At 39.4% G+C, this 127778-nt stretch overlaps 8 protein-coding genes across 8 annotated transcripts in view; 5 read left to right on the forward strand and 3 right to left on the reverse strand.

Annotated features, from left to right (window-relative positions):
• The window catches only part of LOC139725910 (uncharacterized), an 11071-nt gene extending 10176 nt beyond the window's left edge, over positions 1–895 (forward strand). The window contains exon 9 of the mRNA XM_071636987.1: positions 379–895. Within this exon, the coding sequence (XP_071493088.1) occupies positions 379–895 (517 nt within the window). The remainder of the gene's footprint in view (positions 1–378) is intronic.
• Positions 896–9383: 8488 nt separating this feature from the next.
• Positions 9384–14318, forward strand: LOC139725894 (calcineurin subunit B-like). The gene is made up of 5 exons (XM_071636973.1): positions 9384–9511; positions 10645–10705; positions 11310–11552; positions 12595–12779; positions 14259–14318. The coding sequence occupies exons 1-5, from the start codon at positions 9509–9511 to the stop codon at positions 14316–14318; spliced, it is 552 nt and encodes a 183-aa protein (XP_071493074.1). The 5' UTR covers positions 9384–9508.
• A 3290-nt stretch (positions 14319–17608) lies between these two features.
• LOC139725911 (epithelial cell-transforming sequence 2 oncogene-like) lies at positions 17609–37172 on the forward strand. The gene is made up of 21 exons (XM_071636989.1): positions 17609–17905; positions 18729–18764; positions 20356–20595; positions 21077–21214; positions 21853–21955; positions 22518–22726; positions 23476–23612; positions 24077–24209; positions 24790–24905; positions 25903–26081; positions 26888–26980; positions 27742–27933; positions 28375–28481; positions 29198–29332; positions 30552–30788; positions 31307–31524; positions 32157–32304; positions 33355–33585; positions 34725–34885; positions 35926–36098; positions 37042–37172. Exons 1-21 carry the CDS (start codon positions 17609–17611, stop codon positions 37170–37172), a joined length of 3414 nt encoding a protein of 1137 aa, XP_071493090.1.
• Positions 37173–49171: 11999 nt separating this feature from the next.
• On the reverse strand, positions 49172–56986 carry LOC139725912 (fatty-acid amide hydrolase 2-like). The gene is made up of 6 exons (XM_071636990.1): positions 56787–56986; positions 54904–55123; positions 53440–53649; positions 52370–52489; positions 51400–51656; positions 49172–49801 (listed from the first exon to the last, which is right to left on the reverse strand). Exons 1-6 carry the CDS (start codon positions 56958–56960, stop codon positions 49172–49174), a joined length of 1611 nt encoding a protein of 536 aa, XP_071493091.1. The 5' UTR covers positions 56961–56986.
• A 10120-nt stretch (positions 56987–67106) lies between these two features.
• Positions 67107–77328, forward strand: LOC139725913 (E3 ubiquitin-protein ligase parkin-like). The gene is made up of 10 exons (XM_071636991.1): positions 67107–67261; positions 67601–67751; positions 68261–68400; positions 69660–69743; positions 69955–70070; positions 72860–72996; positions 73529–73590; positions 74941–75090; positions 75481–75688; positions 77204–77328. The coding sequence occupies exons 1-10, from the start codon at positions 67124–67126 to the stop codon at positions 77326–77328; spliced, it is 1311 nt and encodes a 436-aa protein (XP_071493092.1). The 5' UTR covers positions 67107–67123.
• An 8205-nt stretch (positions 77329–85533) lies between these two features.
• Positions 85534–93066, reverse strand: LOC139725914 (uncharacterized). The gene is made up of 2 exons (XM_071636992.1): positions 92779–93066; positions 85534–87893 (listed from the first exon to the last, which is right to left on the reverse strand). The coding sequence occupies exon 2, from the start codon at positions 87883–87885 to the stop codon at positions 85534–85536; it is 2352 nt and encodes a 783-aa protein (XP_071493093.1). The 5' UTR covers positions 87886–87893; positions 92779–93066.
• A 5099-nt stretch (positions 93067–98165) lies between these two features.
• Positions 98166–105745, forward strand: LOC139725896 (uncharacterized). The gene is made up of 6 exons (XM_071636974.1): positions 98166–98191; positions 99422–99452; positions 101656–101799; positions 103714–103840; positions 104551–104666; positions 105303–105745. Exons 1-6 carry the CDS (start codon positions 98189–98191, stop codon positions 105329–105331), a joined length of 450 nt encoding a protein of 149 aa, XP_071493075.1. The 5' UTR covers positions 98166–98188; the 3' UTR covers positions 105332–105745.
• A 4118-nt stretch (positions 105746–109863) lies between these two features.
• LOC139725915 (uncharacterized) lies at positions 109864–117466 on the reverse strand. The gene is made up of 9 exons (XM_071636993.1): positions 117271–117466; positions 115439–115484; positions 115007–115060; positions 114518–114570; positions 113818–113946; positions 112569–112774; positions 111725–111802; positions 110830–111046; positions 109864–109910 (listed from the first exon to the last, which is right to left on the reverse strand). Exons 1-9 carry the CDS (start codon positions 117464–117466, stop codon positions 109864–109866), a joined length of 1026 nt encoding a protein of 341 aa, XP_071493094.1.
• Between the last annotated feature and the right edge of the window lie 10312 nt (positions 117467–127778).

A 127778-nucleotide genomic window follows, 5' to 3' on the forward strand; every position in this document is an offset into this window, starting at 1 on the left:
ACATGTCAAACGTGAACGGCCAATTTTGATACCAGACAGGTATAATGGCCAGACAGCATGGGAAGAATATGCGCAACACTTTGATGCATGCAGACAAGTAAATGGTTGGGATGATCACCAAGCAGCAATATTTCTCAATGCCAGTTTACAAGGCAGCGCCTTGAGGACAATAAGTGATGTCAGCCCAAGATTAAGGGATTCTTACAGTGAGATGAGACAATTGCTTGCCCAACGTTTTGGCACTAGCCATCAAGCCGAAAATTTCTTGGCGGAATTACGGCACAGAAGGCAAGCCCCAAAAGAGTCTATCCAAGAGTTAGGCCAAGCCATCCATGAATTGTCGATTAAAGCTTATCCTGACATTCCTGCCCAATCCAGAGATAGGCTGGAAAGAAACCATTTTATTGACGCAATTGAGAGTCAGACAATCAGGGAAGGCATATACAGGGCTAGACCAATATCACTAAATGAGGCAATTAGGGCAGCCTTAGAAACTGACAACTTTGAGAGGATCGAGACACAACGACGACACGAGCGTCAAATAGCGAAACCTCGCTTCATTCGTGCAGCAGACCACGATAATGAAGATCGTATGCAACGAATGGAAGCACTATTAGCTCAGCAGTCGAGACAGATGGCTTCACTCACAGAAATTCTGGAAAAACAGAAAAGAGAGCAGAAGTCACCAATCCCTAAGACCGATAACCGCACAGACAAGAACAAGTGCTATAACTGTGGGAAAGTGGGTCATTATGCTAAACAGTGTCATTCCAAAAAGAGCAACACAAATGCTCCTAGGGGGAAGGGAAACGACACTCAGCCCACCGGAGGGTCCACGGAGAGGCTGCAACAAGTCCAGGACCCCCAGAATCCACCATCACAAAACCAGCGATAGACCAAAGACTTGTTCACATTCCAGCCCTAAGGAATGAACCTCAGCAGGGCCTGTATGTACAGGGCAAAATTAGGTCACTAGATTGCTCCTTCCTCATTGACACAGGGTCAACTGACACCATCATAAGTTCAAGCACATACTATAGCATCAGGAGTGAACAAAGGCCAACATTAGAGAATTCTGGTATGATCATTCGGCAGGTTGATGGGACACCACTGTCTATACTTGGTGTAGCCTGGGTAGAAATCCAGATAGGAAAGACCACACAAACAGTGAAAGCAATTTTTGCAGACATCAATTGCCATGGAATTCTGGGGATGGATTATCTCCTCCCAACACAAGGTAGCCTAGACCTCAGAACTCTAACACTTAACATCAATGGTGAGCAAATTCAGTGCACAAGCAAATCAGGCAGACAGTTTAATGCCAGAGTTGTGGTAGCTGAAACCACAACTATTCCTCCCGGACATGAGGCCATTGTCCAAGCATATGTTGCAAAAAGAGAGGACCATATGCAAGGCCCAGCCCTAGTTGAATCTATAGAGGGAGGAGGCGAACTGGGAGAGAAAGGACTCGTGCTAGGCAGAGTGCTTGTAAAAGCAGAGGACGAGGTTATCCCAGTACGTGTATTGAATCCTGGCAACCAAAAATTAATCCTGAAAGAAGGCACCACAGTTGGCATGATGACTCCTGTCAGTATTACCAAGAACGAAAGCAAACCAAATAAACCAGGTAATGAGATACCTCAACATCTGATAGACTTATATCACAAAAGCATACAGAACATAGACCCTGAATTCCATGAGGACATAAAGGCCTGTCTGATAGAATACCAAGATATATTCTCTCGAGACAGCAATGACATTGGGAAAACAGATATCGTCCAGCATGGTATCAACACAGGAGATGCTACACCCATCAAAGAAAAACCAAGAAGACAACCTGTTTGTAACCAGGAGGAAATTAAGCGTCAGGTAAAGGAACTAGAAGAGCGTGGGGTCATTGAACCGTCAGACAGCCCATGGGCTGCTAATGTGGTCCAGGTAAAGAAAAAGGATGGCTCGAAGCGTCTTTGCATTGACTACCGTGGGTTGAATGCGGTAACAATAAAAGATGCATACCCAATACCCCGCATAGACGATACACTAGACGCACTAGGAGGAGCAAAATGGTTCTCCACCCTTGACCTTTCCTCAGGTTATTGGCAGGTTGCCTTAGATGAGGATGCCAAAAACAAGTCTGCCTTCGTGGTGAGGAATGGGCTGTATCAATGGAAGGTTATGCCTTTTGGCTTAACGAATGCCCCAGCCACATTCGAAAGACTAATGGAAAAGGTGATGAAGGGCCTACAATGGGAAATCCTCTTGATATACCTTGATGACGTAATAGTCTATGGTAAGACTGTACAAGAGGAGATTGAGAGGCTCCGAACCACTTTTTCTAGATTGCGAGCAGCCAACTTGAAACTCAAACCAAGCAAGTGCCACTTGTTCCAGACATCCGTCCTCTATCTGGGCCACATAGTATCTGGGGACGGGGTAATGACAGACCCCGACAAGATAAAGGCAATCAAAGAGTGGCCAACACCTCGGTGTCTGAAAGAAGTCAGAAGCTTTTTAGGCTTGGCTTCATACTACCGACGGTTTATCCGCGGATTCGCGGAGATAGCCAGCCCTCTTCATGACCTCACTTCGAAGTCAAAGAAGTTCCATTGGTCAGAGCCCTGCGAGCATGCATTTCAGGAATTGAAGCTAAGATTACAGAACGCTCCCATCCTGGCATACCCACTGCCAGAAGGAGAATTCATCTTAGATACGGATGCAAGCGCAGAGGCCATGGGAGCAGTTTTGTCTCAAGTGCAGGATGGAGAGGAGAAAGTAATTGCGTACTTCAGCAAGAAGTTCAGCAAACCGGAGAGAAATTACTGTGTCACACGACGGGAATTGTTAGCTGTTGTTGTGTCCCTGAAGCAATACAAGCAGTATTTGTATGGGCGCAAAGTTAACATCCGCACAGACCATGCTTCTCTTCAGTGGTTGCTGAACTTCAAGAACCCTGAAGGGCAAACTGCACGATGGCTCGAACAAATAGCCGAATACGACTTAGTAATCCAGCATAGACCTGGAAGAAAGCATGGAAATGCTGATGGCCTTTCTCGACCAAGGTGCAAGCAGTGTGGAAGGGAGGATGAAGAGTCAGCCAATACATGGGAACCTGAGGCTTCTAGTATGGAAGGGAAAAATGTCAGGCGTATTGCTGCAAAACCTACCCTTGAAAATCCACAAATAAAAGACGCTCAGCTCGATGATGTCACAATGTCCTGGCTGGTAACAGCCAAGGAAAATGGAGAAGCAAAGCCAGAGTGGGAAACAATTTCTCACTTACCTACTGCTTCCAAAACGTACTGGTCACAATGGGACCAGCTAGAGATTCACCACGGCATGCTGTGTAGGCGGTATGAATCGGATGACGGAAAGTCTCTGAGGTGGCAAATAATTTTGCCAAAGAAACTTCGGGAAGAAGTGCTTACCGAAATTCATGGCGGTCCTCTGGGAGGGCATTTAGGGGTGAAAAAGACCCTTGCCAAGGTGAAAGCTAGATTCTATTGGTCTGGTCTGACCGAAGAGGTTAGGTCCCATTTGAGAAAATGTAACTTGTGTGAGAGGAGGAAGTCACCTCCAAAGAAAAGACGGGCACCACTCCAGCAGTATCGAGTGGGGATGCCTGTCGAAAGGGTCGCCATTGATCTTCTTGGTCCATTACCAAGAAGTAAACTGGGGAACCAGTGGGTGATGGTAGTGGGAGACTACCAAACCAAGTGGATGGAGGCATATGCCATCCCAGATGCCCGTGCCTCCACAGTAGCCCAGAAGCTGGTTGAAGAGTTTGTGTGCAGATATGGCGTCCCATGTGAGTTACATTCTGACCAGGGAACCAATTTCGAGTCTGAGCTCTTTGCTGAAATGTGCAAACTCCTTGGCATCAAGAAAACTAGAACCACGGCCTATAATCCCAAATCAGACGGACTTGTTGAAAGATTCAACAGAACTCTGATGAATACAGTAGCCTTGCTAATTGAAGAAGACTCGGATGAACGAGACTGGAATGAGCTTCTCCCATATGCAACCAGTGCCTACAGGAGCACGCCACAAGAGACGACAGGAGAGACACCCAACATGATGATGCTGGGTAGGGAAGTTCGCCTCCCTGTCGAGCTCACTGTGCCCACTATCCCAGTGGAACAGGAGGAGAGTGGTGACTTTGCACAGAATCTTCGAGATAAAATGCAAACAGCTCACGAAAGAGCAGAAAAAGTCACCAAAAAGAGAGCCCACAAGCAAAAGAAATTGTATGACCGGCAAAGCAGTGATGCAAACCTCACAGTCAATCAATTTGTATGGCTCTTCGACCCCTCCAAGAAAAAGGGTATCTCACCCAAACTCCAGTTGCGATGGAAGGGACCGTATCTCATTATCAGCAAACTGTCCGATGTGACGTTTCGGATCCAAGCTACTCCCAGATCCAAACCCATTGTAGTTCATTGCGATCGCTTAAAGCCATATCAGGGGGAAAAATTACAAACTTGGGCATGGCAGACACCATCTCATCCCACCATCGAAAATGAAGGGGAAGAAGATAAGGAGGAGACCCTCGATGAAGAGATGAATAGAAATTCCAATGAACAGACTTCTGAGTCAGAAGGAGAAGCAGACCAGCATCCCCTCTCTTCTCCAACAAATGACTCGAGACATGGATCGGAAGAGAATGAAAGTGATGATGATAGAATAGATCATCAAAATAGGAGATATCCAGGGAGGAACCGCCACCCTCCCAAATATTTGTCGAACTTCACAGCATAATGCACATATTCATATATAGCCAAATTTATTAATGTTGTGATTTTTTTTTTGTATATATGTTGATTACACAGAATATGGCGGACCAACTTTCCATCCGAAAATCCAATGTGTGCCGAATTTGCGACGCAGGGTTCCAAAGGAGGTCCAGGCTGTTCGAACACCTCCAAGAAGCACATAACATTGGCACTCCGAGGAACTACCAGTGCAGGAGGTGCCCATACGAGACCAACCGTTCCAATAACCTCAATCGCCACATCCGCCTCAAACATGAAGGGGATCAGCGAGATTCACAAACTTGGTCTCGGCCCAGGTCCAGATCCCCACTACGCCATACTGCCGGAAAGCCTGTGACAGAAGGCAGGTTATCCGAAAAACTGAAAGTCCAATTAGACACCCAGAGGAAGGAAAGAAAGAGGCAGCGAGCCCAACAATTTCAATTTCTTGCTCCCCCACATTTACCCCACCAAGGCCAAGTGGAAAGCCGCTGGCCATGTTGAGGAACCAAATGGCGCAGGAGTCCGACACATCAGACTCGGACTCAGAAGAAGACGAGGATGACTACGAAAAGGAAACATTTGGAAAACCCCCAACACCTGCCGAGTCCCCAGCTCCATCCCCTCCCCCTTCCCCCATCCAAAACGACCAACGCGCTGCCGAAGAAAATCCGTCCCACATCCCCAAGGAGGTGGAAATCCCCACCGGAAGGGATGTTAGGAACATTCCACCTGGAAAAATCCTGGCCACCATGCAGGAGAGGAAGACAATCCAATACTTTTACAGAGGAAAAGTCATTCGACGGGCAGAAATCTTGGAGACATTCCCAGTTCTGCTGCCTGCCTCTTGGGACCAAGATGTGGATTGGCAACATGGATTAGAGAAGTACAATTCTAGTTAATAACTCTGTTTTGTTTTGAAATATTAATGCAGGTAAAATTATTCATGGACATTATGTAAGTTTTATAATCGTGGTTTACATAGGCCCGGTACATATATTTCTTTCTTCTTCTTCTAGCATTGGAGAATGCTGCGAGATAATCATTACTTTTGAATTTGAAGAGATCTTCTAACGAAACATTCATGTGTGATATTGTGTAGAATTATAAGCAAGGTGAAAAGTCACTTCAGATAAGTGTAAATATCGCATGGGAATACTTACATGTATCTGTTTCTACCTCATTGGCTTTAATTCTAACTACTTTTTGTATAATGACTTCCATGCGACATTTTTGCGATTTTTGTTTTCTTAATATATCTTTCCCTTACCTACTGTTTGTTTCATTCTCCATCCTCTCTCTTACTACTTTCACTCTTTCTTTCTTTCTTTCTTTCTTTCTTTTTCTGTCACTTTGCATGAAATACTTAAAGTGTATTACAATGCATTGGGTTGTTATTGAAACTTTAACTCAGGTATTATAGTGTAAGGTGCTGAAGGATTTAAAGGTATTTATTTGAAATCTACCCGGTAGATTTATGTGGATAGAATAATTTTCTTATGTATTTCATCATGAAGGGAAGTGAACTTGGAGGATTTTGGTTCATTTCATTTAACTGTGCTGAAATGTTATATACGCATGTATACACGTGCTGCAAATGCCAAAGATGAAAAAGTGCCTTGAGGAAAATATGCCAAAGATTATTTTTCCTGCCATTGCTTCTTGCTGAATTTTTATATGTTTATACATTATAGCTGTAGCACCTTGTTCACAGGCTATGAAGGGATATATTGATAAAGTTGTTTGAATGTTGTAGATTGATTTTCATGAACGAAATTTTGAATGTGTATTTGTTGTTTTCGGACATTGATGTGATAGCACACATTATACATTGCATTGTATATTACCCTCTGTTTTGAATTTCTTTCTGCTCTCCTGTCTTACTTCCTCCTTTCTCCAATTTCACTCTGTCCTCTCCCTTCACTTAAACTATGATCCTTTTCTTTTCTTTCATGTTGCTCTATAGTATGCGTGATAAGCAATGGTCACACGATAATCTGAACTTATTTCAAATTTGTTTTGTGTATGATGTGGCAAAGTGTGTCAAGTTTTGAGAATTTAGTGTAGTATTGATCATTTTGATATGATACAACACACAGTTTAATCAAGTAATTTGCCCAAATGGGATTATCCAAGCGATGTCTCTGTTGTGTTTGCTGAACAAGTTGAGGTTTCAGCGAATTATTTACGCTTATGTCAAGTTAACCGACGATATGAATATTGTTTTCATGATCGCTTTATTATTGAACGTTTTTTTTCCCCTTCATACGCAAGATGATATGACAGTGAGGCTTTTGATATGTTTGAATATGAAGGCTGAGAAGGTTGAATATGTTTAATATTTTGAGATGGCCATGATTTGCCACTTACATTGCATATTGAAATAGAGATACTCAATTTGCCATTCCATGAATACAACTCGTGTGTGAAAAGAAAGTACGGTGTGCATTTTAAGACATGGTACTTAACATTGTGTAATGCCAAATGTAAATATGTTATTTAGATGCATGCATTTGTGTAGATTGATAATTGTTGTTGTTTTTTTTTTCTTTTTCCTCTTTTCGTATTTACAATGAGTTCAACCGTTCAATTTTGTTATTTTTAGTGGATTTGTGTTAAACGAGGACGTTTAAATCTTGGAAGGGGGGCTGTGTAACAAAATTGGGTTTGCCCCAAGTCAATGGTCAACAGAGGGCGGTTGATACACACCCTTAAATGTGTCCAATATACACAAGTACATTTAACACAAGTTACCCAACTCAAGTTCACCTGCTCAAGTGCATGCACCTCAAGCCTTTGTCTGAATGCACTGAGGCATGTCCAGTGGACATTGGCTGTCAGTGACCAAGCCCCGAGGGGATATAAAAGGGGGTGCATGCGCTGGGAAGGGGTAGTTCAGTTAGAGTTGCAGTTTTGCAGTTAGTTTTTAGTTCGATGCAGTTGGAGTGGAGTTGCAGTTTTGGAGTTGCAGTTCCAGAGTTTGCTTTTTAGTATGAGATAGCCCAGCAGTTCAGTTCATATAGTTTTTAGTTGTTCAGTCAGTTAAGTTATGAGTCTGTGTCATTAGTAGCCCATTGGGAATTTGCCTGTGTTGTAAACTACATTCATCAGGACGGAGCCGACTTGGTCTTCGTGAATAAAAGACAACTTTGAACGGTATGTATCCTCTTGGATAACTTTGCATTTCTATACCATTGTACATCGTACGTTTGTGATGATGTCATTATGCTCGAGTGTGAAGTGTGAAGTGTGATGTTGGTAGACGGATGCTGGATGCGGTGAGCGCGAGATGTTGACATGCCATATACCATATACTTTGGTGGAACTCTTGCCAATGTGCACTACAGGTGTGTGTGTGTGTGACCAATAGAAACATGACCGCTCGGATGTTGGGGAACAAAGGAGCAAGGAATGAGTAAGACTCCAGAGCCTTGTATACAAACAAGCCCCGACATAAAGAACAGCACACAAAGAAAAGACACACACCAAACCCAAACTTCCTAAACACCTATCTTAAACAAGAATCGTCACAATATTCATGCATGCTTGAATCACATTTCACGACTGAAATTCTATGAAATCCCACTCACATACAGGAAAAATGCTGAAGATTCCAATATAGAACCAAAATTTCACTGATCGATATCGGAAATTTGTAGCTATCGTCCTCAAAACGCGAACGATGCGGAATAGTTGTGCGCTAAGGGGCCCGCAACTCATCACCCGCGCGTGCAGCTCCCATAGACAAAGCACGTAAACTGAAGTAGAGTCTATAACCACTTGTCGATTTTCTCACAAGGTTTTATTGCGTGAACTGTTCGAAATGTTCGAGACAGATATTTTACCGTAAAATACGAAATTTGAGCCTCATTTCCCGATTTTTTTCTTTGTCATCCGCTCGGTGAGAATGTGTACGGTGATTTTTTGGGATGAATTGTGATTCTCGTGCAAGGACTAGGTGCGAAAGACCTCGATTACTCGATTACGAAAATCGCGTCCGGTAATATAATGCGATTTAGCACCGCGCAAAAAACAACTATTTTTAGAGGGGAACGTTTGAAGCATATTTTCTAAAAACTGGAACGAAGAATTGACATAAGTTGGCTGAATTCGTAATTTCCAGGAGTCTGTGAATAAGTGGTGTTATTTTTAGCCGAAATTTCATCCTCTGAGTACAGAATTCAAAGCCACGAAAAAAAGCGTCCGGTAATAGGATGTACCACCCTACAAAGTATTTCCTATTCGATTTTTGTTGTGCTTCTGTAGCTGCATTTGATCCCCCTCAGCATTTTAGGGGGCCGGAGCCCGTTGGGGAGGGGGAGGGGCGTACGAGTGGGTACGTACCCCTCTGTCCACCACCACCTGTCCAAAATAGGGGAAACACAACACAAATCTGTGATGCTCCTGTTGTCTGAGTGCGCGCGGTCGCAATCAAAAATCACGACCACTCACTCGCGCGTGGAAGTGATGCGGGCGGCGGCGCACACACCGTACGCTGCGGCTATAGCAACCAACCAAGCTCTGCCAAGTGCCAATCGCTGCTGCATTGATGGACTGGGTGCACGCACAGCTACAGGTGCATATTATGTACTTAGTACGCAGATTGGATCACGAAGCCTGCCGAGCCTGCCCGGGTACGGATCCATGGCTGACCGTTCTAGCTGAGCACAGCTAGCCGCCACTTGTTCTTTACAACAATCTCTTCGTCATAGTTACTAGTTGCTGTGGCTAAACGTGACAGCTTTATCATCGATTGGAGCATGGTAAACTTTAGTTTATAGTAGAAATGTGGGTGTAACGTTGGTACGTTTGTCACAGATTTAACCGCACCAGCGACCCCAATCCGCAGCCGTACCATCGTACCGAGCTGTTACTGGTTACACAGCGCCCCGCGCCGGGGTAATATCACTGTGCTGTACAGATTGAAAGCTTGTGCACAATTGCCCTCAGCTGTTCAATAAATATGTGGTAGAGTCTACTTTTTGATTGCAATCAAACACATGTTCCACAAAACACATACATTTGAAGCATGCAGACTTTTTTGCTGACGTTAGAGTATTTGTGAGATATATTTTGATGAACACAGATGAGATCGTGTCTCATTCCCACATTCAAATTCCTGTCTTTGCTTCATTGTGTTTGTGTGTGTGTTGCCTGTTATGATAAACTGAGGTTTGACTAGTAGTAGATGAGATAGCAACTTGCCACTGCCGATCTAGACCTATATGATGTACTGGAAATATACAATGACAATGTACATCATTCACAAAAATAAAAGAAAAGCTAAATGACAAGAGACTAGAGAATATACACCTTTGAATTTGTCTTGTCTTGCCGAAGATGCCCACAATCAATAGGTTGATTATCATGGCACTAGGGATGCAGACCAAGCCTGACCTGTCCTGCGGTGACCTTCAAAGCTGCTATTTACACTGTACAATATTTTTTTTCTCTCTTACTTTAAAAAACAATGCCCGGTGATGGTTGATTACTTGCTGACCCTTGACACATTCATGTCAAGGGTTTCAAGGTGAATTTCATGCCATAGATTCTGTCAAGTACTAGAACTAGACCTAATCAGCTAGGTCTATATCTTGATATGTCTAAAAAATAAACAAATGGATTTAATATGTCTTTGTCCATGGTAAAGGTGTCTTGTGTTCCTTGGTGGACCATTATTGATATTTTTATTATCATTACTATTATTATTATTATTATTATTATTGTTGTTATTATTATTATTATTATTATTATTATTATTATTATTATTATTAATTTTACCAGCATCTGGAGTAAGCATCTCCAAGGCTAGTTCTGAATTATTTGGTATGGTACATAGTACCATAGCTGTGATATGATGATTACGATTGTTTTCATGGTACATTGTATTTTTCAGGGGAACTCTGAGTCAATCCTGACACCTGAACAACTTGAGGAGCTTGAAAAGAAAACCCACTGTGAGTATGAAAAGATGGACCCCTTGTCTAAAAAAATACCCAACAGTGATGGTTACATTTCATTTGCTCCTGCAACAGTTGCTCCCATGAAATATCTGCATGCTAAGCCAAACATAAATTCAACCCACAAACATAACCCTCACCCTAATCCTAATCCTCGGATCAAACTAAACCTAAAACCCAACACAACCCTAACCCTATTTAGAAAGTCCTTGGAGAAAATAAGACCGGAGCAATTTGTTGCAGGAGCAAATATTGTGTCACCACCAGTGATAAATTATCTCATTTTTTAATGCACACAAAAATGTCATTGCCCCTCCTCCACCCCACCCCCTCAAAAAAAAAAAGAAAGTAGATACAAAGATGCATTGTCATTGCCCCTCCTCCACCCCACCCCCTCAAAAAAAAAAAAGTAGATACAAAGATGCATTTGAACCGTATCAGGAATGAAGTAATTTGTTTTGTTGTTGTTTTTTTGTGTTTTACACAAAAGTATAATCCTTAATTCCCTCTTTAGTTTGTTAAACTGTGTCCAAATATCCATTTGTGACATATACAATAACTCCATGCAAAACCAAAGTTCTACTTTCACTTTTCAATGCAGTCATCGAGAAGGAAATCAATTTCTTGCTGAAGAAGTATGCCAAGCTTGATCCCTCCCCAGGTGGAGAGGAAGGCATCCCCGTCCAATCCTTTCTCCAGCTCCACCAGTTTTCTGGCAATGAGTTTGCAAGGAGAATCATACTCAGTCACATGACCCAGAAGGACCGTTCCATTCATCCGAAGGGGTTCCTCCTTGTTCTGTCAGTGTTGAGCAAGAGGGCTGACTATCCTGAGAAAAGTAAAGGTGAGAAATAAGCTAATTTAAACGTGCTATACAAATCTGTGTAGTAATGCCACAATCCTGTTAACTAGTTGCATTTAAGAAGGTGCTTTCTGTGATTGCTCACAGTTTTTATGTGACCCGCTACAACAAAAGGAACCTAAAGTCGCTGATGGATGAGGCGAGCATGGCCCGGAAAAATGCTGTTTTCAGGCCTTTTCTTTGATCATTTAGCTTCGAAATTTTGGCAGATGATAGAAGATACATTAGACTACAAAATTATGTTAAAAACAGAAATCCAAACGTTTTGACAGACTTTGGTGAGCTGACTTCAAACTCGATTTTCTCGGCTCACCCGTCAGTGACTTTAGGATCCTTTTGTTGTAGCGGGTCACTTATAGTCTCCAAGATCTTATTTTCTGAGTCAGAGTCCTCATTGGGATCTGTATTCATGGTTTGTAGCTGACTGCCTCATCAAGGAGGTGGTGTTCTAAATGCCTGATTCGGTCCCTTGGGAAAACTTGCCACCTGTCTATGGAATCGAGAAATTTCTTAGAAACGTAAATGATTTTAAAGTGACCATAAAACTTCCAGTAATCACCAGATGAGGCAAATGTTCTGGAGCCATTAAGGAATTTTTCCCATAGTGCTCTGATTTCTTTGCTTTTCAAATTCCAGTAGAGATTGTGTATATTTATTCTCATTAACCATGCTTATTAGTGATTTCAAATTTATGGATGATTTTCATCCTAGGACATTGTAACCTAGCTGTTCTCTTCATCTGTGCATATGGAATGTATTTCAAAGATTTGAATACTTTGAATTGCATACATTAGTTGTTGCTATGTGAGGCAAACTTGGGCAAGCTTTGTTATAAAAGTATGCATGAACTTTGAGTGTGTTTATTAACTGGTCTGTTATGTTTTCTCAAGGGGCTTATGTTCCTTTAACTTGTAACAAAACAGAGAAGAGGCAGCAAACTGGTATACCTTCATTCATATTCATGTATTTCCTTCTGTCAAAGGATGTCTTACAACTGGCAAGTGTTTGTCTGTTTGTTTTCCAGCTCTCTTTGATGCCCTTGATGTTCACAAGGAAGGCCTTCTCAGGTTCGATGAGCTGTTCAGCCTCTACAAAAGCCTCTTCAGCCCCGCCCTGACCGACGCCCAAATTACCCAGGCTGTGATTGGTGCCCTGCAGCGGGTCAGAGGTCAACATCCGGGCACTGTTTCATATCAGGAGTTCCTCAGGGTACGCTGTCAGCCACGCACCGATAATGAAATGTGTGGGCACCAAGTTAGATCTTTTCAGGACCAGCATGTCAATATGCATAAACTTTCCATGTGCAGCTACGGTCACAAAGGTTCGTACGAACGATGCGTTCGTACGAATGTCACTGTTCGTGCGAATTCTGGAGTTCGTAGAGATTCGTAGATGGGGCACAGATTCTTACGGCCTTCTTACGAATTTCGTACGAACGCTGTTTAATTCGCAAGAACAAATTGTGTACCTATGCCTTAAGAGTCCCTTATGAACGCCTTACAAACTCGAAGAGTTGTTCGTAAGAATGCCATACGAATCTCTGTTCGTAAGGCATTCTTACGAAAGACGTAAGAGTCCTCTAGGAACAACTTTAAGGTGTTCTTACAATCATCGTAAGAATTTAAGGCTTCAAGAATTGTCTCTCAACTCTGCAAATCATTCGCAGCAGTTCTTAATGGTATTTGTGACCGAGCCTTAACAATCTGTTCCATCATCATGTTACAAGGAGTAATGACATTTAATTCATAACTGTATTCAGTTTTTGCAGTTCAGGACCTGTCAGACAATTTTGGGAGCGGTTGAATTTTGCATTTGAAAACTACAGCAATAGAATGTAACATGTATTCCCTTTTCCATGAGGAGCTGTTGTGGGTCAGTGGATGGTGGACACAGTAGACAAGACGGCAGAATTTTAATCATAAGGTCCCTGGTTCAAGTCCCCTGGCAGTAGTGGTTATGCCCCTTGGCAAAGCACTTTATCCACATTCCATAGTCCTTTTTATAGAGGTGACTTATCTGTCCTGTGGTTGATTGCCTATAAGCATGTGTTGCTTTATTAGTGGTTGCGTAACACAAATCAATTCAATTCAATCCCTTTTCAAGAGAAATGGATACTCCACCCTGTAGGCAGTCTACATTACATTTCTGTTAGGGGAGATTTTCATTACTTACTAATTCATCTAATGATTTTTATGATTAGAATGAAACGACTAGAAATAAGTGTGAATGGTTCATTCAAGTTGAACATCAAAAATATGGTATTCAGAGTTTATTTATCATTATGATGTCATATGACCCAATGCAGTTTTACAGTATACACAAATAAAAGATATTATCAGCTGTAGTTTTTGCGTGTTACACATCATCTGTGTCAGCATGACTCCCAAGGTACACACAGTCAATAGACATTTTCCTTCAAGAACATTGTTCTTTCAAGAACAATTTTTTTTTAAAGGTTTGCACAAAATTTGATTCAGGTAATAATAGTTAAGCAGTCTAACTTTCTGATTGTCAAGAACAACTTAGACATTATAAAGTTTCACATGAAATTTGATATAGTTACTTAATCAGTCTATTCTGTTCAGCTCCCTGTAACTTCCTGTCTGTTTCGGATGGAAAGTGTGAGCACAATGTCACTTGCATCTATATCCTTTCATCTTGTAATACATTTTTGCACTGTGTGTGTAGATGGTCTCCCCTACTGAGCTCAACGAGAAGATGACGGTTGATGTTCCCCTTCCAACCTGACACCCGTTGGCCAGGCGACATGGCGGATAAAAGTGGTAGACAGCCACTCTAAAGGCAGCAGCTTCCTGGAGTACTGGAGGAACTAACTGTTGAAGTGAGATGTGTTTGTTAGACTGGAATAAGATGAGGTAGAAGATCAGCGAGATGCACGCACGTCTAATTTATCCAACTGCTTATTCGTGTCTGGCACAGGAGCAGACATACCCTCTTGAGAACTCCACCAACCTCGCCTTTGTTTGAGTCATTTTTTCGCTTTTACTGACACATGTCATTCTGGAAGTGAAAGTCTATACTTCCAGCTTATTCACGAATACTTCAATAATGGCATCCACACGATCAGCTTGTGCAGGGATAGTGGTAAACACACACTGCCTACATTGCATGCTTCAGTGATCGCTTTCATATTGTTGTTGGGGTTCCCCGCGACGAAGCAGGGTTCCACTTTGCATCAGCCAGGATTTCGGGATGTTCTGATGCTTATCCGCTTATTGTGAACTGCATGGTTGCTGTAGACGGTAGTTATGACTGTCGCTAATGAGCAAATTTTGATGACATTAGCAACAATCACAACTACTCTCTACAGCTGCCATTTATTTATTGAATCTATTCTAACTGTTATAGATTTGTGTTACCCTGGACAGTGATGGGCAAAGTTGCAGACATAAATGCCAAGCTTTGCTGTGATGTAAATTGTATGACAAATCTATGATTGTCTTACTTTCAAATGACCAGTATGACCAGTAGCTATACAATGTACATCATTGTAGAGGCATGACTTTTGCTCAATAGTGATAGAAACTTAGAATTTACATGCAAATCCAGTACGGAACACTGCTTAATAGTCAATCACCACATAAAATACAAGCTTCATGTGACGGGAATGGGATCGCATGAAAAGCTTTCAATGTACTGTGGCATCAGGAAATTTATTGATCAGTGGTGGGGGGGAGGGTGTGTTTGAGCAGAATATGTGAACTTGGCAAGCCATCGACTGAGTCAGTTGTGGAACGTAGCACATAGAGAATTAAAGATCGAATGCCAAAGTTGTTGCAAGCAAGTGTTGACTGCTCAAATTATGAGATCATTATTTTGTTGGAATTCATCCATTCATCTTGTAATTGCTCTTTGCTGGTGTTAGAGCTGTTAAATAAGCATGACTCCTACTATGTTTGCTTCTGTTACTCAGCTTGTGTATGTTCCACCCTTGGTTCATTATGACATCATTTTAATGTGTATAAAGTCAATGACCAATAAAACACAAAAGTTGTATGTAAACTTATCTGCAATTCTATACATGTGATAGTTGTGTAAAGCAATTCCACATGATAATGAGTGGAGATAAAGTTTTGTTTTGCATGTGTATGTGAGGGTGTATGTGTTTGTGTGCATGCGCATTGCTGTGTTTGTATTCTTTTAATAGCCTTCAAGCAAGCAGTGAGAATTTTACAAACTATGCTGTGATGGTAGAGGTATGTGTAGATACCCCATGGGTAATGACGCATTTATACAGCATCAGTGACAAACTGTATGATTGAATGGGAATAATGTTTGTCATGGTTGGCTTTTAATGTGTGTATTGTATACCCAGCTGGCTTTGTTTACAGGAGCATATTAATGAATGTATTAGAAGCGAAGACAAATTGATTATTGAAGGACAGAAAAAAAAGGACAGTGGATAGATAAATGTGACAATTAATGAAAAGAAGATTGCCAGATATTTTGTAGGTAGAAGACCTACTGCTGATGGAATGGCTCTAATTCCTTCAGCACCTTGAGGGTGCTGTGTGTGTGTGTGTGTGTGTGTGTGTGTGTGTGTGTGTGTGTGTGTGTGTGTGTGTGTGTGTGTGTGTGTGTGTGTGTTTGGGGGGTCAATATCAACCTCTGCTCACTGAAGGAAGGCATGATGACTAATGAGTTCAGACAAACAGATCAGTTGTCATCCAGTAGAGTTTTCAGGTGACATATAACTTACAGATATATTTGATGATTATGTTGATCATGCTACATCTCTACATCTGAAGACACCCACACTATCTTATGCACACACACACACACACACACACACATAAAAGGGAGAGAGATATTCACACACAATGGTGCCCCTTTATTTTTGTTAAAACAAAAGAAATATATTTGAAAAATGGAGGGGGTATATCCCCCCCCCATTTTGAAATGCACCTCCCCCCCCCCCCTTTACAGAATTCCTAGATCTGCCCCTGCACACACACTGTTAAACTTTCGCAAACAAAGAAGAAAAAAATTATATACCAGGTATGCCTTTGAGGGATTTTTCTGCATAAAATAATTTATATATCCACCCCCTCGGCAATGATTTTGCAAGCATCTTGATGAAGTTGATCTGCTGTACACAGACATTAATTTTAGAGATATTTCAATCCATGTTCAGATAAGTCAAACAAAGCAGCAACAATTTTCATCGAATAAACCAAAATACAGAGAGCTATATGCTATCTCGAAGTTTCATATTTTTATTAAAATGGTAACATCAGTAACAACTAATAGTGACAATCGCTTGTGCAAATCATGATGGGAGTGAGGTCAATTTCTTGATAATTCCCCTTATGCTCTAAACATTTTCCATGACAACCTGTGGAAAATCCTCATATTGTGAAACAAAAATATTGATTGCCATGACAATATCAAATAGGAGATAATTTTCTACGTGTATGATCGTTGTACAAACGATTTCCTTACTCTTATTGGTTTGTCATTGTAAAAAAAAAAAAAAAAAAAAAAAAAAAATGTCACTTACCAAGTACACTGTCACTAGCTTTACCGGTACATAAAAAGTGTCACTTTACAGATACAAGTTTGATTGCTTGATAGTTTTCAAAAGCATGTATTTCCAGTTACAACTTTTCGCCGAATGCAGTAGTACTACTACATGTATATTTATCAGAATTTGAGGTCATGATACTTCTAGGCTGAAAGAAGAAGAAGAAAGAAAACTGTATGTAGGTGGTAGGCCTGTAACAGTCTGACGCTTCAAGTCATTTTAGTTTTAGCAGTCTCAATCATCAAAAGTTATTAACGGTAATATGCGCCCTCTACAGTTTGTACGTTGAAACACGTAATTATTTGAGCTATCTAGTTGCATTCAATACACTTGACGACGAGAGACGCTTCCAGCCTTACTTTGCTTTGGATTTTGTGTACCTAAATCAAAATGTTCTGTTATCTAAATTGTCACTTGAAATTCCACCAGAAATTAAGTGCTTCCACGAAGCTGTCGTAAAGACATATCAAATTGACCGTGCCGTGCCGTCAAAATGTCAAGTTTTTCAACGAAGCAGTTGCCGAGGCCAAGCAGCGCAGGTAGCAATCCGCTGACTAGGTCGCTGCCGTCCTCATCTCCGGGAGCGGGCGGGGCGACATCGGCTGGCAGGGTGCTCCAGTACCGGGCGCTTCACACTGGGGATCGCTCACTGAAAAAGACGGCTCAAGTGTCGCCCCTTCAGATGAGTACTCCCAACACAAGAACCGACACAGCATCGTTTAAGACTCACAAGTTCAAAGCAAGGCACAGTCAGTGGACCCCTATTTTGCATAAGCCATCAAATGAGCAGGTAATCTCATTCTCAGTTCTCACTAATCTCAGACTCAGAGTAAGATTGACGAGCGAGGCTCGAGGCTGTCTCTACTCGGCTTCTAGAGTCTAGTAAAACACTAACAGTAGAGTCAATAGTTACAGTTTTATAAGTACGGTAGGTCTAACGTTAATGATTATGATTAAGTTAGATAAAGTCACATCTGCTTTTGAAGATTCAATAAATGTAGTCACCGATCGTAGAGTACTAAGTTCTAGTAGTAACCCTGGGGCGCTCCTTACGTGTCCTTAAGTTGTACACAGTTATTGGTGTTCAGGCTGTGTTTCGCAGTTATTCTGGTAGAAACCCTAGTTGACCGAAAGATCGGTCTGTATCTGGTTGTGGGGGATATGTTCCGCGGAGACTGCGTCTGGCTTCACAGATGTCTCTGCTCTGGAGGAGAGCGATAACTTCAAAAAAATAAAAGACTCCTCCGGACAGACGGATCTTTCTGTCTATTCTAGTAGTAACCCCAGCGCGGGGCGCTGTTTTTGGTTGCTGGTGCAGTTATTCTAGTAGGTGTCTGAAGTAGTTTCAATAATGGTGTTGACTTCTGAGCTTTTTAGTTTTAACGTTATGACCATCGCCACATTCACTCACAGAGTCAAAAAGGATGCATTAAAATAGTGCCATTACGTTAACATTTTAATGACGCCTTGGATTTCTAGATTCTACATTCTAGCTACATTGTAATTATGTTATGTCAGATCTTGAAATGATTGTTTGTCAAATCTTAGATTTCTAAGCAAAACCATTATTTTCTGTATGTATTTCTTTCTCCTTATTGACCTTATCTCTCCAGCTGTACCTAGAAAGAAGAGATCTGGTTGCTCATTGGGTAAGTAGACTAACAGTGGTGCAGAGTGTTGCAGAGATATTGCAGCCAATGTCCTATTCAAAACAAGGGAGAAATAGCCCCTTTTCTTAGAGGGGAGGGGGCTAGGGCTGGTTTTTGGTGATTTTAGTGATCATGTTTTTACCATGAAATGTTAAATCAAATCAACTCAGAATTTTTGTTGTAAATTTGTTGTAAATTTTGTTGTAAATTTGTTGTAAATTTTGTTTGTAAATTTTCAAAATGTTTAACCAATTAAATATAATTTTGTCAGCAACTTACAGGAAATAATTTGTCACAGGAGCATAGAATTGTGATATGCTCGACATGTTCTTTATATGTCGCTACTCCCATAGATGCGAGTTTGAGAAGTATATTGGTTTTCATGCTTTTACAAGGATGTGACCAAGCCGTTTCAGCCAATTGATATTTCAAGCACAATTTGTGGCATTTGGCTTATTTTGTTTGAATTGTGTAATCACAAATTACTATGTTTAGTATGTCATGATCAAAAAGAAATTTTGTGAAATGAGAAAGGTTATAGCTTGTTTTATCTTTCTCAGGTGCTTTCCAAAACTATATTACAGGATTGTAGACATATGTGACCCGCTAAGACAACAAAAAGGTCCTAAAGTCGCGCACGGTCGAAGCCGTGAAAATCGAGTTTGAAGTCAGAGCATTAAAATTGGTCAAAACTTACGATTTTCTGATTTTGATATATTATTGGAGTCTAACATGTCTTCTATCATCTGTCGAAATTTTGAAGCAAAATGATGAAAGGAAAGATTAAAAAATAGCCTTTTTCTGAGCCATGTTTTTTGGCGTTTCAACGAAGCAGAAACTGATTCGAAAATTTGGATTGAGCGCCACAGATAGGTTCCGCCCCTAACAACGACCAGAGTGATCTCATTGGTCAGTTTGCTGCTTGCTGCTAACCGAAGCGTGAAGCTCGCACACTGCCCAGTCGACTGGTGCGTGCGGGCGGGGTGCGCTATGCTCAGCCGCTTCTCACATCCTGGTCACTGATTGGTTGGTGAGGAGACCGCCGACACTGATGTGCTTGAATGAACTTTTTGGGGGTTGCAAGGGCTTACCTTCTATTGTCCAGAGGTGAAAACTGACTTGCGTGTCCCTTGATCGCGATTGCGTCGAAAGGAAGACTTTAGGGCACTTTTCTCGAAACAGTGATTTTCCAGACGTCTCGACATGCTCTCTTTTAAACATCGATATCTCCGCAGCCGATTATTTTTATAAAATGTGTTATATATCAATATAAAGCAGAAATATTAGTGGATTATATCATGCAATTTTCAAACAATCGACCTCGCCCGACTTTAGGATCATTTTGTTGTAGCGGGTCACATATGGCCAGCTGCTGAGCGTTTGTGTACAGGATATCTCCTCAGAAATAAGGCTTCCCTCTTTCTGCTCACTGTTATGTGATTTACACTAAAATCTTTCTCTTGTGCCATTGTTTCAGTGGTTCAATATGGCAAAAGAAGAAAAAAAATGCCCTCCTACCTCGCTCTTACCACACCCCTACCCTTCATAGGCATGATACTCAATTAATGCCATTTTCCACTCACCTGCCCAGTTTGATCTGTGGACCGACTCCCAGCGCAAGCGCTTTCTCCAGTTCCTGCTGGTGCACTGCCAGCGCAGCCAGCTGCTCTTCCTCCAGCAGTTCTTCGACAGCGCCATCCCGCTTACCCACGTGGATTTCACCAAGATGCTGCCCCGCTTCCTCTGCCTCCACATCTTCTCCTTCCTGGACCCCCGCAGCCTGAGCCGGGCAGCGACGGTGTGCTGGCATTGGAAGTTCTTCACGGAGCAGGTAGGTTGTCGTCATCATGGGAGTGCAATGTCAGGGTGTGGCGTGTGGAACAAGTGGTATTCTTGTTGTTTGAAGATTTGTGGTGGGTCAGACCTGAAGTTCAAAACATATGAGTCCTCAGTCAAAAGATTTCTTGCTGTTGTTTTAATAGCAAAATGAAGTCATAAAGACTGCTTATAGCATGAGTAGGAAGTTTGAATGATACTTCAATTTTCTCCTGCCAACTCTATCTGTTTGCTTTCTCTTTATACTTTATATTTTGGTAAATGTGTATGCATGTTTGCATGTTAGAAGAGCATGCCATCGTAATGATTATTATGATATTGTTGATACACAAAGTGTCACTTCTTTCTCTGATGAAATCACAGTACACTAAACTAGCATGACAGCTTACGGACTGACATGAGAGGAGGTGATCCCTATGGCTACAGTTCCATAACTTCAATTCCTTCCCACACCTTAAATCCTTTTTCCCCCACAGGATGAGCTCTGGATGCCCAAGTGTTTGAGACACGGTTGGCTTCTCCCCTACGTTCCCAGGGAAAACGAGTACGGATCCTGGAAGAAGCACTACATCCGATGTTTCCGGTCCATGGATGTCAGCCAGCCCAATGAGAAGGTAAGGGTGCCTTGTCGCTTCTTCTTGGTAGCACGATTCCAGTGATATCACAGGATGTGAAAGAGCTATTTGATTCTTGAGTCTTATTACAGAAAAGTACACCAGAAACCATGATACATCATACTAGATTGTGTAATTCAACAATAGCAGTGATGATAATGCTGCTGAAGATAGATATCAATGATAGTGGAGGTGATGATGATTATGATGGTATCATTCACGTCAGGCACGTTTGCATGTCTCATTTTGTGAGGTGATGACGGTGCTTACGATGAGGTTGATTTTGATTGTAACGTTGATACCTATGATGGGGTTGAGTGTGATGATGATGGTTATGATAATGATGATGATGACGACGATGACGATGATGATGATGATGATGGTGACAGTGAAGCTGAATGTGACTGTGCTTATATTATTCCTACTGATGATGAGGAGGATGGTGAGTAAGAAAAAGGGCTAGGGGAGAGAAGAATGATTTTTGTGGTATGGTTCTCTTTCACCACACATAGTCATGCTGATCACAAGTCTTGTACAAAGTGATTTAGAATGCTTGTTACAAGACTCCTGAAACACCAATCAGTGATTACCCTTCCATTATCTGTAATCTTTTTTCTATTCCTATTGAATCCTCTCAGTCTGAAAGGTATGGCAAGCTTGGTGACGGCTCCACTCTGGCTGATAAGGAGTATCAGAGGAAACTCAAGGCAGGTAGAACCAAGGAACCAGCCCTCAATCCACGTAAGTGCTCTTTAACATTACATCATGTGTCCTCTCTTCCTAAAAAATAGTAACATGATAATTATGCATTGATTGTTTCAAATCGAATACAGAATTGATATTGTAGATGTACATCAGTGATACATGATAATTCCTGATCAATATTCTTCCATGTAACCCGTAATATTGTTCAAAAAGTCCTTATGTGCTTGAATAATCACGAGAACACATTTTACTGTAGTATTTTACTTTTTTACTTTTAAATATGTGTTTTTGCAAGCCATGAATTCTTGCAATAATTATGTAATTGTTTTGTTTCCTTTTTTGTTTTGATTGAGTATGTCAATTGATGTGTGTTCATATTACTGTTCTCTGTGAAAATTTCCACAAAGCAAAAAGTAGCATGTATAAGATTAAGACAGAACAGTAAAGCACTACTTTTCACCATATCTAAACCAAATGTTCTGCATTTTCTCAGAACCTGCTTTTGTAGAGTTGCAAGTTGATAAGATTGACTTCCAGGAGGCTGTGAAATCACAATCCAATTAAGACTAAATTGTTTGCATTCTTCTGCAAACAACAGATCCATATGACGATAGGGGACCATGGCTGGACCCAGACCCCCGTCCCCAGGACACGGAGAAGGCCTTCCGGGGCATGACGGACACAGCCAGCCCAAACTTTGGCTTCCCGCTGCCCAAGGTCCACCAGAGGTCCTGGACGGAGCCGGCCCGCAAGTTTGAGTACGGCCTTGAGTCCAGCGGGCGCAAGAAGCAGCATCGCGTCGCACAGGTGAGAGATTGTCTGTTACTCCACTAAACAGAATCTGAGAGTAGATCTGTTGTGATGTAAAGACTGTGTCCATTGATGATGTCAGTATAGTATATACCTTTTTTTTTTTTTACCTCAGTGATTATGATTCGAAGTTGTGTTGTGGAATTGTTTAAAAAGGAAAAGGAAAATGAGAGGAAAGATGGAGGAATTTTACCATTCAAAGGAGAAGACTTAAATTGACAATGTATTCAAATTTCTGAGGGAATTATTATTATTATTATCATTATTATTATTATTATTATTATTATTATTATTATTATCATCATTATTATTATTATTATTATTATTATTATTATTATTATTATTATTATTATTATTATTATTATTATTATTGTTATTATTATTATTATTATAGCATATCAGAGGCAACTGTTTGCTTTGTTTAACTTTTACAGACTATACATACTACCTTTCTATTAAAAAATTCTGAACAGAGTAAACTACTTCTACAGTCATATGGCATTTTTTTTTAGAGGACCCTGTGCCAGTGCCACATACTTGAAACAGAGCTATCATGACAGATTTCGATGGAAGAACAAAGAAAATCACAAATTAATCAGTGGCTTAAGAGCATCCTAATGAATGGTACACAGCATGTTGTTTCCATTCCGTGTCAGTGTCAGTGTCAGTACCAGTAGGAACAGAAACAGAAACAAAGACAAAAAAATGACCCTTTAGCTTTGATGCCCTTTTATACCAATCAAAAGGATGCCGAGGACACGGTGGGTCTGGAGAGGCACATAGCTGCAACCCTGACAGCCCACATCGCAGAGGAGCTCCACGACAATCCAGACGTGATAGCGCAGACCTGGTCCAAGCCCCAGGTCCAGCCAGTCTCCCGAAGGTAGGACCTCCCTGAGAGGGACAGGTCCTCTTCCTCTGTAGTCTTGCAATACTCCTTCTTTGAGTCAGAAAAAAAAAAAAGAGGCCATTGTACCTTTATTTTTTATAGATGATATGATGAGATGGTCAATATGTGGCTGCTGTGACACTAAATCATTGTGAATGAGTTATTTCAACAGGCCAGAGTCAATGTTTTTGCCACTCCTCATTAAAAAAAAAAAATACAGTATATTTAAATACATTGAAGGTCACTGAAGTTTTGTTTCTTTTATTTTGTTAGTTTACCCTGTTGGCCTGTATTTCCTTGCTATGTCTGTTTTTTTTGTGTTTTTGTTTTGTTTTGTTCTTTTCCTGTAATTGTTCCGAAGTTGTTTTTCTTCAAAATATGAGACATTTCTATAGTGTTCAAACCTCTTGATCTCTCATTTTAGTTAATGAACATGCTCCTCATACATGATTTTTCAGACCAGATCTTTCGCGGGGAGGGGACTACTCAGCATTTCGATCCACCTCAAGACAGGAAGTGGGGTCAAAGATCATAACAGGGGACTCCCCTTTCAGGGTCCTGCTGATATCAAGTGAGGTGCCTGCATACCAAGTAAGTTTTTTTTTCTTCTTCTTCTTCTTCTTATTGTTTTGTTAAGGTTTATTCCCTTCATTTTGGAAATATTGTTTGCTGGGAGACTGTTACCCTTTTCTTACTTCTTTGGCATACCTACAAGAATAGTTTGGTTATCTGTGTCATTTGTTGGGTTTAGATCAGAATTGGGGTTTTTTTTCCAGCCTTGTACATTGAAGTTAAGTGGGGTTACAAATGAACAACTACCGGTATATAAAAATATGTGTATCTATTTCTGGAAATTATCTCAGTAACAGCAATCAGGTCAAGTGAGGCTATATATATTTTGTAATTATTTTTTTTACCATTCTTCTAAACTGCAACCAATGCATTCCTACATATTGTTTACCAAACTGCAAGACATGTTACGTGATGAAATCTGAAAAAAAAACACAACAAAACAAAACAGAGAGATAGAAAGGTAAGCAAAGGGTTGAGTAGACATATGAGGAAAAGGAAGATGAGAAATAGATTTTGTGATAAATTTTGCTGTCACTGTTACTTTGATGATAGGTTTTTCCTTATTTTTAGTCTTTGACGTTTCTAATGGCTATTTCAGCTCCTCGTGTCGGCTGCCAAACCAGATGTTGTGCCAATAGTCTATGAGTATGATGGAACCACGGTCGAGGCCCTGCTTGGGATGCTGGTGTCCACCGTAGGCTCTCACCAGGCAAGGTATCTTAATGGCAATAGTCACATAGACAGTTGGAAGAAGAGTGTATGGAAGGAATGCTAGTAGCCGAGTGTACTGAGTGATAAAACTTCGCTGAGTGTTGGAAGAAAGTGAGGGGTGGAATGATGTAAGGATGATAGGGAAGAGAAGAGAAAGGATGGAAGGAAGGAAGAAAAGAGGAAAAGGGAAAGGAGAGGAGAGAAGAGAAAGAGATATTATACCTATTTGATTGACATGAACTATAGCCCACATGTTTTCACATAGGAACATGTGTGTGGCAAAATTTATAATTGTTCGGGAGTATTATATTTTCCCAGAGTTTTGTGTATTGCTCTAAAACTATTGATGTTACAAAGGGGCAAATCTCTGTTGTTATTGTTACTGTAAAACTAGAAATATTGACCGTCGACAGCATGAAACTTTCACAAATTGGAGGCGGCGGTCTTTTTCGCGGCATGAAACTTTCGTAATTTGCCATTGGCATCCTATGCATTGTGTAGACAAGAACTTTTGTGTGCTTTTTACTTCGCAAATCTTGGGTCCTCGCGTAATTTGCAGCGCGCTTCATGCTCACAAAAATGGTTGATTTTACTGTAATATCATTTTGCTGTTGCCTGTTGTGTGGTTGTGAGTGTTTGACGTTTACCATCTGACATCAGCAAAGCCATCGGCAAAGTTTATAAGGCAGTATCCCATTATTCATCGACCAAGAAATGATAGGTTCCACTTTAATATGCATCCAAAACAAATTTCTTCATATCAAGTGTAGCATGCTATTAAAGGAATTTTACATCAAGCAGTAAGAATACACCGCTTATCCAACCCATTTTAAAAATGTGAAATAATGTCTCCAAACATGCAGATTACATTCTTCCAGTCATTATTTTGCTCTTATGGTTTTGACGTTTTCTACGTTTCTAGTTTCTCCTTTCAATCTTTTCCTCTTCATGCAATTCATACTTTTTACTATAACGGTTTCAATTTTTCTCAAAAATCCAGGAGCATCGGAGTCTTCACCCTAGGAGAGGATGCCCCTCGTCTCGTCAGGGAGACGGCCATCACGGCCGAGATGATCGAACACCCCGACATCAAGCACTTCTGGGAGTCCTTTGCCGAGTGCGTTGATGCGGGGAAAGACGGCGGCTGCATCGATTTCTTCTCACCGCTGGAGGCTACGGGTAAGAATCTCTATTCTCTATGTATTCTTATGAATCAATAAAAATGTCAAGGATCAAATAAAGAGATTGATCGCAAAACAGGATAAGCACCATTTTAACATAAGTCCGTCATCAAATAGAGCATAATAAAACCTTTCCAGTTATACCTCAGTTGCATAACAAGAAATATCCTTGAAGTTATATCCCGTATTTTCTTATCATTTTCTGATTTTTAGATCATTTTGATAGCTAATATCTTACATTGACAAGAATGGCATTAACTCATTTTACAATCGACCTCTTCACATACTGTCATGTATTTCACGTGCGGTCATATTTTGCAAGAATCTTTTTTTTGTGTTTGTTTACTAAAAAATCATGCAAACACAATAAATGCAAAGTACAGTTGTATGTTGTCTCTGTGGTAGGAAATTGCTGACTTTGCTTCTTTGAAAGGGATATGTCAATGCTTGTTTTGCATCCTATCACGGTGGTTCCAGGAATGTGATTTTAGCTACTCCTGATATTGTGTGATAAGTCCTGATCTGTGAGATATGTGATTGCATAAACAAGACACAGTTAATCACTTTCACCTTTTCCTTTTTTTCTTGTAAAATGCAACAGTTATGAAATGATCAAATATGCCATTTACAGGGAACTGAGATCAAGCGAAAACTTAGACACTTTTGAAGATGCAAAATTATTTATGGCAGTATATTTTGCCCACATGATTAGCAACCGCTATTAGAAATGACTTGTCCATATTATGTTACAATGCTGTGTTCCACTATGTTTACTGTGCATTTGGCTTCTCTTTTCTCTTCTAGCTGGTGGTCATGAAATGCTGGCCCAGCTTTCTGCCCTCATTGGTCTGACTTTGTCCAGTCCTGCCTCACTCTCCCCAACCACATTTGACTATGGTAAGCCAAACTTAAAAAGAATTTTCCTCTTCATTGTAATGCTCAAGTGCATTTTCAACTTATATACATGTACATAGAGGTTCAAGGACAACTCACCTGTAGATATCTACAATCTTACAAATGTAGTGAAACTGTGTCATTGATGTACAGTGATGCAGATTTTTCATTTTTCCTTGTGACGGCAGTTATCATTGCTACGGGAAAACCTATGATAGCAGTCAGGCCATTTGGAAAATGCTTTATTTCTGTGGTTTTCATAATGGCACTCGAATACCGTGATGAAATTCAAGAAAAGTCCTTGTCATTATGGAGAAAGCAGTGACTACAATCAAATATTTGAGTGGGTTGCTGTCATATAATTTACACAACAAATAGGAAGGCGACACCAGGGGTGTTGGCCTACATGAAGTAGAGCGTGTGCTTTCTTAGCTTGTCTTCAAATGGAAGCAGACAGTGATAAGAATGTTTTAACTATATACACTGTTTGAATACTGACATACAATGTGGAGTGCACTTCCATACTCTTCAAATTGAGGAAGACAGTGTTGGGTGATTCAAGTCTAAATGTTTTAAACACTGACTTGATGTAACAGAAATGTGGTCTCTCATCTTCTGAAAGAAAGGTGACAATAGTGTTGGTTTCCCAAGTTAAGTGTTCACAAATACCAAATCAATGTGAAAAGGAGAAAGTGCAGTGTTTGCTTTATCTCTTGGTGAAGTATCATCCCCCGATTTTGGTCTCCTTCCATTCCGTCCTGCAGTGACGGGAGAGTGGCAGACGTCGAGCCACTCCAGCCCCGCCCGCCCGCCGCACTCCTCCTACTTCCAGCAGCGCCCCCTGCAGGCGTGGCAGGCCCTCGCCGGTCGGGTGGCTGAGACCACGGCCCGCTGTAGGGAGGAGATGCGGGGATTCTTTGTGCAGAGGAGAGAGCAGCTACTGCACAGGGTTACAGGTAGGTGTTGACCAGATTCAAAGGGAGGCATAGGTGATGACCAGATTTAAAGGGAGGCGTATGTGATGACCAGACTTAAAGAAAAAGTATTATATCGCATGACTTGATGCAGAAGATGCTAAATATATTTGATATTTGTTTGAAGTACTATGTTTAGTGGAAATTAACTGTACTATCATCATCTCCATTTGATGATGATGATGATGGTGATGATGATGATGATGATGATGATGATGATGATGTTAATATTTAATGTTTGCAGTTTTTATTATTGTTATTATTATCATCATCATTATCATCAATATTTTGGGGGATTATCATTATTCTCATCTTACCATCATCATAGTCATCACCATCATCAACAGCAGCTGGGGCTGAGGCTCTATCATTGCTATTGTCATTGTTTAGCTGCAATCTTACATTTTCCCTTCCCGCTCACAGGTGATGTAGTAATGCAGGAGCTAGGTGAGGATGGCCTGGGGCTGGCGGATGATGTCATGACCAGCCTGAGAGAAGCCCTAGAGGAGCTGGCCAGGAATCCTGAAGAGGTAAAATGGTCTCTTTTGATGTCGTGTCATGAAACATTATGGAAAATCATCTCATTATTATCAATCTCATCATCATTATCGATCATCACTGCCTTATGTGTGTGTTTTTGTTTTGTTTTTGTTTCGTTTTTTATGTCCACGACCTCTGAAAACTATTAGACAAGAGGAGAATTGAGTTCAGAGAGTTTGCATATGATAGCTAGATGTGAGGAGCACATGATTTTGCTTAATCCAACATTGTATTTGAGTTAGAAATGCAGTTTGATCATAAACTGATAGATGATGAAAAGAATGGGTGCTACTGTGAAAACAAATGTTCAAGGAGCAGTTACAAAAGCCCTTGTTTCTTTCTATGTTTTTCAATTTCTATTAAAGACTCCTGCATGGTCATAGTAACTTGTGCTGTTGAACATGATGAATATGTCATGCTTTAGTTGCCTTTTCTTGCATATTTTTTTCTTGATTGGGAATTTTTGTGGCTAGTACTTTGTTCATCAATTTTCATGAATTGTCAGGATGTTTTTTATCCTAGTGATTTTTGTCCTACCCTCTATTGTGGAAATGCATTGAACAGAGTTGCGAAAGTTGCAGTTTTGCAATTGGTCTGTTTTGTTATGTGCAGATATTAGGAAGTGAGTATCATGTGAGAATTACTGTTCTTCTTCTCCTCTCTCTTAACCCCCCCCCCCCCCCCCCACCAATTCTTGAAACTGTAGCCAAACCCAGCAGCTTTCCTTGGTAGGACTCTCATCAACATCTCCAGCAGGTCTGAAGAAAATGGCCCTGGACAGACAAATGGTTTGGTGCCAGACACGAGTAAACCGAGCAAGATGCCATCTGGACTGAAATTGGTAAGAATCTGTTTGATGTTACACATTTGATATGCATCTGGTCGCAGAGAAGATTCTGTGTAATTTCATAAGTTATCTTTCAGCAGCGTCAGATGGTGTCAAAACCTGTTAGGGTTGTACTTCAGTATCTTTGCTTATGGCAGTGTTCCCAAATAAATGAATGCTTGATATTCTTTCACAATAAAATGAAAAAAACAAAAAAGAACAAAACAAGTAGTTTGATCGAACCTTGGGAGGCATTGCCTTCAACTATGTTTGTTTGTTTGTTTGTTTTTAAACCTGGTTGTGCAAGATTACTTTATTTGCTGAAGATGACAAAACAGTAGCAGTATGGTGATGAGTTGATCACCAGAACATCCAATATTTGTAAGTGGACTGAGATGGTGCCTCATTTGGTGAAATCACAGCAACACCAATCATGTGTACTAGGAAAGTCCCAGAATCCAGCAAGACATGAGTTTTAACAGCTGCCTGGAAAATATATCAACTTTTAAAGTTCATTTCACAGAGATCTATATGCTTCATATTTGTCAATTCTGATTCAATCTTTCAGGGGCATTGAAAAACTTTCTGAAGTCTTTGTCTGGCATTTCATAAGCCATCTAATGTCATAAACTATTTTGTTTATTTTTTGATTTATTTATTTATTCATTCATTCATTCATTCATTTATTCATTCATTCATTCATCTATCTATCTATCTATCTATCTATCTATCTATCTATCTATCTATCTATCTATCTATCTATCTATTTAATTCATTTATTTATTATGTCTTCTGTAAAAGCAGGGTAGTCCCATTCTGAGCCACAAAGGCCTGCTTTATAAGGAAGCCCCGCATCAGACATATTACAGTATTACATTATCAGGGGCCCGTTTCATAAAACTTGTTATCAGTGACAACTGCCACATTTCTATGACAAATTTGCTCTCAGCCAATCAGATGCAAGGAATTCAGTAGCTTGTCACATCTATGACAACTTGTCACTGATGACAAGTTTTATGAAACGGGCCCCAAGTGTACACATTCAGTCAAACCATCCACTACTAATGCCATCTTTTCCATGTGAGGTGATGAGTTTTGTCCCACTTTGTGGACAATAATTTCAGTGCTCTTTGTATATTTATAAACAGACAAAGAGAGATAGTTCTGACTCATATTCCATCATTTTTGAAACCCTATCTTTCCTCTAAAAAATAAAAAAAAACACACAAAAAAGGCGGGTCTCCATGGCGATGACCTGTCTATGGATGAAGAGATCGCCGAGAGCATCGACGAAGACATTCAGGAGGAGATTGAGGACGAACTGGACGTTGAGTCCATCTCAGGACATGTGCGGCCTCCGGGCAAAGCTGACAGTCTCAAGGCCACATCAGCCTCACGTCTCAGTACGGGAAATCCAACGAGGACACACTTCCAGCCTCTAACTATGCAACAGACATTCCAAACTATGCAGGTAACGAGGAGTGTCTGCGATCATGAAATCGAAATCGAGATGCCTGGCAGACCCATATGATAGCCATACCTCACCTATGCACATGTTCTTGGAATGTGTGTAAATGTATGATTAGAATGTAATAATCAACCCTGAGGAGGTTGCAGAAATTGGTGGTAGTATGTGAAGAGTGTTCCACAGAATATGCGGAAGGCTTCCGAAATCTACAATCCAAGCGGAATGCTTGAATGACACCTCTGTGTATCGTGGCAATACTATTGAAGCTGAATGAATTCTTACTGAGCACTGTAATGAAGACATGTTTGGGTTATAGTTCTGCAAAATCATGTCCTCTGTGGATATTGTACAAAGTGTGACAGCAATATCTGGACCCATCAAAGTGTCGTCTAATTTTCTGTGTAAATAAACGGGAAAAAAGGTTCCAACTGCTAGTCATTAGATGGAATGTAGATTTCAATCTTACTCTTTGGAATCTCATGAATGTCTGCACTCTGATTAATCTTTGTGTTTGCACTCAGCTCACTACACCCCCAGGGAAGACCCAATCAGAACGCAGGAAAGCAGTGGCCAACGAGCTGCTGGAAACGGAGCGTGTCTACGTGCGCAGGCTGAACATCGTCCACAACGTCTACTACCAGAGACTCGCGGCGGCGCTGCGGTCGAATCACGCCATCATCGGTCAGACAAACCTCAATCTCATCTTCACCGACCCAAACAACATTCTCAGCGCAACAAAGTGAGTTTGAGTTGGAAGTCATCTTGCATTACCATTGAAGAAGCTATTAAGAATGTGAGCAACCAGGACCAATAGCTGTGAAGACTAATTCACACCATCTAGTAAATACAACTGAGTTCTATGTGATCTCTGCTGCTCTGACCAAAGAAGAAAATCAATAATATGTCAATATGTCGCAAGTCCATGTTCATATCTGTTTTTAATCAACCGGTCCGTTGTGGTCAATTACACAAGATGACTGACATACATGCTGTATGAGTGTGCTGAACAAATACTTAAAGTCTAGTGCATGTTGCTTTAAATCAATGCTGAATCACCTGACTCGAGTGCATGTTTGCCATTGGCTATATTGGGTCTAGGGCAATTGTCCCTTGCCCTGACCCTAACCCTAATCCTGAACCTAATCCTAACCCTAACCCAAACTCTCACCCTAAACCTAACCCTAACCCTAATCTTTACTCTAACCTTATCACCAACTAGTATTTAGCAAGGTCCACAGGGGGTAATTGCCCTGATACAGCTACATCCTTCAACTTATCCTATGAAATGTCACCCCCCCCCCCTTTACACCTACCTGGTGCATTTACCCTTTCTCCCCTCCCACCCCCCCCCCCCTCCCCTTCCCCTCCCAGGGGTCTCTATGAGGAGCTGAAGGGACGCCTGGAGAGCTGGAGTGCCCAGCAGTGCCTGGGGGACTGCTTCGTCAAGTTCCAGTCTAAACTCAAGGCCTACACCAACTTCCACAACAACTATGCAATCATTCTCTCAACCATCGACAAGGTCAGCTTGCTTTGCCTGTTAACCTGTTAAGGACGGGCTAATTTTGCTACAACATGCATTTCCCATAGACACTTGCCCGAGTATACTCCGGACTCATCCCCAATGGGTTAAAGTGAAAACATAGCTCACATACACCTGTAGAGACTGTTGAATTTTACTTTATACTGGAGACATATGCAAAAGAAATGTGTGATGACGCTTTGATAACACAATTTCAATTGGGTAGTGACGAAAATGTGAAATATTACTCAAAAAGGTACACCAGAAGTATTGTCATCTAAGGGCACACCAGATCGTGGTTGTTACATGATGTTTTATATTCAGTGACATCGATTACAATATATCAGGCCATAGCAGTATCCGTCATGCGAGAGTGAATCGCATACTGCAGCTTGTGAGCTGCATGTGATTTAGTGCTACACTGCTAGGGCACAATTTGGTCATCTTGTACTGGTAACGTTCTACCAAACCACTGCCGCATGGGGATCGCGCTTCAGGAATAGAAGTTGTCTAATACTACCACTGAAACTATTTTACACTTACGATCTCTACTCCAAAAACAACTCATCCTGGCAGATCTTGTCAGCCGGACAAGTTTCTTGATTGACCCTTTCGATATGTGACGTATGGTACATGTAGGTATTGGATTGTTATATTGTAGTGATTTTTTATGAAATTTTAGTGATATACTTTCACATGAATTGATGGATTGTAGTAATTGTTGTATTAGTGAATGACATGAGAAGAACACTTTAAAGATTACAGTGAAAGACCATATTCCAAGCTTAGTTTTGCTCCACCTTTGTTAGTTTGAAAATTAAAAACAAAAAAATATTTGCCTTTGAAATAGAATGGCAAATTTTTATCACATAGTCTCTCTGGGGGGCTTATCATAAATGTACACAAAGATTATTTGTAAGTAATAGCATCAGCTATCTAAAAGAATTTGTTGCTGATGTATGAAAACTGTGGCACAATCTTTGTGCTGAAAATTATTGTATTTCAAACAGACAAGTTCCATCCACCCGCTTCCTTTTTTCACTCATTCAGTGCCGAGAGCAAGAACCGTCATTCCGGGCCTTCCTGAAGCAGCATGACTGCTCAGCGGCCAGCGAGATGATGACTCTGGACGAGCTGTTGCTAGGCGTGGCCCATCACATTCATCACTACATCCGCCTCCTGCTGGCCCTTCACCACGCCACGCCCGACGACCACCCTGACAACGGTGACTTGCTGACGGCCATTGAGACCTTCCGGCAGCTCCAGGGTATCATTGATCAGGTGAGGAGTTGATGATGACTCCTGACCGATGACACAACATTTGCTCCTGTGACAATTACTCTCGTCTTATTTTCTCCAGGAACTTAGAGTTAGGGTTGTGATAGGGTTTTAGGTTTAGTTTGATCTAAAGATTAGGATTAGGGTTAGAGGGTTTATGTTTGTGGGTAGAATTTATGTTTGGCTTAGAGTGCAGATATTGCATGGGAGCAATTGTCGCAGGAGCAAATGTCATGGAACCCTCCCGACCACAGTGAGATGATTTCAGCACTATACATGTAGATGAAGCAGTCACTGTAACTATCACTTGAGTTTGTTTTTTTTTTAGGGGGGGGGGGGAACTCCATGAAATTTGGAACAATGTTGACACTGTTCTGCTTCTCACCTTATGATATATATAATAATATTTCACTCTTAGACCCACACGTTCAGTTTGTGCAGAATTGTGTGTGTGTGTTTGTGCACATATATACATATTATATGTTTACTGTGAATCTTAAATGCATAATGTCAACGTGGAAGCATATTTTATGAAATATCATAAAAAAGATTATATAATTTCATGCTGTTTGATTTACTAGTTGTGTTCATCATCATGTATCACATTGCAAGTGCTTTGTTAGAGGTGATATAGAAGTGGAGGAGACAGAATTTTCTCAATTCCAGCCTAATTTGGCTACACTTTTTTTGAGGTCCTTATAGAAGGGCAAGCAATTTTTTTTTCCAAATCAGTATCCCTGACTCTCTCTTTCTTTATCTCTCTATCTCTCTCTCTCTCTATCTATCTATCTATCTATCTATCGCTATCTCCCTATCTGTCTATCTATCTATCCATCTATCTATCTATCTATCTATCTATCTATCTATCTATCTATTTCTCCATCTATCTACCTATCTATCTATCTATCTATCCATCTATCTATATATCTATCTATCTATCTATCTATCTATATATCTATTTCTCCATCTATCTATCTATCTATCTATCTATCTATTTCTCCATCTATTTACTGTATCTATCTATCTATCTATCTATCTATCTATCTATCTATCTATCTATCTATCTATCTATTTATCTACCTATCTATCTATCTGGGTATCTATATACATTGTGTATAATAAATCTATCTATGTCTCTGTAGAACAAGCAGCGTGGTGAGAGGGAGCGGGTGCTAAAGGGTCTCCAGAAGCGCATCGTTGGCTGCCCCAGCCTCCTGGAGGCCAACCGATTCCTCATCAGGCAGGAGACTGTGGCACTCCTGGAAGCTGTCACTCCCAGCAAGTCGAGCGACATCCCAAAAGGGTGGGTACCTGCTAGTAAAGTGGATTTGAGTGCAGTAGATAAGAGTCCCAACAGGGTATGCATTGTAGCTATAAAAGTGTATTTTAGCAGTTAATATACAAATAGTGAATGGTCACTGGTGCAATGATACGAGATTTCACGACGAGGTGAAGCCAAGTCAAATAGTGCGTCTCATCATTCACAGAGTGCGAAATCTTGTTCCATTGCACGAGTAAACACTATTTGTTTATACAAGACCTCAGACATCAACAGATGTGGTCTGCACAGATTCTTATATTTAGTACAGAAATGGCAACCATATTTTTTTTCTTCAATGGTGAATGAATGGCGCACGCGAGAGTGATCGGTTGAAGTTGTTGACGGTAAAATGAGTGATTGAATGTGCACGGGCCTTGTGACTGACTGTGTGCGAGTGCAGCAAGAGGTTTGTTTACTCTAACAGAGCTGTGCTGTGGAACAAAAACTATGGGTTGATTGTGACTTTATACAGGAGTCAATAGAAGTTGGTGATGTCAGCTGTGCGCTATCCATTTTTGCTCAATCAAAATTGCACAACTAAACAGCAAGATTGTGCAGTGTCACTTTTAACTGCATGTCACATGATCATATTCATGTATATAGCTCACCAGCAGGAAATGCTCGAATATGGATTCATTTTAAAGAGCTTTTGAATCAAGAACAAGTTATCATTGGAGTAATTGTTGCGTTGCTTCAGTTATCATCAGCTTGTTTCTGTGAAGTGATGGTATGGTCTGTATGTGACTTTTCATGTAAAGGTTTATTTAAGATTCACAGAAGAGTTATTCTCTGAAAACTTTGTAACATCTGGTGCTCTGACCCACTGAGCTATGGCAGGCCCTAGTGCAATGTTTAATCCGAGAAACCCCTAAATTCTCAATTATTGTGTGGTCAGAAACTTACTTAACCCTGATATAAACCCAAAGGATAGAAATCAACGTTGGAATAATTGCAAGGGATCACCGAAATGATGCAGATCTTTGAACAGTTGATTCTTTAAAATTTCGTTTATTTTCCTCCAGGGCCGTAAAGCATGTCAATGACCTCTGTCTCTTCCTGTTCAACGATGCTCTGGTCGTCACCCACCAAGGGTCGCGGCACGTGCCTTACACCCGGCGGTCAGAGATCTTCTATAAGTTTGTGGTGGCTCTGAGTCTGAGTAGACTGCAGGTGGTGGATGTGCCTGACTCAAAGTGTGAGTATAGAATGCAAGGGGGAGGAAAAACTAACCCTTTCTTGTCCCTGGGGTGACAAGATCTTGTATCTCACAAACCATGGATTTTCAGGACAGGAAAAATGCTTAATTTTCGCAGAATTTTAAATATTTTGATGTCGGGTGATGTAGAAGCATTGCTTTGGATTACATTCATATTTGTAATGTTTTAAAACTCAAATCAGTAATTCTTATATTCAAAACTGAGTTAGGACCTTTTTGAATGTATGCCCACTAAGATATGAACCCCTTGATGATGCCTCAGTTACCACTGAGAGTCAGTATTCTGTTTTCCCTGAAAGACTATTTCCAACACACACATATACAATGCATTTATTCTGTTGTTTGTTTGATTGCTTGGAGCACAGAAAATAAAACAAAGGCTACAATTCGATGTTCATGCTGTCTTTGTCTTGGCTGTAGATATAGCAAACTAAATCATATGTGTGCTTTTGTTCCTAATATTTTGTTCTTGAAGGTTAATCAGAGCAGCATGCACGAGCAAAAACTGAATGTACGTGACATGCTGTGCAGTTGTTATGGACCGATACAATACAGTATTTTACAGTGGTTAAAACAACGAGAGTTTATTGTTGTGTGGTGTGGTACAGCTTTGACAAGTCGTGGATTTTTTTTTTAAAGACACCATCAAATTTGGGCCTCACTTCATAAATGATGTTAGGATAGCAATTCTTGCTAGAATGCCAACTTCTTGTAACATTAGCCGATCAGGAAGCAGGATTCTTGTCGCTACCATGACAATTGCCATTACAGAAAGAGTTGCCATCATGTTAACTTTTTTTTAACCTGTTCTGAGCCAATGTGTCAAATGTGCCTGAATTTTATACACATAACCTATGGACAGAAGATGAATGTGGCATGCAGAGGGTTATAATGAAAAGGAACCATGGCTTTCCATCTCCAGATATCCAGAACGCGATCCAGCTGGTGTCCCCCAAGAAGAGGCTGCTCTGCTCTGCCGAGGACTACTCCTCCAAGCTGGCCCTGCTCAGCGTTCTGGAGGTGGCCGTTCGGGCAGCGCTGGACCTGGACTGAAGCCCCGCCCACTTTGTACCACCCGCTCGGTGATCTCTATGACCACCGGCCGCCATGATGACAGACTTCGCTGGCAGGGGCACGTAGATTTGTACGTCAAAAGTAGCAGACCACCATCATGTGAGGACGTCAGCACTTCACACACATCACATTCTTCCCCTTACCGCTATATACAGTTAACAACAAAATTATTCATACCCCTGAGAAATCATTAGTTTTGAGCAGATTTCTTACAAGTGAAGGATGGAGTGATGGTGATTGGGTGTTAACTTTTTACTCTTATTTGTCCTCTGTAAATTGACATTAATCCCAGTTTCATCTCATTTGCATAACAATAGATATGTTAAGATAAGACACCCAATCACCCTCACTTCATCCTTTACTTGTGAGAAATCTGCTCAAAACTAAAAATTTCCCAGGGGTATGAATAATTTTGTTGTTAACTGTATGTACCCTGGCCAGTCAAGAATGCATCTCTCCTGATTATGTTGTCTCCCTAAATCTAGCCACTCTGCTCACACGAGATATCCGTCATGGCGTGTTTGGGAACGTGATGGTAATGTTCACTTCTGGTGGATTTGTGTCCACCAGAATTTACAGAAGACTTCATTCTGTGGACATCTTACAGAAATGAACTGTAATGACACACATGACCAGTCAACACAAACATCATATTTGCCAAGTTGTTGTTTTTAAAGACATACATACATACACACACACACACACACACACACACACACACACACACACACACACACACACACACACACACACACACACACACACACACACACACACAAAATTGTTCAGGGGAATGCAGTGTGCCATTTTCAAATGTTTTGGTGACGAAAGCCTTACCCCAATTTGTGGTGGTAGTAAGAGGGGTTTTGTGAGATGAGTGATGGAATTTCTTGGAGTAGTGGGATGGGTATATTGCAACTAAACTCTGAGCAGAATAGAAGTGTTCACAATGTCCAAATCCAGCATTTGGTGGGTGCATGTGTATCTCTCCACAAAATTTAAGTGTGTGATGCCTATCAAGACTGGGCAGCTATGCCACAGATTACAGGCTGAAAAGATGAAGACTAACATTTTCGCTTGTATCCTCAAGCAAGCTGGTGGGAGGGGCTCTTCTCAGCTGAGGTATTATACGTAGCCTTCCATGTTTTAGCTGCTTACCTATCTATCTAAAAACTATTCCAAGATTTCTTCTTGCAACTTCCAGGTAGACATACTCACAGTCTCCTTATGCAGTGCATTTACCATGTATTCAAGTTTACAGGTGGGTTAAAGCAAAGTTTAAGGCCAAGTTGATGTTCCAGTTTGTTCACAGAGACTGATTCTCTGTTTGGGATTTAGAGTACTGTAAACGTGGAAATTTTCGCGGTACATTAATTTTCGCGGATTTCGCGCTACGCTCGGCTAGCGCGAATTAAAAAACGCGCGAATATATCTTCACAATTTTCTACGCACATTTTGAACGGGATGAATTGTGTGCGCTTCATCGATGATACTGCTACGTAGTACAATGTACAGGCATGTTTACGCTACTAGTACTGTGCGAAGAGGCGATACCCTAGATTGCTGTGTACTGTAGCATGCATGTGTGCACCGCACGCATCGATGCTACAGTCCCCCGTGACTACGGTACTAGAGTCACAGCTGTACTACGTATTTGAGTGCTTGTACTCGCAGTCGAGCCGCTCGCTACGTCGCTTGTCGTACGCTGGCATAGCAAGCTATGTAGCAGAGGCTTTGGATGAAAGCAGTGAATGTGTACTACAGTAAAGTAACCTGCTGCGGAGCGCGAATTTAAGAACCCGCGAATACGTTTTCGAGCCGCTCAGCGCGAAAAATTAATCGCGCGAAAATATTGACGTTTACAGTATTGTAGAATGAATGTAGTCTTCAAGTTATGATTATTGTGGTGTTGTGCATACTGAGCATTATATTTAGTGCCTTTAATACAGGATTGATACATGTGATGGGATAGAGGTATGATGTGTGTTTGGTTGTGAGAGACTCTCCAGGGCCCCATTTCATAAAAGATGTTAGGATAGCAACTCTTGCTAGAATGGCAATTTCCCATAGCAACAGCCAATCAGGAAGCTGGATTCTTGTCATTACCATGACAATTGCCATTCCAGCAAGAGTTGCTATCATATCAACTTTTTATGAAATGGGGCCCAGGTATACCATTACGAAGGGAGGTGCTCCCTTTTGAGAAGCATCGGAAAACACTGAAACCAAGATGCGGAATGTTAATGCAACAATATGACAGTCATGTTTGCACTGTCTGTCGGCCTTGAGATGGCAAAACAAAGTATCTACATCCAACATCATTTCCAGCAAATCGAATTTGAAGTTTCGCAAACCTACAGCTCTTTTTCTGTTTCCGTTAAACACTTCATATCTTACCCTAGAAGGACCAACAGTATCAGTAATACAGTGAATGCAAATTGTTTTCACGAGAACCTGTATTTTTTTAATAATTTGCATTTAATGAAAACATACATTGTTTTGCCGTCTCAACATAACCACGCTGTTGCCATTGATATGGCAAAACAATGTAAGTCTCGATCACTGGCATGCATATAATGTCCTACAACGTCACTATGCGCTCGCTTCTGTAGGCGCGCGCAGCCTATTACTGCGTAAACATGTAGATACGTTGTTTTGCCAAGTCCATGCCCGACGTGTGTTGAGCAGAGGCAAGCATATCGCCGCTTATGTTGTTTTGCCGACAAAATTTGAACAATTCCCACTGGGAGGGAGCATCATATCTCAGTAACGGAATGGGTTCTGATTTCAAGACTTGGTCAAGACTTGGATTATACTAAAATAGGCTGAAATATGTGACTACACTGTAAGTCAATTTTCATGAATTTTTGACATACATTGTTTTGCCATCTCAAGGCCGCTATGTATATTTGTATTTGCCCTCTTCCAGATTTCCTGCATATTGATGGGAGATCAAATTCTTTGCAGTGGATGTATTTTTTAAAAAAAGAACAAAAGAACAATAAAAGAGCACAGTGTATACCGTGTTGATTTTGTGTTTTGTTCAAACATTATCATACTTCATATGATTTCATTTTTTTATGCAGATGGAGGATCATCAACTCCCATCTTAAAAGACCTCTAATACTTTCCTGTTGTTGTTTTTGTTCTGAAGTAAAGACAGGTTTATTAAGCCCAATATTGGCTGAAACATCTATCTATACAATGTACATACAAGCAAAAGAAAGAAAAAGCAAAACAAGAAAACATCATGTCTTACCTCAGAGAGAATGAATGCAGTACTGACAGTTTACAAGATGATGAGATGGACATTCAGTTGATACCTTGTTGTTTCAGGTATTAAAAAAAAGAAGGAATGATGACTAACATTTATATATTTTTTAATCCATGAAAGAAAAGGAAAATGGAAAATCTTTAAGATACTGACCTAGTGCTATGTAGAAACTGATGGTTTGAAATTTCATGGAATGTTGAGAAGTATAATACGTTTTGTACAGTAATTTGGGGGAAATGCAATTTGAGTATGCAACTGGTCTTGAACTAGAAACGTGGGTATTTTTAAATTTCTTTTGAAGTGAAATTCGGCAATGAGATTGTCAGAATATATTGACATATACGTGTAATTATGCATGCTGAAGTCAAATCTGACAAGGCTTGCTCTAAAGCCAAATTAAATGTGATAGAATTATACATAATAGGAAATTCTCTAATATGGAGGATTATGAAGTACAACAATAATTTTTGGCGACACTATCATTCTTTGCATTTTTACATCACATGTCCAACTTTCCAACTGCATGTTTAAAAAAATTGCAAGTGCTGATACATTTCCACCTGTACAAAGTGTCATCATCAGTCAGTATATCATTTGGTCAGTTTTAGTTGCATTTTCATGTTCCGTCCTGCATTACACTGGTGTCTATAGTTAAAGGCGTCTTGTTTTCATTCCAGTTTTACATGGTGCAGTTAAATAGTGTCAGAGGACGACAAAAAAATGTTTGGTATTAGACGTGGATAGAGAAGAGAGAGAGAGAGAAAGATAGAGGGTAAGAGAGAAAAAATATTGGGGAATAAGGAATTTCTGTCAGATGAAGAAGTACAAGTGTATGTTCATCTGGATTTTATCTGTTTCTAATGCCATGGATCGGACATTCAATTGTTTGCTATTCATTATCAGTTAATGTATATATTGTACATTCATTCAGATTTGTTTAATCAGTAGAGATGTAATTCAGTTTATTTATCGTTGCTCTGTTATTTGCCAGCACTTGTGAATGGAAAACCATCAAGCATGTGGAGCTCCATCTGTGTGCTAAACTTAAAGGCATTATTTACCATTTGCTGCTGAAACAAAAACCCAGCCTTAGTGGTTCAAAACAGTTCTAAAATGTGAGTCAGGGATGGAAACAACGAATGTAAAAGCTTTGAACCAGTATAATCAATGTTACATATTGTTAATGTACAAAATGTGAACAATATTTATGATTTAAAAAAAAAAAAATCTTTACAAAAATGTGGTTTATTGAGAAAAATAGTGATATCTCCATATAGTTTAGGCTTTATGACAAATCTTTATAAGGTACAATGTTGTAGGATGTTTTGTGATACAACTGTCCTGCACATACACATCAAATGTGACATCCTGAACATTTTTAAATCACTGCTCCCAGTGGTAAACAGTACCTTTGAATATATATTGCATCTCATATCAAAATATTATGTGAAGTCGTAGAGTGTATTAGGCACAGTGATCTACTGTGCATGAACTTTTGATGAATTACTCAGTTTTGTGCCTCCTTGCAACTGCTGAAGGTGTGACTTTTAGACAGAATTTGATATCAAGTATTTGAATTGACACTGAAATAATTGTATGAATATTTTATGCGAATCGATTTTTAAAATGACTGTATTATCATAAAGTTGTTATTCATAGTGTGCTGTGTATAATATCAGTGGTTTAAAACTGTATTGCATATGATTCCTAAATTATGAATGAATTTGCCAACAATAGCACAATAGTCTATTGTGATCACTCCTTTAGTCAACTTTTATGGCTATTACATGTGTGTCTTCTATTTTTTTTTTTCTTGATGTGAAAGTTTATCATTATGTTTGCTGTGAATTTTCAAATAGAAACTCATTTATGTAATGAAATGCCACCATTGTAGGATATTCTCCGTCATCTGAATAGACAGTATTTGTTTCAAGTAATTGCCTGTGAAAATTTACAGTTGTTGGTTTTTTTTCTTTTTATAAACACCTGTCAACTGGTTCGATGACTGGATATGTAAATAATGCAAATTCCGTCCAAGCCGAAACTTTGATTGCAAAGCAGCAAAGTCAGTAACTCGTTGAGTCCCAAGTATACTCGGGCAAGAGTGTATGGGAAATGCATGTTGTAGCAAAATCAGCCCATCCTCAACGGGTTAAGGATAGACTGTAAGGCCCGAATTCACGAAGGTGGTATAATCTTGTCCATGGTTTAAACTATGGACAAAGACCATGGAGCGTCAAGTCTTGCATGGAATATTTCGTTATGAAATCAGTCATTTTGTCAATGAAATGATTAATAATGTAATGAAATGACAATTCGTAATGAAATGAACATTTCGTCAAATGACTGATTTCGTAATGAAATATTCTGTGCGACACTTGGTACACCATGGTCTTTATCTATTGTTTAAACCATGGACAAGATTGTACCACCTTTGTGTGAATTCGGGCCTAAATGTATGTATCATGCCTTTGTTTTTGTTTTCTTAGCCTGAACAACATTCCAGATGACAGTAAAAAGTGGAAAGTTATGTAGCAATATTATACATGTATCCAGGGCTCCACATTAGCAGTGGCCCAGCAGCCTGGGGCCACTAAAATTCAGTGTTGGACCACTACATTTCAAAAAGGCTCTCTTTTGGTGACTGACAGGGCAGCTAAAAATCTACCCAAATAAGTTTCCTCTTTTTATTTTGGGCCACCAAAGCTTCAAATTAAAAGATTTTAGTGGCCCGAATGAACCACCAGAGGAAAATATTAGTGTCGCCTCCTGTTATGTCCATGTCAGTGTTTCACTCGAGCACTTCCAAAGATGTTTAAATTCAAGGAGCAAGAAATTCTTGTTGAAACTTCATCATCTTGCGTAGGAGTATACACTTTTGTTTTTTGTTTCAGACCAATGTTTGGTATTGGAGCTGCCCAGGCTTTGATCAAATCCATTGCAAGGAGTATCCGTCAAAGTAGATGTTGTACTTATCAAACAAATACCATGGCTTCATTTTTTGCTTCCAATGTCATCATGTTATGCTCTGTATGTTATGCAGTATCAAAATCTCACAAAATGTTGATCAAGTATGCACAAATACTATTTTGTGTGAATTAGAGTTAATAAATGTATAAATGCACAATATGTGTATTGATATCAGAGGCTTTTTTTGCGGGGGAGGTTCAGCCTGTACAAATCAGAGTATGCAGACTTTGTATTCATCAAGAAAAGGTACTGTTTTGTATCATGACAACATTTTTCATGTAACTGGAGGACCCTGAATAAAGTCTTATATGAAATTGACTATTGTTTGTCTTTCTTAGTCCATTCATTCATTTTATGCTGTCTCAAAGACTTACTCAACAAATTTACAGCAGCAGGCTGAAGAAACAAGACAAAGAACAGCACATTTGAATTACACGTTTGAAGTACACGTTTCAGTATCTTTTTAAACTCTTTTGTTTCATGTCCTCTTGTGGATGACACAGAAATTTCTTGAAACCAAACCTTTTCATGACAGAAGGGCAGTTCAAACCGACAGTGAAAAATCTGCGACATTAGTCAAATCATGACATTACAGGGAATTGCATGTACCCAGCCATCCAAACCATCGCTACAGAAATCATCACACACCGTTTTGCTATTATGTTTCTTCTAATTTAACCCGTTGAAGACATACTTGCCAGGTGTCTATGGGAAATGCGTGTTTATAGCATGATTAGTCCATCCTCAGTGGGTTAACACAATACCAGCTGTCACGATTTGATGTGTGAGCCTCACAAGACACAATGTTGGTAATATGGCACCCATTCAATGCTAATATTACATGTATAATGTTGTTTCTTTCTTTCTTTCTTTCTTTCTTTCTTTCTTTCTTTCTTTCTTTCTTTCTTTCTTTCTTTCTTTCCTTCCTTCCTTCCTTCCTTCCTTCCTTCCTTTCTTTCTTTCTTTCTTTCTTTCTTTCTTTCTTTCTTTCTTTCTTTCTTTCTTTCTTTCTTTCTTTCTTTCTTTCTTTCTTTCTTTCTTTCTTTCTTTCTTTCTTTCTTTCTTTCTTTCTTTCTTTCTTTCTTTCTTTCTTTCTTTCTTTCTTTCTTTCTTTCTTTCTTTCTTTCTTTCTTTCTTTCTTTCTTTCATTGTTCCCTGATATTGTGAGAAAGTAATTGCCAGGGGTTTTTAGGTCCTCGATGTAACAAGGTTCCACTATACCACAAATCAGAGAAGAGTCAGTGCAGCTTCATTGTACATATCATATTGCATATTAGTTCACATCCGCCATCCACTGACCAGAAAATTATAGAACTTCGTGCGGAAAATACACATCAAGTAAAACATTTTACACATGTTATCCAATCATCTCAAAACATCAAGGTTATAGAACAACAGATCAGCTTTGATATGCTTTGAAAGCTTGTCTAGCACATTTCACAATTATAATCACTTATGATTATCTTTTAAAATTTATTTTAGATTTTGACACCTTTTAAGGCAGTGCTCAAAGCACTTTGCAACATACAGTGTACCACTACCAACATAAATGGAATATGACCAACGCCAACAAAATACTCGCACTACCCCCTGAGGTACACTCACACCAAGCTGCAACTCCATGCTAACAGCTTCCCATCAGGTACCCTCTTAGATTTAATATAAATCAAACACCATCTTCAAAGGGTGCATTATGGATAATTCGTCTTGCTCAATTAAACATTCAAGTGCCACAGTTGGCCCTGACCTCTGACCTTTGTCACTGACAGCACAGTGGACAGTCCGCTTGACCATCATACTTACATCCATCTCTGGGAATTTACTGACCACCTTCAAACATTTTTTTCATGCTCCTCTTTAAATATAATGGATGACTTTGTCATGGATTTTAAAATGGGGTCTATTTTCGAGTCTGGATTATCTTTTATTCCTTTGTTGTTGTTTTTTCCATGGATGACTTTGTTTGATTTTGATATGGAGTGTCTATTCTAATTTTATATTTATTTCAATAGTATTTCTGGAGTCCAGAAGAAAAGGCACAAAACACAGGAAAGAAATATAAGAAACACAGTCCAAAAACTTCTCACAGAAGATCATAATACATTTGAATTCATTCCAATCTACCTGTTTGCTTTCCATCTCTGCCTCAACACTTGCAAAGCTACGCATCACAGCTACTACAATCTCGAAAGTGGTACACTACCCTTACTTATACTGTCGACATATATCTATGTAATCAGGACACATGAGCACTACTGACCTTGACAAGACTGAGGAAAGTTTTACCAACAAATCTGAGACATTGGCACTATACAAAGACATTGAACAATAATGCAGAATATCAATGTTTTGGGCCACATTACATCTTGCAAAGGCCATGCCCAGCTGATGCACTACACAAATCATTCTTTAAACCGATCGCCACGTAGAGAGTTGACTTAACATAGGAAACATACTAGCAAAAGGATTTCTCTAGTGAATCTTACCGTATTCCCCTCAAGATTCAGATTTACCCATACAGTGTGCATAGAACTCGCCAGATAGCAACCGGTGGGCTTACGGGGTAATTTCGAGACCCACATGGGGACCCCATGTCGCTTTCCAACAACTCTTCATTTCCCATCCCCGAGAATGATTCTTGCCAAAGTTGAACACTTTGAAAACTGATGGCAGCTTTTAATTGCATCAATGCGGTCATCCCTGGAACTGTCATGGAAGCTGTTATCTTTTCCTTGAATAAGTAGAGGTACCAGCTTGGAGGGTTTCTTACCAGGTCAATAAAAATCTGACTTTGCAGATCAAAATGTCTATCTTGGGTCCAAAACAAACTAAGGTGTAGTTATTCCTTTTGCTTTTGGCTCAGGTGAGCTACAAACTAAAAAGAGTACCCAGGTACACCACGATAGTTTTATGACATAATCATGTCTTGCACCTGACATAAATTAAATCAGAAAACAGCAGCTGCATAGCTACTTGCTGCAGTTGTAGCTTTAAGTCTACATGGTACTCCAGTCCTTCCATAGTTTGCTTGTCTCAGGATTATGCTTTTCATCTGTTCTATTTCTGGCTACAAATTACCCCAAGAAAATCTAATGGTCATTGATTTGTGATTTTTCGAGCACACAGGCCTTGGGGCCTTTCCGCTGGTTGGGAAGGTGACAAATTACCTATCAAGGTATATTGTATGCAAGTATGTCCATGTAAAACAGTGAATAAGCAACCATCCTCTGTTAACTCTCAAATATCATTGTTAGCACATCGCAACCAACATAAGGTGATTTTCCTTGTATTTCATAAACATCACACCCAGTACTCTGCATGAAATGTGTGAACAATGCACCATGGAAATTTACACCAACTTATTAGCTGTTGTTGTTGTTGTATTCTGACTCCCATCCAAATATTAAAAAAAAAAGAATGTTTAGACTGCTTACAAAATTACTATTAGAGGTAGACTTGATGGCAAAAATTATATCGCATAAAAGACATAAAATTCATAATTATATTTTTCTACCCTTTTCAACTGCTTTGCAGAGCCAACAACGCCAACTGGAACTCTAGGTAGTTCTCACACATGCTTGCTCTTGACAATTTCCATGACATACTGTAAAAGTGGAAATTTTCGCGGTGTTCAAATTTTCGCGCATTTCGCGCAACCAGAAACTAGCGCGAAAATAAAAGCATGCGAATATTTTTGCTTGCCATATGTGCCTGTGCATGATGTCTTGATTCCGCGGAATTAAAAACACGCGAAACTCTTCCGACCCGGCCAAGCGCGAAAAATTAGTCACGCGGAATTTATCCACTTTTACAGTAGTACCCATTGAAAAAATATAAAAAGGCCTTCTGCAACATAGCATCCTTTGTTACATGAGTTATAGTTTCACAACCTTGTGAATAATTTTTCAATTTATTGGAATCGCTCTTAAAACTATCACAGAGACAATACTGTATAAAATTAATATAATTTACAGCACATCCTTCAAAATATGCTTTAACAATAATTGCACCTTTAATGTAAGACATTGAAATGGATCATATCAAGATCATAAGCACATACTATATATGACAAACACAAGCATAACCTTTTGGCAATGTCTGATCACGTAGCTTGATTCACATTATACGAAAGTCACTGTGTTTTGATTTTTGGTAAACCTAGCTGAGGGCTGTGTTCGTGGTTATTCACAAATTAAAATACCAATATGTGGGAAAAATAAAACTCATTCACATTGTAATATGAAAAAGACAGTAAAAACAAGCATAGACCAAAGCTGTTGCTTATGTGGCATTTTTTTAAAGCTCCCTTAACCACATATAGGTTATGAATGGATTTCTCTGAGGGATGATTTTTCACTTCATTTGCTTTTCAAATTTCTTTCCTCAGAGAAGGGGCTTTCCCATTAATCATTGCATAACGACAATGCCAGAATAGGCAGTGTACCCATGAAAATTTTTTTGACAAAAGCGAGCAATCGCAAGAATGAGAAAAAGAAGTGTTTGGATATGTTCTTGGAACCAGCTTGAAAGATTTTTCATCAGATTGGCGTAAGTTAGCACACTATTGCATAGGCATTGGCCGACAGTGGCATAGTGTTGTGTACAATTGCATATGCATGGCATATAGCAGCCCAGTGTCGCATAGACTTGCACATCAACTGCACATTTTTCCATCATGTGCTCCCCATCAGTGTTATGAGGAAAAATTAGACATGTTTGATTATTTCGTACACCCTGCATACCCCTTTTCATTGCTGCTCCCTGTGTATTGTTACATTGGACGCCGCAATCACAGCTTAAGGTAGTGTAAGCTCGGCATACTGTAAAAGTGGACATTTTCATGGTGTTGAAATTTTCCCACATTTCGCGCAACGAGAAACTAGCACAAAAATAAAAGCTTGCTAATGCTTTTATCATTAATATTTCTGCTTGCCATATGGCCCAGTAGTTGATGTCTTGATTAAATGGAATTTAAAAAAAAAAAAAAAAACTCTTCTTACCTGGCCGAGCGTGAAGCATTAGTCACACGAAAATATCCACTTTTACAGTGGTCGCTACGCAACACTACGCAAATCTACCAAGTCCAGGGTGAAAGCCCCTTCATATAAAAATAAATGAATTAATTTTAAAAAAATGGTTTGTTGCTTTGGTAACCACAAAGCTTGCAAATAGTTTGGCCTGTATACCTGCACAGTAGAAATCAATGTACAAAAACAAACATAAAATATGATTGCTTTTTACTGCATATTTCCATCCTATGTCCATCTTCCTTAACCCACCCCCCTCAAAAAAAAAGATAAATAAATAAAATAAAATAAACAAGCATCTATCTACAACAACTACAACAACAATTCTACCTTGTATCCCAGTTTTGCAATTTTGGTTATGCAGAAAATGTCATAATAATCATACAATGTCTCAAGAATAGCTACATATTTCTTGGATCACCACTACTGATTTTATAAATCATCAAAGGCTCCCAGTAAGTTACAGAGTAGAAACAAAGACACATTCATAAACACGCATAATGAAAATACCACGGGAATCCTTGAATGAACAGAGTGCTGATGAAAACAGACAAGCACAAGAACACATTATTACCATCATAATATCTTTAAAAAAAAAACATAATGCCTCCAGCACCCTTCGGGCGGAGGCATAAAAACAATCATTCTTCATTAGAGTCAAGTCATATTTGATGATCATGATTTAACTTTTCATGACAGGCATTTATTCACATGCCCTGATCTTTACCCAGACTTTTACCGTGTAGACTTGACGCGGCTATGGGTGCTGTCCAACCCCCGAATCCACGCTCCAACTCCCTGGCAACAGCCAATGTCAGATGATCGCAGTATCTGTTCCCAACTACCTGCACTCCGAGGGGGAGTCCGTTGCTGCTAAGTCCCAGTGGGACCTGTGTCACCGGCAGTCCAAGGGCGTTGAAGATGCCCGTGTATGCCACGTTGAACGGGTACAGGAGTGGTGCATTGTGGAACAGCGCCATCTTGGGGTGGGTTGGGTAGAGGAGGACGCCGTCGTCGCCGAGCATCGTCATGATCTCATTGCGTAGTTTCTGGCACGCACGCAGCACCTTCTCTGACTTGCGCGGGATGACCCTATCGAGGGACTCCAGCAGGCCGAGGGCGATAGCAGGAACCGTGTGCTGGGAGCGGCCGACGCAACGCTTGGCTGCTTCCACATAGCAGTTCACGGCCGAGCCGTGGTCGCCCATCAGCGATACGAAGCTCTCCTCGTCTGCCGCCTGCATCATCTCGAACCAGAAGCTGATGGAATGGTAGAAACGACGGTTGCTGGTGTGCGTCACCTGAACATCTAACTCTTCCTCCAAGTACCGTGCTGCCTGCGATAGAAAAGATCATCAACACATACATCAACTTGATTTAGATTACTCTTGCATGGCAGCAACAGTGAACTTGAAGTCAAATCATCAAGGAACAGGCATAGAGGTATGTTGTGAGGTTCAGTTGTGAATTAGGATTCAGAAGTAATTAATCAATAAGCCAGTTCGTAGTTCTACTTTGCACATGAGCAGAAAAAGGTCATTTGTACCAAGACGCATGATGGTTTTTAAATTTACGGAGATAAGCATCTGTCATACAATGATTATTCATGCAATCCTTGTAAATGATACATGCCAGTACATCCACCTGACATCAAACCTGGTATTTGGCAATACGAATAAAAACATGTTGTAGTGCATTCAAGACAAAAGAAAGAAATGGATGTTTCCCCTGAGGGTTGTTTGACGGACCATTCTGGTCACCTGGTCTCACTATGCGAGATCATTTTTTGTTTAACACGAATTCCATAAATTGTTACACCGGGCAAACTTACCGGTACGCAGTATGTTGCTTTGAATACGAGTGAAGAGCCTAACTCACTGAGAAAAAAGAAAGGTCATTTGTACCAACGTGCTTATTATGAACTGGCTTATTGATCATGTCCATCATCATGATAATGCAGCATGCAGACTGATGGTTTCAGTTTCCTCAAGTGCTAATCTTTACACAAAGAGAAACAACAGAACAAAAACATCTGCACAGAGTCGCACTTCAACAAATCCACAAAATTCCTAAGAACTGCCATTAACCCGTTGAGGGCGGACTGATTTTGTTACAATATGCATTTCTCATAGACACTTGCCAAGTATACTCGGGACTTGTCCTCCATGGGTTAATAACAAGATCATGATTTCCATGCACTGTTACAAAAACAAACAAATAAACAACACTGGGCAATGTTGTGATGTGCATCCATTTGAAGTGATTGAGATAATGCACAGATTGTATAGGAATGTCATTAGTGTGTACAGTGTAAACCCATGCATGAGTTCATGGATATGAGGTGACGTACAATGTACATACACTGTAAGTACCGAATTCTTCTTCTTCTTCTGGTTAGGTCTGCCTCCTTCAACAAGCTAAAGATTCTTGCAGATTATGTTAGTTACATTATAATACAGTGCAGCATTTTAGAGCTCCGATATAGGAATCCCCTGAACACATCAATGTAGCTCTGCCATCCCTTTTCTCCATAAATTCTGAGTAGAGCAGCACTGACTAGATGAAGAGCTGCCATTATTTTCACGATCAAAACTAGGGAAGTTCCATATTACGGGTAAAAGCAATCAGGGAGATAAAAAGGTTGCATGTTACATGCATCTCAATATTACTGTGATAACAGCTCCCATATCGGGTAGGCTTTCATGTTCTTCTGTCAGGATGTAAAGAATTTTTTTTTTTTTACTTTTCAGATAGAGACACAACACATATGTGGAAAATTCACGCTCAGAGAACATTTTACATCACCCATGTGCTAGAGAGGCATCTGCAAGCGAGCTCTCAATAGGTGTGTCATGATTTTTTTTTTTTTTTTCAATTCATGCTATGGGGGTCCACCTGAAAGTCAATTCAAAGGTACACAGGGCAGTGTACTGACCCTAAGCTGGGCATCCCTGAGTTCTGGGTCCAGCTTCGATACCAGGAGCTTCCTGTCGTCGGTACCCATGCTGAAGTACCTCACTCGCCTGAGGTCCACATGGGTGTCCAGCTGCAGCTTGGCCATCCCGTGCGGCCCAGCCATCACCTTCAGGAGCGGGGCGAGGTCCGCCGCAAAACGACAGATGGGGCCGGTCACCATCAGCTCGTTGCCCTTGCCCTCGCACGTCGGAAACTGGCCGACATTGGATACCACGTCTGCCAAACAAGTGGAAGTGGAAGTGGAAGCAAAGTTTGATGACGTTAGATTTGTGAGAGCAGGATGTGGTGATAAAACAGACTTTACAATTTAGCAGCAAAGCTCTAAATTCATGGGTCCCACAATGTGGATGTTTGATTTTTACCTCCATGCAAATACTAATAATGAAAATGATATACAGTGGGTAGAATATTCCAGCCCTATTCGTGTCCATAGATCCTTTATCAGACTACAATCAATATCAATCACTTTCCATTCTTTAATTTTGTGCACAGCCAACGTTGCTTTTAGTAAATGCAGTTATAGAAATGGCCAACTAAAAAATTCTAAGAATCAGTATGGCACACTTAGATACAGCAGAATTTTAAAAACATTGGATCATTTTTATCTTATTATTCCATAATGCCTCAGGATGTCTCATTGTTTTAGCTGGCATTACAGCAATTTCCGATCTGCAGGATCATCAAACATGACCAAAATTCTTGTTTTGACTGTTACATTCTTCTAAATGATGATTTTATTTTTTCTTTGAACAACTGTTATTGTCAACTTATCAATTTGTGACCTTGTTAAAAACAATTTAACAATATGCTTGTTAAGTTTTCCAGTGACAGAAACAGAATGTTTCAATATGTCTTTACAAGTGGATTTGCCTGCAAATCTACAATCAACAAAAACTGTTCCAACTGGTAAAAGTTTTCAAGAGGTTTACCGTTGCTGGGTTTGTGTCCAAAGACACCATTGAAGAAAGCAGGCATGCGAATGCTGCCACCGATGTCTGCTCCGATTCCCATCACAGAGGCGCCAGCACCAATGATGCAACCCTCCCCTCCTGCACATAACATAATAAAAGAACAATTGGCATCAGGTTTGTTGACTTCTCACGACACAACCAGCAGTACAACATCATGCATTCAAGAATGTTAAGAGTTTGTTTGTTTGATGTTGTTGTTGTTGTTGGTTTCTTCTTCTTTTTTTTTCTTCTTTTTTTTTTTTTTGGGGGGGGGGGGGGTGTATGTGTGTGTGTCTGTGTGATGGTGCAGCCAGCACCATATTTCAAGGAATGTTCCACTCGCGGGAACCACAAAGGACTCGCCAGCGATCAATCATTTCAATCAGTCAGACCTCTCTCTAGCAGATCTTTGGTAGTGCATCTATGGGAGGAGCTAAAGATCAGCAAAATGCAGAAAACAAAAAGAACTACGGTCCATCGTGTACAGCCATATATTTTTATACGGGGCAAGGGGCAAGAATACAGACCCGTTGGATCATTGCTAGGAAGATAATGGAGTTTTCTGTTACCTGTAGCTTCATAACAGCTGCAGACTGATGTACAGCATTATTCACTATTGCTGACAATCACAACTTCATTCAAACATGTTCCGTAGACTCCTGCTGTATAATTTCATCTCTGCAGCATGTTGTACATAGATTTTTTTAGCATACATGTAGTATGTTTTCAACATGTCAGGATTGGTCAACTTGCTTCAGGCAATTTGAGAAAATCTTTCTCTAAATACATTTTGAATTGAACTGACTGAATTACATTTATTTTGAACGAACAGACAGAAAAAAAAAAATATGAAAATACACTTATTGATAAAGGACTCTTACCCGAAGTATTAGTTATTCAGCACTCTAGAGTGTCTTGGGGAAAAAAATAATAATTCATATGAAGAAGCCTCCATGCATTTTGAATGGAAAAACTGGGAAAAAGTATTCTTGTCGGCTAAACAGTTTTATTATTGAATATAAAGACAAATCGCCATCCCGAGCGCTCACCAGAACTTCCGCCAACCATCCTCCTGATGTCGTAGGGATTGCTGGTCTTGCCGTAGACATAGTTCGAGGACTCGTACCACATGCACAGCTCGCTGCAGTTGGTGAGGCCGAGGACGATGCAGCCGGCCCTCTTCATGTTGGCCACGGGCGGGGCATCGTTGGGGGCCTTCACATCCTTTCGGCTGACCAGGCCGCTGGTGTTGGCCATGCCTGACAGGTCAGTTTTAGTTTGTGTTATGCCCATGAGGAGGAAGGTGCAATGAAGGCATTCTGTTATTAGCTCTGCCAACTCTACTGTCTTGTGTTATACTGTCTCGCTGAAAAGGTTCATCTGATTGGAAAATCAACTGGATAAGCGTTCATTTTATCACAATCAATGGAAATTACCTTTACTTGATATAAGACTTTCGCCTGCTGGCTCTGCTGGCTCTGCAGGCTTATTCAGGAATCCACCTCCCACATGCACAAGTCAGCCATCAGCGACCATGTGGCCAGTGAAAACCACCATATCAATTGGAAGAAGTGTTCCATCCTAGCCAGAGACTCTGGGAAAACCTCACGCTGGATAAGGGAAGCAATTCACATTTTGGAAACAACAAGGGAAAACCTTCAACCGAGACCTGGGACAATACTCACTTTCCTCAATATACGATCCCATTCTCTCAGATCGGCATGCGCCAGCTACGTCGGCTTGTGGGAAGTCCTTCTCACAACGCTCGATCTGAAGAAGCCTGCAGAGCCAGCAGGCGAAAGTCTTATCAAGTAAAGGTAATTTCCATTGATTGTGATAAAATGAACGCTTATCCTGTTATACTGTCTCTACTGTCTGTGTTATATTTGCCTTATAATCACATTCGCCCTGTCACGCTCTGTGAACAACAGACATTGGCATATGATACAGGTTATTCGAATACTATTCAGCGAATGGATAAATATGATCGTGCATCACTTGTAATGTTCTCCAAAGGACAAAACATTACTCGGGATGTTCTCACTCATAGAACATTCTTCTCTTCTCTTTTCTTTTTTTTTTCCCTTTGTGAATGAAGGATGCAGCTATGATAAATATGGGGCACATAATTCAAGTATACACTTCAAAACAGATATTGTGTACATACAGTTGTGAACTGCTAGCTACAGGTCTAGACTTGTACAACTATAGTAGGTTATGTTGCAAAAATGGCTTTCACAGTAAATTCAGTAGAAGGCATGCATTACTCTACCTATCCCATATAATAGATGACAACTTTTGATGATAACGATAGACAAATAAAGAATGTTCAGACCGTAAGGTTTAAAGTGCTACTTCGAGAAAAAAATCATGACCACACATGTATATTAATACACATAGAGTTCTAGTTCAAAGTGGATCACAGCCATGATTTAAAACAATAACAACATTTCTTTTTTTTTTGTTTTCATGGCAGCATCATAGAAGACAAATTATGCTACATATTCACTGACCTTTCACACTGAAGGCTTCCTTTATCGACACTGGCACTCCAAGGAATGGAGCATTCTTCTCTGAGAATCTGTCGGGCACATTCCCCGAATCAAGCATCTCATCCACCTGTCTGGCCTCAGCCAGGGCATCATTGAAACGCTCAACGACCATGGCATTGAGAAGGCCATTGACCTCCTTGATTCTGGCGATGTATGCCTCTACCACTACAGTGGAAGTGACCTGTCGATAGCAATAAAAAAGAACAGAATTAGATAGAAAGGAATGACATATAGTGCATCATATGTACACATTATGCAATAACCATCTCTTGATTTTAAGTGGATGGCTAGAAAAAAACACACAAAAAAGAAACATATTCACCCCCTCCCTCCCCTCACCCATAAAAAAAGAAGAAGAAATGATAGTGATAAACAGTGATACATACAAAGTGTAGAAGACCTGGCGAAACATAACTAACTGAAATATTGCATTGTATTTTACCAACTGAAATACACTGCATTACGCTGTGTGCTACAATGTACATGTACCAGCATTGGAAACCAGAATATCCCTACTACATCAAAAAAAGAAAGAAAGAAATGAATGAAAGAATTAATCACATTATACATAATGTAACTTAAAGGACAAGTCCACCTTCATATGCATGTGGATTGAGTGAATGCAGCTATATATACACGTAGAACACATCAGTGAAAGTTTGGGGAAGATCTGACAATTCGTTCAAAAGCAATGAATTTTTAAAGTATCTGCACAGTCACTACTAGATGAGAAGACTACACAGTGTACAATGTCACATGCATATACAAAAAGAAATATTTAAAAGAGAATTTGTAAAAAAAAATTATTTTATGTAAAAAGTGTTCATTTCCTCGACTTGTCACTGACATACGTTTAGGGTAATATTCTTCCCCCTGCCTTCTGAAAGAGGGCAAGTCAAGTGTTCTTTTACTTTGCGAGAAAAGTGAAAATATGTTGATTTTTCTTTATATTTTCTTTAAAAATCTATAACTTTTGAAGGGACAATGCGATTTTCCTCAAACTCTCACTGATGTGTTCTACCAGTATTGCTGCATTCATTCAATCCACATGTCTATGAAGGTGGACTTGTCCTTTAAGTAAACCACATATATACTAACTGAATCTCACAAGAATTCTGTATCCACCTGCACTCTAAATTTTTTTCTCCCTTGAATCTTATCTGATTTCCTATAGTGTGGAATCTAGGCAAGGACAGAACAGTGAGCATGTGAATGCACACATGAAACACACAGCTTGAGAACTACAAACTGAAAGTTATCCTGATGTTTACACAGTGCTAATAAGGCAGTAAGTTTTTGGGAAGAAAAGGAAAAGGCAGCATGGAGTAGCCAACATTTTGCTCTGGGCTAAAATGTTCCAATTTGGAAGTAAAAAATATTTATAGGCACAATTTTTCATCTTTAATTTGGAGTTCCTGAAAGAAAACCAGCACAAATAGAATAAAACAACAAGAATTGATGGGAAGGTGGGGGGGGGGGGGGGGTGAAGTTGGGGGGTCAATTACACAATCTTAAACACATGACATGTGCATCACACATGTAATTTGAGAGGCAGCACAGATGGTTAACCTTTCAGCAATTTGGCAGCACACCAAATAGAACAGAAATGTAGTGGTTGCTTCAGTTCAACTCTTAATCATTGGGCATCTTTTTAGAAAAGAATGGGAGAAAAAAGAATTTATACAGTGTAAATAGCAGTTCGGTTGGATAATGCAGGACAAGTCAAGCTTAGTTTACATGTACTATGTACATATGTACATCCTTAGTGAAATGATAATCTTAACCTTTTGAATGTGTGCATCTTCAGCCAGACACGACAAATGTACAGTAAAGAGCAGACTTACCTCTCTGGAGCGTATTTTGCGAGCCAAGCTAACACCACTCTCCAGCAGGAGGGAATCTCTGATTGCCGGTATCCTAGCCCTGGGGCGATCTCCATTGATCATCAGAGACAGAAGGCTGATCAGCCCACCGATGACCCATTCTAAAAACTTTTGCACCTTCTTCAAGAACGACATCTTCAGGGTTTCTCGCTGAAATTATCTGAGGAGTTGCTGCATTTTGAATAGAGAATCATAATCCATATCTATAAAATTTCTGGTGGAATTAGGTAGCATTAAGTTTTATATATTTTCATGAATACTTACTGACAGTACGGGCACACAACAATCTGTCAACATGTATACTAGTATTACTACTACAATGTAGCAGAGACTCCAACTCTCCCGTTTTCGACGGGAGATCTCCCGCCGAAAACCCATTTTTGCAAAATCTCCCGTTCTCCCGTTTGAGATTTAATTTCTCCCGCCCTGGCTCTTTGTCTCCCGTTGGAAAGGATTTCTTACATATTTCTATCGTATGTTGAAAAAATAAGCCTTAGATAGCACCAGAGAGCATCTAGAACCCTGGGAATTTCGCGCTTCGCACACATCAACTTTGAGTCTCCCGTTTGCTAGGGGTTTCAGGCGGGAGAATCTCCAGATCAGAATGTACTTTGGGTTGGAGTCTCTGATGTAGTAACTACTAGTCGACATAAACCAAAATTTACTAACCCGAAATTACCCACAACATGAATCATATATGTAGATTGTAATTTCTACACATAATCAAAAATCAGTTACACTCACACAACCACAAACATGACAAAGCAAAGCCAGGGCAAAGACCAAGACTCGTTCTCAAATTTCAAAATAACATCAAACAAAATGCCATCATCGACCTCATCGTGGGATTAATTTCAAGAATGCATTCATTTAAACTTAAACTTGCTTTAATTTACTTAGCAGACTAGACTAGACTAGATGTCTACATGTATATCTCCACTGTCTACAAAATCTTGATCTGCGCTGCATCATTTTTCACTAGCATACATATATCACACACACATTACCCTAGCTAGCCGAGTCATGAAGGTTTGCTAAATCGAGTAAGTGATCTAAAGTCAAAACTGTAAACCTAACGGTTAGATAGAGGAGTAGAGGCTAGAGTAGTAGACATTGTCTATTTCAGTCCGGGAAACCCGCTCATGAGGACCGCTCCCGCGTACGAGGACTGCCCCGCCTCATGAGGACCGCCCCCATGCCTCATGAGGCCCAGGGGGAACGCCTCATGAGGCCCCCCTATTCACTTCTATTCATCTCACATCTGACGTATAAATTGTCGCAACTTTGCACGGTGATTTTTTGTTACACACACATGTCCACTATCCATGATGAAAATAAGAAAAAATCCTATCTGGTTTTTTTTTTCAAAAATCGAGTTTTAATCAACCGATGCAGAGCGCCCATTAAAACACACGTGTTTTAATGGGCGCTCTGCATCGGTTGATTAAAACTCGATTTTTGAAAAAAAAAACAAGGGTGGTATTCTGAGGTCGTAATTAAGTCTGTAATTAACTTCGTGATTAAGTCGTGAAGTTAATAGGCCCTTAATCATGGGCAAAATCGGTATTCTGAGGACGTAATTAAGGTATGATTAAGTCCCCTGTAATTATCTTAGGCCCCTCCCATCTAATTGTTATTCCATCCAATCAGACGCGTTGTTAGAAACCAAAATGATGACTACACGCGCAAATATGCCCTCAATGCGCGCTCCTCCACGCCCCCTGTAATTACAACCCAAGAGCTCCGTGCGCACACTCCGGAATTTGATTACAACCCCTCACCTATGCACGCGAAGATCTCAACCTCTTTGCTCACATAAAATGACAAAATTCCTCGAGGATCGGCTATATTTCTTTTTTCTCTGAATTCTACGGATACCATGATAACAAGATTCAACCGCTCCTCGGTTACCGAAGACGGTAAGCATCGTTGTGGCAGAGAAAACACGATGTATTGCGTGATATCGGAGTAGTTAATGACACTCTTTTGTATCATTAAATTTTCCATTAACTTTCATACTTAATTACACCCTCAGAATACCGATTCGTAATTAAGTCTGTGATTAAGTCCTCTCAGAGGTGCACGCGCATTGATACGCGCAAACGCGTAGGTCCTTCCCGCCAAAACGCTTGTTGCTATGGTAGTTAATATACCCCCTACTTAATTATGCTCTCAGAATACCAATTCGGTAATTAAGTGCTAATCAGACACTTAATGAGCTCTCAGAATACGACCCCAGATAGGATTTTTTCTTCTTTTCATCATGGATAGTGGACATGTGTGTGTAACAAAAAATCACCGTGCAAAGTTGCGACAATTTATACGTCAGATGTGAGATGAATAGAAATGAATAGGGGGGCCTCAAGAGCCGTTCCCCCCAGGCCTCATGAGGAACGGGGGCGGTCCTCATGAGGCGGGGGGGGGGGGGGGGGGGGGGGGCGGTCCTCGTATGCGGGAGCGGTCCTCATGAGCGGGTTTCCCGGACTGATTTGGGACGCAAACAACAATCACTGTATTCTGTAATAAACTTAATCAAAGCTAATCATTAAAGATTTCTGCAAAGTGCACTGCCACCCTCTCTACAAAAGCGACAGAATAATCATCTTGTTGATTGTGGTCGCTAACCTGGAAGAAGAAGAAAAGGAACAAGAAATGTGAACTCCTCCATCGCATGGAACAACAGGAGGGCAAAGTCTTTGACTTGCAGTGCAAACTTGACAAGTGTGAAAAAGACCTTGATCAACTGAAGAAGGAGAGAGAAGGTGCAATGAATGAGATCAGCAAGCTCAAAACAAAAATGAATGACCAGGAGCAATACTCCCGAAGGAATTGTGTTCGCTTCTTTGGAGTCCCAGAGGCAGACAAAGAGAACACCAACGAGACAATATGCCACATTGCCAAGCAGATGCTTGGTGTGGATCTCCCGTCCAGCGCCATTGATCGCAGTCATCGGGTGCGACGAAGGAATCCTCATCAGGAAGGAATGCGCGGCAAGCCACGACCCATCATCGTCAAGCTGACTTCATACCAGCACCGCCAGGCCCTGTTGATGAACAGAAAGAAACTGAAGGAGAAAAAAACCGGGATCTCGATCCATGAAGACTTGACAGATGCAAATAGAGCATTGTTGTGGGATGCCTTCTCCAGGATAGGCAAGCCAAACAGCAAAATCGCCCATGCATGGAGTGTGGATGGCAGAATCTGTGTGTCGATCAACACATCAAGTGGCGGTACTCTGAAGAAGATGGTACACTCTAGAAGAGACTTGGATAGTTTGTGAAATCTTGCCAAAATGTAAAACGACAAACATGAATCTACACACAGTGTATTTATAATGTATGACATATAAAAAGGCCGCTTTTGGCTCTTTGGCAATAGATCTCCAGGTGTAATGTATAATTTAATTTGATTTAGTTTGATAAGTACTATTTTTTTTTGTCAGGAAAGCTTTTGCATACTCCAATACCCTTTTTTCCTTCATACTCCAATACCCTTTTTTCTTCATAAGTCTACATCTTATTGCATTTTTTCAGTTGATATTTGATATGCATGTATATGCAGTTTTATTAGGTGATCCGAGTATCCTTCGGATCACCTATTGTATCTGTACTGATTCTTTATTTCTGGACAAAAGTTGTGCAGAGATTAACTCAGAAAGTCCTCTGCCTATCAATTTCAAAATTATACCATATATGTATCATGTCACAAAGACAACAGATTTTGTAAAATCATTGTGATCAATGGACCGTGACGTCACTATGACGTCATTATATGAAAACACATTTTCATTAATATCTCATTAATGGAAAGGAATTTTTCAATGAAATTTAAGTCACATATAGTTCAAATCAAGCGTATTCTACACATTCTCTCACATTTCAGTTTACACTCAAACCGTGCGCGTACGCGCACATTAAAATGTTGACATGCTCCAATCGAGCTCAAATTTTTTTTGCACACGTTTCAGATCATTTGGAGCATTTTTTGAAAAATTGAAAAAATTGGACGGACGCGTACGCGCGCGCACATATACGCACGCACAGCTCATATGCAATAGAAATTTCCCGTTTTTTCACACTTATCGGCTGCCTGAAATGTCAAGGAATATTTCTACGAAGTTTCAAGTCAATCCGACTCAATATGACGTCATACGGGCCCGTCAAAGTTGAAATTCCGCGCGCGCGTCAATGGCGATATACAGTGCAACTATGCCAAAAAACCGCCAATTTTAAATCCGATTTTACTCGTCAGGATGGACGGTGACCCCCCATTTTCTGTACATATTTTGAAAGCTTATGAGTTGTACATGTCATTTCATGGGGTGGCAATGCTGACAAAATGATTAAAAGATATCAAATTTCATAATAAAGTAAAAAAAGTAAATTTTCAAAATGACGTCATCAAATTTCAAGTTCATTCGAGCGTAACTCACTAGTCCTTTGTCAATTTTCACCCAGATTTCAGTATGATGTAGCTTGTTTAATGTTCTTTCAAACATAACATAATTAAATTTTGATTGGATAACGGTATCACCTCGTAAAAATGGATTGAAAGTAATATTGTCAAATTTGACCAGTTTACGTGTTATCTCTATGGGAGTGCAGTTTTTCTGGAAATGAAAATTGACATGACTATCTTTATCGAGCACTAGCTCACTTAAGCTTCGGTAAATTTCTCCCAGATTTTCATATGTTGTAGCTGAGACTTTACGCTACCGTAAGTGTGCCCTTTGTTTTTTCATACAATGTCAGAATCACGTCAAAAAATTGGGTTGAAATTCAGGCTTATCTTCGATGTATTGAGATATTTCTTTCTTTCTGCAACTTTCTTTGCAATAACTCAAGAAAAACGGACTCTATCACTTCCATATTTTGCACATGTTTAGTTCATGTCACGTACATTATTTCATAAAATAACAACTACTTGATCGGACACCATCTTGGGTATGTAAATTAGGGTCAAAGGTCATAAGTGTTTCACCCTGTATCTTAGTGAATACATGTCCTATCTTTCCCATATTTTGCACACGCAAAGACTATGTTACAAGGATCATTTCACAAAATAACTACTTTTTACTCAGATGCCATCTTGTCTGTGCAAATTGAGGTCAAAGGTCATATGTACTTCTTTTTGTATCTTCGTTATGACGTGTTATCTCTATGGGAGGGATTTTTTTTAATGTGAAAATTGACATGATTGTCTTTATCGAGCACTAGCTCACTTACCCTTCGGTGAATTTCTCCCAGATTTTAATATGTTGTAGCTGAGACTTTGCGCTATCGTTTTGTTACCTTCGTTTTTTTCATACAATGTCGGGATTACGATAAAAAACTTGGTTGAAATTAAAGCTTATCTTCTATGTATTGAGATATTTCTTTCTTTCTGCAACTTTCTTTGCAATAACTCAAGAAAAACACGCCCTATCACCCCCATATTTTGCGCATGTTTAGTTCATGTCTCGTACATTATTTCAAAAAATAACAACTACTAGATCGGACAACATCTTGGGTATGTAAATTAGGGTCAAAGGTCATAAATGTTTCATCATGTATCTTTCATAGTGAATACCTGTCCTATCTTTCCCATATTTTTCACACGTATAGACGATGTCGCGAGAATCATTTCACAAAATAACCACTATTTCATCAGATGCAATCTTGGGAGTGCAAAGGTGGGTCAAAGGTCATATGTACTTGTTGCTGTTTTTTCGTTATAGTGTATACAGAATTTTGTACCTAACATGGCAGATATGACTCCCTTGGCTAAATGAGAATGCAAACATCACACGGCCAATGTCTCTAAACACAGATGAAACTTGTATGGTCATGCCTGTTGCGGTCAGGACTCGAATCATAGATAAAAAAAAATCGGATCACCTTAATTTGTCAGTGATGACAAATTACAATCTCTAGTTTAATGTATTTTTGTGAAAGTAACTATAACCCTGTGTATGTGTATGTTTCCTTTGTCCAAATTGTGTACTACATGTCGTAGGCAAACTGTATTAAATACCTCCAACTCAGATTGTGACGCGTGTATATTGAATGGTCATGAAGACGAAAGCATTTCCAGTAAATATATGACTCTTGATAATGTGAATTATATTCTTCCAAATGATTTTAACGACTTGATGAATAACATTTGTGCAGAAAACAACAATGTTTTGTCAATGGTACATTTCAATTGCAGAAGTGTGAAGAAAAACTTCGATAACCTTTGCAGCATTATTGCCAGTATTTCTTGCCAATTTTCATGTATAGCATTGTCAGAAACCTGGTTAACAGATGTTGATTCTATTCATATACCAAATTATACGTTTTTTGGAAGTGGGAGAAATGATAAACGTGGGGGTGGGGTTGGATGTTTGATAAGACAAGATTTACGGAGTAAACGGCGCAAAGATTTGGAAGTTTTTGATTCATGCATAGAAACCATATTCATAGAAGTATCTTTTAAAGCAGGTAATATTATTTTTGTTATTGTTTATAGGCCACCTGGGCAAAGTGTACATGACTTTTTATCTGCATTGGAAAAACTGCTAAGTGCAATAAGTTGTGAAAATAAACAGTGTTTTATAGTAGGTGATTTTAACATAGATCTTTTGGCCACCACTCAGCATGTCCATAGTTTTATTGATCTTTTAACATCTTTTTCTTGTATTCCACTGATTCTAAACCCGACAAGGATAACTCAAGAGACGGCTACTCTCATTGACAATATATTCACTAACAATGTTGAAAATATTTTAAAAAGTGGTATTCTTGTAAATGATGTTAGTGATCATTTAAGTGTATTTGCAATTGTCAATCATCAAAAAGATAAATGTTCCCAATTTAATTTGCTGGTAAACGTTTTGTAGATGATAATAGTATTAATAGATTCAATAGTTTATTACAATCTGTAGAATGGAACGATATAAATGAAAGTAATGATGTTGACGGCAGATTTGATATTTTTATGACTAAACTGTCTACTGTTTATGATGAATGTTTCCCTCAGAAAGAAGTATTGTATAAAAAAACAGATGTAAATCCATGGTTTACAAAAGAATTGAAAAGAATGTGCAGAAAGAAACATATTTTGTATCGTAAATACATGAAGAACCCCACAGATTATAGGAAATCGGTTTATACCCAATACAGAAACATAGTTTCCCGTTGTATTCGTCAACAAAAGAAATATTATTATAAAAGCCGCTTTGATAAAGTACGTAAGGATATGAAAGGGACATGGCGTATAATAAATGATATTTTGAATAAAACAAGGGACAAAGTGCAATATATACATCTTCAACACAATGATAAGGACATATCTGATCCTCAAGAAGTTGTTAATTTGTTTAATGATTACTTCAGGTTTACTGGATCCGATATAGTAGATAAGATACCGAATACATCCAGAAAATTCAATGATTACTTGTGTTTTAGAAAGTCTTCTGCTTCTTTTTTTCACGAAACCTATAAAGCCAAAAGAATTATTTGATGTTGTTTTAACATTTCAAAATAACAAGAGTCCAGGCTGTGATGAAATTGATTCTTATGTGTTAAAGCAATCTATTCAAAATCTTGCCAAACCACTGTGCAGTATCCTTAATCTATCTCTTGAACAAGGTGTATTTCCCACATCATTAAAAGTTGCTAAAGTTATACCAATTTATAAGAAAGGTGATACTTTTAGTATCCAAATTACAGACCAATCTCTATTCTATCTGTTTTTTCCAAGCTATTCGAAAAACTCGTACATAAACGTCTTCTTTCTTATTTGTGTCATGCTAGGATTTTATATCCCAAACAATTTGGATTTAGACCTGGGTACTCAACGTATATGGCTCTCCTTGACTTTTGTGATAGAATTGCACAGGCATTTGAGAAAAAGGAGTTTGTTATTGGTGTCTTTTTAGATCTTTCTAAAGCATTCGATTGTATAAGCCATGATATTCTTTTACACAAATTAAGTTTTTATGGTGTTAGAGGTATCGCTTTAGAATGGTTTAAAAGTTATCTACAAAATCGTAAGCAGTATGTATATGTAAATGGTTATTCTTCTCCAACTCAGAACATTAATGTTGGTGTGCCACAAGGCTCTGTTTTAGGTCCGTTACTTTTTATATTGTACATAAATGATCTGCAGTACTCAAGTAGCATTTTACACTCAATTTTATATGCAGATGATAGCAATCTATTTATCTCTGGCAATGATATCACTAGTACCTGTGCAATATTGAATAATGAATTAGCCAAAGTTCAAGATTGGTTTTTAGCAAACAAATTAAAGCTGAATATTGACAAGACATCATGTATGATATTTAAAACAAGAAATAAAGTGGTAAAAGTTAATGATATTGATATTTGTATTGCAGGTATCAGCCTTCCCATTGTACATACAGTAAAATTTTTAGGAGTTATACTAGACGATCATCTGACATGGAAAAATCATGTTGAGGATGTATGTTTTAAAGTATCTAGGGCAATTGGAGCAATAAATAGAATAAGTGCAATAGTTCCTCCTGCCGTACTCTTAAGTTTATATCATACCATGATCTTGCCTCATTTCATGTATTGCAATATCATCTGAGGGAACTGTGCAAAATCTCTTTTAAACCGTATTTATATTTTACAAAAACGTGCAATAAGAATTATTACCCACTCACAGCCCCAAACCCACACAGGTCCCTTGTTCAAAAAGCTAAAATTGCTTTCTGTGTATGAAATTAATAAATGTGTTACCTGCACATTTGTATATTCCTATATTAACAATATCTTGCCACATTTTTTAGACAACTGCTTCATTGAAAAACAATACTCGTGTTGTAGTGACAGTACTCGTCAAAGTAATAAGTTATATATTCCATTTTATAAATACAATGCTTCTAGACGTACTATAAGGTATGCTGGCCCACTTTTGTGGAATAACTTACCAGTCAACATTAAAAGTACCATTAGTCTTTCGTCATTTAAAAGAAGGAAGTGTATACAACCACACGCGTGTGGACGTGTGTGTACATGTTGCACACACGGGGGGCTTTATTGCGTAGCGGGGAACACAAAGGTTGTGTGGCCACACACAGCGTGTTCCCTGCCACGCAATGGAGCTTCTCCGTGTGTGTGGCATGTACACACGCGTCCATGAGCTAGTGTGGCTGTATCCCAGCGACTCTAGCTATGGCTACAGCCACACTCGTGTGGCTGGATGGTAAAGACACACGCGTGTGGTTGTATACACTGCCTTAAAAGAAAGTATAAACAATTTCTTTTGATTTAGTAATCTCGTTTGACACACGCATGAATGACTTAGATAATATATTGCTTGCCTAATCACTTGTTTATTGTAATGTTTTGTCATCTGTATAGTCCCATGTATTCTGTAATGTTTTGTTCTGTGATAGTAATTAATAATCGTACCATTTTTAATTGTCAGGGATCAGCCTTTGAAAGGCCTTTATGGCCTATTGTTGATTCCTCCACGTGTTATACATTTATTGCATTGCATCTTGCATAATGTAAGTTGCGCTCACGTAATGCTTGTATGTCTTTTTATCTACCCTGTGGAAATAAATGAAATGAAATGAAATGAAATGAAATGAAAGGGGTGCTTTGGGTTTTTAGGTATATCTTCCCACACACAAGTGAAGCTGTCGGACTATAACGTTACAGCCGTACGGTATTTTAATGGACGACCAGTGCAGTGCTCTATTGACTGCAGCGCACTGCATGCACTACTGAGCAGCGAGAAAAGCAATGATAGTCAAATGACATTTTGTAACATGACAAAATATCTTGCAAATGAAGTGGAAGATAATTACACAGAATATTTACCTGGTAATTACTCAGGCACTGCTCTAGAATTTGCGAGGTGGTCTGATCTGCCAGCTCTGGACGGACACGTCGCTGCTGCTTGGTATCCCAGGATCGAGTCAGTTTATGTACGAGTTATCAGCTGATGAAGTGAGTCATGAACGCACGCACCCTGGCCCTGGCCACGGACCGCATACTAGTACCAGGGAGGTGTTTTGTCTCACCTCCCTGCTAGTACCCTAGGCCCTCACGTTATCAAGAGAACGGTATTACGTAACCGCACGTAAAAGACAATGACGATGAGTCAATGCTTTCGGACGTGACTTCCTAAACGGGATCACTGCTCGACAATTCATGCTCTACTAGAATTCTAACCACGTTACTGTGTTGTATTTTTGTTGTTATATGACAAGCATATATCAAGTGATGGGAACGTTCGTAGTTTCCGTCAAATTAGAAAGCGGGAACCTCTGTGGGCAAAGAAACGTAAGCTCTGCTCGTTCAATGCTGAATGTTGTGGTCGATCCCTCGCAAAGTGGCAGCTGCCTACGGAGTGATGTTGCTCGTCTGTCGGGCCAGTCTCCCGGTGATATTCGACTAATTTTCGCTGGAAGAGAGATATGCGATGACCATTCAATCAAGGTTTGCATGCGTCCATACTATAATTCTCTCCAAGTGAGATCCTTTCATGCGAACTTATGCCATCATTGATAAAGATTTCAATGAAAAAAAAAAAACACAGTAGAACTATTACAACTGTACCTCCTTCTTGCTAAAAGCTTGGCCTTGCTAGTTCATATTTAACACTACAGACTAAGTACAGTCATACTCTATATACTATAGATCTAGTTAATTAAATGATACACTCTAAAAAATTGTTTTTGTTTTGTGAAGTGCATTTATTGTCACAAATTCAAGTCAAGAAAGTTTAATCACCTGATCATGACATGTTGCTTTGATTCCTTTCCGCTATAAAAAAAGGACCTGGAACTAGCGGAGCACACAGTCATCCATGCAGTGCCAGCTATCGGCAGAGACAATTCTGAAGAAGCAGGCAGACCTGGTCTTGAAGCAGTACTAAATTCTGGTGTCGAGAGGTCTCTAGTAAATTCCACAGGAGTGGAAGTTGAAGGTTGGTTGTAATAGTCTTGTATTTATAGATTACTTACAATAAGTCATTACCGATCTATCGACTTGTTATGTTTATCATGATTTTATTGCACATATCATTGTCATGTAATGTATGCTAGTATCATTTTATTTTTGTTCCTTACTTAATGGTTAGTGTGAATTGCCCGGGTGTGAATAGTAGATCTCATGGCATACAAATTGTATGCATACAATTGTGAACAAGTTAGTCCATAAATCATTTGTATAAAGTTGTGTAATTTGTGCTGCAGTATTAGGGTAGCAATATTGTACTTATGAAGGAGAGAGAGAGAGAGAGCTCAGTTAAATTGCTGCATGTTTCCGTTTTAATTATTTTTATTTTGGTTATATCCATTCTTTATTTCCTACTCTCTCTCCCTCCGTTTATGGGTCTCCCTCTTTTTACTGACTCTTTCTCTCTCCCTTTCTCGATCTTGATCTCTCTGAGACTGTCATGAGATTATCATCTCTCTCCATCTTTTGTCATGTTAGGTAATGGAACTGAAGACAGCATGCAAGGATGGAAGTCCTGCTTCCACACGTTCTGCAAGAATCACTGTCGGTCGGTCCAGCGAGGAAGGTTGAGAGTGAGGTGCAATCGATGCAAAGATGATGCCTTCCTTGTGACCCAGGTGAGGCTGTCCATCTCTTCCTTCAATCCACTACTTTCAAATCCAAACTGAAATTCCTCATGCCACATGTGACTGTGCATTACAAAACCAACAAAAAGTTGCACACACTGATTTTATGTCAGGACTCGAAATAGACGAGATGGGTCAACCTTGTCAATCTAGAGTTTTTCATATTTTCAAAAAAAGAAAGACTTCATCTACATCATGGTCAAGTTTTGGATCATGAAACGAATGGGAAATTGTGTTTTTAGTAGTTTTACTAGAACACATATTTTGTAGAGAAGTGTGATTAGATGTGCCTTGTAGAGTTCCCTTTTCATTTCTTAAAAATCCTTTACACACTCTTCAATTTAAACTCTAATAACTCTTGAAAGGGTGATGCTACGTACTGCTTTGAAAGTTGTAAGTACAGTAGTCATGGATAGATTGTGTTAATAGAGCAGGATCAATTTCAGCTTAATCTGATAATCCCTTCATTGTTTATACTGCAGAGTTTCACATCCTGTTATTTGTTCCATTCATTGCACCACTGGCACTGCTTGGAAAGATTAAGTGCTTGAGTAGAACCTGTACTTCAGAGCCTCTTTTTCTCAGTTTACACTTTTCAGAGTGTGTGCTTTCTTTCCAATATCAGGACAGGTTCGGAGAGTTTATTTGACTTGAGTTATACACTATTTTAAAGCTTAGAGTGTGCTCTTTCAGGATCTGTCCTTTACTAAAAATCCATGTCTGGCAACTTTTCGTTGGTTTTGTGGTGTGGGGTCACATATACACGTAGTTTCTAAACAGTGACCATAGATCAAAGGTGGAAGTGAGACAACAGGCGAGTGCATCCACCAGAAGTGATACCAAAGTTGCTCACATACATCTCGATTGTTTTCATTTTATTAGATAATATATGTATGTGTGTGTATGTGTTTGTGTGTGACACACAAGCAAACATGCAGTTGTCAAGGGTGTTATGCAGTACATACAATTATGCTGTTACAGGGGCCCGGGCTGGGTGCTACACTTTTGGCTCTTTGGGGGAAAAAGAAAAAAAAAATCACCAAACCTTTGACCTTCTCAAGCTTCCATTCGGAGATTGTTCCTGTCACAGCAGGGAAGCCATTGACCCTTGGCCATCCCCCCCCCCCCAACACACACACACACAAACATTAAGAACATTCTGTGGCCCCTCTGTTGTTAGTTGTGTGTGTGTATAAAACATGTCTGCATTGTCATTTTTTGTGTGTATATCATGTGTTCCCTTTAACTAGGATCCCAGCTGTTGGGAAGATGTTCTACTTCCAGGGAGAATATCGGGAAGCTGTCACGTACTCGGCTGTGGAGGTCACAAAGCTGTAAGATCACCTTCTCTATTCTTTTCCATTTAATCGATAAAATACAGCATATCAAAGTCAGTACTTACTATGATTATGTTTTGAACATGAGTGTAGTCTTGGGCTGTTGCATTTTTAAGGAATTTTTGTTTTGTAATCTCATTACTCAATTACTGGTATTAATTTTCTGTGTGAATTTCCCAGTGTACAAGTGTGAAAGTTCTCTTTTCAGGAGTTCTACTTTAAGTGTGGTGGCCATTCAGCATCCATCCAGGATAACATCAGTCCACTGCCCCTTGTGAGAAGCAACACTAGGAGAGCCATCTGCATCACTTGTGAGGATGTTTTGTGAGTATCGCTTTTGGTAGAGTATGGTACTTAAAGGCGCATAGTCCTGGTAGTGCAGAGGGCGCTGTTGATGATACTTCCAATCATCGTTAGCATTGATACGAAGATTACCGAAGTTGAGCTGTCATCAAGAGTAAAGTGCGTAGGTGTTGCTAAGTTATGTTGCCTTCGTTGTTTTCTCTGCGCATCGCGCAGTCTGTAGTACTGCCATGGTGCGTGCATATGTGCTTCTTATTATGACATCACAAAAGAAGTTTGCTAAAGCTGTCATCCCCGTCAGCGGAATCATGAGCCGAACTGTGATCGGACCACAGTGGATCCGACTTCTTCAGACTAGGGGAAGTGGGCCACAGCGTAAGCGCTAAAGAGGAGTCGATAGCGTAGGTCTCTATAGGAAACTTGCACCGTGCGCTCGCATACGCATTTGACTAAACCACCAGGACCATGTGCCTTTAAAGCCGGTCTGCACTGGCCATTATTTTGATGCCAGAACTTTTTGTAAAGAGCGCCATCTATCAAAACTTCCAGTGGCCGGGTTACATCCATAGAACTCTAGTCAGAACTCTAGTTCTGTGGTTACATCGTTTGTGGCTGATCGCCGCCTGCATGCCAGTCAGCGCACGATCTCACAGCAGCTGTGCGCAGAGCCGAGAGAACACACACAAGCAGTGCATAATATGGTGGGGTACCGAGAGCCCAGCCCCGCCCGCCCGGCGCGTCCTCGATCTTTCGGCCGATCGCGAGGGAACGGGTTACTTGTCGCGAGAGAGATCCGCGACAATCCACTCACTCAGCCAAATGACCTACTCGCTATACACCATACCAGCGCAGCGAGCAGAAAAACATCGCTGGGCGGTGAATTAGTGTAATGTGGCCGTCGGTTTCTTCGTCGGGCCAGCTGATTGAGATATCTTCATGATGTGCAGTAAAATATTCCTTCAAATTTCATGCTCTTTATTGAGTTTTCATGAAGTCCAACACGATGAGTGATGAAAGCTCCAGATGCATTTACGAATATCTCTCACACATAAATCTTTGCTATAGTACTAACAGTTAGACGGTAAGAGTTATAGATCTAAACGTTAGTAGTAATAGTACTACTACTAGGCCTAGTAGTACCAGAACAAATGTACATGCGGTTCCTATATCTATGTGCTGTCCCCCTGCCCTGAATATTATTATCACACATGTGAGAAATGACACCAAGCTAATATATCTCGAGATTGCAATTGGGAAACAGATAACATATCGTGAATTGATCATGATTTCCCTTCCTAGAAATTTCATTCGACAATTTGTTGAGGCTAGATTAGTGAGGAACAATAACCTTAAATGCTAAAATGAAAACGTTCATACTGATTGATAGTGATACTGATAATTAAATATGGCCCGTTATGGATGGGTCTAACGCTACACCGTACACATTCACTAATTGACTTAATCAGGCCTAGGTCTAGGTCTAGTCATTAAGTCATCATAGACACTTCTTGTCGTAAGTTGGACGTCAGTATTTATTGTAATAATCACTGAAAAAAATGTGAATAAGGTTGTTTTAAATTTTGTCATCGTTCATTGCGACGTTATGAAGATCAACGGCAACGCAGCGGTAATTCGAGTAACGGTAACGTTAGTCGTTACATGGATTTGGAAGGTTATAAATTCAGCATTCAGTGAATGTCATTTGCAACTGAATAAAAAGTAGGTACAATTGTATATCATACAAGTTGAGTTTCATCCACCTTGGCTTATCAGATGCTTCTGACTCAGTCTGAGTGCACGTGGAAACTTTCACGACGGGTTGATCCCGCAATCCTGACACGCAGCTTCACTGTAGGCTCGACACCAGTGCTGATGGCAAGATGCCCAGTGGTGGACATCCAGCAGCTAGCAGATGACCAGCAAAGTCATCCTGCGTTGAATGGCTTGATGGGCTGTCAAGGGCAACGTTTATCTTGTTCATTTCTTGCCGATAAACAGCTCGCATTTCCTCCCACTGGATCCAGCATTTACCAAGTCGTATCTGCGACATACCGGTACATTGTAATCGCAGATTGAACTTCGACACAACGATCAGAATAAACGATCTGAGTGTCGAAGTGTTTGAAAGCACCGAACATACATGCAGATCTATCGCGCATCGCGAAGTGATAAAACACCATTTAGTGCCAACCTATAATGGTATCGATATCTAGATATTTGTGGTACGTGAATGTATGCAATGGACTGCGCAAGATCATGCGGGAGCGAAGCGAGCCGCTGCTAGGCTATCCCCTACGGGAACCTGGTGATCTGTGTGTTAAGTCTATGGGAATATCAGAATTCAGTATGGAACGGGTTAATTTTGATGCACGCCGCTAGGCATTATGGGAGAAATGCTGGGCACCACAGAGAAAAATGAGCCTTATGATGGCGCTAGACATGTTTCTTACCAATGCAGACCCACTTTAAAGTATAATGAAAGGCTGCAACCCCCACCCCTTATCACTCTTAGAAAAGTGAATACAGAAATTTAAAAGAAAAATGGCAAACCTGAGAAAACCCGTGAGAGTTACGGCCCAAGATTCTTCCATACGGAAAGGGGTGGGAGCTTTGCTCCTTGAAGTGGCCACAATTGAACACAAAACAGCACCCTCCCATTGCAGCTGCATCCTGAAGTGTATTATCAAATTATTTGTTTAGTTGTGTCTTTGCATTTTTGCTTTTCATTCATTGCTGATTTCCTATGTAATTTTTTTTTTTTTTAACTGTGTATCCCTGTCCTTCTTATTCATTCTTCCCTTCCCCCAAAGGAACCCAGTGCTGGTCTTTCCCTGCGCAGCATCCCACACCATGTGTCTGGAGTGCTTCAGCCAGTACTGTCGGCTCGGCCTCGATGAGAGGAGGTTCATCCACCACTCCGAGGTGGGATACACCCTGCCATGCCCGGGTGAGTGATGAGAAGGTCTAGTGCAATTACCCCTGACCCTTCTTCTGACCCTAACCTCAATCCTAGTCCTAAACCTGATCCTAACCCTGACCCAATCTCCAAACCCTAAACCTAACCCTAATCTTTGCTCTAACCTCAGTAGTAATCAGTAATCAGCTGGGGGGGGGGGGGGGGGGGGGAGGGGGTTAACTGCCCTGATACAATTATGAGATACTGGCAAGACCCTTCCACCCCTGGTGGAGTGACATTTCCAAGAGAGTTAATCTTTATTTTCTTTAATCAAAAAGCTACAATTCCTTATGTTTTTGTGAGTTCAGCTGCTGTTGCAAAGTGAAAATCAAGATTTTCAAGCACGGTAACTCATACAGCACAAACTTTTTTTCAAAATGTTACACTGAAAAGCTGAATAGGGAAGTCTGCTGTAATCTAAGTAGGCCTATTAAGGAAGGGGAGTTAGGAATAAATGTTGCTCTGCTTTGGTGCCATCCACAAGAAAAAATTGCAATAAATGTTTCCTTGTTTTTTATTACAGCCGGTTGCATGGACTCTTTCATATCGGATGCTCATCATTTTCTTGTGCTGGGAAAAGAACAGGTTGGTAGCAGAACTTTTCTATGCTATTTTTGCCATCATCATCAGCATCATCACCATCATACACATCATCATTGTTCTTATTATTGTTATTATTATTATTATTATCATCATCTTTGTATATAGGTATTGTTATTTTATGTACATATGTGTTTGTATATTAATATGTATATATATATGTATGTATCTTTCATTAATTTGTTTTATTTATTTCATCATTCATTTCTTTATTTTAGTCGTTGGGAGGGGAGGAGGGTGTTGACTGCTTTACCCCTATTCTAACTGGGGGGGGGGGGGGGGGTTCAATTTGACCCCCCCTTGACATTTCGCGTGGTGATTCCGCAACACGCAAAGATTTTGCCGCGTCGTTTCATGACTTTTTTCTTTGAAGTCTCCCGCATATTTTGAGACCAAATTTGCGATGTCCGGGTACACCGTTCTGAAGTTATGTAATGTTTTGCGTATGCATGTCAACCCGAAAACAGCTCAAATTCATGATATCATGTGCAAATCCATTGCAAATTGTGTTTTTTGGTTAAATTGATATAAATTAGATTATTTCAGCTTTTAACCGTTGAAATTAATCAATTCTAATGTAGTTAAGCTTGAAAAAGTGCCTGCAACAAATTGTGGCCTAAAAACAATGGAAAACAAAAGGTCAAAAAACAATGAAATACATAAGAAATTAACAAAACAATAAAAAACAAAAGAAACTGATTTTGATTGTGCTATTTTTTTACAAGAAAATTGTTCAATGTGTCTTGAGGAACTCTTACACAAAAATTTAGCAATCATTCAGTCTTTTTAATGGAGTTATAGGTGAAAATATGATTTCATTCGTAAATTTGCATAATTAATTAACTAAAAAATGAAAATCAAAATTTTCCTTTTGTATGACCATGTTAATCTTGTAGTTGACATCCGGCTCTATGTTCAGGCAAAATTTTGCGGCGATCGCGCGATCGGCGGCTGAGATCTGAAAGGGGTTCAAATTGAACCCCCCCCCCCCCCCCCAGTAAACACTTGGTCTCAAATAGCCCAGTTAAAATAGGATTACCCTTTAAGCTGAAAGGGAAACTCCACTCGTTGTTAAAGTTGACCACAAAAAAAAAAATTGTCCAAGAACAGAACAAAACAAAACAAAACAAAACAGAACAGTCCAAGTTTCATAAACATCAGACAAAACATGATGAAAGTTGTGGAAGTTGAATAGGTTGCCACAAAATAATGATACTGGTTGGGGTCGAATGGTATATTTGTATTAGACAATGTGATGATGTCATTACTTCACAACTGTAACCAACTTTCCCTACCAACTTTCATACATGTACACTGAAAATCTTTCTCTTCCAGTATGCAAGATACAAACGCTTTGGAGCCGAAGAGTACCTTCTGCAGGAGGGTGGGGTGCTCTGCCCGTCCCCTGGGTGTGGGGCTGGCATCTTGCCAGACTTGGATGACAGGAGGGTTGTGTGCCAACAAGGAGGCGGCCTCGGATGTGGGGTAAGAACAATCCTTTCAAGTTGCAGGTCCTTGTGAATCCCTATAGAGTCGATCACCTTGTTCATGTACATACACTGAGCGTACAAACGATTGTATGCAAAGTTCAGGTTCACTATCAAGGTTGTCACAGGTACAAGTATCCCTTCTCGAAATTGAATAGCAATTTCAATTGATGGACATATATTTTGAACAAAGTGGTATACAACTCATTGTAATGAAATTGCTACACAAATGAAAGTTTGTATCACAGTCGTATCCAAAATGCATAGCTATGCAATACCAAGAAAATTATTCCCTGTTGTTCCCTGTTGTATTATACTACTGCCAAGTTCGTACAAACTATGGTACGTACTTCACAAGTTTTGGCATACATCTGTCTTTTTACCACAGTTTATCTTCTGCCGTGAATGTCACAATGCTTACCACGATGGAGAGTGCAATCGGCCAGGGGCACCACAGGAAGTCAGGGGGCGACCAGGGTCAGAGGTCAACCCAGAGAGGGAGAGGCAAGCGAGATGGGAGCGGGAGGAGAGCGAACGGACCATTGAGCGGACCAGCAAGCCATGCCCAAAGTGTAAGGTTCCTGTGGAACGGAATGGTGAGTTCTCGGTCTGATAGCTGGTATGTGCCTCAATGAAAGCACTGAATAGCAATTACAGTGCACTCCCGTTACAACGAACACGGTTATAACGAAATTTCGTTATAACGAAGTACATCTTCTGTTCCTAAAATTATCACCATTAAAGTCTATGGTACAAAATTCGCTTATAACGAACACGGTTATAGCGAAATTTCCGTTATAACGAAGTCTTTTGCGAGCGCCACAGACAAAGAAAAACAAAAGAAATGTGCTCCGTTATAACGAAATGCGAATTGCTTTCGAAAATACGTAGCGGAACAAGCATATTATATAGCGTTTCTGCATGGGTGAACGCTTCTCAAGTTCTCACCACTGTGTGTTCGCTCCTTGTGTCACGCACATTTTCTGAGGGGAACTTGCGTTTATTATTGTAATACAGCCATCCCATCACATTTCACAGAGCTTTCCAGTGTATGATAAGTATTCAGCAAACAGAATATGATACAGTGTATATATACGTGGTTTCCTTGTTTTCACTATATATTGTATTTGTTCGGTTATAACGAAATTTCGTTACAACGAAAGAAAACTGCCGGTCCCGCGCATTTCGTTATAACGGGAGTGCACTATATATCACAATGAATCTGGGCACATTATTAAGACAATTTTGTAAGTACATGTACATACAAGTGTAGTTAGATTAGAGAGGTACTTCAAGTATCCTTTTTCAAAAAGCAAAGCTGGCTAGTTCCCACTTTGTAGACGAAATATATATCACACAAGGCAGTGTTTCATTGTTTTATTCACTTTATCTTTTCGATCTTTTTTTGTGTGTGTGTGTTTGTGTGTGTGAAAATAATCTTCAAAAGAACAGATATAATAACATTCTTGTTGGACCCATTGACAGTTATACAGGCAAGGACCTGCAACATGATGGTTCTCAAGTACTGCCTGAAATGAATGTTGAATGTTCACAGTAAGGCATGTCTTGTAGTACCATTACTCTAGTGGACCCATATCCATTCTGCTCTCTTAAAGGGAAATAAAAGATCCAAAAGAATTTACAAAGTTTCATTTCTTGCCATAAAAAGCACATATGCATCCTTTCCTTGAATTGTTTCGAAGGATATATTTGGACAGACATTATTCTTCATGCCTTCTGGAGAAGTAAGGTCAACTACTCTTCAATTCCGTAGAAGTACAGTATGATTTTTTGTGAATTTTTTGTTAGTACATATAGTTGCTTGATATATTGTACTCTTGTGACTTAATTTTGTCGAATTAGCACCAAGGGAGTGGCATTGACCAAAATTCAGAAACTCAAAACTATTTTGAATGAATTGCCCCACTTCCCACAAACTTTTGCCACTTGTCTTTCTCCATGCATTGAATCCACATGAGCAATTTGGGAAACTTTTCCTTTTATGGCCTTGTGCAAAATCAGATACCAGCAACTTTCTCTGAAGACATAACATTACAGTAGATCTACTTGTTTCTCCTCCCTGCTTCACTGCACTCATGATGCACTCCAAGGTGGCTGCATGCACATGACGTGCAGCCGAGCCCAGTGCAAGTTTGAGTGGTGCTGGCTGTGCGGTATCCCATGGAACTCGGACTGTCTCCAGGACCACTGGTTCGGCACCGGGATGCTCGGATGATGGTCATTTTGACGATGCGGGGGATGATTACTGCCAAAGTTCCACTGACCTAAAAGCACACCTCAGAATATGTCAAGGTGACAGATGATACCTATCATATCCATAAATAATGAAAACAAATGGAACCCTTCTGAAATAAACCCAGTCGTTTCTGTGTTTGTTTTTGTTTTGCTATCTTCATATTTTATCTGGGAGGGGGGATGTGTGTTGTGTGTAGTACAGGAATGTTCTATTTGAGAGCACATTGTTTAGACAGGTATTGTATTGCCAGCTCTGAAATAAACCCAGCCTTTTTTGTGTTTGTTTTTGTTTTACTGTCTTCTTATCTTATCTGGGGGGGGGGGATGTGTGTTGTGTGTAGTACTTTTACAGTGTTCATAAGGATGTTCTATTTTGAGAGCACATTGTCTCAACAAGTATCCTACTGCCAGCTGTGAAATAAACCCAGTCTTTTTTGTTCTTGTTTTTGTTTTACTATCTTCATATTTTATCGGGGGGGGGGGGGGGGATGTGTCTTGTGTGTAGTACTTTTACAGTTTATAGGAATGTTCTATTTTGAGAGCACATTGTTTATACAGGTATCGTACTGCCAGCTCTGAAATAAACTCAGTCCATTTTGTGTTTGTTTTTGTTTTACTGTCTTCTTATCTTATCTGGGGGGGGGGGGGGGGGGGGGAGATGTGTGTTGTGTGTAGTACTTTTACAGTTTATAGGAATGTTCCAGGGGCAGATCCAGGAATTCCGTAAAGAGGGGGAGCCTTTCCAAATTAATGGGGAGCGCACCCACCCCCCCTTTTTTTTTTCTTTTTACTTCTTTTGTTTGAACAGAAAATAAAGGGGGGGGGCGCCCGGTGCTCTCCCCTTGGATTCGCCACTGCGTTCTATTTTGAGAGCGCATTGTTTTACTAGACAGGTATCATATTGCCAGGTCAGCGACCAGCACATCATACTTTGGTCAAGGCAATGGAAATGAAGACACCTTGACTGGGGGTTTACATCTGAAACTGATATGTAGAAGTAGGAATTAATGTTGTTAACTCTTTGCGTGCTTTGAATGCCACTTGGTACAGAAAGCAGTGTAGCAATGTACGCACTCTCCAAATCCCTTACACAGAAAGGGTTAAATAAAAATCCTTCATCTTAATGACCCAAATTCTTACCTACAGAGGTCAACCCCTTGGTAGTGAGTTAACCTCCACTCATGTCCCAGCTACAAGAAGTAACAATTGCCATATTAACTACAGTGAAAAGCGCGATGGGGACAAAATAGGTCTAACAATGAATGTTGAATTGTTATGAGTAAAGGAGAAAGTGTAGGATGCTGAATTCTGTAATCCTGTAATCTAACATACAGAAAAAAAACCCGAAAACCTTTCAGTCAAAGGTTACAATCATAACATGATTATTATTTCATGCTTGGCCTATCAGTTGTTAAACAAGATATTTTGACAAACTTTCTAATACCATGTGAGTTTGGACAAAAGCGAATCTAGTACTAATTACAGTGTATTAGTCTTTGAGATGTGCAATTTTCTACAAGTTTACCAGACCCTCAAAGTCTTGTGCTGTTGATCTGGAAAAAGACTCTCAAAACTTTCCTTTGTCAGGTCAAACAGGGTAATTCAGGTGACTTCCATTATAATGAAGTCCACGGACTCTCAGTTTTCTTTCATCATATAGTGTATCAATTTTTTTTGAAGCCAAACAAGTAGAGTGTGCAAAGATATAGACCCAGGAATAAGATAATACAGTGTAATTTTAGGGCCTGAGTTGTTATGTTGTTGTAATGAGAGTTTTGTTACAATAAGTACATGTTTTAATGTACATATAATGGTGTTCGTTGTAATAGGCGTGAACTCTCATTTGACTGCTTAAATGACAGTAAATATGTTTTTGACAGAAATGTATTTACAATGTAGAAACATGTGCCATGATTTACAGTTTACTGTACATTGGATATGTCTTGTCATCAATAATTTGTGTTTAGCAAATCGGTCTCTTGAAAAATATCTGAAAATATTGAATTTGCAATAAAAATTGTTAACATAAGAATGTCTTTATGTGGTTTTGATGTCCAAGTTTAGCTGCTTTTCCGTGATTTTTTTTTTTTTCTTCAGGCAATCACATCTGTTTCACAACAGAGTGTATCACCGAGTATGTCAAATGAGTGCGTGGTGACTGAATTTTGTTTCAAAGCTCAAACGTGTACAAGGACTGAAAGCTTCATTGCATCGATCATACTCGCTTTGGAGATGTAACATCCATCAAACGATTACAGTTCGTTAATCCGAAAATGAAACAAGATTTGTTTAATATTCCAAAGGTTTGTTAATCCAAAAACGAAATAAGGTTCTCCAAAGGATCGTTAATACATGTACATGTGTATGCATTGTCTTAACACTTTTTGAACAATGAACCTTATTCTAATTTTGTATTAAAGAACCTTCAGAATAGCAAACATTTAATTTTCGAAATTACAAACCTCTGGAATAATAAATCTTAGGAATAACAAAACTTTGGAATGATGCCACAAATGTTCAGATTAACGAACCCCTTTTCATTTTCGAGTCAACGAACCTCTGGGTATACGGAATTTGTATAGAGTATTTCGGAATAACGAACCTTAGGAAAAACAAACCTTATTCACTGTATTACTTTTTTTTTCATTAACGAACCTTCAGACTAACGGACATCACGCCCCCCCCCCCCAACACAATTACATTCATGCACGTCTGATGTTTCTCGCTCATGGCTTGCCTTCGGAGCATTATAATGTGAAAAGGTCGTCATAACAGTGGCAGTCGCGAAGCCTGCACTTACTTTAAATTGATGACCCAAGCCATAAGGGAGGTCTCAACCAAAAACATTTTTCTGCTTCTGTGCTTCCATTTCACTCCAGAGGTGATGATTTTGGGATGTCTGTCCATCCATCGGTCTGTCTCTACATCCCTGATTTTGTAGATTTTGTTTAAAAAACAAACAAACATAAAACCCTGGATGGATTTTCTTGCCTCTTAGCTACATGAGCTCTTAGATATGACAGTGATTAGATGGATGGCAAAATTCATCAATGTCAACTTTGGATAGATAAGCAATTTTTAGCCGTCATTCAGTAAGGACTTTCTTGGGCTAGCATAATTTTGTATCAATATTTAAGAGGCCTTGGGCCATCGCTACTTCAAGGTCACAGACAGCACGTTTGTACATCTGTAACTTTTAAAAACAAAAGCTATCCTTTCTTACGTATAAAGATGAAATATGGGAATTTCCAGGAAAACGTTTCAACTTCTTTTAATGAAAAACTGGATAACAATTTGAACACGTGTTACGGTGGGCCAAATTGGATATGAGGACGGATGCAAGCAAGCAGACTCCTTGTAGCAAAGAAACAGAAACACAAGAAGAACGCCAGGAAATGAAACTCCAGCTTTATCATTGTGTTGACGATGCTCATTTTATTAACACACTTGTGGTACAGACAATATGCATTTTTTTTTTGTGGACATTACACTTTTGGGTGCATTTTAGCATACCGGGAATTATTGCACCATTCTCTTGTTGTACTGGAATACATGTTAAAACGGAGATTCACAACGAATGACTGGTCCAGTCACTGTAACATCCATGCTCTATTAACGTTTCTATGAAACACCCTGTAAATCAAGCGAGAGTGTGAGTCTGCAAAAAGAGTCGGGGTGGGGGGGGGGTGGGGGTGGGGGTTATGGTGTTGCCCCCCCCCCCCCCCCTTCCTCCATGACATACAATGTGGTTAATCTATGTTGACAGATTTTTGATGAAATCTTATTTACGGATATGCTGGGACTGGTCTGTCTACATATGCCATACCGATGATTGGCACAGAGAAGAGTTAGTCATATGACGTCATTCTGACGCAAGACCAGTTTGCATCATAACGATATTATGTACAAATACGCAAGTAACTTAGACTACTCATACAAGTACATACGTTGTACTAGGCAAAAAGAAAAATGCGGGCGTAGGCAAGATAGTTTCTGGCTAGTGATGATCATCAAATTACTGAGTTTAGCTGATAGTTGCAAGTCGAACGTCGATTGTGTGTGATAATAACATTTCAATAAAATGTGACCTGAGCAACTTAATCCACTTCCCAGGTCATACCATGATGTTGCAATAGATTATGATCATTCCATTAAAATGTTTTGACTGATGGATTATATCCATACAGTGGCCTAACATGTCACCATGTATTTTTTTTTCAGATCAGCAGAAAGTTTATTAAATGATTGTACATACACAATGTGTTTACCACCTCGATTTCTTTAATTTTACAATTCAATCTTCATTCAATAAAATCCATGATCATGCTGCAGAAATAATCGTCTTGTCATCAAATTGGCAATGCCAAATAAATTTTACACTGTGTATCCGGAAACAGTTTGTGAGGTGTTTTTTTTTCTACTGATTAATCAAATTCACTAAATTTGCACAAAATTAGGAGAAAAATAAAAGAAAAATAGCAGCAAAGAATGAGAAAGAGATAGGATAGGCATTCTCCTACTGGGAATTCTTCTACATTAGATAACCGATTTTAAAGTCAGTTATGAATTTCGGACCTGATCGAGAGGCTTGTGGAAATCCTTCAACTAAACCAATTACAATGTACTTTGAGCAAAGGGCCAAAATCAAAGATCATTCTTAAATTTACAATAATTGTACCCTTCCGAAACACTGATAACATAATTGTATAGTAAAGACGGTATATGAAAAATACAGAACCAAACAATAACTACATGGATATATGTTTTCTGAAACTCAATGGGATTGAAAAAAAAAAACAAGAGATAAAAAGAAACCCCGGGAAGAATCCGGGAAAGAATAAAGGAAGTTGAAGCTTCACTTGAGAGAAAAGGTTGTTAGCATAAGACGTAAGAAGCAGTATGTCCGCATAATTTGACGTGAAGTCACGATTGGACCATGAGGAACGTATAAATAAATCATCCAATAGAGATTTCTTGATATACACGTATCACACGAGTCGCCTTGGTTCCACGACTGATGTACATTTAACTCATTCGCAAGGTGTACAAATCAAGACCTGTCCAAAACGTTGGGGTTTTTTTATGTGCGACGAAAGGTTAATTGTACAATTAAAAAAATGTGCGAGAACTTATTGGTTTTTCAAGTACCGTTAGTAGAGTCACGACTACAAAATAATGTTCCTCAAAGGGGCAAAATAATGTATTCTCGGAATCTGGATCAAAACACAGCACAGCAAGTATCATTGTATAAGACAACCCTATTTAGGCCTATGTTTCTTTGTTGGTTTGTTTTCTTGGTCCACCTGTTTACAAGATGGCTGGATAGCCTTTATTCAGCTGGTCTTCCATGGGGTCCAGATGCAAGTGGAATTTTCCCGTAAGTGTGTGTGTGTTTGTTTTTAGTTTTGTTTGTTTAGTTGTTTGCTTGTTTTTAGGGGGCGCTTTACAACTTTTATTGACCTTTCTCAAATCTCATAATATCAGTCAAAATGACAGAATAAATGATCGATACTTATTTTCATTCCAACTGCCTAGAACGTATAGAAAAGGTATTGGGATTGATTCCAAGATTGTAATTGTTTGTCGATGAAAAAGCAACATGCAATCAGATAGAATTGTATACAGCTGCAAACGCGTAATTACAAGCGAAATGTAGTAACCTAAGCAAGATTTCGAATTTGCATTTTATGTAAACTCACCACTTCGAGAACAGGCTTGTATACATTACCGCTTGTTGGGGACGATAACGATTAATAAGCACATAAACATAAGTGAACTTTTAACCAATCAGAGTGGGGCTTAGGGACCTTCCCTTCTCGGCATTGAAACTCTAACTTAATTTTCTGAGTTATAAACGCGTTTTACGATCCAGATGGTTTTGCTCGGTCCTTGGATTCTTAGCTTAGGTGTGTACTTTTTAAGATTTGAAATTATTAAAATTGAAGATATGCAACTTATTGATGAACCAGTAAGATCTTTTCTGAAAGGTTTAAACCATGACACAAAATGTCAGATAATACATTGAGGCATTACGTGCTTAATCGGAACTTGCAGTTGTCTCCCATGGTAAATCTTGAAGGAATTATCATGCTTATATAGATTATGTAAAAATAGCTAATTGACCCTTGTAAGGTTAGAGTGAAAGGGCAGCAAATAACTTCATTATTACACAGATAAAACGCAAAAAAAAAAAAATACAAGAGAAACTGTCAGCCACGTGATTCCGTGTACTCGGCGTAAACATTGCATATTATTTTGTCCCTTAATGTTTTACCGGCATGAGGTAGGCCTACGTGTCCTCGTATAATACTCAAACATGAAAAACGTGTGAAGAAATATACGGTAGTGGAATGTCACGAGGAACTCATAATTCGTCAAAGATGAATGAAATTCAGAAAAAAAAAACCCTGTCTGAAATACGTTACTGATAATGAACTTCAAACCAATCACTTCGATGAACAGAATGTACTGTTAATAGAGCATTAAACTCATGATAAAAAGCACACCAGCACTTGACAATATTGTCAGTCGAAAAGACCCAGGAAAGCATTCTATCACGCAACTTGCATAATTTCGATAATCCAAATGAAGTCTCCAAGACGATTACTTCTGAAATAATACCCTCACTGTGCAACGAATTCTTAACATGCTAATACGCTAAATAATAATCGGTGTGATCATTGATGTAAGGTGACCTGTGGTCGCTTCAGTGTCATTGTTCTGTTTACTTTTACATGGGAACTTGCAAACTATTGATGATGATGATGATAATAATAATAATAATGATAATAATAATAACAATAATAATGATAATAATGATGATGATGATAATAATAATAATAATAATAATAATAATAATAATAAAATACACGTAATAATAATAAAAATAATCATAACAATAATCAATCTAATGCATGTATACTAATTTAATCCCGTGGCTCTTCAATGTTACTGAATTTGAGTTCAATATATTGAATGAATGTAGGGCATCGTATATGTAAGTAGGGTAAAGTACTTCTATTATGATTCAAAGGTAATATTCAATAAGCAATTCTCGGCAGTTTCAGAAATAAATTGCTGAATCGTTATCACGTACATTGCCAAACAGAAAAAAAAAACCAGTTATTATACTCCTCATTTACGGAGAGCATCTGCGTAAGGTGCGTTTGTCAAAGTACTGTTTCAAACTAGCGCGACATAATTCAAATCATGCAACAAAATTTTCCATCCCTATATGTGTTGTGTTAAAGCATGGAGATTATCTACTGCGTCTTGTATGTAAGCTATTGTTTGGACTATCCATTGCAATGATCCAATTGGAAGTTAACCATAATCTAATCTTGCCTGTTTTCCTTGCTGACATCTATATAATTATGCTCAATTACCAGTTACACTCAGATGCCACTGAGCACTTCACAACTATACCACTTGTATCAATGAAACTAAAAGTTGCCTCTGTGAATAGTACAAAGCAAACACGCATCTCCGTCCGGCAGTAAAAGCTACCTTTGAATATAATTACAGCAAAATTTGGTTTACTTTGACAGTGACTTATCAGCAAATCATCGCGTCGGCATGTCAGTGTGCAATAGTTTCACTGACACTATTGTCAGTTCCACAAGTTCCTATTAAAGTCAGTCTTTGGTGCCACGACACTCAGCCGCAGAATAGGACTGCCAAACCGCGATGCATGCGTTTTTCTTGTGCGAGAAGAAGTGAAACAACATCATTTTGTATGCTACATCGAGAAATCACCAGCGAAACAAGCCTTGATTTGCATATTTCCATGTTAGAAGTACTGAGACAATGTTTCGTCGTTCTGTCGAGGACTGACTTTGGAGAACGTGTCCGTGCTCATTGATTCTGCGTTTCACTTGACGCACCCTTTAATGCACTTCGAGCAGGTGAACTGGCTTCTATCCGATATATACTCTCGTTGACTACATTATACAACTTAAACTCGGACTCCTGTATGCGACTATAATAATGAGCAACTTCACCGGTAGTTTCATTGGTGCGGACTAAAACGACACAAAAGTAAATGTGGGAGAAGAATGAAATGCCCTATTGTCGGCGGAATTGAATAGTAAACACTCTTGGAACAACACTTCCATGAGAGAGGGCTTTACTATATTGCTTGAGTCATAACGCGTACAGTTGGCTCGCACTACACCATCTGAGAACGTCAATGTCTTAGCTCGATCACATGCACAAGAACTTCCGGCATTGACTCACGGTACGGTACTCTGGCCGTACGAATGGTCTTCGCCGCTAAACGCGATAACCTCATCCAGTTGGACTGCGACGCTGATACCCGCCTTACAAGCTCCTCCTTGAGATCCTCGTCTTCGCACATGTCGAGAACTGTTCGCCCGTCCTTCGCGACGAAATAAACCAGCCCTCCAAAGTCTTGCAGCGTCCGCACCACGTGGGCAAAGGACTGCCGATCTGTTTGGATGCTGCTCTGATGCAGCAGAACATGCAGAGGAGCGAAACCCCGCTTGTCCATCGAATTCGGGTCCGCGCCACTCTTCAGCAGCATCTTCAACACCTCGTGGAGTTCGTTGTCTGACGAGACAATAGACCTGGGAGATAGGTAACCAGAGATCACGGAGTGTAGAGCTGTTTGTTCCAGTTTATCCTTTGCGTTCGGGTCAGCTCCGGCTGTCAATAGAGTGCGAACTGCTTCTCGGATCGGCACCGTTGTGGATGGGGCGTGGCGGTCGAGAAGGACCATGAGGGGTGTCTTGCCCTCGCAGTTTCGCGCGTTGATGTCTTGGTGGCAGTCCAGCAAGATCTGGAGCAGCAACGCCAGAGCCGTAGATTCGGACCCATTATCCACCTTTCTGTATGAATATTCCGGACTGGGGATGTGTCTGCACGCCACGTGCAACGCGTTGTCGCCAGCAACAGCGCGGTATGGCTCCCGAGTCCACAGACCAAACAAATACGGTTCATCGCAGTGCTCGTAGGTAGAGAGGACGGAATCTTTCAGATCCTTGGTAGTTCGGAGGAACCTCGCTGTAAGATCCTTGATCACGTGTCTGTCACTGCTGATTTGACGATTGAGGAGACACAGGTAGAGCAGATGCAGAAGCGTCAAATACAGCCAGCGTAGAAGGAATCTCTTCTCCGATATATCGCACTGGTAGCACTCCTCCATAAACGCCATGATCGCTTCCAGGATGTTTGACATATTTTCATCTTCAGGTATGACCTCTTTCTCTGCGATCACTCTGTACGATCTCACCATTCCCAGAAGGAATATGATCGTGTGCTCAAATTTGCGGTGAGAAAGTTTCAGCTGGAGTCGCAGGCTATGTGTGAGAAGCGAAATAGCTTGTCGGAAATGACGATGTTTCTTCAGATAGAGAAAGTACTCCGTGATGAAAGGCAAGAGATAATCTCCGTACGCAGCTGGGTCTAGGATGCGTTGTCTCGCTAGGATCAGTTCGACCATGAGACCTTCCCCGTGGTTACGAATAGCCGACAATTCTTCCATGGTTTGCGTTTCCACACGGTAGAGCAATCCTTCAACCCGTTCCTGATTACTGAACTTCCACAGGTGAGGGTTGTGAGAGCAACGTAATGACATGGCCTTGCATAGGTACTCGTAAGCTAGATTATGGGTGTCATTCACTTTGCACATGATTGTAAATCGGCCATCTCTTTTGATGCTGTTGAAATACGCGGCAGTAGCCAGAAGCTCGTAGCTATCCGCCCTCTCGCGATCGCTCGCCGATGAGTAGGTCAAGATAAAATTTACCATACCGGTATTCCCTTTGATACAAGCGAGAAACAACGGCGTCAGTCCAAGACTGTTTTTCTTTGTCACTGCCCCGTGCTTCATCAGGAGCTTGTGGATTTGAGATCGATTCCATATGGATTCGTTTGTTATCTCATCCGGACGCTTGATGGCGTAATGCAACGCGGTGTTTCCGTCAGGGGAGCACAGGTTCGTCTCCGCCCCGTGCTGCAAGAGCATCTTCACCATCTCCGTCGCTCTCCGCTGGCAGGCAAGCATTAGAGGCGTCATCCCCTTGGCATTTTTAAGGTTTACGTCAGCTCCACTGTGCAGGAGGATCTTGGCTACCTGGACGCCATTCGGCGTGTCGCCACCACACACGCGATGCAGGGGAAAACCCTTGTTGGCGTCACGGATCTTCTTGCAGATGATTCGGAGGATGTTCACGTTCCCGCCCAACACACTCTGCATCAGCGGTGTCGTCTCGTCAATAGAATCTTCCGCCAGCACGCCATTGCCTACCTTATCCTTCCCATCGACACTGACACCGTAGAATTCGACCAGGACCCTGACGAGATGTTCGTGTTTGAATCGAACCGCGATGTTGAGGATAGGTTCCGTGATTATGGAGTCGTGTTCCATGAGTCTCCTAGCGTCGTCCATGGCCAGTCCTTTGAGGAGGTTCTTAAGTTCCAGGATGTCCCCTTTCTTGGCCGCATCGTAGAGCCGTTGAGGGAGTCTGAATGGAACGTGCACTCCATAGGGCTGTATCTTGTGATTTGCAGTCATCATGACACCTGCTGGAGAATTAAGAGAAAAAAGTTGGATTGTTAAATCCATCACCAAGTTCTACTTGTGTCCACACTTAACATTAAAGGACAAGTCCACCTTCATATACATAAGGATTGAGAGAATGCTGCAATATTAATAGAACACATCAGTGAAAGTTTGAGGAAAATTGGACAATCCGTTCAAAAGTTACGAATATTTTAAATATCTGCGCAGTCACTGCTGGAAGAGAAGACTACAGTGTATGATGTCACATGCGTACAACTCTATAAGGAAAATAAAAAGAGAATTTCACAAAACTTTACTTTTTGAATAAAGTGCACATTTCTTCGACTTGCTACTGATATGTTAAGGGTAATACTATTCCCCCTGCCTTCTGAAAGAGAGATGTTGAGTGTTCTTTTGTTATGCGAGAAAAGTGGAAATATGTTGAATTTTCTTTATTCTTTCTTTATATCGTTGTACTTATGTGACATCACAAGCTATAGTAGTCTTTTCATCCAGCCGTGACTGAGAAGAAACTTCAAAAATTCATAACTTTTTAACGGATTGTCCGATTTTGCTCAAACTCTCGCTGATGTGTTCTACTAATATTGCTGCATTCACTCATTCCACATGTCTATGAAGGTGAACTTGTCCTTTAATAATATGAAGCAGGCAAGTAAACAAATGACTTTTCTACTTTATCAAAGTCATATACAGTCTGTTTATTTCCAATATCACAGCTTAAAAAAAAGAAGACCGTAAATTGATTTGATGGCAGGCTTCAGTGGCTAATATCTTCGCATGAACCCATCCATACTTAATATATCCGGCCGAATAAAAAAGCACGTTGAGGGGCCAGTCTTCTACTTGACAAGACACGATGATGCTGATTTCTGGGTGATTGGGGGTTGATAGCCTTTAGGCGGGAAAACAACTTACTGATTATGATCTACCCACGAGCGAAGATGAATGAGAATATACGCATGACAGAATTGTAGGATGAATAATTAATCACAAATCATATCTTGCAGATGGCCTTGGCTTCGACGACACAGACAAGCTGTCTTATCTATTCATTTATTTCAGCATTGTCACAACGGGATTGCAATTTCAGTCAGGTATAGACTGTTCGGTCATTAGGCCATAACTGACGCAATTCATGGCAATTTACACGAGATCCATCACTACAGGGATGAGCATAATTATTGTATGTAAAATGCGGCAACAAGACATGTGAGTATAGGAGGATTAACTCTGCAAGCCAAAGAAGCCATTACATATCCTGAGATATACAACAGTATTCAAGCTATGTATCGACGGAAAAACAAACCCACACATTATGGTTATCACATATTATATATTCTAATCTCTCTAACCCCATACACCTCTGTGCCTACCCCCCCCCCCCGTCTCTCTCTCTCTCCCTCTCTGTCTCTCCATACGTATTACGATTATGATTTTATCAGCTTAATTCTGTTGAATTGTCACAGCCTCCCTGAACTATGCCATCCAGTTCGTACTCTTCCAGAAGGCAGATACCTGCTAACTTTATTCAAAGCCAGCGATCTCTGTCAGTGTACGAAATTATGTATTGTGGTCGTCATACAGTCAGCAGGGCGGCGGGGGGGGGGGGGGGGTTGTTTATCTGAATTCTAAGTGCTGTATCATGAATGACATAATAATTCCAATCAGTGCATGAGTCAATTTATGCATTTAACCGAACTGTATTCACACATAAACATGTAAACATGTAAACAAGCAAATGATAATTGATATCGGAGGTATTGTGCAGGGAATTGCCCAATACGAATAGAGGTTGATATAAACTTATAAGAACTCTGAGACTCAGAATTGGACGGACATGAGGTAATCTGTTCTGTTTTATTCACAGAAGTTCGATACACTACATTCTTTGCATTGTTAAATTACCCAAAATTTAGTTCATTTTTCTTCTGTTTATTTTTCATTTTCCTTAGTCGTTCAAGCATAGTGGGAAGACGTTTTAGTATAGGTTTTCCCGGCCAATTTCGCACTTTTGTCAGTCCATTTGATAAAAGGTTCATTCGATTTAGCAAAAATCCTCGTCAGTGCACATTCTGTCATTCAAAATTGCAAGTTGTGCGTTCAATTTAGCATTTCGATCAATGAAATTCGCACATTCTATGTGCCTTTCGAATTCGTAAAACGGGCATTCAAATTGGCACGTGCTCTTCAGTAATTCGAATTCGCCAACACAGGCGGAAAATGGCATTTCAGTCATTCAATTTCGCGTATGGGCAGTCAAATTCCAAACATGTTCATTCAAATTGGCGTAATATTATTTCTATTTTGAAAAGGTGAGAACCGTGATTTATACGTATTTAAATGTGAATTTTTGTTTCATCCACACACTGTTAAGTATATAGTAAATGTATCTTTGACCCTAAATACTCAAGTTTGTTGTTCTGCAACGCCCCTATTCTTTCATACATATTATAAGAACTATACATGCACCAGTAACATAGATTCACTTCACTTTCTTATGTCATTGTATGTCCAGTCATGGCAGCACAAGTTAGATACAGGCGTATCTCTCAAGAAGACAGGGAAAGAATCATAGAAGCATTTGAGGGTAATAACCTTGACAAATTGATGGTTGGAGTTGATCCAAGAACTTTATTTCTAATGATGATTGACGCAATATAGCACCCACCAAATGAAAATAATGAAACATGCAGATGAAAGAAATAATCACGATGTAAATTTAAACTTCCTTCTCCCAATTAATTTCAAAACAAATTTAAGATTAATGTACCTGTGAATGAAATAATGCTATCGAACATTATAAACACAGTATACACATAATATTTTGAAAGTACTGTTGCAAAGATGATATCAGAATAAAGAATGAATACGAAAATATGAAATGTTATGATTCTTGCAAACAATACCTAGGATGAATGAAAATGAAAAAAAAAGGAAAAGAATACGAGCATAAACGTGTCTGCTAAATTGACTGCAGTAAATGCGAAATTGGATGCCCAAGAATGAATTCGAATGAACGAGCGCAGCGTATACGTGATCACGTGATTATATCGTGCTAAGTTGGATGAACGATTTACGAAAAGGTGCTTGTTTTACGAATTTGAACGGAAAAAAGTGCTGATTCGAATGAGGTTAAAGGAAATTTGAATGCTCCAAAATGAATTTGAATGAAAAGATTATAAAATTGAAATACCGAACATGCCATCTAGGCTAAATTGTGCTAAATTGAATGCAGCAATTAGGAATTGGACTGAAAAAAGTGCGAAAATGGCCGGGAAAACCTATATGTATTTCATTAATTTACATGATTATGTCATGGAGGTAAGTTAGTGTCTCCTTGATTATAATGTGCTCCTAACGAATCCTTGTTTTCAAGGATGAGCAGCACTCGATCAACTGGGCTTCTCCGGAGGGCACGGAGAACGATATCCTTGTCTGCCTTAAAGGAAACCATATCTGCCTATGAGAAATGTGGATTGAGTGAAAGCAGCAACATTAGTAGAACACATTAGTAAAAGTTTGATTAAAATCGGACAATCGATGCAAAAGTTATGGATTTGTAATGTTTTGGTGTTGGAACCGCTGGATGAGAAGACTACTAGAGGTTATGGCGTGATGTGTGGACAACAATATAAAGAAAATATGAAGGGAATTCCACAAAAATTCGTTTTTCATGAAAATTACACATTCCATCAACTTGATACTGACATAAGGGTATTAGCAATTATTCCCACTGCCATGCTTTCTGAAAGCCTTAGTCAAGTGCTCAAAGATTTCGTTATGCTAGAAAAGTGATTTTTTGTGGAATTCCCTTTATATTTTCTTTATATTGTTGTCCACAAATAACGTCATAACCTCTAGCAGTCTCCTCATCCAGCGATTTCAACACCAAAACTTAAAACATTTATAACTTTTGCATTGATTGTCCGATTTTTCACTTTCACTGATGTGTTCTACTAATGTTGAGCACTGCTTTCACTCAATCCACATTTTTCTTTGGGATTTGGTCCCCTTTAATATGTCTGTAACAGGCCAAGGAAGCGTGTTTATGTTGTTCATCGTGTATTGTTGTAGTGGTTGCAATAAACCATTGCTATATAGTATAGGCCATAATGTGTTACTCGATCTGAAGTATGTTTTACATGTACGTCATATTATGTTTTTAAATATTCATTTTTTGAATATGGAAATAACTAACTGACTTTCTGAAAAATAGAGCTCTGTGAGCTGAGAAGTGTTTTAACTTGCGTGGACAAACAAATAAATGATTGAAACAAAGAAACAAGGGGTCCTGAGCTGAGATGGTAGCACACTAACCACGCGAAATTTTACAAAGTCATGACTGTTTATGTTGAACGGATCGATTGCCAGATTCTCGCCAAAATTTCCCTGTTTTCCAGCGTTTTACCTGGGCTGTTTCAGCACGTCCTAAAAATTCCTTCTCGTTAGAATAATATAGGCACTATACATATTCATTTCCGCGTGATGAGCGACATTTTTATATCTGTACTGGATCAGCACACATATAGGCCTATCCTACACACATGCACAGCGCAGAGGCACATGGCGTTATTCAATATATTCAAGCAAATAAGTAGGACCCTACACCATCCGTAACGTTGTCTCTTTATAATACTTCATCAATTGTAACCTCATAATAATCATGATGTATATGACGCAATCAACTCGATCGTTATGTCTTCATAAACCTCAGAATATCAAGTTTGAATGCATGGACTTAATATGTTATTGTTTGTGTGCGTTTTACGCTAACACTAAACAGGCGTCAGTTTTAATCCACAATATTATTGGGTTTGAATTCATACTCGAACTCGACGATACATTCAAAACACAAAAATAAAGCGTCTGCAATCTATAGACACTTACCTATAGGTCTTTCCCGAGGTCGCTGTTCACTGCATTCTGGATTCCCGGGTGAGATACGTAGGTAGACGAGTATTTACCAGCTGCATCACAGACACGGTGGGGCGGTGATGTAGATGTCTACGTATTGATACGTTTTCAGCGGTCCACATTTAGTGTTGTATATATTGGGTATTGATTGGGGTCACGTAGTGAGTATCTATGCCTCTCGACCGGCGAGATCGTGGACGGCTGAATACCCTGTCAGTCCACCACCCTTGCAGTCGACCCGCTTTAATCAACTATCCTGTTTTTCATTCCAAAATTGTCAAGTCTCGTGAAGTAATATATTGGCACAATAGCTACGCCACTGCCAGCATTCCTACAGTATGGTATACCGTGTGCTAGAGCAATATGTTTACACTTGTGTGTGAGTGCCGTTTGCATCCTGAGCGCATGCATGCGACTGCACGGTCAAAGGTGAAATGGGTGCTAGTCCGGGATTCATGTTTTGGCAGAGCTGTGGCAATCGCATTGAAGATTTGCCTTTTTGGCATAGCTAATTTGATGTTCAGCAATAGCTTGGTTTCAAATATTTACATGGTTGTTATCATGTTCTGATACGAACAGATTTAAGTGCAAATTCTTATACACCATCCTTCCTCAAACCTGACATTATTCTGCAATGTAATTACGTTTGCCTGTCTTACGTTTTACCACTGAAATTTTTTTCCCTGCAATGTTATGCATTATATTTTCTGGCTATATTGAATCTTGTGTTTTTCCTGAAAACGAATTATGGCTTGAAGTGCATGTATAGGGTCATGATTATCTTCTGGATGGTTGTCTCAAAATGAGTTGAGTTTCATATCGATAAAACTGTAGGTTTACTAATCATAATGGGTTTTACTATAAGGCCCAGGTTGGTAAATCATAATAATAGTACGGTCAGCATTTAGATAAACTTTGGTCCAATAATTATGATGCTGTTATAGTATTCAAGGTATTAGATTATACCCGAAGTATAAGCATAGGATGAAAATGTTGAAAATGTTTGTAAAAGGTTATGTAAATCGTGCTAGTGGATTTCTCCGGAATACGTGGCTCAGTGATGAGAATCGAGCAATATTTACGATATTACAATATTTTGTTTAATCATGCCGACGTCAGAACATACAGGTAGTTTCGCAAAACAAAGTCAGGAGACATAATGAAAATTAATATTATATCATCGCGTTTCTTTTTTCCACATTCATTATTAGATACTTGGTGCATGGGTGCACATTCATTCCTCCATCCTGTCCATTGTTGAATTTTATATGCCTATAGTCCGTTATACAGGAGATATTACACAATAATCACTGCCAAGCATTACAGTCAAGGCTGGAAAAAGCAGGACGATCTCATAATCATCATTTCTGATTTTGAAAACACTCATGCAGCCCTGGATCGCCCTGGATCTAATGTGTTGATAAATGGTCTGAAAATGTGGCGCTAATGTAGGCCTATACTTACTTGTTGTATATCCATTTAGATGTCTCGCATTCTACAAAACCAAATTGCGCAAAAATCACAAGAAATTCTTCTCAAATTACTTGCAATCATCCATGTAAATTTGAATCAAATCGATGTCACAAAGCGTTGATGTCGACGCCAACTTTCAATTGCATTTCTCAACCGACCTCATCAGTTAGCTCCCAATCCTGCCTGAAAGATACGTCGCAGGATATCGGATGGCTAGCTTCAGTTTCACATTGCGCAGGCAGCGCATAGTGAGTTGTTGCGAGCGACGAAATGAAAGTCAACGTCGATATCGACACTTTAAATTTACGGAAGCAATCGAAACTATATAAGCTAATAAGTATTTCCAGTGATTTTGACGTAATTTAAGTGCGCGGAATTTGAGATACTACGTGGATACGAAAGTACATTAGCGTCGGAAATGTTTCCCTTGTTTGATTTTTGTTTTGTCTGATATAAAAGCATACTAATTGTACAGCGTATATTTTTTTCCAATAGCTGTATAATGTAACAATGATCGGCAACGCACTGCACAGAAATGACAATGGGAAAGCTCTGTCGCAGGCACGGTTGCGCTGTTATAGTGAGTCCAGTAAAGTATTTGATATTAGCAAAGGAGAATAGTTATTAATACACAAAAACTACTGTCAGACTACTCCCGAATTTTGTATTTTAGAAGTCAGAATTGCAATCATTAGTAAGTTATGGCTTTACTGTTGAAGCAAGGAAAAATTATGATTAGAGAACTGAGATAAGCAGTAACTAGCCAAGGGTATTTCATCATCAAAGTATTTTATGCTTTAAAAATCTAATTCATGAAAGAGTTATAGGTCATAATTATATAGCATGAGCAAAATTTGCATTGGGATAGATAAAGCATCAAGTATTTGGTTGGGGTTTTTTTTTTTTGTGTGTGTGTGTGTGTGTGTGTGGTTTTTTGTTTGTTTATTTTTTTGGTTGTTGTTGTTTTTGGTTTTTTTTTTTGTTGTTATTTTTGCTGTGGAACTAATAATGACTTCAAAGACCGTGAATACAAATAACTTATAGTTGTTTCTATATCACTGCAAACCCGTGATCAAATAGAGATAGATTATACATACATAAATAGATAGATAGATAGATAGATAGATAGATAGATAGATAAATAAATAAATAAATAAATAAATAAATAAATAAATAAATAAATAGAAATAGACGAGAGAGCTCCTTGGATTGAAATGTCCAGAAATGAACGCGTTCAAAAAAACAATTTTCATTCACTTCCCGAGCTTTTGCCCTTACCTTCCAGATTTGACTCAACAAAAGGAGCTTCCAATTCCAGTGCGCAAGGGGATAACAGAGTGGCGTTTTGGCAGCTTTCCGTGCATGTTTTTATGATCACCATGAATGACAGCGTCAATGCAATGCAATTAGAACTCTTCTTCTCTCCTCTTTCCTTTTCTCCTTATTTCGCCCATTATCCTTTCCCTTCTATTCTGCTGTTCATTCGTTCATTCCCTTTTGACATTTTTTTCTATTTTCATTTCCAAACAATACAAATTTATATTGCAAACGTCAAAACAACATTATATTACTCATCTTATCTTCAGTTCCATAATCTTTCTTCTCTTCATTTTATTTTATTTTATTTTATATTCAATCCTTTTCTTCTCCGACTCTATTATATACGTGGCTGGGTTTTTTTTTTCTTGTGGTTCTTTGTGTTTCTTCAACATTAAAACATATTTATGTAATATTTATAGTCTTTTATTTGAATTAATATAGTTACAAGGGTTGTGTTTGTTTAGTGGTATGCTTATCAGATATCTTCCAGTGCATCATAATTGAATACTTCATGATTTAACCACTTTTATTGTTCCTTATGTAACGTTGTGCATCTGATTTTCCTCACAATTGCAGCATTTTATTCAGATGCTGTCTACAATGCAAAACCCTTAAATCAATCAATACACCAAGTAATCGATGAATAAGTGTTAATTTCATTATTACAATAGTGATGGCTGTTGTGATATAAAGTTAGCAGAGAATTCTGTTTTATACATTTGCTGTATTATGTCGGCATCCATAACAGCTGCCAAATACCATCACTTGGGGTTCGTCTATTGTTTAGAGTCACCGTATACAATCAATAGTGATACAATGCTGACCCTTTTAATGATTTGCCTGAATTCTTCTGAGGTATTTCATTCGAGATATAGAGCTAATCAAGCATTCCAATAGATGCTATAGCACGAAGGGTCATTCCTCATGTTGATTGTCAATTAGATACTGCAACCAGTGGTAACAAAATAAGTTTTTTCTCGAAATTATTTCGGCACGACTTTCTTTTTGTTTCACATTTTGATAACGAAGCTCATAAGAACAAAATAAATATATACAGGAATGGTGGAAGCAATAAAATGAAGAATTTACAGAATGATAAAATATCAAAAGTATAGGCGTTGGAAGAAACCAAGATATACAATCATGTCATCCCGTGTCCATTTCTGTTACTCATTCTACCATCTATGCATGTAGAGCAACACAAAAAGAACGACCTATAAGGTTTAGCAGCGTGCGAAATTCAGCATTACTTCAACAACATTTTTCCAGTAGGTCTGTATGACAAATTCAATAAATAATTTGAACTGTACCGCGAAGACCTCAGAAGTCTTCCTGAAAATGGCGTCCAGAAACATTTCGATGATGTGTTTTCTCATAGATTATGTCCTTTTGTTTTTCTCTAATAAAGATAAAGTAAGCAAAAATAAAGAGAAATTGAATGAAAGGGAGCGAGGGCACAGGCTCGAGGAAACGGGAAATATTATGCCGAACCAGGTTGGGGTAAGAAAGGTTAACACGCTTCCGATAGTGAGTGGTTTCACGCTTATACACAGCTCTCCGGGCAGGCGACTTCCTGTCGGCTTGTGCTCAGTGTAAAATGCTTGGGTCACCTCGCGCCTTTTTTCTTCCAGCAAGAGATTAACCCCTTCTGTGCCAGGGACTTTGGACAGTATGTACAAAGCTATGAGGTTTTCTGCGCCTCTAGGCACTCAAAGCACACAGAGGCTTTATTCGCTTGCTCGGAGCAGTATGTAATGAAGGTTCACGCACACACACACACACACACACACACACACACATGGTACATCGGGAATTCGAGGGAACTGCATGGCGGCGTGTACATTTCATTCGATTCCATGTTTAGTAGTAACAACATCTGCATAACATTCGCCATTCATAATATTGATTTGTCATTTGTCATTATTTCGCAGTATCTGTCCATACCAAATGTTCGCATTTTGCTATACAATGCATTAATTTTGTTGATGAGTTATTCGACAGATAAATCATCTGAAGTCCTCATGAATATTTTGTCAATAAAGTTATAAACTTTTTATAAAGTGCATATATATAGGCCTATATTACATTATATTACCCGGGGGAGCATTTCATGAAACTGTTACAAGCTACTGAAATCCTTGCATCTGATTGGTTGAGAGCAAATTTGTCCGACAGCTTTGTCGGACAAAACGCTTCGCGAAATGCCCCCATTGCCTGAACTCCATACACCTGCATGAAAAAAAAAATGAAAGCAGAGAATGTCACAATCCTGACTATCGACTTGATAGCTTCTAATATGTTTTGTCTGTCACTGAAAAGGGCATTGAATTAAAGTGAGCTTTGCTCTTCTCTGAAAAAAAATGTTTTGAAAGGAAATGATGCGGAACGATAAAATGGAGGGGGGGGGGGGGTGAGACTCACAGACATGACACCTTTGTTATTAAAGTAGCGTTCATAATACGTGTGATTCGGTGCCCGCTCTGCAGCCTTATGCGAATGTAGATAAAGTTGTGATACCTCGTTACACTGACACAGAGTATTGAAATACATGATCCCTCTAAGAAAGGAGTCATTTCAGCGTAACAGCAGTATGGTGAGTATCTATTGTATATACTTTTACTGTTCACTCCGCATTGGACGGTGTTATGGTTTGTCGATGTACAAAAACTGTAGCTGTTAAACCGGTTTGCTGGAATCGAAAACTAATCCCTTGGGATGTTAATAATAGCCCCCTTTTCGCAGCGGTAGTCCGTTCGGCTGGTATTGATCGTAGGCCTAATCGCCTCTGCGGTTTGTATACAAGTGTATAAAGATCTAAAATCGTTGTATGCATGTTTCACGTAATTTTCTCACTTTTCACATTATGAGACAATCGAGATCGAATCTCCGTGTGCAGACGTGAGGGACGGTAGATCAAGAAAAGTATGACAGACACAACCAACTTGGATTATCACTGTCATTGATGTCGTTATACTAACAGTTATACTTTTGATGCACTATAACCACGACAATTCTCAAAATTATGACCAATGATAACAAATTGCTTAACGTGCTGCGTAGTCATTGGTAAACAATTCGGCACTACCAAAACGCTCTTGACACAGAACTATACGTTTGAATAAGAAGCACAGAGTACAAATCTTAAGCATTCTAAACCATGCTTCTGCAGTCTTCAAAGTTCTTCCTATAATCCCCCCTGTCCATATAGTACACAGACACGATTGTAGTGTTCCTGTAATATCCACTGTATTGTTTCAATGTGTCGCTTTGCAACTGCTTGTATTGTTGACTTTTTTTCTTGTCTTGTCCCTGGGGATTTTTTTCTCATTCCAAATTTGTAGTTATGATATTTTCTTTGAGGAAGGATTGGCTTTTTTGAAGTGGTTCATTTTTGTAGAACATGATTATTTTGTCAGAATTAAAGATGGAATTTAATGCATTGTCTTTGCTACACGCTCTGTGCGTACTGATAGTGTTGTCAACACAGGCACATCACTCCGATCTCTTTAGGCCTATGTTCACATTATGTACAGCGGCCCTACGTACACACACACACACACGCACACACACACACACACATGCACACACACATGTATCATTTACCTATATGATCAAGTTATCTCTATAATTGATTGAGTTTTACGAAACATGGGCATCTTTCCAGAAGGAACACAAGGTGAACCACGTAAGAATTCTTTTACTTTCGAAAGTCACTCCATAGAACTGTTGTTTACCATTAAACTACATCTACCGACGCTTAAGATTTTCTTCGTATGCAATACTGTTGTTTTATGGTCGATGAATCTTCTCTTTGTTCTTTTAGGCCGACAGTTTAACGGAAGAGCAAATCGAAGGTACGAACGACACCAATACATTGTGGGATTTGTTATCATTATTTATTTTTCTTTGTTTTAACTTATAAAGATAGCAATTTGAAGTTTGAAATGGTAATGTTAGGTATCCAAGCACCATGCAAAATTAAAAATTGATGATAACGATGATAACGACAATGATCATAGTAAGAGCCGCATTTTTAAAAGTGGGGCAGTTTATATTTCTGGTGCCACTTCCGGATTCCATCAGCTGTTAAGCAAAAAAAAAAATCCTTATTCAGGGTCATTTGTAACTTTTTAAATTATGTGCTGTGAAAGAAAAAAAACTGAATTGAATCTGAAAACGTTTATGTCACACACAATTGTCATGGTACATCAGCGCAGCGCAGACATAAATGACTCAAACACTGCAGTTTATCGAAGCAGCTATAGCTTGAACATTGAGAGCCCATCAAGAGAAATAGGCTGCATCTACAGCCCAATGACCCAAGTCATATGATTATTAGTACTTCGTCATAAGAGTGGTCATGAGATCGTCTGATTACTTTTGTCCCCTGCCTCTGGCTTCGCCTGTTGCACACCTCAGACTGGGCGTGAGCACTTCTTCACCTTGTCATTTTTTTTTGTCGAGCCCATCGTAGGTGAGGGGAGACATATAGGGCTTTTTACACTTGTAAAATTTTGCTTAGCCCCGGACCAACGGTGGGGCTAAGGGGGGGGGGCCTTAGCCCCACCGTTGGTACGGGACTATCCTTAGCCCACTTTCTGTTTACACTCGTTTTTGCCAAAGTGGGCTAGCCCCACCGATAGTACGGTACTATCTGGCCCTGCAAAATAGCAGGGGTTAGCACCGCAATTGCGGTGCTAGCACCGCAATTGCGGTGCCAACGAAGTGAGTGTAAACAGAACGAAAAAATAATCCTGGGCTAAGCGACGGAGACGAAGTCCGACCCTCACTGACCAATCAGAAACGAGGTCATCAAGTGCTGCCGGTGCGTGGGTGTACGTGTACAGTACACAGCGTAATTATGAATATTCATGTGGTTTGGAAAGTCCGGGGCTAAGAAATACGAGTGTAAAAAGGTCAGTTTTCTCCTTAGCCCCGGACAAGAGATAGTACGGGACTAATTGGCGAGTGTAAAAAGCTGAAAAAATTGGTACGGGACTAACGATAGTCCTGGGTCAGAGAAAGTCCGGGGTTAAGAAACACAAGTGTAAAAAGCCCTTAAGGGATCGCCTGCGGCGTCTGTCCGTCCGTCGTCCGTCCGTCCGTCCGTGCGTCGTCTGTCCGTAACGCTACAAAAACTTCAATAACTCTTTACTCTGGGCTTCAATTGCAATCAAACTTCGAGGGAGGAGGGGTAATACAAAGTTTCACATTTTACCATATATGAAGGTCACCTCAAGGTCAAAGCTCACAGGCAGGGGTTAATGAACTTTAGGGCCCAATGTTAAGTTTTTATGGCGCGTTTCTATTATTGGTCATAACTTCTGATCCATAACTCCATTTGTGCCCAAACTTGGATGGTAGATGTCCCTTGGGGATTGGATGGTCACCACAAGGTCAAAGGTCACAGGTAGGGGTCAGCGAACTTTTAGAGCCCAATGTTAAGTTTTTATGGTGCGTTTCTATTATGGGTCATAACTTTTGATCCATAGGTCCGTTTGTTACCAAACTTGGATGGTAGATGTCCCTTGGGAAGTGGATGGTCACCACAAGGTCAAAGGTCACAAGCAGGGGTCAACGAAATTTTAGAGCCCAATGTTAAGTTTTTATGGCGCGTTTCTATTATGGGTCATAACTTTTGATCCATACAATGTAGGTCCGTTTGTTACCAAACTTGGATGGTAGATGTCCCTTGGGGAGTGGATGGTCACCACAAGGTCAAAAGTCACAGGCAGGGGTCAAGGAACTTTTAGGGCTCAATGTTAAGTTTTTATGGCACGTTTCTTTTTTGCCATAAATTTTAACCCTTTTATATCTCTTTTTATCTGTTATATCTCTTTTTTTAATCTGTTATATCCCATTCGCGTACAATTTCTTGTACGCGAATGGGCGAGACACATTATGGCACTTGCCTTTTTTTTTTCCTTTGAACATGTGGCCTTTCTGTTGCTTCTTTGTATCGGTATGAAAGAATTACCATGGCTTCCTTCTCATAACTTCATGTTTCGCCCTATCTAATCGTGCTTCATATGTCCTTGTCGCTGTTCTCATCCCCAGAGTACCGGGAAGCATTCGCCGTCTTCGACGTCAACGGTGACGGCATCATTACCACCAAGGAGTTGGAGGAAGTCATGACGTCATTCGGGGAATCCCCCTCCGCCGCCGAACTCCGCGATATGGTCAACGAAATCGATGTCGACGGTAAGGGATTTTGCAACGTGAAACGGTCAGAGATTTTGCGGGATATTGGAAAAAGCGACTGATTTTTGGCACTCGATGTAGTTAGATGCGTGTGCAGAAAAAAATTACCAAACCAACTAGATTACATACTGTAATACATGAAACCCTAGCGAACAAGGAAAAATTGCACAACAAAAACATAAAAGATACTGAACCCATCACAAACATAAAACTCATTTCATTTGAGTGAGATGATTCCCATTCCAGTTTCATGGATTCCGAGGGCTTCACTCTTCACTGTGTCTGTGTCCACTCCCGCTGTGGATCTGTAGTAAGGTGAAGTGCCACGTTCCAAGTCCAAATTTTACTTGTATAGGGTCTACTTAGCGTACATTATAGATTTACAAATGGATATAGATTTCATTGAATTTTCTCCCATCACTTCGCACAAATGATAGGGCCTAATGAAAGTCACGTGTTTCGTCGTCGATGACTTTCCAGTTACACAATGCTCTCCCAAAGTTAAGATTGCTGCCCCGTTGCCACTCTACGTCAATATGACACGAATTTTGAAAATTGAATGTGGAGAAGATTTGTATATATACATTTAACGGTGATTCATACCATATACCAGGTGATGATATCGCCACCAAACATGCAATTATGGTCGCATTATACTACATGTGATTATGACCAATATGACTGCTTCATGAAGATGTATAATTCATGCTATTCCATTTGTTATCGTGTCTATTTATCAGGGACGAGATGACTGCATTAAGAGTCGTATGTCTCTTTAATCAAAGTTTTGCCTGACTGGCTCTGAAATACCTTGTTAAGAAAACAACCACAATATGCTAGGATTAATCAAACTGCATGGAGTTATTACCATGGTACAATGTAAATGTACAATGTACAATGTGAATTTGTGGAAAGTTATAGAATAGATAATATCTAAACCCGTCAAGGTCAAGAAACCACATCTCTCTGGTATCGTGCTGTATCTCTCAATAACAAATTTCACTATTCATTGGTGGTGTTTCATAAAGAAGATTATTTACTTCGGTCGAAGAATATCTCTGAATTGGGGACAAAGTTTTCATGCTCCTTGTCCTCATACGCATTATCTTTTTTTCAGATTTGATGCAAATTTATTAAGATCTTTCCAGTTTTAGCTACTCTTCTCCAATGTCAAAGTCAGAGGTGCCAAATCTGTTCGTTCGCATCTGTTTTGTTTCTCAAGTCAAAACAAAATAAGAATTACTTTGTCGTGAAGAATTTTAAACAATATACAAACAACTAAATTGAAAAGAGCAATACTAAAGTAAAAACTCGTGTGTAATACTAGAGCATAGTCGTTGTATAGAACATTTATGGCTGTATGAATAAAAAAAAGCAATACATTTGATTCAACAAGCATGACAAGGATACAGAATGGCTTGACTGAGCTGACGGCCTCATGGGGACTTCATATCTCGGGTTTGCCTCACACAAAAGGCAGATTCTGTAGAATAGTATGTAGCGGAGAAATAATAATGTAAGGCAGGGTTGTGTGTGTGCAGTACGTGCATAAGATGTTTGTGCTTGGCCATATTATGATATTGTTCACCAATATATCGATACAATAATACTTCAGAAATGTGACCAGAATCTGAACAAAGTTATTAAAAAATACTACTTTATTTTACCGATTGCATTGGGTTAGAATGTGCTGAATTGTGCTATAGCTTTAAGTGAAAGCAGTAATGTTTGAGTTTTTCACGGAGTCGGGTAAGTCATTCCAATTAATGATGAAAAGATGTTTTTGCCACCAATTCTCCTTGGGTTTGATGAGTGAAAACTGAAACACGTTGACTGTGCATATAAACATCAGACTGTTCTATTTCAAGATGTTGTAATGAAACCTTGATTTTGAAATCCCAACATCTTTGTTAGGGAACGGTGAGATCGACTTCGCAGACTTCTTATCCCTGATGGCCAGACCGACGACGGATGACAATTCGTCGGACGAGATCATCGAGGCCTTCAGGGTCTTCGACAAGGACGGCAACGGTTACATAAGGTAAATAGGAGTCACGATATCCACCTGTCTAGATACCATGGTATATAGCGTGATGACATTCGCAGTATCATAGTCAATTCATGCAATAGCTTGCAGCTAGAAGAGTCAACGGGACTATAGGTTTTGCTCATAAGTCTCCCTCTAGGCTTCCGTGTTTCAAACCTTGGTGAAGAGCTACAAAAAGAAATATAACAGTTAAATGTGCTGATCGCATGACATGTATTCGCAATGCATATAATCCAATGGTTATCATTGGAATCATAATCATAACACATGGTATGAACTATTCCATGCACAGATTGTGTACGTCATGTATGTTCATAGTAGGCCGCGATGATCAACTATCAAATCGTGGCCTGCCTGGCAGAAAGGCTTTAAGGAATGTGCACTCAAAAAAATCACAAATCGATGATTTTTATCATAATTATGATGATGATGATGATAGAGCTTTTAAAACTTTGTCGAATTATGTCACATCAATATTGTCGTCAAAGCGACACAAAATATTGGTTTCCTCTATTAATAGATGTAAATGAACTTACTTGATTTCCAGCTATATTGGAGATATTGGTGGATGTGTAAAAAACTATGTGCAGGACTACAACCAGCTATTGCAGGCCCTATTCCAAGAGTATATCGTCAAAATTTCAAAATCCTTTGCTTAATATCGTCCCATTCTTTCCAACCTCCCCGTGCATGGACACATGAAGCGTCACTAATCTGAGGACGATCATGAGCACCGTGGCCAGCGGCCTCACGGAAGACGAGATCGAAGAGATGATCGAGGAAGCCGACGTCAATGGCGAAGGTCAGGTCAACTACGAAGGTGAGCATGTAAAACAGCATCCGAGCTATGTCTGTTTTGAAAAGCGGTTAGTTGATTGTTTTGGAAGATCGATTGGACTAACAGTAGAACATGACTTATGTCAAAAATGCAGTGGATCATTCGTGTCTTTTTATTTTGCTTTCTTTTGTTAGAAGTCTTTTCTCTGTCTTTTTTCCCCAGGTAATGGTCTAATACCTGAGACTGTCTACTCGTCTCCACCAAATTTGTTAGTTATGTTCAGACGGTGATCCTTATAACCTCAAGTTACGCATAATTCCAGCTTAAGCTAGTGCCCTTAATAGCTTAATTTGCAGACTTCAGATTTTCATGATCTCTTGCTATTACTAAAACTAATTGTGTATTGCGGCACAGTCTGCATTTGTGTGGTTTGATATCAAATAAAACCCTTTCAAAGTTGTTCCAGGTGTGTTTTCAAAATTGTACATAAGAGCTCCGTTGAATTGAATCTTAATTTGATATCTTCCCCAACTATCATCGGAAGCTTAGAAGTCCTAATTATTTCAAAATTCTATTTCAGTTTTTCTTAAAAGAAGTATAATATTAACATTTTTCGTGTATATAATTCTTATTCAATCTCATGTCTTGATCCTTCTTCTTTCGTTTGTCTCCATTCAGAGTTTACACGGACGATGATTGAAATGTAACACGATCACGATGACCGTGATGGGTCACCACCCCCATGTAAACGTCACATTCAAGGCTCGTCCAAACGCTTATTAGACTTCTCTAAATAATCGTCTGAAGTTGTTAATGCGCACGAACGGTGTAAGCATGCAACATATCGGCACTGACGGAGGAAAGGACAAATGATAATTACTGTCATTCGACGGGATTTCGCCCTGATTTTTGCTTACGTACGTCACAGAGTAGGCGCGACTTCGCGAAGTTGGTATAAATAGTACACCTAGGCGGGACTCGATCATCCCACACCACTTTTAATCACACCGCATGAAGGTTAATTATGAAGCCAGAGAAAACAGAGTGACGCCAATTTTGACGGGAAAATTGCTTCCTTAAGCGGGTGTGAATCCTTACCTTCAAATTTCATGGGCGAAAAAAGAAATATGCGATAGAAGGCTCGTCGAATATGCCTGTAATGGAGATGTGGTGTTGGAAGACTGGTGTGACACATTATGATGGAAACTTTGACGCATGATGGAATTTGTCGGCTTATCCGTAGAGATGTTAAAGAAGTCAACTTCAAACTACATGTATATAAACTCCGACAAAGTGTCTTGTCATCGTTAGGCTAAACCAGTGTGGGAAGATTAATCTACGTACAGAGGCCGGCTATCAGATCTTTACATTTAAAAAAAGCATTCTCCTTCGGGGGAATCTATAATATCTAAAGATATATTTTCGACTTGAAAGATTGTATTTGGAAGAAAAGTTTGGTTTTAGCTTCAGCGAAAGAGACAGAAACAGACAACTAAAGAAAGAGGACGGTTTTGCGGAGAGTGTCACTAAATGGCTAATCAGTGATTACTGGAAAAGTTCGGTTATGGTGATAATTTGGCCTCAATTAGTTGATCCAGGGAAAGATTTTCAATGTTTGCACTCCACATTCAGAGGGCCCACCCCTATCTACCACCCTTACATTGAGAAGAACGCATTGATGCACCTTAGTAAAGAGGAAGGAAAACGTTAAGTATTATAGTATTATATATTTTGTCCAATAAGCGCCACCGAACAGTATTCGAACCCCAGACCATCAATCTCTTTGTTTGATAAAGAACCCATTTAAAGCCCTATATCCACTATGCCACAGTGCTCCCAAAATTCTCCCTATCGCATATAGCTCTCCGAATCTGAACGCGTATGGCGCTCTAATTCTTTTTTACCTTTAATTCTTGGATATGAACTTCCGGTTATGAACGCGCGATGTGTACATGTACGCTTTTATGCACATTGAACGCCAAAGTACTGGTATTCACAGTTCGTATTGAATTATGTCTTATAATCTGTCGAATAATAGAGTTATTTTCTAATCTGTAACTTTTTGGTGAATGTGATTCTTCTGCAAAGCGGCCCATGAATGCTGGGCCTATGATGCAAAGCAACGAAATTATGGAAAATATCTATAGAGGAAGGACGTGACGTGGGTAAACCACAGAACTCTTACTCTTGTGTAAGAGTTCTGTGCGGTAAACCGCAAAACCGGAAGTGTACGTCCCAAGAGCGATCGATCAGATATCGGTATCGCAAGGTGATATGGCTAGATATCGGCTATATGCGATAGGGAGAATTGATGGAGCATGTAATTATTGATTTCGTAATTGGTAAATGGTCATTGGTCAGTAGCAGATATAGTCATGATAATAAAGAAGATGTTAGAAACTGGCAATTGCAGGATTGACAGAGACCGCCCGATGGTAGATACGTGACGGACAATGTGTACGTATCATCTGAACGGGTGCAGGTCACGAGACCGACACCCACGAGTCATACAGCCCATAAGTCATACAGCTCACAAGTCATACAGCCCATGAGTTCGACGCTAAGCCAACTAAAGGCCCACGAGACCGACACATTACGCGCCGGACGTGTTGTATCTGTCGAACTCGTGGGCTGTTTTTACCTAGTGTCGAACTCATGGGCTTTATTTGCCTAGTGTCGAACTCATGGGCTGTATGACTCGTGAGCTGTATGACTCATGGGCCTGTTTTCAATGTCGAACTCGTGGGCTGTATGACTCGTGTGTGTCGGTTTAGTGGGATGACCCCATCTGAATACTGAACGGCCCCTCCCCAGGAATAGACGTGCAGGCGCGTCCACCAAGAAAGAGGAGCAGTAAAGGTGGACTTTAATGGCGGCTGTGTAATTATGAGGGACCATTTGGAATTGAAAGAGAATAGGTGATCGAAAGTTCATGAAAGTTGCATTTTTTTTTTTGCTAGATACGTGTATCAGGTGGAAAAAGAGTGGGAGAGAGACAAAAAAAAATATGAAGGGAGAGGGTGATAGAGAGAATTCTAGCAAAGAGTTTTGAAAAGAACCGTGACGAAGAGAGTGGGGAATCCATGTGCCCAAACCACAAGTTCTTGTCGGGCTCCTTTGTAAATAATTTCTGCAATAGTTATCTTCATGTCGCTGATTTTGTGGTAGCTATTAGAAATTCTTAAAGATGACTGGATATACTGGACGAGGACTAGTACATTACTATTGAGTTGTAGAAAGTCTCTAGTTGTCAATAATGGATGTCGATTATAATCGACAATTGGTTTTTCGGCACGTCTCCTCCATTTCCCGAAACTTTAATTTTAAATCAATTTCATCTGTGATGCGTAGTATTGTTAATTTTACGTATTTTTCTTCGTGACTACATTGTATTGATATTGTGTTATTTGTGTATGTAAATGTTTTGCATTGTTGAAAGTGAAACAATGAATTATCATTTCGTTTTGTTGCATTATAACATTTATAAATTGCACACACATAATTTTAAATGAAATCGTCAAGGTATACAATTCAGTTCAAACATGTCAAACGTGTATACAGTATAAAAATTGATCATGCCTTTTTTTTTTCAACAAAACGTGTCCATGTGAATATTGCCTTTTGCACTGCTTATAGTATTCATTCATACTGGTTAGATTAATTTTGTAGTGAGAAATGGGTGGCAATTGTGAAGAAGTGCAATGTGCCATAACTATGTTCTATGGAATGCCGAACAGAAAACAAGACAACAACAACAAAAAGAAAACAAGATTGAAACACAACAAGCCGGGGGAAATCCGTATTGAGGAAGATCAATCGATAATACAAATTGATAAGTTAGAGTGGTACGTTCCTATGTTAATATATTTGATTCGTAGACGCTGGTAGAAGATTTATTTCTTGTAGGATACGCAAATACAGTAATGAAATATGCATATATGATACATGACATATATATATATATATATATATATATATATATATATATATATATATGAACGGTGGTCATTTGGTGATAGACATCATAAAATAAATTACTAGTCACAAGCAATAATTTCTTCTCCTCCTTCTTCCTCTTCTTCTTTTCTTCTTTTTGTATAGGAAAATATGAAAAAATTGAAGTTGAAGGGGGAAGGGGGCAACAGCAACGCATCATTTTATGGTATCTCCGATGCAAATGAAATACTTTACCACAGGTTGCAACCATGCAAGAACTCTCTGCAGATCACGAAACAACGAAACAAAATGCAATGGTTATTTTTTTTTTCGTCATTCCAGGGAAAATTTACTCATGTTCTTACATTCTCAAAATAGGAAAAAAATACAAAAACACTCAAATCCACACAACAAAAAACCTTTCAAACTCTTGCACAACAGTGTTTCGCTGATTCTCGGATTCTCAGATGAAATAATGACAAATCTAACTCTGAAATTATCTGGGTAGATTTGATTTATAACTCCTTTGTTAATCTTTCTATTAAGGAGAAATAAGAATAGAATATAAGTTTGTACTTCACTCAATTAACACTCTAGGTACTGATAACATGAATGGTAACAATAATGGAACTCGTTGTGGTAAAAATAACAACAATAGTAATGCAGAAACACATTCATAATTTCTAAAACCTATCATTACATAATCATCTATCACTTTTTGTGAAAATAAAATTGGAGCGCAGGATCAGGGAATTAAATAAAAGCGGTGTTACCAATTCACTGTTGTTGGGATAGCAAATAACATGACAGTTTATGTTACAAATACTATTTAACAGACACTAACAAGTCCCTATCACTACACTAGGTTGGACCTTAAGCTATACTGTACATAATTTGCTATGATATTTACTCAACAATTCATTGACATCTACGAACATCTTTTTTTGATAATCAAAATGGTTGGCTTCTCAGAACATGGGAAATGATGGCATTGCGCTTGGCGGTACAGTGCAATAAAGCTTAATGCTTTTCACAAGTACAGTTTGTGGCTATCTTTCTCAGGCAGACATACATACAATATTATTTACTTACACATTCTTGTATACTGACCCGCTATTTCAACAAAACGTAGCATTTCAATAATTTGATAAAAAGACAAATGACGAATTGTTCATTTGCAAATCAGGCACACTGGCTGGCATAAAGTGACTCTACCATCCTGCAGTGCGGCGGTCAACAGCGAACGGGATGAGCGTGGTCTGTCTCATAAGTAGTCCACCCCAGATGGGCGCCATCTGATGGTTCAGTAACCGATGCAAATATCTTCCGGGGCGTTCCCGGCGATGTCTCCTAAAATGTAGGAAGGAAAAAAAAAAGATACGTTTGTTTTCACAATCATAATTTTAAGCACGTGTAAAAAAACAACAACAATAAACAAACTAGCAAATCTGAGCACAATAATGTCCCTACCACTGGCTTCACGTAGGACTCGATCGTTCATATGAAATTTTTCTTCCGTTGATACTTTCAATTTCGATAGTACCATTGTAATCAGTGAATACAGAATGATGATTACTAATTTCAATGATGATGATGGAAAGAGTAGTTATAAAAGTTATTATAATGATGATGATGATGATGATGATAATGATAGCGCCAATAAAAATACTGACAATATTGGTCATGATCGCTAAATCATCATCATGATAATTACCACAATAAAATAAGGACTGCGTGCATTTCATGAACTCTGTTCTTCGTAGAGACGCAGTACTCACCAATCAGCCCCGAACTTGCTCTAGGGTGATCAATGACATACTAACTTACTGAATCTATGGTCAGCCTAGTTGGCGACACATCAATATGGCAAATCAGTACAGATATAATGCCACCGTTGGTCATCCACATGCTAAACAGTGTTTTAACCAGGAAGGTGCAAGACCGTGGTTTAACAGACTCGTCGCCTGTTGTTTCAATCAATTCATTTCTCTACTGGCTGCCGCGTAAACTTTGTTACACATTATTGCACCCACCGTGCACCCTGCATAAAAAAAGAAGAGGTTTAGTTTTAGTTTAACCGCAAAAGAGAGAGAGAGAGAGAGAGAGAGAGAGAGAGAGATAAAAGGATTATAAAAACTTATATCTAGATAATTTTGACTTTACCTTGCTAGTCTAAGATCCCATCATGTCCGAATGTATTTTTCTAGGATGTATGTTAACAATTTCATTGTGTAGTTGTAAGCATTCCATCTTCACAAGTATGGCTCACCGTGCTCTCGTAGAATGTTCTGACAGATCGTGTCGTAGCGGCTGGTGGTGATGAGTCTAGCAAATGCATCATCCCACCACCTGGTGAACTCCTTATTGGCCTTCGACGTCATCATGCTTCCGCCAGCCGCTTCGCAGTTGTTGGTGAAGTCGTCTGGGGAGATACGCTGCAGGCTGCCATCCAGTTGAGGTAGCTTCGGGCTGAACACGACATCTATCTACATGGTTTGCCAATAGATATAGACATACGGGTAGTAATGGTGACGTCATAAATGAACGCTACTACACTAATCGATAAGTTCAGTCTCGTTCATTAATACTTTGCCGAATAAACAAAATACAACCCCAGTCAGTGCGTTCGTTAGATTAAAATCAACAATGCAGGCAGATTGATCTGCATAGATATCATTATTCAAGATTGGTTGGTTGGTAATTCCTGGATTGACGAAAAAAAAGTAATGGATAGTTGGATAGAAAATATTCAATATTCAGTGCATTGAATATTGTTTTGATGTCCTCAATATCTTCCCATGAGTGAACGTACACATAACGACAAAAAAAAAACCAACAAAACAAACAAACATGATAATGACATCATCATGCTTGACAATGATATTATCATTTGTTTTTTTTTTTGTTCTTTGTGCTTTAGTTGTTAATTATCTATTTTTTTGTGTCTCCCTTTCGTGATCAACACAGTATTTCGAGAGGGTTTCAGTTTGTGCGTTTTAAAAAGAGATCGGAAGTCACATCTTTATTTTTGTCTTTGTTTATGTCTATCTTTTGGTATGTTGAAGCATTCTTCCTTTCAAGGTAATGGAAACCTCACAACATATCTAAGTCTCTTCATCAGTCCAGAATACGAGATCAAGGTGAGCTTTATCCGCTTTTAATACCTGGTTAGTGTTTAGCGCCACTATAAGATCGTCTGCGCTGGAGAACACCGTTTGTCGATCATCGGGAATTTCCGCGCCCTAGAAGCGACAGAGTTAGACCATAGAAAAGGAACAGAAATGACACGGTGAACAAAGCGTAATCATGACTCTTTTCTTGAACATTTATCTCACTATACCAGACGACACAAGATCTTTCCAAATATACCCTGTCATTAATTTTGACATTTATTTTGATAGATTGACAGTTGAACAGCGATTATTTTTGCCAGTTTGAATGTGTGTTTCATATTTGTTATCGTTGCTCAGTGGTTGTTGAGGTTTTGTACATATAGCGCAATATATCCGGGTACATTTCAATGTAAGACGTGCAGTAGGCCTATATGCCATATGTTCGGCTGTGTGTTTTTCGGATTTACAAGTGAGAGCGAATGCAACAGAATCAGGGTATTCGTTGAAGTAGCGAGGGAGAATAAGAGAAAGTCATATCTGAATGTGTCATAATGACACGATCAAACAGCTCAAAAGTGTCGACAACGTCTACCTGGTCCGTAATTGTACAAGAATAATATTTCATACACTTTGGCAGGGATGTGAAAATTAGCCATTACTTAAAAGAAACAGAAATGGTACAAGATTATGATAAACATTTTAAATCAGTGTGAAAACGTGTTTGAACCCGCTATTAACAAAACGTCTGATGGTCCAATGCCGAAAAAAAAGAAAACAACAATACTTTTAGGGTTGAATTTGCGCCTGCTGAAAATCTAGAAATTGGAAAGATGGCTGGGAACAAAATAAGATTTGGGATGAAATTGGCTGGAAATCACTTCATTCGAGGTCATACCGCAATGGGAAAGGTGGTGTCTGAGACGTAACGCGCGAGGCAGGTCGCGTCCGAGAACCACGTGCCGAGAAATCCGACGCGGGCCGCAGAGAGATCGGCGTACGACTGACTGCTCCCGATCTTGGCGTAGAGGGCCACCTGGCTCTTCTGCGAGAAAGGGCGCGTGAAGTCGAACGTGAGGAGACGTTCGTACGTCTGGACCCAACCTGGTAAAAGTCCAAGGATTACATAGTGAGAAAGATGACTGATGGGAAAAAAGGATGAAAATACTTTTAGGGCTCACACGGGTAAATAATTCCCCATAGAGACGTGTGTTAAAATTCAAATTTTAAAAAGTTCTGTAAAATAGCTGGGAGAAATAAAGTGTTTCATCTTCACTAACCTGGATAAGTGAGCTATACCCTGTCATCCACCAAATTTCCAAGGCAGGTTCTTCGGCTCAAACTCTGTTCAAGGGTCCGCAAAGCCAGACTACGAGTTCTTTTCACTCAAAAAAATCACCTATATTCCGTACACGCACCCAATGAAATATAGTCCCTTCAAATTCCATGAGAAAAGCTGTTATCTTCAAACCTAAATGTAGTTTGTAGAGGAATTCATACTCAACATCTGCAGCTATTCAGTTTTATGCCAAACTGCATCAATGATATTTAATTAATATTTTTTTCATTTATTTTGGTATCTTTGTTACGAATTTGTGAAGGGGTCTGGGACATTCCATTTTATTTACAGGTGTGAGCCCTATATAATGTCCCAGTGATGAAAAGTAGACTTTTGCCACCAATATCATTTTCAGTTCAAGTTAAGTTTCCTACAGGCCTCAAAGTTATGTGTGAATAAGCCTGAACGAGTATCAACACTTAAAAAAGTTTTATAGTCTTTACAATAGAGATTTTTGAACGTGATCTCCTTCTTGATATTCTACTTCCTCAAACTTCATGTTTAAATCATACAGGCAATGAAAAGTAGGAAGTAAGCTCAATTGGGTAACAAGCTACTGATGTTCGTTATACACTTTATTTTGTTGAAAACAAAGATACTGAAATGAGCAAAAAATACATATATATAATTTCTGTCCTGTAAGTTTCGCCTGTATTTCCATATATAGTTTAAAGACAATATGTGGATCAGTGGGTCAAATCATCTACTAATCCATTTGACAGAAACTATCCATGCTCTAATTCTTGTCTTGTTGACATGAATGAGTTCGGTTGATTTCATTTCCATCTTGTAGGTAAGTCAAACTTACCGGTGCAGGCAGTGTAATACCGTGCCATCAGTCCAACGCCTCCCCGGCCCCGCTCCCCGGCGGTAGTGTCCCAGCAGTTGCCGTACACGTCCCACACCAGCTCGCAGTTCTTGTTCGCGATATCACAGACTATCAGACAGTAATAGAACGTGAAAATTAGTACCGGCAATTTACTAAATAAAAGGGGAGAATATTCCAGACAGAAAAGGAACTGTCTCACCCCCCCCCCCCCGGGCCCTTATTTCTCTCACTGTCATCAAAGGCGCAGAGAGATTTGTTTCTGTAAAGTGATATGAGTGTATGCCAGTCAGTTTTTAGGGTCTTTTTCCTTCATTCCCAATAAGAAAATTATATTGAACACTTAATTTCGTATATATATATATATATATATATATATATATATATATATATATATATATATAATTATGATATACATACATATTTGTAATACAATGTACATTTAGTTTTCCTTAAACTCGTATCGACAACAAAAATTTAATGCATACATTATAAATGAACATATCATTTCAAATGAAAGTCATTGCGTTGTGTGAAAGATCAATGTGCGTACATCTATCATTGTTTCATGTTACCAAGCATATTTTCCGTTTTTCTGGTGATTTTAGTCCATGATGAGCCAGAAAAAGATATAAAAAATAGAAAATTAGCCAAAGTTTTGTGCTCATTATATCATAGCTACCTGCATCTATGATGTCCGCATTGTAACCTTTGACCTGATAAGACTCTGGGTCTCTAGAAAAGGAAACAAAAAAAAAAAGAAATTAAATAAACAAACAAGCAAACCGTAGTCAGTAACAACCTAAATCACAATGTCAAATCTGTCGTCTGTCTAACAATTATATATATCGCAATATGTCACAATTTTACGATCTCGCTAGTTAAATGCAAACTGTTAAAGATGCATTGTTCATAATGTCATCTTTATAGTTCAGTTCGATTCAATTCATTTTTTTTTTCATTTTTTTTTATGAAAGACATAACACAAATCGGTTCCATGACAAACAAACACCCACACAACTGACACAACTGAGAACACTCGGGTATACTTTCATAATGTAGGCTACCCTATATATGAAAGTCTATTGGTAAACACATACTATGACTTCGAACGGTCAACTTTCAAGTGACAATAATTTCCATTCCATTGCGTCAACTGTTAATTACTTACAGATACTCCACGTTGTTGTCATAATCGCCGATAGCAAACAGCCATACATCGTCACTGTCTGCAAAGAGAGAGAGAGAGAGAGAGAGAGAGAGAAAGAGAGAGAGAAGGAATTAGAGCCAAACAAGACAAAACAAGAAGACACCCAAGAAAAAAAGAAAGACAGATAAAAGAAAGAATGAAAAGAGTAGAAAAGTGACTGTTGTAGTTTAAGTTTCTATATATTGTAATTCAGTTCATCATTATTAACTTTTATCTTTAATTTGGCTCAAGACGTGTTATAATTTGCAGAACAGATCCTTTTCGAGTTATCCCTATCCCTCCAAAGAAGATTTCTAAATAAAGTGTACTGCGGTTTGGGGCCAGCGATGTCTGCACAATGCGATCGATAAAACACAAAGCCGCTCCTATTGTCTTTCACCTTTCGAGTTCAACTCTGAATTGATTCTTGGTGAGGGGCTCAATAGGCTTGAAGGTATACCTTGGAATATTTCCCACACTATGTAGCTTGTCGTCGTTAACACCTTTCTAATTGATCTTGGCATGTTACTTTTTCTGTCGTTTAGTTTAGTTTTGATACTAAATCTGCATTTTCGCGAGGTACAAGAAAGTAAACGATACAAATAAATGTTTTAGAAGTATAGTCATCACAATAGTGAAATCAGCGAAATCAATGACATACCCAGTCCACAGAAGTGATATATTGTAATAATAAATAAGGAGGTAGAAAAAAAGGGGGCAGCCAACAGCCTAGGCAGTTTGACTTGGATGGTGGCCCCAAAACGAAAACAATGGAGTGTGATCATGCGGTTGCGGCGAAAGTTTGCGAAAGGACGATTATTCCTCCGTGCGTGTTTTCACGTTCTAGGTGATCCTCTGCTGAGCAAAGATGATTGTTAAACAGCAGCAAGAAGATTACTTTTTTTCAAAAATGAAGACCCAAGATCGTAAGTCTATGGATAGGGGTAGAGTTATTATGTAATAGGGGATATCCTGCACCTCCGTAGATGTGTGCGCAGATCCAAAGGGCCTATTCATTGATTCTGGTCTACGGTAAATGTTGGGATAGACATTCCTAAGCAGATAAGTATTTTTTTTTTTTGCATGTCCGAAATTCAGAGGTGTATTATCTGGAGTGAGTAGGCTATGTGGTAAAAACTTTAACTTTCCATATCCAAAGAGCCAAAGTATTTCACGGTTCGAATTGTTAGCTGTATCACAATAAAAATTGATAAGAAAGAAAACTGAAACAAATAATCAATTTTCCATACTCATTACAGTTAGGGCCTATAGAGACAACGGTAACTTGCTAAGGTTGATGACACCTTTCCCATTAAATAGTAATACCAGAGTATTGTACTTGCGCTTTGATTCTCGTCGACTGTGCATGGTGCGCGTCTCCAAAGACAAACTGAGCTTATACGTTACTATGGCAACCATGGGATACACGTCATATCAACTTTGTGAGCATTTGGCCCTCTGCATGCCGCGTGAATATCCTGTCTATAGGTATTAGTGCGTGAAATTTTGTGAACATTTGGACTTTTGACATTTGACTTTTGACTCATTGGCACACTAAGAAAGAGTTGAACACCAAATGAAAACAAAAACAAAAACAAAACAAAAACAAATGCAACCCAAAGATAATAACATGTGAAGTATTCTTGAAAAATCCTATATAGTAGGACAGTTTTGCTGCATGAGAAGACTCAAACTTTGGTTGCATTAAATTTAGTCTGTCGTCTGCTTCCTGTGATGTAAATGATTATTGTCATGCTGGTCATCATCTCAGTAAAAGTGATCCGGATCTACCCCAGCTGATGAGAACAAGCGATGACGATGGTAATGATGATAATGATGATGATGATGAAGATGATGATGATATGATTGTGGTGGTGGTGATGATGGAGATGATGATGATGGTTATGGGGATGATGGTGGTGATAATGATGATGATGACGACGACGATGATGATGACAACGGGGTGGTGAAGGTGTTGATCGTGGTCACTATCCTCATTTTCGACAAGAACAGCTGTACACGATTACGACCACGACAGTTACAAATGAGATGGTGATGATAACAAAGGCAGGGATGATTAAGTTGAATAGAACAACAAAAAAGTAGGCCTACTTTCATCGGCATCATAATTGTCAACATCATCATCATCGTCATCATCATCATTACAATTATCATCGCTGTTAATGTGGCTATATACACGAGAACATCTTTTCGTCCCCTATAATAATAATGAATTGTGTTCAAACCTGTTGCAGAGACGCTGCCTCCCGAGCCGTCGCTGGTCTGGGCGTAGATGTGGTACTCGGCCGCAGCCCCTCCGGAGCCGTTCAGCCCGATCTGGGCGAGGCTGAGAGCTCCTAGGACGAGTCCAGCCGTAGCGATGATGAAGACGCAACACACCAGTAACACCACCACGCACAACTTGTTATCTGCCTCAGACATTTTATTTTATGGTTTTCTCTTCCTTTTTTATTACCAGAAGTAGGTGATGAAAGTAAAATCGCGAGAATATCCGAAACAAAAACCAGCGAGTGCCCACACCATGTATATTGTTACAGTTGCGGATGAAGAGGCGGACCGGGAGGCCGAGTCGAGGGGCCGTAAGACGAAATAAACCCCACCCTAGCAAGGTGCATCTGCCGCGAATGGATTGCGCAGGTCCACTACCAATTGTCAAAGTATTGAGAGACAGCGCCCCAGGGTGAAAGAATCTTACCAGCCCAGGGCACTGTGTCTTTGTATACGTCAAAGAATAATAGCGTGCCCTACATCTAACCTTTGGTGAATGTTTTCTTCTTCTGGACCAACGTCTTTATTTTAAACACATAGCGTGGAATCAAGGGTGGGTGGAACGCGAAATTTATCAAGACTTATAGGTATTGTTAACCATTGGGAGCAATGATTTTAAAATGTTCGAGTTACCACATTTTGATGCATATGGTCATTGCATCACAAAACATCCTACCATATAAAAATTTCGCAATAAAGCCTCAAACATATTATGAAGATATCACTATTTTTCTTAATAAACCATAACTGTAAACAGTTTATTCTAGAAACAATCTTATTATAACTATTGTTCACATTTTGTATGTTAAACAGTACTTAACATTGATTATACTGATTAACATTTTTACATTGGTTGTTTCTATCCCTAACTCACATTTTAGAACTATTTTGAAGCACTAAAGCTGGGTTTTTGTTTCATCTGCAAATGGTAAACAATGTCTTTACGGAAGTGCTTATACTGTACAGTGTTGGGGTTTGACGGCGGATGGGTTGGTGGGATGGTAGACAACCCACCTATCAAAATTGGCGCAACTGCAATCATTGTCATAAAGTACAGGTGCAGTTGCTAGTTGCCGTTCGTGGGTGTAAGTCGAAAGGTACACACACTTGATGACATTCCCATTAAACCTGCTATAGACTGGGAATAATTGTGCTATCAAATGTTCAGTTTGGACTTCACGAAACATCAAATCTTGGACTGCAAAATATCCGTGTGTTCCTTCCATAAACAGATACGTCGATCCAATGAAACACTTGCATGTCATTTCTAATTTGTAAAATGCTAAGAGTAGGCTGCAATGTTTTTTTATTCCCTGTAGAACATATATTTTTATGCAGACAAAGAAAGGGGGAAAAGAAAAGAAAAGACGAAAAAGAATTCAAATGGGTTGTGCTACACCAGAGGAGGGATACACTAAAGTTTGTTGCCATGGTTATCACTCAGATTAGCTGCATAAGTTTTCTTTCGTGGTACATAATGAATATGCAGCCGATTTGGATTGTGCTGGCTGGTCGTCTATATTTTGCTGCGGATTATTTCTCTCTTCATTTGCGCACGAAATGTTTGTGAATGATGTCGTTCGAATAGGGAAGGTAAGTTTGACTCAAATTTGTTCTCGTTTCAATATTATTAAACTTTGATCTTGTCAAAAAAATCCGTGGAACGCCCGCGCAGACAACAGCGATGCATTCAACGCAGGAGATTTGGACGAAGAAACTAATGTTTTGAAATCAACTATAGTTTTTAGCTGACTTCGCGATATTTGCACTGTCCACCAAGACAATCGATAATCATCGATACTGAGCGAATCGAGCACTTGTCACACAAACGCACACACATACCTCCAGCGAATTCATAATCTCCTTAAAGACACAATAAGTATACTTGTCTACGGGATCCTTTGTCTATATCCCGTTTCACGAACAAACGAAATCGCTCTCTCCCGTTAGCTAAATCGATTATTGTGTTGCTTGGTTGAAAAGCCATCGCCCGGGGGTTGAATCTTAGCGATCCTGTGCTTCTTTTGTCTTCGAATCACTCACCAACAGGTTAAAAATTCGACGATGAATAGGATTACTCGCTGGCTTTTATTATCAGAGCGGGATTTTTTTTTCTAAAGTGAAGAGGCTTCAGTACTTATATGCAGATATCCCAACCGAGGGCAGTCTTACCTTTAATAGATTTACATGAATCTTGGCGAAAAGCTAGATAAAAAAATGACAGCCTGATAGCATGATTAAAACAGAATAGATGATATCTATAAATCTATATATCTACAGTATATATATATATCTTATCTCTCTCTCTCTCCCTCTCTCTCTCTCTCTCTCTCTCTCTCTCTCTCTATATATATATATATATATATATATATATATATATAATATCATTATATCTAAATCTAGATATCTATAAATAAATGATATCTGGTAATATCTAAATGTACAGATGCACATTGTGTACGACTGTAACACCCTCCCCATGCTTATCGATGGTTCCCGCCAAGTTTGGTCAAAATTAAGAAACTTGTTTTCAAGAAGAAAACGAAAATACACAATTGTATATAGATTATGAACATTGGTTCATTTGGGGTATCTGGGGGTCCCACCCTCTAGGGCACGTTCTCCTACAGAGCACAACCATAATCATTTTGTACCTACTATGATCCCCTACCATCAATTTATGATTCCTTCTGCGTTTAGTCAAAATCTAGCTCCCGGTTTGCCAGGATAAGACAGATGAGAAAAAAAAACAACAATTGTGAAAATTTGCTAATTACTGGTACATTATATTTGGCTTCTCCGATATAAATGTCCCCCACCCCCAACCCCGACAGGGCCCTTGCAAGCACCATTCCTACAGAATATGATCCCCTACCCACTAAAGATTGGGTCCGATTTTGGTCCAAATCCAGTAACCTGTTTCGTTTGTGACGTCACGCATGGGCAACAATATAAAGAAAATGTAAAGAGAATAATTCCACAAAATGTCATTTAAAAAAAATGAAAAACATAGATTCCCTGGATTTGCTACTGACTTACGTTTAAGATAATATTATTCCCTCTGCTTTCTGATAGAGATATTAAAGTCGAGTGCTTTCATAATACTACAAAATAGAAAATATTTAAGCTGAATTTCCTTCACATTTACTTTAAATCTTTTTCCATATGTGACTTATACGTGAACTGTAGCTGTCATCTTATCTAGGGATGGAGGCAAGAAAGAACTTTAATTTTTTTTTTTTTTTTTTGAATAGATTGTCCGATTTTCGTTTAATATCGCTGTTGCGTTCTACCTACGTTGCTGCATTCCCCCAACCACTATATTAATTAGGCATCACAACCCTTTGTCTATTACAGTATGTTGGTGAGACCAAAAACTACAATGGCAAGACACAGGGAACACATTTCTTGTGAATAATTTATTGATTTTTTGTTTGTTTGTTTTTGTTTTTACACCACACCACTCACTGGTCACAGCACATTTACATAATGTGTTTTCAGCATGTAATCATGCATAAAATAGTTAATGTACAACATCTTCACAATAATAGTCTCTGAAAGGACGGTGAACACATCACCTGACATCTACAGCAATAAAAACTTTCCTATTGTACACGTACATAATTTTACAAGGAACGAAGTTGTCACTGTAGTGAGTAGAACACGGACCCCGAATACGAATACATTTTTTGCCGGGTGAAAACAATGTGACACTTAATTGACATCTTTCACTTCTTAGACACAAAAGGTACATAGTATACATGTAATTCTATATATCATCATCTTTCAAAGTTTCCGGAATGTGAACTATGTAGTCGGAAAATCAACCATTAAAGATTCTTGCCGGAATTATCACTGAATATTTGTAATCCCAATTCCATAATCATCATGGAACAGTCCAAAAGGCAAACCCAAAGTTGTCTTCGGACAGTCTCGATGTTACTGAGCTGCAGTGACCCCTTCTGTACCCTAATGACCCACGATTGTGCAATGTGCATTATTTGTTTTATGAAATGGCAACAGGGATCCCTACATTTCGATTTAGAGTATATGGCACTCTTATGCAAAATGTCATCACATCAAACTTCTGCCCTATTATCACCAAGTGCTCTTGTTGTAGTTTGTGAAGACAGGAGAACTAACTCAATGAAATAAACTTTTGCTTGTTCGGCAATTCAATTCACATGTCAACATGTTAGTGCATTGTTGTGGTAAAGTCAATTGGTCACATGCCAACACCTGCCCAATCATTTAATTTGGATCCATGTCATCATTTCATAGTGATTAACGATTGAAATACCATTGTTAGGCACCTCCTCAAAATACTGGTATTCAGAGTCTGCGATGCAGAAGCAATTTCTCTAACAAGGCTTCGTAATACTTGAGAAATATTTCAAAAGTGATGAAGGATACAAGAGTGACACATAGACTTTTAATCACTCAAAGACCTCTATTCCTTCCACTGACGTCATGGCAACTCTTCTACCAATCCATTCCAGCCTTGAAAGTGTTTCAAATCTTTGCCACTTGTCAGTTAGTCAAGCAACCACTGCATCAAAAGTGTGATCTTGATACTAACAAAGTTTAGGCCCACTGTATGGATTCTCAACAATCTCTGGGAGAGGTAGGACAAGAGTTACATGTAGATTTATTATTTTTTTGCACCCAAAATAACGGACTTAGTGTCATCACAAAGCAACGTTGTTCCTGTAGTTGCTGAATGGCATCTTTTTGGTTCAAGCTGTGATAACTTTCAAAACAAACTTTACATTGGGTATATTTTCTTTCTTTTTCTTCTTCTTCTGCTTCTTAAAAGTGCTGGACGGCTTTATTTTGCAACTTACAATTTTGTACATCAAGGTGAGTGAAAAAAAAAAAAATATGCCGTATCATAATATGATGATACTATCACTGTTACATGATCTGGAATGTGTCAACTCATAAAGCAGCATGCTCTTACAAAGGCAAATGAAACAACAGAGCATTTGATTTCAATAGTTTAAGCGAAGAAAAAGAAAAAAAAATTGGTACACATATGTCGGGACATATTGGCCCGAGTTCACAAAGGTAGATTATCCCCAAATCCATGGTCTCAATTCAGTCAACCGACTGAAATAAGCGCAAAATAGGCGTACCTTGCAAATGCATGTATTCATTATACGTCTATTAGCGTACACGATTTGTTATACACACTTACGTAGTCAAAATTTGCATAATCCATGGACAAATTTCTACACTCAGACCTCCCAACCTTTCTGACTGAAAAATAGGGATGATTTGGCTCAAAAGTAGGAAAAAAGAAAGAGCAGTTCTCATAAAGAGTGTGTAGTAAGGTTATCAAGAAAATCAGGAATCTCCTATTGAAACAAGACCTGGGAATGGTCAAAATTCAGATTCTTTCCTCCAAATTCAGAATGGTTTGAAGGTCTGTATACATGTACTACCTTTGTGACTTCTTGCCATTATGACCATGTACACTGTGCATTATCATCATTTCTGCCATGACAAGAAAATGTTTGAGGATGGAGATAAATGAATGTGAGCTTTGATTTCAGAAAGTGACCTCCTCACACATATGTAATATATAATATCATATAACAACTTAACTAATGAATGCAAATGCTTGTAAAGGAAAAGAGCAGGGTAAATAACAATCATAGTACATTTTGTACATAGTATCTTCTACCAATTACTGCCCCGAAAAAGAAGAAGAAATAACTAGGCTGCCAAAACATAAACATTGCACATCAAAGCACGAAAACTATTAGTACTTTATCCTTCAAGATGAGCAGAACAGCATTTTCCAAGCAGTTTGAAGAGCAGTTTGTGCCTATATTCATACAACAGCAAGAAATGTAGTCCTCTCTTTTTTCTATCAATTCTAAAAGTTAAATCTTATATAGAAAAAACTAAATCCTTTACAACTTGCAAATAATGAACTTTCAAGGGCATTATGAGCAGACTTATTTAAACAAACGAAATGATAGTGGGTAGAATGATATGTACATTGTATATAATATCGGCTGGCATACCCACAATCAGTGGATCAAGCTATGCGGACGGACCCACTTGAACTATATTGCAATATTTTGCTCTTTGGAATAGAGAGCATTTAACCATGGGGAAGATACCAATAGTCAACAAGGTCTTCTTCTACCCCCCCCCCCCCCTTACAATCACATGACACTCAGAAACCAATCAGGGGGCAGAACAGAATCACCGTGACATGAAGGCATAAGTTCCTGACATTCATCAATACAAAGTACCATCATTGCAAACCACCAGCTGCTGTAACTCATCTTCTTCCTTTATTTTTTTTTCTTTCTAAATTTTGTATTACATTTTACAAATGGCCTGACAGATCTGACAGGCACAAACCACATCACTGAAAATGTTGTAGCATGACTGACATCGGTGCAAACGAGAGTCAAACCCAGAAGTAATTCTTATTTTTCTTTCTCCTTGTAGAGACTGCATTGAAACACTGGTGACACTAAAATGATATCTACAATGTATGATGTTCAATAGAATGCAGCAAAGAATTCAATAGCTTTTAGACATCTTTTTATTTTTTTTAGCAATTATATAGACCTTTGATGAAAGACACTATCTAGTTCCCTGAATGAACATAACTTTTTATGTTTTATATAATTATATTTATCTCCTACAACGCACCAAAAGCACAGATATTTGCATAATCACAACACTGCGTGTATTTACTCTCATAGACAGTAATAGAAGAAAAAACAAACCAACTGAGCAGAAAAACAAACCCCAAACCAGAATTTGTAAAACAGCACGCTGCTGTCATCAACATTTTAGATTTACAAGGTAAATTAGAGTCAAGCTATGCAGCAAAAATAGCCTTTCATTCAGTCTCATCCTCGGTTAGTATAAGTTTAGAACTTCAAACCCACCAACACACATTGATCAGCAGAAACATATAAACACACACCCACACACAAACTCATTGTATTATTCTATTTTTTTTTTTTGGGGGGGGGGGAGGGGGAAAAATAAGCATCAATGATAATGCTATGAAAGGTTCTATTACTTGACTCCACTTTTCAAAACATGTTTGTTAAAATATAGATCAGCAGTTAATTGCGATCTTTCAAATACGTTTGTACAGAGGGAGATAAGGGATAAAATCTTTCATAGCATACTTCACCCTACTGCTTTGATAATCTCTTGCTCTCAATCAATGACGTTGACTGATTAGCAAAAACATATGCAATAAATATTCCTGGCAATGAAGATTTTCTTAGATACATTTTACTTTATTTTACTCAAACTGACTCTCCATGCCTGGAATCATAAATATACACATAGTAGCATACACTTGTAATGCGCCGTATCTATCGTGTACGATACTTTCATGTTCTTTCCACTAAATTACAGCACACAATGACACCAATAAATGTAAGCGATCTACATATATGATATGTCAGCTATCAGAACTGTTCTGGTCACACTCAGAAGAAGGATTATTCAAAGCAAACTATTGTATCACTTCAGTTTTTCTCATTTTAAATGTGTGTGAATTGTTTTTTTTTTCACATTTTGGTATAACAGAAGTAATGAGATAGGTATGGGGGTAGAAAAAAACCCAGACATTGTTCTTTATGTGTGTTTTTCCTAAAAAAAAAAATGATAATCTTTGAAATTGAATCACAGAAACACTGCAAGTAAGAAAATAAAGAAGCCAAGAGTTCCATAAAATGGAGGGAACAACTAGTGTCAAACATAATACAATTCCCCCCCCCCCCTTTTAAATGCAATGTAAGCATGTCAGTTGATGTCGTGTTTCCTAATATTCACATCCTTCAATGGTTGCTGGGTGAGAAAAGAGAACTTTTGTACTAAAACTACAAAATCTTGTATAATGTTTGCTGTGTAGTCTGTGTCGTTATCATTATTATCGTAAGGGAAAAAAATCCTACTGCCAACCAGGGCATAGTCTATTGGACATGAATCACATGTACACATAAGAAAACATGTCTCACGTGTCTACTGTTACTGTAAACCTACAGATTGGCACAGTAAATGCACATATAGTGGACTTTTATTTACAAGGGTATTTGTCCTGCAAGACAGTTCAGTTGTTTTCTTTCTTTTTTTTCGGATGATATTTCATTGTTCATTCTGCTCTAATACTTGAGTTCATAAATTGAAGGTAACATCCCAGTTGCCATGGCAATGAAATTGAATTCAATAATAAGGCCAAATTTTGAAACAGAATGACTTTTACACATACATGTTGTACACCTTTGGCATATATCTCAACAAACATGCATGCATGCACACACATACAGACAGACGCACACACAAACAAACACAGACACTCCTGCCACAGCTTATCCTAAATATGACTTTTTATACCTTTGACATATCTCACCCCCCCCCCCCCCCTCCCCACCCAACATAAATTTTTTGTGTATCTCACTATTGAACATACACCTGCTGTGTCTCTCAACTTAAACATACACTTTGGGGCTATCTCACCTTCAGTGTTGGTACATCTTTGGTGCATGTACATGTAACACTCAGCACATACTTTTGTGCATCTAAGTCTTATCCCATTCTAACAAATCACTTTACGGAGTATTTTTTTTCTCCAACATACACATTTTGTGCATTCATTCTCAAGGAGTACCTCTGCTATACCTCATGGCAGTATACTCTGTACATCTTTGAGAAGCTGTTGTGGCTCAGTGGTTAGGACCATGGACTCTCAATCACAAGGTCAATGGTTCAAGTCCCCTGGCTGCAGCGGTTGTACCCCTAGGAAAGGCACTGCATCCTAATTTTCTGGTCAAGATCACTACGCGGTATCTCTTCTTCATCGACCCTTGGCATGAGTATTTGGTGTTTCACACCCTAAACACGCATCTGTGGCATCACTTGCCCTCAATACTCCCCTCTGGTCCATTTCTGCTTTGCTGTAACATCTCTGATATATTTAACCCTTGATACACACCTTTAGTGTATTACACCTAAAATACACATCTTGAGTTATAACACACTGAACATTTACACTTCCCTCACACCTACAATGTAAGGTGTAACACATTGTACACTAATCCCTCTCCTAGGTGTAGATAACCTTCAAACATACACTTCGCATATCCCTGTGTCAATGTAAACTGTTGGCGTGTGCCACCCTCAACTAGTTCCCATGCAGTTCTTCTCTCATGCAATACTAGTAACACCATAGGGAACTGTATGGAATGTTATCCCATTGAGGACGAGCTGAATTTTGCTATAACACATTTCCCACAGACATCTGGCCGAGTATACTCGGGACTAGTCTTCAACAGGTTAAAATGTCTAACAATCACAGTAAATACTCATAAAAGCATGCGTGAATAATGTTTGATGCAAGCACAGAAATTCAATGAAGAAAATTTCGCTGCACTAGAATACAACACGTTGGCACTTCTTTTTGGAATGCTTTTCACTTTTGATAATGAGAATTACTGATGACGAAAAAAACCCAAAAATTTGATGTGCGGAGGTAATTCCACTGGGACTAACTAAAACATAATACAGTCAAACCTACACCGAAAAATCCGTCTGTCCGGAGGAGTCTTATTTTTGTTTTTACTTTTCTGGCTCTCCTCCGTATAAGAGGGGATTCCATGAAGCCGCGGAACATATCCCCTTTGACAAGATACAGACTGATCTATCAGTCAAAGTTAAACCTACATGTACCTATGCGGCCACCTGCCATACATGGTTTTAGTGCTGCCATCGCTAGATGAGAAGACTACAACAACTTGTAACGTCACTCACAGACAATATAAAGTATCGAATATAGAGAAAATCATTTAAAAAATCTTTTTCTTTTCTTAAAATGAATTATACATTCCCTTCTCTTGATGGTGACATAAGCGGGAAGTCACATGCTCTTTCATGATGCTAGGAAAAATGTGTTGAATACATGTATGTTGAATTCTCTTTATGTTATGGTCTAAGTGTGACATCATAAACTGTTGTAGTCTTCTCATCTAGTTATGGTGCAATCAAAACTGTAGAAATTCATAACTTTTTAACAGATGGTCTGATTTTTCCTCAAACTTCACTCATGTGCTCTACTCATAATTACCACGAGAATTGCATGCTCTTTCATATTTCATGAAAGTGAGTTACAATTATCTCACGAGTTAAAACCTGAATCCTCATCTCAACCAAAACTATACCATCTCTTTAAGCTACACATACTGTACTTACGATCACTGCGGCTTGAAGAGTGTGCTACCATCTTGAGTCCAAATCTAAGTTTTGGTAGGCACGTGGTACTGTAAACGTCAATATTTTCGCGCGATTAATTTTTCGCGCTGAGCGGCTCGAAAACGTATTCGCGGGTTCTTAAATTCGCGCTCCGCAGCAGGTTACTTTACTGTAGTACACATTCACTGCTTTCATCCAAAGCCTCTGCTACATAGCTGGCTATGCCAGCGTA

The sequence above is a fragment of the Diadema antillarum genome, unplaced genomic scaffold (assembly GCF_040938485.1).
Source record: "Diadema antillarum isolate AM-2024a unplaced genomic scaffold, OU_Dant_1.0 seq00000068_RagTag, whole genome shotgun sequence".
Taxonomy (NCBI): domain Eukaryota; kingdom Metazoa; phylum Echinodermata; class Echinoidea; order Diadematoida; family Diadematidae; genus Diadema; species Diadema antillarum.

Bases quoted from the DNA above. Each gene is read 5' to 3' on its own strand.
- LOC139725896 (XM_071636974.1), top strand. The intron at 99,453-101,655 runs GTACGAACGACA...TCTCATCCCCAG, and splicing joins AACGGAAGAGCAAATCGAAG to AGTACCGGGAAGCATTCGCC. The intron at 101,800-103,713 runs GTAAGGGATTTT...CATCTTTGTTAG, and splicing joins CAACGAAATCGATGTCGACG to GGAACGGTGAGATCGACTTC.
- LOC139725894 (XM_071636973.1), top strand. The intron at 10,706-11,309 runs GTGAGTATGAAA...TTTTCAATGCAG, and splicing joins GCTTGAAAAGAAAACCCACT to TCATCGAGAAGGAAATCAAT. The intron at 12,780-14,258 runs GTACGCTGTCAG...CTGTGTGTGTAG, and splicing joins CATATCAGGAGTTCCTCAGG to ATGGTCTCCCCTACTGAGCT.
- LOC139725912 (XM_071636990.1), bottom strand. From the start codon at position 56,960: ATGTCGTTCTTGAAGAAGGTGCAAAAGTTTTTAGAATGGGTCATCGGT. The intron at 55,124-56,786 runs GTAAGTCTGCTC...TGCTATCGACAG, and splicing joins GCAAAATACGCTCCAGAGAG to GTCACTTCCACTGTAGTGGT. The intron at 49,802-51,399 runs GTCAGTACACTG...TTTCTATCGCAG, and splicing joins TCAGGGATGCCCAGCTTAGG to GCAGCACGGTACTTGGAGGA.
- LOC139725913 (XM_071636991.1), top strand. From the start codon at position 67,124: ATGCTGAATGTTGTGGTCGATCCCTCGCAAAGTGGCAGCTGCCTACGG. The intron at 67,262-67,600 runs GTTTGCATGCGT...CTATAAAAAAAG, and splicing joins GCGATGACCATTCAATCAAG to GACCTGGAACTAGCGGAGCA. The intron at 75,689-77,203 runs GTGAGTTCTCGG...ATGCACTCCAAG, and splicing joins GGTTCCTGTGGAACGGAATG to GTGGCTGCATGCACATGACG.
- LOC139725914 (XM_071636992.1), bottom strand. From the start codon at position 87,885: ATGATGACTGCAAATCACAAGATACAGCCCTATGGAGTGCACGTTCCA.
- LOC139725915 (XM_071636993.1), bottom strand. From the start codon at position 117,466: ATGTCTGAGGCAGATAACAAGTTGTGCGTGGTGGTGTTACTGGTGTGT. The intron at 112,775-113,817 runs GTAAGTTTGACT...GACTTTTACCAG, and splicing joins GTATTACACTGCCTGCACCG to GTTGGGTCCAGACGTACGAA. The intron at 111,047-111,724 runs GTATTAAAAGCG...CAAACCATGTAG, and splicing joins TGGCGCTAAACACTAACCAG to ATAGATGTCGTGTTCAGCCC.
- LOC139725911 (XM_071636989.1), top strand. From the start codon at position 17,609: ATGTCAAGTTTTTCAACGAAGCAGTTGCCGAGGCCAAGCAGCGCAGGT. The intron at 32,305-33,354 runs GTCAGCTTGCTT...TCACTCATTCAG, and splicing joins TTCTCTCAACCATCGACAAG to TGCCGAGAGCAAGAACCGTC. The intron at 34,886-35,925 runs GTGGGTACCTGC...ATTTTCCTCCAG, and splicing joins TCGAGCGACATCCCAAAAGG to GGCCGTAAAGCATGTCAATG.